We start from the raw sequence: 140,573 nt of genomic DNA, 5'->3' as shown, positions 1-140,573 counted from the left end.
AGGCACAAAAGGACAAACACTGTGTGATTCCCCTTCTGTGAGGTGCCTGGAGTAGCCACATTCATAGACACAGAAAGTAGAATGGTGGTTGCCAGGAGCTGGAGGGAGGGAGGAATGGGGAGTTGTTTCATGGGTGTAGAGTTTCAGTTTTATAAGATGAGAAGAATTCTGGAGTTTGGCTGCACGATAATGTGAATGTACTTAACACTACTAAACACACTTAGAAATGGTTAAGATGGTAAACTTTATGTATATTTGACCACAATTTTAAAAGGTAACTATACACATGCACACACACACACACCACACACACACACACAGCCTTCCCCAGGGACTGAGTTGGGGAGGGGAGGCCAGAAAGGGGAGAGGCCAAGGGCCCTCAAACCATGCTGAGACCAACATGGCCAACTGGACTAGGAGTATGCATGGGCCCTGCTTGCATGGGCGTGCACAGAGGTTGCCCCCAGGGCAGAAGGGAGTGACTCCCATCTTGTAATGTCTCTTGGGGTCACTTCAGACGTGTAAGGGAAGAGAGCTGCTTCAATTGAATCACTGAATCTCCAAGACCTTAGACTGAGCAGGGGCAAGTCATGGCCTCTGGACCCAGGCTGGTGGGTCAGGCCCAGCTATGCAGGCAAAGGTTCCCGGGTGGCCGAGGCCACCCACCCTCTTCCCTAAATGGCCTTTCCCGATACAACTTACAGAGTCTCAGGCCACCACAGCTGTGGGAAGACTTACCACCCAACTCACACTTATGGTACGGACGGGGCCACCGACACCCAGAGAGGGAAAGGGAACTGCTCAAGTTCATGTGCAAATCAGGTGACTGGAACTCTGGTCTTCTAGACCCTCTTTGACTCAGTTTCTCCTTGGGGGACCTGAAGAAATGGATTTTTAATCATTGCAGAGGAAGCATACCACATACATTGGGATCTTTAGTGGGGCTGGCCAATACCATCTTTAGACGGGTTATCTCCTACTTTATGAAAATAATGCATTCCAATCAAGGTGAATTCAAATGAACTCTTAAATGAAATCTATGCTACCCGTAAATGTGCTTTTTGGACTCAGAACTGTAGAACTGTACTTCTCCGGTGTTGGGATACAGCAGCCCCTGATAGTATGAATTTCAATCTTTGAGCCAGTCCCCGGACATGTTAGTAGGGGAGAGTGTAGGTATAGACACAGATCTCAGCTCAGCTTCTTACTAGCTGTGTAATCTGAGATTCTCTCAGGCTCAGACTCTTCATTTGTAAAATGGGAATGATTATATCTACGTCATGGAGCCACGTAGAGTGCCTGCTGCTCAATGAAGAGTAGCATGGATGATGATGATGATGATGATGATACTGGAGGCGAAGATGGAGGGATGGTGGGGATGGTGATGACAGCAGAGATGGTCATGGTGGTGGTGGGGACGGTAGAGAGACGGCTCTTCCCGAGGAGTGTTCAGAATTTCCCTTTTCTTCTCGGGTATCGGCATCGGGAAGGATGGGTTCCAGCTTGACAACTCTTTGGTGTGAGAAGCTTTGGGGTGTCTGTAAAGTGAAGCTGTGCCCCATATCGTGAGTTTTGATTGTGAAGGTAAATTGCTTCCGGAAGCAGGTGCTAAGGCCATGCTCCCAGAGAACAAATGCTGTCCCTTTTCCTTTGAGACCCTCTCACCCACCCAACTCAACAACTCCTGGGAATGAATAGGCATGTGGAGACAGGTTCTCTGGACAATGGGAAGTCCTGATTACCCCCTACCCACGCCAGGACTCCTCATCCCTGACCCTGCGCTAATTTTTCCATAGAACTTATCTTCTAGCTTATGTTATAATTTACTGATTTTCCATATTTAGTGTCTATTTTTATACCAGCCTCCCAGTGGGGTCCCAGCCTCCCTCCCCCACTAGAAGAGAAGCTTCAGGAGGGTAGGAACCTTCATTTGGTTCACTGCTGTATTCCAAACGTCTAAAATAATGCCTGGCACACATTAGATGCTCAACAAATATTTGTTGAATGACCAAATGCTAAAAGGGTGGGATCAATGGCAGCCTTTGTTCCCCAGGACAGGCCCAGCTTCCTGGCTTGTTACCTGGTTTCTCCTCAAACAAACAGAGAGGGGTGAGGTATAGCCCAGCGAGCCCGGCGTACAGGCTTTCATACGGGGCCCAGGCTGGGGCTGTGGGAGTGAGGGGGCAGTGCTCAGCTTGGGGGTTAGTCCCTGGCAAGACCATGGCCTTCAGGGGGCCTGAACCCTGGGTTCCTGCATCCCTGCAATACCAGAGGCTGAAGGCCGAGGAGAAGGAGCTGGATCTGGAGTTCGAAGTCTTGAGTGTGGGGTTTAATGAGGAGGGCAGATATGCCCTGCGGCTTACAGCTGAGAACCCCCTGCAGGCCGGCTCTGGGGCTGGGGTACTGTTGCAGGTAAATGATGGGGACCCCCTCCCTACCTGCTCTGCTGTCACCGATGTCATTGAGCAGCAGGATCCTGGCCAGAACCTCGCCCTTACCGGGAACAAGTTTGTCTTTACTTTGCCCAAAGGTATGAAGTAAGGGTAGTGGCTGGGGGGGAGAGAAGGACCCTGTAACTCCTGCCTCAGCCCCTATCAGGGACCCCAGGGAGCCTCAGGAAAACTGGGAGGGGCAGGGTCAGAACTCTAGACTGGATCCCAAAGCTCAGCCTGTGTGATCTTGGGCAAATGCTGGCCCTCAGTGAGCCCTTGACTCCTTCCGTGTGACATGGGGACACGGATGTTGAACACAGGGTTTTGGGTGAGGAAGAAATGAAAGGACACATGAGGAGTGGCTTTGTAAATTTACAAGAGCTGAGTGCACAGCAGGTTTGGGCACAATCCTGCCGGATGTCATACTGAGTAACGTTAAATCCCAATGCCCTGAGTCCCCAGGCTGAGCACCACTGGACTGTGGGCATGGGGGTGGACAGGGAGGTGGAGACCCGGTCTGGCCTTCAGGAAGCTTCCAGACTAGGTAGAGAGGCAGGAATCTCAAGCAGAGAATAGTTAAGTGATCTGGAAGGAGAAGATCCACACCTAGACTGTGAGGCCATCTAGGCAGGCTACCTAGAGGAGGAGAGATGTAAGGGAATGGGGAAACCAAGTCCGAGGCCTTCAGGTGGCCAAAGATCAAGGACAGGTTGCACTGTTCCCTCCACGTGGCCTTATACAGGACCATGTACCCGAGTAAGAGCCGTCCCATCCCCACATCGGTAAAGTGAGGGGCCCTAGAGGTGTCAACCGCAGGGAAATCTTAGCCAAGCCTCTTAGCTTCCAGCCAAAGGGCAGTCCCCCCAGGTTTCCTGAGGGCCCTGCCAGTCATCTCCACCCCCCGGGGGAGGCAGGGAGACCCCAGACACCGTCCCTGAGCCCATGTGTCCCCCACCCCACACCCCCCACTTTACCCCGCCCGCCAGGGTTCTGCAAGAATGACTGGCAGCACGACGCGCAGCTGCGCGTCGAGGCGCTGCGACTGGGCGGGGCCTCGGGACACCCCGCCCAGCGAGTGGGCGAGGCCATCTTCCCGGTCTTCCCGCGCCCGGACCAGCCCCGCATGAACCTGTGGGCGCGGGAGCACGAGGACCTGTACCGCTACTGCGGCAGCCTGGCCCTGCTGCGCGCCAGCGCGGACCCCACGGCCCGCCACTGCGGGGGCCTGACCTACAGCGTGGCCTTCCGCGAGCACCGGGCCCCTCAGCCTCCAGCCCCAAACTGCCCTCCGGGGGCCGACCAGCCAGGACCCGTGTCATCACGCCCAGAGCCCCAGCTGCCCAGGCTGCAGGTGGGTGTTCCTGGGACCCCGCTCAGCTTCTGGCATCACTGCTTCCCCAGTGAGAAGACCCAGAGCCTCTGATAAGCGTGGATGTCCCCAAATCCTGAACTGAGCAACAGAACTTCCCAGGGTGGCCTCATTCAGTTCTGGGGAACGTGCAGTCTGAGAATGGAGGCAGGTCACCCCCAGTCTGAAGGGGATGACAGAAAAATAGAGCAAAGCCCACACAGAGCAGGGACACCACAGGGTGGGATGTCTTTTGCCCAGTGGGTTAGTGTCCCCGAGACCCTTCATTCCGCAAACTCAATCTCACGCGTTGTCACCAGGTTTTGAGAGATGCCCGAAGTGACCAGGAGACAGAAGTCTGTGTGTGTCCCCCTTCAAGCCCCTCCAGCTCCCACCACGGCCAGGAGGGACTCAGCCCTGAACCAGGATTCTGGCAGCCTCAGACCCAAGTTAGAGAGTCTGCTGGTCCTTGTACAAGCTGAAGGAGGGTTTCCCAGTATGGTCGTGTTTGGCAGCCGGGCAGAGTGTCTGGTGGGCCTCAAAGCCAGTGTAGGTGGAAGCTGGCAGCCCATATCATGGGTGGAGAAACTGAGGATCATCCCCGAGGATGCTTGAGTCCATTTAATACCAACAACATTTCCGGGGGAACTTAGTGCACAGTCGTGCACGGAATCCAAAGCTAGGTCAGTCCCAGAGCTCATGGTGCCACCCAGCTTAAAGACGGTGGGCACAGTGTGGGCATCACACAGTCCTGGAAGTCATGTGCTGGAAGGGGCACTCTGGTGAGGGAGTGTGCAGGTCAGATTTTGGAGCCTCACAAAGGCTCCTCAGAAGAGATGTTATTGGAGATGAGTCTCTCGTTTATTTGTTCATCACTCATTTACCCATCCATTCAGCCATCAAACGTTGGTTAGGCGCTGACCCTGTCAGACCCTGCGCTAGGTGGGTGAGATTTCAGGATGTCAATTCTGGGCTTTGGGGAAGGTATTCCAGGCGGAGAGACTAGAATAAGCTGCCTGAGGAGAAGGACAGGGTTTCAGTGGCAACAGGAGACTGAGCTAAGCCTGGAGCTGAAGGTGGCTGGCTTTTCCTCCAGCCCCTCTCCCGGGCAGTGCATCGGCCTGGGGCTTTAGCAGAGCCCAGGTGGTGGGCTGATCCCAGGTGGTGGGCTGATCAGGCTCGGGGAGGGCTGATGGGCCAGAGAAAGTGGAGGGAATCAGGGTACGATGGCAGAAGAGCTAGGTGGCTATTCAATTCGGGAGGCAAAGGGGGAGACCGTTGGTGCAGGAGAAAGATACAATGTGACCTGCTGGCATGTGCCAGGAAGATTGAAAGGAACCCAGGGGCCAGTTTCTCTTGCCAGGTCTCAGCCCGTTATGTGGACCACTTTGGCCCCTGTTCAGCCATTCATTCACCAGTCTATTAACAAATACTTTTGACCGCCTATTGTATGCCCAGGGCTGTGTGCCGGGGAGGCTGAGGATGCCCTGGGTGCTTGTGAGGGAGTTGGAGCTCCCCCGGTTTCTCGGTAACATTCCACTCTCTCAGGCTGCAAGCAAGCTCCCTGACTTTGGGGCCCTGGCCCCTCTGTCCTAGTTTGTCACAGGACTGCATACACACACAAGAGCCTCAGAACTCAGGGAGAAGCAGTCCCCTGCTCTCTGTGACCGCTGAGAGGCCGGGCCTTGCAGACAGCTCGCAGGCTGCAGCCCTGAATGCATGTGATGGGGCGGCTGCTGCAGGGAAGGGGGGCCTGGGGGTGGCTGAGCCATCCTCGGCAGCTCTAATTTCTGTTATTTAATGCCATCATCTCCCTGCCATTCTCCCTCTTAAAGTGTCAGATGTCTGCTTCTACCAAGACAAGAAAATGGCTTTCAAGGGAGAGGAAAATAGCTTCCCTCCTGGGGGGTCAGCAATCACAACCCTGACGACAGGGTCAGGAAACTGGTAGGGAACAGATAATGCAGTGAGCACCTTTCTGGAACCGGGACTTAGAGGCTCCACACTGGGGCTGGGGCTGCATGCCTGTGGCCAGCTCCCTGGGGAAGTGCATGTGGCCTAGAGCCACAGGGACCCTCGAAACCATCCTCCCTCCCCTCTGTGCAGATGGAGAAAATGGAGCCCTAGAGGGAAGGACTTCACCCAGCTCTCCTTGGCTGTCAACTGAGGAGGAGGAGAAAGACATCTGAAAGTGGGGGTAGGGTGAGATGGTGAGAAGAGACCATGATCCAGAAGGTTGGAGAAAGGAGACTGCATTCATTGCATGCAGTTCAGGGCCAGGAATGGATTTCTGGGCTTCGGACGCAAAGGGGTAGACTCAAGGTCACCTCCTCCAGGAGGCCTGTTCTGCATGGGTTTTGTTCCTTCCAGACTATCTTCAGTCCTGTATGCCTCAGGCATGTGAACCAATGAATCTATTCCATTTACAACTGTATTGTGAGCTCGTAAGTTGTTCAATTTGTGTGTCAGGGTTTTTCTCTTTTTAATGTTTATTTATTGTTTTGAGAGACGGAGAGTGCAAGCAGGGGAGGGACAGAGAGAGAGAGAGAGAGAGAGAGAGAGAGAGAGAATATCCCAAGCAGGCTCTGCACTGCCAGTGTAGAGCCTGATACCAGACTCGAACTCATGCATGACTTGAGCCGAAATCAAGAGTCGATGCTTAACCAACTGAGCCACCCAGGCGCCCTGTGTGTCAGTTTTTAGACCAGAACTGATCATGTTCGTGGGACTCAAGTGTGGCGTCGTGGGCAGAGGGCAAGGGGGTTAGGAATGCAATGATAATGACTAGGCAGCAGGAGACAGGCGTCTGAGTGAGCTTCAGTGACTGACTTTGACTCTGACCCATTGTGTTCCACAGCCATGGCCCACAGGATACATAGCCCTAAAATGACACACCAGTGCTGGTCACAGCATGTCCCGAATCCCAGAGACTCCACGGGAACAATCAATCCCCCGCAGTAACATTACGCTGACAACTAACACCTTCCCCTCTCCAAGTTTCAGGTTTCCTCCTGTGTGTGTGTGCTGGGGGGTGGAGGTTGATGGTGATGAAGGGCAGATCCCCCATGGATGTTTCCAGCAGGTACAGTCAGACTCCAGGATGGAGATCACTCCGTCGGCCCCTGACCCACGGATGGGGGACTGGGGTGCACAGGCAGAGGCTACAGAGGGAAGTTTCCCGTGCGTGGGAGGGAGCCAGCTCCAGGTTTCCTGCCACCAGCTGCATGGGTGTTTAGTGGCTTCCTTTCTGGGCAGGGCTCCACCAGACCCATCCTGTCCCCTGACGTTACCTCCTTATCTTCTTGGCAGGTTTAAGGCCACATGGCTGTGCTACCCCAACACCCCCCAGCTCTCCTTCCCCCAGAGTAAGAGGGAGTTTATCTGACTAGAATGAGGGTGGCCCGTCCAGTGCTGGGCAGAAAACATCCCTGGGGTGAGGGGAGCAGCAAGGTGCAGGCCACAGTCTGGCTGCTGCGCTGGCTGGGGTGACTCTGGCTCCATTCTTCCCTGGGGGGGTTGGAGGGCAAGGGGAGGACAACACAGCCTGGAGTCTGGAGCCACAAAGTTCTCAGGGGCCACATTCCTTCTGGCACCTCACTGGACCTCTCTGAGAGATCCTGAAGGTTTCAGGACGAATTCCCACAGGCAGAGCTGTTTAAGAGCAAAACCTTGGGCTGGGAATTCCCAGTGATAAAATTTCTGGAAACATGAACTTGAAAATTCCTTGCTTGTAGCTGTGGGAGCCATCGTGGGGGCTCCCTCACTCTCTGAGCGAGCGATTAAGCGAGCATCCTCCCACTGGAGCGGGAGCTGGGGGAGGGGAGGGTGTCGGGGCTCCCTCCCCCACTCCAGCCCGGCATTTACCTCTTCCAAACAATCGCAGTTTTGTTTCATGGAAACGATTCCGTTCCCCAGGAGCCTTTTAAATGACGCTTTCAAGGGTCTTTTTTTCTTATTCTTTCCATTTAAAACACCTTTTTTTTTTTTTCTTTTTGCCCCGGAGGGAGAAAAAAAAGAAGAAAAAGCTAATAAAGCAATCACCAAATGCTGAGCACCTGGCTCTAAGCCTGTGGCTTCTGATTGTGGCTTTGGCACCGACAGGCTGGGGGCTTTCATTAACAAGAAGTGGAGAGGAACGGAGCTGGCGGTGGCTGGTCCGGGGCATCCCCTCTGCCCTCTGTCCCTAAACTTCTGGCTCCTTCTCTCTCCCTTTGTTCCCTGCCTCCCGGTCCCTCTCCCCCATACCTTTCCCTTGTTCCCCACCCCCATCCCCTCCGGTCCCATTCCGGCCAGCCGGAGCTCTGGCCCGGGGCACCGGGCCTTCCGCTTACTGCCTCTGGCCCGGTGCACTCCACGTCTTCCCTCTCCTCCCCTTTCACTCTTTTAAATTCATTGTGCCTTTTATTGCTCGCTATTGCATATGCTGTTTCTATTGCCCTGGAGACTGGAATGGTTCAAGCGGAGAAAGGCACACAATGTGGATTTCATTAACTTTACTGCCTGTTTCATCTTAGGGTGGGGGTGGGGAGCTGGCCCGGCTGGGGGAGCTGGGCACCTCTATGCTCACACGCCTTCACCGCGGTGCCACACTTTTGGTGTCCCTGCCAGCTTGCCTCATCTAGAGAAGCCTCCCCTTCTGCCACTCCCTCCCACTCTCCTGTTGGAGGAGGATGCCCATGGCCCATTTCACAGGTGGGGAAACAGAGGCTCCAGAAGGCGGTGCTTGGGATGCTACTAAGAGGTGGGAGGTGGGAAAGGTGAGAACAGGTTAGACCCTGCCTGCTGGCCCCCTCCCAGGCTACTGTCCCCTAGTCCTTCAGAATAGGGACTATACTGTCGCCCCTCCTCCTCCCTTCCTGAGCTCCAGCAAATACAGATGATTGGAGCAGGTCAGCGCCTCCTTGCAAATGAGGCAGTTTTATGGGCTTTAGAAAAACACTCCGATTGTTCCCTCAATTACCCTGAGCAGATTGAATATATTAATCTCTCTCTTAACTCGAGTGAGACTTGGCGGCTGCCCCTCCCCCAGCCACCAGCACCCCTCTGGCAGCACGGCTGGAGTGACTCCCAGCCCCTGGCCTTCTTGGCCCTAAGCAGGTCAGCCTGGGTCCAGGCAGCACACTTTTGCTGCCTGTGCGCGCGCGTGCACACACACACACACACACACACACACACGCGTGCGCGCGCGCACAGCGGACAGCTGCTTTACATTTCTCTATCAATTTTCATTGATTTCCTCCTTGGCCGCTATTTGGAAGAGCCTTTTCCTCAAGTAAACTTGATCATGGGGATAGTGGGGGTGGGGGGTGGGAGGGAGACTGCAGGCAGCTCCCCCTTCTGCTCCTGTGACAACAGCCTCCAGCTTAAACACACTCTGCCTCAGGCAGCTGAGCCCCCGTTAAAAGCTACCTGAGGTTTCCCTTTGTAGCTCGATTTTCTTTTATTTCAGAGGAACAAAGGCACTGTCAAGGCGTTCCAGGAGAGCGCTGTCACCCACGCAGGGAGGGATGCAGACCCATCACGGTGATGGAGGGCTGAGGTTGGCAGGAGAGTCAGGGCTGGCCCATGCTGGCCCAGAGACAAGGACATGACCAGCCCCCTCAGGAAGAGAAAGGCCGTCAACTAAATGTACCAAATTGCCCTGCAGGCCACCTGATGTCCCCTCTTCCTCTTCAGTAGCACTGAAAGATTTTCTCTCTCAGGGACCTCTGAAAGAGACCTCAGAGGTCCCTGGACATAGCAGATAAGAACCTGAACATGCATAAGTTGGGGGGGGGGGTCTCATATTTATGTCCTTGCCAAGCCTGTCCCTCAGTCCTGCCCTGCCTGATTTCCAGGTCACCTCTATATGCCTTTGAGGTGCTATCAGGATCAGTGTCTGGAGCTCGGCAGGATGGGGTATACCATAGGTTTGGGATTCAGGCAGCTTACAGTGAGAGGCAGGTATCCTGGGGTCAGATGGACCTGGGTTCAGATCAGTATCTAGCATTTATTTAGTAGCTATGTGGCCTTGTGCAGATTACATAACTTCCCGCAGCCTCCATTTCCACATCTGTGAAATGGAGGAGAGCAATCCTTGTGTCCTCGACTGCTGGAAAGACACATGAACTAGCTTACGGTTGCCTCTGCCCTGCAGGAGGCGTTGAATAAATGCTTGCTGTTCTAGTAATGAGTTAAGATGTCTGTATTGGGCAAAACTGATAGGTCTGGGCCTCAGTTTCTGCATCTAGAAAATAGGGTTGCTTCCTTTTGCCTAGCCGGCCTCCCAGGGGAGGGGTGATGGGAACTTGTGAGCCCCACCCTCTGGGACCCCCAGGTTTTGGAGTGGAGAAGGCTGGCCCAGCCTGGGTGCTAGTCGAGGAAGAAGCTCCATTAGCAGATTGTTGTCACTGAGCGTGCCAGATGGCCCTGCTGCCCTTCCCCCCATCTCCACCTTCCCCCACTCCAGCCAGGGGCTACTGCTGACTCACACCTTCTGGAGTCTGTGTGAGTGAGTGTGAGTGTGTGTGTGTGTGTGTGTGTGTGTGAGAGAGAGAGAGAGAGAGAGAGAGAGAGGGAGGGAGAGATGTGTCTGGTGAAGGGGATATGGAGCGGAAGGGGGGTGCCTGCTTCTGATGTCCTTCCAGCCAGCCTAGGGGAGGGAACCATGGTGGCCTTCTCGTCTCCAGAAGTTACCTTCACAGTGAAAGAAGGAGGGGGGAGGAGCAGGAGGATCCAGTCATGTGGCGTTTTACGGTTGTCTTCCTTTCTTCTCCTTCACTTATACCACTGGAAGGTGGATGTGCCCCCAGCAGACACTCCTGAGCACAGCCACCCTCCTGGGTGTGCAGAGCCACCACATCTCATCCTGGACAGGCAGGGACCCTCCCCATCACAAAGAGAGATTCACACCAACTCACTGATAGACACACGTGGGTCACACACCCTCCCACACGCAGATCTGTACCTCCTTGGGACCCTCCTGGCTTTATCTCTCTGTACAGAACACCCCCCACCCCTGCCCCAGTGCAGCCTCTACCAGAGGAGAAAGAGACTTGGGGACATGGCATGTGTGATGTATGAGGTGAAATTAAAACCCCATGTGAAGCCAATCTGTAAGAACTGATCTTTAATAAAACAGTGGATGGGGGAGGGCGGCAGGGAAGGAACACTGATGGGCATCCAGCCCTGACCTGGGCCTGTCGGGAGTCAACTGAGACATCCCAGCCTGGGCTTGGGCTGGTTCTGCAGAGGTCCTGGGCTCAGGAGCAGCGGAGGCTAACAGGGCCCCACCCCCCCTCCCCCAAGAGATGGAGAATGAGTGAGGATATCCCTCCTCCATCTGGATCTGATAGCCTGCCCTGGAGGCCAATGGCCCAACCTCCCTGAGCCCAGGGTGTTCATCGGTCCATCCATCCATCTGTCTGGCCATCCATTCCCCCAGCAGTAAACAAGGTCGCTGTATCCCCCAACCTTTGGGGAGCTGTCAGGCTGGGTGGGGAGAGGCAGTAGGAGGAGTTGGAGGACAGTGACTCTCCAAGCTGTCTGCGAGGGCTGCTGGGACCTGGGGAGGAAGTGATGGGCATGACTGTGGGTGGTCATCGAGGATTCGGTCTGCCATAGGAAAACCAGTTCTGGCGGGAGGCAGAAGACCCTATTTCTCAGTTGCACGAGAGCTGTGTGTGTGTAGCTTGGAGCAAAACACTTGACTTAACTGGGCCTCAAGTTCCTCATCTGTACAATGGGCAGAGCAGTGCCTACTGATGGCAAGGTTGTGAGGTCAGGTGAGGAGGGGGGTGGGAAATTGCTTGGTTCATTAAAACCCACCTCACAGATGTCAGGGGAACATCTGATCCCTGCCTCAAAGAAGGGGTGGGATTCCGGGAGAGATTGAGGATCGTGGTTTTCAAGTGGAGAGGACAGTGTGAGCAAAAGTGTGGAAGCAGGAGTGTGGAGGTGTGTGCATGGGAACAGCAAGAGGGGAGAAGGGATGAAGTGGGGAGAGCATGTTCATGGGATGGGGAGTTGCAGGGGTGCCAAGGGAATGGAGGGCAGGTACTGGCTCCATGCACCCCAAACCCATCACCTGTTTTCCCAGGCCTCTCTGAGCCAGGCTTGCAAAGCTGGAACCTGCGAAGCCCACTGAAGCATCAAATGGGTCTTGGGAGGTGGGAAGGTAGCGTTCATAATGTCCATTTTCTGGAGCAGGAAACTGAGCCCCTAGTGGAGGTGGATGGCTTGCCTGAGTCTTCCCATGGAGTCAGTAGCAAAGCCAGGCTGGAACCCAGGGGTCCCCCAAGTCTTTTGTCGTTTCAGGTATAGCAACCAGCACAGAGGTGGGAGTGACTTATGGCACTCTGTCGCAGGGAGACCCGTATTTTGGTGAGCTTTCTACATGGTGTGGCGGGATCAAGGGGCAGCAGTTTGGGGGAACAGTTTTCTTCCCGGCAAGCCAGATCACTGAGGCTTAAGGTGACCCCAACAACGAGTGCTCACTGTGCTGGGTGATTGGGGAGAGGGACTAGGAATGGGGCTGGGGCTGTCAATGGCTCAGAGGCTCCAGGCAACCCCCCTAGCCCACTGGAGTTGGTGGATGACACAGAAAACAGTGTTGCATAAATAATCTCAGGACAGAATCCAGCCCTTTCCCAACCTGAGGGGTGAGAGAAAGTTACAGCCAAGAAGGTACAGTGGATAAACATGGACCTTGGACTCGGATCCCTGCTCTGCCCCATACCGGGTGTTCCTGATCAGGTCACTTCTCTGACTCTTTGTTTTCTCTTCTGTGAAATGGCTGGGGGCGGGGGGGAAAGGGCGGGGGGGAGTGATGGTTACTTTGCAGCATGATTGTGAGGATTAAATCATATGCTAGCCTGACTACAATTCGGGAGCCCTTCCTGGAGGAGAGGAGATTCCAAAGACTTCCAGAACGGAGACAGACTGGAAGGCACCAGGGATCCAGGCTTGGAGGCAGGGGCGGGACACACATCCGCAGGCCTTCTGCTGCTGCTGCTGCGGGGAGGTGCCTGATTCTTCCGCACAAGTAATGTGTGTTAAATCCTGCTTCTGTTCCAGGCCTGGCCTCTCAGAGCTCTTGGGGAGATAAGAGACCACAGCGAGGCCACTGTGGTCCTTGGATGTCAGAGGGGAAGCCACTGGGTCTACTCTGGGGGAAGGGGGAAAGACTTCTACCTTAAATCCCTGCTCTGCCATCGTCCTGCGCTGGGACTTAATCCCTCTGTGCCTCCTTTCTTCCTTTGTAAAATGGGGGATGACAGTGCCCCCCAACACACACAAGATTGTTGACTTGAATATGCAATGAATTTAAAGAAGATAGTAAATACTCACAGAACATTAGCTATTATGATCCTTGTGCTGGGTGAATGGCAGCTTGCCGGATAGACAGGTTGGAGGGCTACACTCCAGGGGGAGGGAACGTTTAGGCAAAGGCCCAGAAGCTTGAGAGAGCACAGTTTCTTTTGGGAACTTGGGGGAATAAAAGGTGGGGAGAGTGGGGTCAGGTGAGGGGCGGCCATGGGGGCACACCCAGGAGAGAGAGGGCGGAGTCTGCCCCCACCTCTCACCCAGCAGGAAGCCTGCCCTTGAGTCACTGCTGGGCTGGGAGGCGGTGGGGGCCACGTGGAGCCGAGGCCCTCGGGTGGGCATGGGGGAGGGGGGGGGTGGGGAAATATTATTTTAATCTTCCTCTTAAAGCATAATTGCTTTTTGTCGGCGGGTGTTCCGGGAGCCGCCTCCCCGAGAGATTGCTTTGCAGGCTCCTGTCCGCCAGGAGCCAGGCAGGGCTGGGCCAGCTCCGTGCTGCATTAATACTCCGCAAATGCGATTTCATGGCCTCAAATGAGATTAGGGCCAGAGGCTGTGCTCTCTGGTGGAGATGGTGGGCGGTGTGGGCGAGGGACCCGAGCTGGAGCTGAGTAGGGAATCTGAGAGGGAGGGATCCCAAGCCCGCTGGCCCTGAATAAGCAGTTTCCTGTAACTGGAGCTCCCCCGACCTGCTGGCTCATCCCAGCTGCAGAGCAGGCCCTGAGGCCCTGTCTGGTGGCGTGGCGGGTGGTGGGTGGCGGCTGGGGTACTCTGGGCTGTCTCCCCCACCCCAGACTCCCCACAAGCCCCTCAGTAAAGGCAAGGGCTGTGATTCCAAGTACAGTCTCTGCAGCCATGTGGCCTGGGTCTGAAGCTTGGCCCTTCTGCTCCAGGCTCTGCCTCTGTTTTCTCATCTGTGAAATGGGGACTAGAATAGTACCTATCTCACGCCTATTTGTGACAACTGAGTTCGTGTCTGTAAAACGTATAGATAGGGCCTGCCACATAGCAAGTGCTTGTTGAGTGTTTGATTTTACTATGAGGTTCACCCACCAGCTATTTGTGCCCTAGAAGGGGAGAGAAGGCCACTGAGGGCTTGGACCCCAGAGGAAGGAGGATTATCTGGGGGGCAGTCACCATTATCCTAGGCTGAAGTGGGGGCTTCTGGGGAACTACAGGGAGGAGGAAGACATCTGATGTTAATGTCATCCCTCACTCATTCAGTGAGCACCCACCTGGCACCAACTTTGTGCCAGGCAATAGCCTGGCCCCTGAGGATGGGACCGCCAGGCACAGTCCCTGTCCTCAGAGGAGACAGTCCCTCTCCCAGAAAGTAATAGTGGGTCATGTAACTGGGCGCAGAGAGGCCTGGGGGCTGTGGATCTGATACCCCTGGGTGGGGATGGGGGCAGTGGGAGAAGGTTTCAGGGCAGAGATTTGCTAGAGGTTGTTCCATTTGTGTCTTGAGGACGCATCATGAATTATTCAGGCTGGCAGAGGGACGACAACAGTCCAGGCAGATGGAGCAGTGAATGTGAAGGTCGGGAAGCTGGAGAGATCAGAGCCCGTTTCAGGGGGCCACAGGCGTGTAGTGTGGCTGGAGCGTGGGTGTGAGGCAGGGATTGGTTTCCACGAGGCTGGAGAGACTGGGGCGAGTAGACTGGGAGGCCTTCCGGGGTCTCCTGAGAAAACTCCAACCTCTCCTGAGAGCAGTGGGGCCCTCCTGAAGTGTTTACTGAAACAGAGGAGGGACCTAGTCACATTTGTGGGGTTGGAAGAGTCAGGGCGAGGGTTCAGCCTATGGCACCCCCAGCCCGAGTGGACCCCGAGTGGACCCCCTCCTCCACTTCGGTGGGTCTGGCTTCTGCGCCCCCACCTGAGGAAAGGGAATGGCAGGTGGCTTCCATTGCTTACCCCTTTATTTAGTTCTTTGTTAATGAGTTATTGATTTTTCAAAAGAAAAATGCCCCAAAGCCATGTTGCATCTTTAGCAAAGTGATTCACGACGTGAACATAGGCCCTGGGCCGCCCCCAGTGAGAACTCTGGTTACCGAATGCTGAGAAGGCTCCTTCAACAAGGCGGTCAATAAATGTGCCTGCTGAGCCAACGAGAACAGCGCGCCTGTTACAATCACCCCAAGTCCCCTGTTGCAAAGCGGGGGCCACAGGGGTTCAGGTGGGCACACGCTGGTGTGCACGTGGAGGAAGTGCGGTTCAGTGCCGCCCGCCATGTGCCGGGCCTCTGTTCTCTCACCTGCTCCTCACCAGGCCCCTGCCAGGTAGGCTATCCTCGCTGCTTTACAGAGGAGAAATTGCCGCCCTGACAGGCCAGAGGACTTGCCCAGATGCTTGCTGCGGGGCCTGGCCGAGCCAAGGTTAAGGCCAGGCAGGCTGAGGATTCACCACCATAATTATAGGAGGTGACCCTATAATTCACCACCATAATTATAGGAGGTGGCCACTCAACAGCCAACAGATGAACACCTGCTGTGTATTCCACTCCGGCTGCGGGGATGTGACGTGGTGTTTGGAGAACAGAGACTCTGTAAGAGAACTGCCTCAGTTGACACCTGTCAAATTCTGGGGGAGGGGCAGGGACTTGGCCAGGTGCCACACCCCTGCCTCTGGTTTATCACCTGTTGGGGGTGAATTCAGCAGCACAGACACAGGCAGGTGTCACCATGGACAAAGAGGACTGTTCAGAGCAGGGGATGAAGGGAGTCAGGAATGCTACCTCGATGAACTGTCTTGAGCCAGACCGTAAGGACAAACTGAACTTAGGTAGGAAAGCAGGAGACTTTTCTGGCAAGGGGTCTGCCAGAAAGGTGTGGCTGTGCGGAGGGGTCCGGAAGCTGGGCACAGAGTGGATCTGGGGAAAAGGGAGACCGGGGCTAGAATATCTGGTGGCGGGGGAGGGCATGTGAAGGTTTGAGCACTGGGTGGAGGTGTCTGCATTTCACCCTACAGACATTTTTTGCTTCTCTGGCCCATTTCTTCTGGGGAGAACCTGCCAGGTCCCAGTTTGTTCAGCAAGGAAAAGAACAAGCATTTTTGGAGCACTCAACTGAGTATCAGTGCTAAGAGCAGTACCTCCATTGCCTCATTCAATCCTCAGAGCAGCCCTGATTTCCCCTCTGTATAAAAAGGGACACCAGGGGCACCTGGGTGGCTCAGTCAGTTAAGCGTCCGACTTTGGCTCAGGTCATGATCTTGCGGTTTTGTGAGTTCGAGCCCCGCGTCGGGCTCTGTGCTGAAAGCTCGGAGCCGGGAGCCTACTTCAGATTCTGTGTCTCCCTCTCTCTCTGCCCCTCCCCTGCTTGTGCTCTGTCTCTCTCTGTCTCTCAAAAATGGATAAATGTAAAAAAAAAAAAATTAAAAAAGGAGGGACACCAAAGCTCAGAGAGGGTCACTATCCTGAACCAAGATCACACAGCTATAAGCTTCGCTAAGTTTCCCACACCCTCCATCCTTTGCCTTTCCCAGAAGCCCAGTGCAGTGGACCAGACGAAATACAGAGAAAGTGATGGGGGTGGAGAGTGGAGGGTGGGAGGAATATGGAGGATGTCAAGGGGTGTGGGACAGGACTAAGGGGAAAGGAAGGCCAAGTTTGCGGGCCCTAGGAGACATCCTTCCCTGGACTGGCTGCAGGGATATCCAGGCCTAAAGGGACAATTGGAGCTGGGCCCTGGTACACAGCATGAGGGAGTATGGACAGCTGTGAATCACGTGTCTGCACAGACTCTTCCTGCTGCACAGTAAGCCCAGTGCAAAGCCATAGGAGGAAACAGGACCTTTCCTTCCCCAAGAGCCAGCCTCAGATCCAGTCCAGTGGCTTGCCCTCCATAGCTGGAGGCTCCCTAAATGGCTGTGTTTAACCCCTGGCCCAGCTTCAGGGCAGGTCCAAGTACTCTCTCCTGGAGGGAGGTGAGGAGGGTTACCTATTAGCTGTGAGATCACTCATTACCTGCTTCTGCTCACACTGGAATCTGAGTCATCAAAGCTTGGGGCTGGCCTCTAGGCATTTGGGGAGCAGGCTCATTTCCCTTGGCTGGGGGAGGCAGAGTACCCCTTACCAGGGATGGGCAATGAGGCAAGAGGAGGAGCTGGGGAGGCAGAGGGAAAGGTGAGGTTCATGGTGTTGTTAAGTAGGAAAGCCACATGCAGTCCCAGGCTGATGGCATTCTCATTGGCCAGGAGGAAGCAGTTCTGGGGGTAGGGCTAGCGTGGCACAAGAGTGTCACAGGGGTCCTTGGCCCAGGGAGATGGCCAGCCCACAAATGAGGTGGTAGGAAGGCCCTTCTGGTGGCTGCTGAGTGTGCAGGGCTCGCTAGCACTCCGGAGCCAGACCGCCTGGAACCAGTGCATTTATCTTCTTCCCAGGCAGGAAGGCCAAAGGCTAGGGCTCCAGGGGTACAAAGCTCAGATGGCTGGTAGGGCAGCTGAGTGAGAGTCCAGAGCCCACATGCAGGGGGGTGAGGGGCCACAGTGAAGCAGGGAAGGGACTGGGGTAAAAATTTGAGGAGATGTGATGGCAGGAGCACTCTCAAGCCCTGAGAACCAGTGCTCACTGGTTTCCTTAAACTTTGCTCCCAAAGTGTCCTGCTGGCCTCTCTCAAGCCCCGCTGCAGAAGGCTGAACTGGGCCATGAATGGCTCACGTAGGCACTGAGGCAGCACTGGTCCCCCCTCCCCTGTCTGCTGCTGCAGCCTCGGAGACTAACAGGAAGGAGGAGGCACAGTAAGGTGGCTGGGGAACCATCCCTGAGACCCTTTCCACCCGTGCGCCTGCCTGGTGGGGATGAGATGGGCCCAGGAGGCAGGGGCCCCACCTTCAGCAGACCTGGGAGGGAGAAAACTGGGTGTGGGACTCCCAGCTTCCATCTCCGGCCATCTGGGTGACCTTGGCTGGTCTTTCCAATTCTGACTGTAGGTGAGGCCTCAGTTTTTGAGGCCTCAGTTTTTGTCTCTAAACTGGGGACAGCTGCATCCTTCCTGCCTCTCTCTAGACTAGGGGTGGAGGGGTAAGGAAGAGGCCTCCAGAAAGCCATCAGCTCCTGCCTCTTGTTGCCAGGATGGGCCTGCTTTGGTCCCCAGACCCAGGAAAATGGGAAGAACCCTCAATATGGGCTCTGAAACAGCTGGCAGAAGAAAGAGGCAGGCCGCAGGAGTTTTCCAGACACCTCTCAACCCCACCCAGTACCCCAGATCTCACCTTTGCCAGACCAGGGTTCTGACCATGTTTCGGGGCCCAGTTCCCATCTAGCCTCCCCGGGGAGCAGACCTCACCCCAGGCCAAGGGCCAGTCAGTCCTCATTCTGCCATCTCACTGCCCGGAGAAGGACTTCGAACCGCGTCTGGCACAGGGTAAGTGCTCAATAAAAAGAATTGTTACCTTTGTAATAATTTCTTGTGGAGCTCAGAATTGGATTTGTCGGCCGTTGTTAGCTATTTATAGTTTATTTTCAACAGTATAATGAACACCCATTAGCCGACCGCCCAATCGAAGAGACGTTACAATAACATACCTACTTATTCCCCATTCTCTCTGTCACCTTCCGGCCCAGCCGCCAAGAAGGAACCATTTTCTTGAACTTTGTGTTTATTATTATTTTTTATTTTTTTATTAAAAAAAAAAATTTTTTTTAACATTTATTCATTTTTTGAGAGACAGAGACAGAGCACAAGCAGGGGAGGGGCAGAGAGAGAGGGAGACACAGAATCTGAAACAGGCTTCAGGCTCTGAGCTGTCAGCACAGAGCCCGATGCGGGGCTCGAACTCATGAAACGTGAGATCATGACCTGAGCCGAAGTCAGACGCTCAACCGACTGAGCCACCCAGGCGCCCCATGTTTATTATTATTAAACAAACGAAAGACTACAGGCACCCAAAGAGGCAGGATGGCTGTAGATTCATTAACAGAAATAACTGTTTTTACCAATCAAGTTGCAACTTCCTGCGGGTAGCATCTGGGTCTCCACAGTGGGGCTGGGCATATAGAGCCATTGGTGAATCGGGTTGATAGACTGTTTGGGGTCTCAAAAGCAGGGAGGGTGAGGACTGGATGCCAGAGAGCAGGCAGGACCCACCTCCAAAAACAGGGAGAAGGGCTTCTGCTCCCCCGCCCCACTATACCTGGATTATACCCATGTGGCTTCTGCTCTGCCCTATGACGTCACACAGTGTTGCCCAGGTGACCCAGCTGGGTGGACAAGCTCACAGCTTTTCCAGGTCTTGGCAGAGAAAGGGCCACCCACCCCTGTCTTTACCTTCCTGGGGGTACAAAGAGCCGATTGTTTCCGTTGCTGACCCCTACCCAGCTGGTCACAGCCCAGAGCCCTGAGGACACCTCCACTCCAAGAATGTCTCACTTCTGAGAAAGTTCCAGGCTGCCCCCCACCTTGCCATCTCCAACCCCCCACTGTTTCCCCCCCATCTAGCTCCCAGAGCCAGCATATGCCCCCCCAACCCGAGACAACACTGACGCTCTATACTGTTTGCCAAGCCCCAAGACTCCACGGTGCCCAGGCCAGCTGGGCAGGGCCAGTGCCTGGTCAGCCACCAATATCAGGTACTGGTCCCCAAGATTGTTAAACAAGGCCAAACACTCCTGCCCCCAAGAGGATGGGACGGAAAAAGAAAAAGGTGAGGGCTAGGGGCAGGGGTCATTCATCTGTATGAGCTCATCTCTCCTTCAAAGTCCCTTGTTTTATTTGCTCCTAAATCATGACAAAAGCTTCCCTTATCCGGATCCCAGTTTTCACAGCCGTGAAATGGAGAGTGAGGTGGTCTCTCGGTGTTCTTCCAAGGTAGGCATGCTGTACTCTGGGGCCACGTGGGATCTGAATTCGGTGTGTTTGCAGGTGTTATCAGCTCCTGGTACCCTTACCTGGTTGTTTCTGTCTTGTATCCCCATGACCCAGAGAAAAATGTGGCTTGAATGGGTGTAGTACCCCTCCCCCTGCATAGCCTGGAAAGGAGTTTTTGCTGTGTTGTCACAAAGGCACAGAAAACCTACTACGATGGCTCAACCATCCCCCTCCAGGATCTTCTGGGAGATTCCCACACTGCTGCCCCGGGACTGCCAATGCTCCACCCTTCCAGCCCTGGCCCAGACCCTTGCCCCAGGCCGCAGATGCTCCAACTCCTAGAAAGAAGGGCTTCTTGTTGGTTTTGATCACTACTGTATCCCCAGAATTCAGAACAGTGCCTGACACATAGTAGGTGCTTAATAAATATCTGTGACAGAACAGCAAGACCTTGCCAGGAGGGGACTAAAATCTCTGAGTGGTGAAATGCAGACTGTTCAATATGAGGCCTCCCTTGTCTCCTGCTAACTGGCAAGGCTGAGCCTATGGCCTCGACTGTGCCAAGTACCGACTGGGGTGGCAGAATGAGCTAAGACCAAAGGCACCAGGTACTTGCTAAGTTGGGAACACCCTCTCTTGCTGTTAGACTCAAACCAAATGGCTACAGGTGCCCCACTGTGGTTTCTACTTTATTACCCTCGACTTGGGTGTCTGGGGTTCCTGGTGTTCTCTACCCACAGCTGGCTCCTCCCCTTGACTCTACCCTTTAAGCTACTTTCTTGAATGTCACACACTCAGGACCAGGCACCAGGCTGGCCTGACCTAGAGGCCTTAAGCTGCCAGCTGGTCCTGAAGCTCATTCCCACCCACCCACCCAAGCTGGGTTTGGGGATCCAAGGAGCATTCGTAGGAGCTCTGAGAAGGAAATGGATTTGTTTGATTTATTTTTTTTAATGCTTATTTAAAAAGAGAGTGTGTGAGAGAGAGTGTGTGTGCAAGCGGGGGAGGGGCAGTGAGAGAGGGAGAGAGAATCCTGAGCAGTCTCTGCACTGTCAGCGCAGAGCCCGACTTGGGATTTGAACTCACGAACCATGAGATCATGACCTGAACTGAAACCAAAGCGAGACGCTTAACCAACTGAGCCACCAGGTGCCCCGGATTTGTTTTGTTTAATTCGTAATTTTGTGGAACATTTTTAATGACTGGGTAGAATCTCCTATAAGAATGTTCATATTGTGTACATATAGTATTACATATTCCTATTTCCTCTTTTGTGAAGCTTCTATTCATGTCTTTTTTATTGTGGTGATGCTTCCAGATCTCTGTGTATTGGGGATATTCATCCCTTTACATATATTGCAGATATTTTCTCCTATTTGTTTTTTCTCTGGACTGTGGTGAATTGGAGGCTATCATAGAAGTTGGTGTGGATTGTTAATGTAATCCGAGCGATCAGTCTTTTCTTTATGATTTCTGATTTTTGCGGCATCTTCGAAAGAGTCTTTCCTTGTCCAAACGCCACAACTCCCATGGGTAGTACTTACTCACAAGTACTGGCTACTTGGGTCATGAGCCCGAGGGCGTATACATTGTGGCCCAGAGAAAGCTCGGCATGTCCAGAAAACACTAACGGGGCAGAGCAGAGACCTCACAAGGTGGAGACACAGACCCCATCCCACTTCCCACTCTGCCCGCTAGCAAAGCCGAGGGCCCAGACCCAAGGGCTTTGGTCTCCCTGAGCCTGATTCCCCACCTAGGAGAGGGCCCTCCAGTGGCCTTTGTAACTCCCAAGCAAGTTTAGATGCTGAAACTAGAAGGAACATGAAAGGCCATTTTTTAACTCAAAGCCCTTAAGATACAGCGGGGAAACCTGAATCCTGGTGAGGGGGGACTTTGGTCCTGATGCAGACACAGCTCCGAGGGAAGCCTGCAGATTGTCCTTCCAGAGGTAGGAAGGAAGGAAGGGGAAGGCTGAGAGGTTGGCCCACAGTCCCTGCTCCAGGCCTCCCTGGCCCTGGGCCCAGCCTGCCCAGCGGCACATGCCTGCGGCCCTCACCAGGAGGCGCCAGCCTGGCATCTGGCCTCATGCCCAGAAGTGAAGCACGAGCAGTTTTTGTCCAGCCTCCTGGAAGCTGTATTTCCCAGAAGGCTGTCCCACAAGGGGAGGCATAGAGGCAGTAGGGGACAGAGAGAGGACACAACTCATGGGCCTGGTCTGCAGAATCACTGGTTGGGCTGTGGGGCTACCGTGATGCTGGGTCCTCACTTCTGGGGGCCATAGGAGGCTGGGGACAGGCCCTGTACCCCCACAGAAACAAGGGGGAGGGGGCCACCATCTTGGGCTTCTCCTGGGCATCAGGGTGATGGAGAGACACGTTAGTCACCCCTCCTGACCTCACTGCAGAACCTTAGGCCTTCCACAGGGAAGATTACAAAACCATTCCAGATATCCCCACTGACCAGGTGGGAAAAGTAAGACCCCACTGGGAGCTGGGGCAGACCTGGACTGAAACCTACATTTCTGGACACTCCAGGTTGCTGGTCTTGCTCCCCTGGCACTAAACCAGAAGACTAAGCCTGATGGAGAGTGGAGTGGGTTACGGGGGGCACACAGTGAGGGTGGGACATTGGGAAGGCAGTATCTCTGACCTATGAGGCGAGAGGTGACACTGAGCCTGTTTCCCCCCTCCCCGTCCCCTTCCTTCTGGTAGGGGTTCTTTCTGCACATTGACCTCCCTCCCCTCCTCCCATCATGGCCTGGCAGGGGAGAGGGGGAGAGGGGGAAGGATAACTCTCAACACCTCTGCAGATGGTGATAGGTGCCCCCTGAGTCCTGCGGAGGGGGCCTTCCTCAGGCAGAAGGAGGGGTCTCTCTGTAGAGCTGGCACTTCTGGGGCTGGGGGTTTCTCACCTCCTAATTAGTCATCTTGTTAGTCAAGGACCACAGATTGTACCAAGAAGGCCTTTGTGTTAACATCAGATCTGTAGGAAGTGAGGGAACAAGCCACAGGGATGGACATACAGGGGAAGAGGGACCCACCCAGACAAAGGCTTGAAGGTGGGAGCCAGCTTGGGATGTGCAAGAAACCACCCAGAGGCCAGCGGGGCTGGAGCCAGTGGGCAAGACGCCCAGGGGCATGAGGCGAGGTCGGTTTCCTGGGCCAGAGTGTGTAGGTCCTGACGGGCCAGCGAAGCTCTGAAGGAAACAGGGAGCCACTGTTTTGAGCAGTGACAGATCTGGTCTGATTGAAATCTGTAAAGGATCACTCTGGCTGCTCTGTGAGATGGGCAGGGTGGAGGGAGTGCCAGAAAGGAAACAGTCAGGCATGCAGAAGGGGTCAGATTCTGGACATGGTTTCATGAGTTTTTTTTTTTTTAATGTTTATTTTTGAGAGAGAGAGTGCACGCGAGTGGAGGAGGGGCAGAGAGAGAGGGAGGCGAGGATCCTAAGCAGGCTCCGAGCTGTCAGCGCAGAGCCAGATGTGGGGCTCGAACTCATGAACCCTGAGATCATGACCTGAGCCGAAGTTGGACACTTAGCGGACTGAGCCACCCAGGGGCCCCCTAGACATGGTTTGAAGGCAGGGCTGGTAGGCCATGCTGTCAGGGCTCATGTAATGTTCACCCCGCCACTATCATCAGAACGGAATGACGTTAAGAGGCGTCAAAGTCCTCAGGCCCTTCCCTTTCCCTCTGCCCAGAGGCTTCTGAGAGCCAGGAGTCACTGCGCCCAGAACCCCCAGGCTCAAGGTGGGAGCAGACAATGTGTGGGGAACTGGGGCCCTCACACAGGAAGCAGGGCAGCTTCCAAACAGGCTGGTCCAAGCCCACATTGTCCCATTGGGGAAACTGACTCTCAGCATGACGGGGCTTCGGGTCCATGGTGTTGAGGAGCAGAGCTGGTTTAAACCCAGCTCTGCTGACGCTCGGTGCTCATCAGGACTGAGCCAGGGGATCCCCCTACCAGGGCCTGCCCCCTGTCAGGGTCTGACAGACTGAACTTGCTATTTTTTTTTTTAATGTTTATTTTTGAGAGAGAGAGAGAACACAAGCAGAGGAGGGGCAGAGAGGGAGCGACACAGAATCTGAAGCAGGCTCCAGGCTCTGAGCTGTCAGCACAGAGCCTGACACGGGGCTCGAACTCACCACTGTGAGATCATCACCTGAGCCAAAGTCGGACACCCAACCGACTGAGCCACCCAGGTGCCTCATGCAAACTTTCTAGATAAAAGGTCCCAACCCTTCAGGTCCTCCTCTTCCAAGCAGCCTTTCCTGATTGCCCGGCCGCTGCTTCTGTCTCCTCTCAGCAGCTCTCACTGAATACCATGGTCCTTCAGGCCCTGAGTCACAAGCTGGTGAGCTGGTGAGCTCCCACATGTGTGTCCGCTTGGGGCAGCCAGCCTAGGGGGCGCCATGTGCAGGCAGGTGCCACTCCTTCCTGGTCTGCAGGGTTCTCTGGGGAGAAGAGAGAGGGGCATCTGGGACAGACACGTTCGTCCCTTTTCATTAATGCCTTGGGTGACTCCATGGATGTGGATGAACTTTGTAAACTGTAAGGGGCTGTGCACAGGAAGGACCTAAGGTGACAGATGGACTGGGCTGAGGTTACAGGAGAGACCGAGGGAGAAGGCCAGCTGCAGGTGGGATTTAGGAATTAGAGGCAAGGGCACCCACAAAAGCAAAGGTTTTAGCAGTGAGACTGGACTTGAGAGATGAAGCCCTGTCTCCCTCCGCAGGAAGTGATCACGGACTGGGGCAGACGTGGGGTGTGGGACAGAGGTAGGGAGAAGATGGGGTCAAAGGCAAGTGCCCTATAGTTCCAAACTGGGTGGGGGTGGGTGGATGACAAAGGGAAAGGCACTTGGTGGGGAGGGGATCGGTGAGGGACTGGAGTTCTAAGGAGGCAGTAAGGGCAGGGGACCACCGGGAAGAGGCCACTCAGCCCTGGCTCTCTCCACAGGTCACTGAGAGCCCAGAGGAGCCCCTGAACACTTCACAGAGTGTGGAATCTGTCACCAGCCACCTGTCTCCCCCTAAGAAGGAGACCATCATGGTCACTCTCCACGGGGCCACCAACCTACCCACCTGCAAGGATGGCTCTGAGCCGTGGCCATACGTGGTAGTGTAAGTGGTGCCGGGAGTAGGGGCAGGGGCTGGTGCGCGGCTGTGAGCAGAAACCAGTGGATGGATATTTGGAATGCGAGCAACCAAAGGTTGGGGGAGGGGACTGTGATACCCAGAGGGGAAAGCCAAGTGTGAATCACACAGGGGCTGGAGGCTCTGTACTCGTGAGGCCTGACATCTTCCCTGCTGCGTGGGAAGCTGTTCACCAGGACTGGGGAAGGAAGGAAGAGCCACTCCTTGATCCCACAGCCAGCTGGGCAGGGCTTGGCCACAGTTTGACCTCAGGGAGGCAGGGCCCCTGGATACAGAAGCCTGGGCTGGGCTGAGCTCGGAGTGGGGTGGTGATCAAAGGAAGAAGGCCTGAGCCTGCCTCTCCGGGACTCTGGGTGCCCCATCCCCCCACGCCCTATTCTGGGGTAGGTCCTCACAGCCATCTTCCTCCTTACCCCCCCCCACTTCTCAGGTCATTTCTATCTTAGGGACTTCCCTAGTTCTGGTCCTTTAATGCACCCCACATCCCCCGTCAGCCAGCTGCAATCAGGCTGCACGCTTCTCCCAGCCTGGTGGCCGAGTGAGGCCCGCCACGCCATCTGCTGCCCACGCTGTGGGCCTCACTTCTCCCAGGAGGGCATCAGGGGGTGACAGGGTGTCCATCCGGCCAACCTTCCGTACGGAGGTCGGACATCCGTTCAATCTTGGTTGTGAAGCACTGCACAGTAACCCCTCCGCCAAGCTTGTCATCCCTGAGCCCCTCTGTAAACAGTGGGAGCCACCAGGGCCTCCCCACAAGCTACTCTACACCTCCCCTCCTCTACTAATTCCAGTTCAGTGCCTGCCTCAGGCTTTTGCCCACATGTCCTTTGGGGGAGTGCCTGCCCCAGCCCTCACCCAACACCTGCTGAAATCCCACCTTCAAAGCCTTATTCTTGACTGCCTCCTCCTCCAGGCAGCCACCAGAGTTGAGCTCTCCTTTCTGGAGCTGCACAGCAATGGCAACTCTGATCTGACACACTTCACATAAATACAGTTATGGGCTGTTCTTCTGTTCCCCAAACTGGGGCTCCAGAGGACACATCCCAGGTCTTCCATTTCCCCCACAATGCGCCCAGCCTGGGCCTGAGCGCGGACTTAGGGATCAAGGAGCCACGGAGACAGCCAGCCAGTAGCTATGACAACAACCCCCGCACCTCCACACAGTTGAAAGGAGGGTAGATGGTGTGCTGGAGACCAACAGGTGGGACACTTGCTTGTCTCAAAAGGCCCATTTCCACCCACCCACCCAGCTCCTCGGCCCTCCCCTCCCCCAACTCCATTTCTGCCGTGAGGAGGGACAGGTGGCAGAGAGTGGGCTTGGCAGGGAGCTCGCCTTCTCCCCTCAGCTATTTCCATAAACCAATTATCGCCGATCATCTCGGGAGATTGAGGCCCTGCCTATCACCAAGCCAGCCTGGGCGGTGGGGCGGGGAACGGGTCGCCGCGTTGCTCTGCGGCGGGCACCGCGACCCTCGCCTTCACCCGGTTGCCATGGGAACGCGCGGCGGGAGCCCAGCCGGCCAGAGCCTGGGTGAGGGGTGTGGGGGCGGCGGGGAGAGCGCATGGCTGCACCCATCTCCACCCAGGGAGGGGGCAGGGAGCAGAGCCCGGCCGAGCCTGCGGCCCCGCGTTCCGGGGCGTTCCAGGGCTCCTGGCGGCTGAGCCGCCACCAGCCCCGGGGGTGCTAATGAGATGCAAATGACAGCAGAAGGGAGGGCTTCTGAGAAGGAAGGCCCAGCTGTCAGGAACCTGAAAGAGGCTTTCGCAGCGAGCCCCCAGCCCCAGGCAGGAACCCCAAAGGGACGACCCAGACCCTCAGAAGCCAGAAGCCCTGGGAAGAATCTGATGTGCCCTGGATGTCTGATTCCACGTACGCCATTAACAAAGCAGACCACAGGCATGAGAAGCCAGTCCCCCGAAGCGTTCCTTCCTCTCACGATGAATATTGCAATGCTTAAAGTATATAGGGTATATATTTAATATATATTAATAATATTGATCTTCCATAGTCTTTCAAAACACTTCTCATCATTCTCATGCCTGTGTTTCTGGTGCCCTCAGCTTGGTCTCCTGGCTGAGCCTCCTGCTCTCTGCCATCCCTAGGGGTCTCACCTCTGGGGCTTCCTGTCCCTGCCTAGTTCCGCCCTCTCTCTGGGTCTGTTGCATCCCCAGCAGGCCGACCTGCGGGGACAATGGTGGAGTAGGAGTTAAAGCACAGGCCTAAGAGTACCCCGGAGTCATTTACTCATTCAGCCCATTAGTGGGGAGCTGAAGAGAACTCAGGTCTAATGATGGGGACTCCCTAGCTGGGGGCTTGGTCACTTCACTCCTGTGCAGGCTCCAGCCTTAAGCCGATCTAGTATAATAGAGCACACCTCTCGCCGTGATTGACCCAGACCAAGAAGTCCACATGGCTCATCTTGTGGTTCCAACTCTTTCCATCTGAGCCATTGACCTGCTTCCAGTCTGACCCCTCTACTCCTCTGAAATAGCTTTCTCTAAAATGACGGCTGTGCTTGACCCCATTACGTCCGCTGGGCATCTCATCTTTCCAGATGCTGGCCTGTCCCAGGTTTCAACCCTTGGTCGCTCCTCTTCCTCTGTACTGTCTGCATAACATCCTCATCCTGCTGCCAGTAGTCATATTCCTCCCCCCACCCCAACATCCCCCCCCCACTCCATCCCCAAGTCCTGTAAATGTGTCTCCTGTATCTGAAATCTGGCTGCTTCTCTCTGCCGGCTCGCCCCACCTTAAGCTTCTGCACTTTTCTCTTCTTAGCACATCTGATCTTACCCATCTTCAAACCCCAAGGGTTCTCACTGCTCCCACGGTAAAGAGGATTCTAGACCCAGCAAGGTTGGGTCCTTGCGGCCCCCTCCAGATCCCCAGCAGCATGACTCCCATCTCCCTTTCTTCGCTCCAGCTGTACCACGTGTCTATCTCTCAGTTCTCTGGGCAGACCCTGTTTCCTCTCTCCCTAGGCCTTTCAGGATCCCTCCCCCAGAACATTCTCCCTTCCCCTTCCCTCTTTGGATCCCAGCTAAATCACCTCCTCCAGGAGGTCCCCCCTGACCTCCCAGACCAGGCCAAAGTTTCCTACATTCCACGCCTCCCTGGGACTTTGTACTTCTGCAGTGTCACAGCTGGCCTCACAAGTTTGATGTGCTTTCATGGGATTCCTGGCTTACTCTTCCTCGAACCTACCCCCATAGTGGCCCTCTAGTTCAACAAGTGACCACCAGGTCTGTATTGCTCCCCATTCTATCCCTACTATTTAACACAGCACCCGGAGCATAGGAGGCTGTCAATAACTATTGAATGAATCCGGCCCCATTTCTAGCTTGCTCTGTGACTTTGGGAAGGTTCCTTGTCCTCTCATTGCTCAAATGCCTCTCCTAGGAAGCTGCCTCAGAGGGCTGTAGGGATGGGGAGCCAGTAGGAGATGCTGACAGGTGTGAAGTATGACACAGAGGAAAGGTTACCCCCAGTGCCCACGATGGGCATGGAAGATCTGTCAGAAGAAAGCGGTGGGGCAGTGGAGAAAAGCGAGAATGGGATCAGGAAACCCCAGAATCTGGCTCACTGCCCCTGACAGGGTAGTCCCTGTCCCTCTCTGAGTCTTAGTCTTCCCGTGGCCAGGATGTCTATTCTGGTCTCTGTGCTGTTTCAAGGCTTGCCAAGCTGATTCGTGCTCTGGCCTGGGAAATAGTGTCCGTTCTTAAGAGACAACAAGAGCCCCAGCTGTACATGCAAGACAGATTCCAAGTCCAGGTCTGCTGGGCCAGTGCCCGGGGCCCCAGGTCTCCCCTGACCGATCTGAGCCTGAGCAGTGCCCAACACCTGCCTCCTGGCCTGGCACAGAGAGACCTGCCAGTCAGAGCCCAGCAGGGACCAGGAAGGCAGTGGCCCTGACAGGTGGGGGGGTGCCCTCACAGGCAGGGTCTGGGGAAGGGGCCAGCCAGGAGACATCCTGTGGGGTTCTAACCCTCGGCCAAAGGATTGGTGGCTGGGTTGCCAGTTGGCAGTGGCTGCTCTGACCGCCTGCTGCCCAGAGCTAAGGAACAGGGCTGGAGCCAGGACCGGGAGGGGAAGGGCTGCTTCCTCTGTGCACGTGGGGGAAGGCTTGGCCGGATCCACAGTGGGCGGGGCAGAGCACAGGTCAGAGCCAGTGAGTCATATTTGGAGGATCTTTGGTTTTCTTGGGTGAGCCTGAGAGCCCTGACCCTGGTCCCAGACTGAGACTGACCTTGGTCATACGCTGAGCCCTGACTCCGGTCATAGACTGAGCCCTAATCACACACTGGGCCCCTACCCTGGCCACAGACGAAGCTCTGACCCTAGTGACTAATTGGAGAAAGTACTGAAAGTAGGACAATTGTGTAAGGTCCTCGTAGGACAAGGTTAAAGGTCATATTTACCAAGTGCCTACCATGTACTTGGCAAATATGCTAGGAATGCGTGTGTTTGTCCATGTGTGTGTACGTGTGTGTGTGGTATGTATGTGCTTCCCATAATTTTTTTTTTAATTTTTTAAACATTTATTTATTTTTGAGACACAGCATGAACGGGGGAGGGGCAGAGAGAGAGGGAGACACAGAATCGGAAACAGGCTCCAGGCTCTGAGCCATCAGCCCAGAGCCCGACGCGGGGCTTGAACCCACGGACCGCGAGATCGTGACCTGGCTGAAGTCGGACGCTTAACCGACTGCACCACCCAGGCGCCCCGTGCTTCCCATAATTTAATCATCACTTAGTCCTTTGAGCTAGGTAAAATACTATCCCCATTTTGCAGATGAGGTCACTAAGGGCTCAGCATATTTCTGTGAGGTGGCCAGAGTCACAGAACTATAGTGCATACCCAAGCCAGGATCCAGGATTCCAAAATCTAAAAGCTTTATCAACCTCACTCCCTGACTTGATCCTCAAGCAGTGGTTGCCCCTCTTAAAAGGGGTGTTGGCCTCAGGGTCCTAACCCAGACTTCCAGAGAAGATCCAGTGAGCAGTCGAAGACCCTTCCTGGGATCTGGATTGCCCACACCTTCCCCCCGCCTGGCTGTGAGCCTTCGCCAAAGGCTCCAGAGGGCAGGGATTTGGGCAGAGTGGGTGGAGGCCTGGCATGACTCATAGGTGACCCGTGAGCTTGTCTCAGCAGCCAGAGGGCTGGGCTCAGCAAAAATAACAAAAATACACACAGTGACAGTGAGCATGGGACAGTGCCAGGAAAAAAGCAGCCCCCATTTGCTGATGGTGGCCCACGCTGAGCTCACGCAGAGCTCGGTTCTTCTGCACCCTGGCTCTAATACAGCAGCCCTGGCAGGCAGGTTGCATTAGCCCCATGTGATGGCCAAAGAGGTCAAGACCCAGGGAAGTGAAGGGACTTGTCTGGTTGGCCAGTAAGAATGGAGCAGATAAAGATAAGTGTCCCTGTTTGGCCACTAGTGACTCCCTCTGGTAGAGGCCAAGGTTCCTTCCCTTCCAGCAGGATGCTTGTGGGAAAAGGCACAGCATGGGGGAGAAGGCCCTGGAGAGGCCTGAGAATCTCGGGTCTTATCTCCCCTGCAGAGTCCCCAGCCTATGGTGTGGCCAGACCTCTCCACACCTTCTCCAAATGATGTCAGTCCCTTGAGGCTCAGAGCCTCAGAATTTTTGTTCAGTGAGAACGGCCTTGTATCCCAGAGCTGTAAACACAGCTGGTGTCAGTGGTTAAAAGGGGAGGGTTGCCTGAGACCGTCCCCCGCCCCGCCCCCCCCAAGCCAGACTGAAGCCATAAGGATCTTTCCAGATGTTCCCCTATCACCGCCATGCAGGGCCCCTGAGGTCCTTCTCATGCCCGAAACACTTATTCAGACCCGAAAAGCATGAGCTCTTCTGCAGAGGCACTGGAATCCTGGAGGGCAGCCCAAGAGGCCAATGCTTACCAAGAGAAGCAAGTTTTAATGGGGAGATTTCAGGCAACGAGGCAGGCCAGTGGGGAGCTTTCCTGGTGTCCTCATTGTATAACACACAGGCTGTCTCGGCTGCTTATTTCTAAGCACGGGCAAAGCTGCTGACAGGGCCCCTCCTTCCCCCACCCCTGCCTCCGGGGCATCACAGATGGCCAGGAAGTGAGGTCCCCCCTCGGGGCTTTGACTGGCTTCTGTGCCCCTTGCTTCCCACCTCAGGCTTCCAGGTCAGATGCTGCATGGTCTGGCATCCATCAAAGAGGGAGGCAGGCTACTGGGCAGGGAACTGGGGCTTGGGGTCCAGTTCAGCTCCTCCTGCCCTTGTGCTGTCTCCCTACACGCAGTGAGCTTCCATCAGAGGGAGGGGCACCGGGGGCAGCAAAGTCAGTGCCTTCAGGCCTGAGGAGCCGGCTCCACAGATGCTGAAAGCGGCCGGGTGTGTGAGACCAAGTCAAGAGCGCAGGGCTCCTTCGGGGAAGCAGCCCCCAGTCAGCCCCTCGGGTTCCTGCCGTGGAGGACTGTAGGCTTGGGTTGTGGGCTGTCTCTGTTTTTCATGAGAAGTCAGAAATCCACACTGTTGTGTGAAATTAGCCAGTTTCTACACACAGACCAAACACCTCTGCGCAGCTGAATCTCTGGGCCTCGCGTCATGTCTTCTCCTCCTGATCCCTCCACCCATTCAGACTCAGCCTCCAACTTGGCCAGCTGTCCTCTTCTCCCAGGGGCCTCCCCGTGGGGACCCACTCTCTATATGTGTCTCAGAGGCACACCCCCCCTTCCTGAAGCCCCCTCTTTCTTCGCTTCCAGGACGAGCCCCCTTTGATTCCCTCTTCTTTCTGGCCACTCCTCTGTGGGATCCTTTCACCCCATACCCGGTCAATGTTGGTGCTCCCTGTTTAGTCCTTGGCATCTCCCTGGATCTCTCATTCCCCCCCCACTCCCTGAAGATCTCCCTCATCCCAGGCTACCCCCAAGCCCCATCCTGAAGGTCCAGGAATGTCTAGCTCCGGCCCAGTCCTCTCTCCTGCCCTGCAGCCCCATGGACCCACCAGCCGATGTATACTCCACCTCAGACTTAGCCTTCCCAAACTGGCCTTCTCGTCCCCTTCCCCCCTGCCCCCCTGGGGCTCACCATCCATCCAGAAGCCTGTGAGATATGGAACACTGTCTTGAGCTCAGAGATGTTTAAAGGATGAGCCCACGCAGTCGGTAGGGCTGAGACTCAAACCCACAGCCTGTGAGCCTGAACACTAATCCACTCTTTCCGGCCTTCAGCATGACTGGCCCAGAAATGCTCAGGAGGCTGTGGGGTTTTATCCCTGGGGAGGGCAGGCGGTGGCTGCCCCCAAACAAAGGTAGGGGCAGATTTGCTGGCCCTGAGTGGGGAGAGAGGTTGATTGTCCTGTATCTCCCTCCCTGTCACCCGTTGCCTGACTTTCGGGCAGCTCTGGGGTCTGTGGAAAGTGCCGTGTACATGCTAGGGTGCCCTAGGGGGTGTTGGAGAAGCAGGGCCTGGGGCCAGCCTGTGACTATGACTGGGGGCCCTTAGGATGTCAGTGTGGCAGGAAAACCAGACCCAGGATCCGGCCCTGGGGCCCCAGGGCCTTCAGGGAGCCCAGTTCCCGCAGCTGGGCTCCGCTTCCCTCCCTTTGAGAATGTACTTGTGCTTAGAACTTGAGATCTGAACCCTCCTCCCAGCCCAACAGCTGCTTCTGAGGCAGTACTGAGAAGCTGCCCCAGATCAGAGCAGGTTCCCAGCAGTCTGGGCCAGGGGCCTGGCCTAGCAGAGCTGGAGAGGAAAGGAAGGTTCTGCCACACCTTCCCCCATTCAGTAAACACTTGCTGGGTCCCACTGTGCCTAGGTGGGAACTGGAAACAGCTTCAGCAATGACAAGACAAGCCCTTGAGGGGCTCACCTAGCATGTGTATGTGTGTGTGTGTGTGTGTGTGTGTGTGTGTGTGTGTGGTGGGGGTACTAAACAGATAATACCCACTTGTCCTTTGCCCACAGTCTCCCAAGGCAGAGGGCGACTGAGCAGGCTCCAGACCCCAGCCAGCACTTGGGTATTTGGGCCCCTCGGGAAGGCTGGTCTCTTGGGAAGGGGGCAGGAGGCAGGGCTCTATGTCTGAGATGCCAGACTCAGAATGTGGACCATACACCATGCAAGTTAGGCCAGAGACAAGAATGAGAGTGATTCAGGTCATTCTCCTGAGGTTGGGAAGTTCACCTATATGTCTGTCCACATTCCTCTTGCGCTAAGGCTACATCCATGAGAAGTTGATACTCAGAGAGGGGGTGTCCAGAGTGATCAAGAAGGATCTCAAGTCATGGAGAGACCTCCCAGGGCTGTTTCACCCAGGCCTATACCTTGCCAAGGGACTATCATTCCATCCTGTAGGGCCATGGTATTTCCTAGCCAGCTGTACCCTCTCCCTTCCTAAGAAGATGTTTCTCTGGGCCCCTCGCCAAGCTAGGCCACAGGGTTGACCGCAGCTGGACACTCCAGAGGCTGGCAGATAACACTTGCCCATGCACCACCTCCTGCTTCCATGGAGAGAAAAGTTTTCCCTAGAAAACCAGGAAATCCTCCCTGGGAGAGGATGCAGGGTATGACCATGCCCAACAGACTGGAGCTTGAGTCTGGCTTTGCACCCATCACAAAATTCTGTGGGGTGAGGTTTTGCCCTGGGTCGTATGGACCGAATCCCCCTGCCCTGCTGCCTCCCTGAGCATGGAGAGGGGTGCATGGTTGACCCTGAGGGGCTCCCCTGAGAACAATGGGATTATTTTAGATGAAGTATGGGTAGGAAAGTGAGGAGCAGAATTCTTGTTTTGTAGAAAGAATTTTCCCTCTACCGGAGTGCTCGTTTCTGATTTCCAGGGCAGCACCCGCCCCTTGTGGGAAGGTACGGGGTGGGGGGGAGCAGCCATGCCCATGTGGACGGGGAGTTGGCTGGCCTCCAGTGCTCCAGAGTCAGTTGTTCCTTAAATCGAGGCCCACCTGTAGTGGTGTAACACCATCAGCAATTAGTGATGGTTCATTAGAGTCCAATTAATAAATGAAACCCAGGATGAGAGCCATTGCTTTGCTGAGAATAACAGCCCTTCTTATGCCTCAAGTGGCAGCCTCCCAAGAGCTCACAATCCACAAGAACCAGCTGTATTGGGGGCTGGATGGGGGGCACACATGGAAGGGGGATGTTGATGGTGATGGGCTATTGTCTGGTACGGTGGGAGGGGGAGAGAAAGGAGCTTCAGACCAGACATTCCTGCCTGGGGTCTTAGCTCCTCTTTTGAGGAAGCCTTCTTGCCCAGCAATCCCAGGGGAGCCTGGCCAAGGCCAGAGGTAAGAAGGCAGGGCTTTCTCCTCCTTCCTGTCTGGCCTCAGAGGACAATGCACATGGGTGTGGAGAGAAGAGGGCTGGAAAAGGCACGAGGTCAGGGAGGACCACAAGCCTCCCTGTTGTCTCTGACTACCCCAACCCATGTCCCAACACACTGGGCCAGCCAGCCATGCCCTCCCCAGACCTGTTCACGGCTCCTCAAAACCTCAGGCTCTATCCTCCGATTGGAAAAGTTCTCCTCTCTGTCTGTTCAAGCCCTGCATCCTCCAGGAAACCTTGCCTCCCCAGTCCAGCCCAGGCAGGGTCACAAACCCAAGAATCCAGCCTTTGACCACCCCATTCAGGTGACTACCTCTGCAGGGGCCAACTCTCCCATTCTACCCCTGTTGCTTAAGGCTGGAGACCTGGGCAGGGGACAGGTCATTGTTTTTTTTGTGTGCCCTCCAGGGATGGAAGGAGGTCCATGCCTGGGAGTCTGGCTGCCTCAGACTTCTGGGGGATGGGGAGGCTGGCCTTCCTGGCCCAGAGGCTGACATGGAGAGTGCAAGTAGAGGGGAACTGCGCTGCCTTCTCAGGACAGAATGGGGTCCAGTCATGACACACTGGGCATCTGGCCTTAGGGAATCTTAGTCTGAACCTGTTTCCTCACCTGCCTCTAAGTTTCCCAGGTGAGCAAGTGATAGGGTTGTGGAGGACCCGGTCAAAAGATTACAAGGCCTCTTGTTCTGCCATCCATCTATGTAAAGGTTCTGCCCTTCGTCCATCTTCATTCTGCCCAAGCATCTCCTTCCTTGGGGCTTCTGGGAACATCCTTCTGGTCTTCCAGGATTCCGGGTCCTGCCTAGCCAGGACCCCTGCAGCCAGAACAGGTCCAAATTAGGGTCCTCTCTTTCCCCCTGATACCCTAGGGGCTGCCCTGGGATCGACACTCAGGACAGGCAGGTGGTCTGCATCCTGAGCTTCCAAAGCCCTGGACCCTGTCAAGGCCAGACTTTGACATTTGTTCATGCTCTGACACCTCGAGGAGTGTGGGAGACCAAGCAGACAGGCAGGGCAAGTGCAGGGGGTGGGCTTAGAGAACTGGGAGGCAGCTTGAGGGCTGATACGTGGAGGAGGGTATGGAGATGGGGTAAAGTGTGGCACACAGACCTCCCTGGGGAAGCCTGTGTGTCCGTGCACACACGCACGTGCATGGGCTGGTGGAGGGGCTGGCCAGGGGAGCCTTCCTGGAGGCAGGGACAATGGCACACACCCCCACCCCTAGAGGTATACATGCTCTAGAGGGCATTTCAGAGGATGGGTGGAGGGTGGGGGAATGGCTCAGGAGCCTGTACTCACCACCCCATCAGTGCCCTGTACTTTCCCACTGCTCACCTCACTGACGGCCTCTGGGGCCAGACAACGGTCTCCCTTGGTGACAGTGTAGAAGGAAAGCAAAAAATCCGGCTTCTTCCCTCCCACTCACAGATGTGCTTGGGCCTGGCCCCCACCCCCTGCTTGGGTGGGAGCCCCAGGGCCTCCTGGCAGCTTTGTCAAACACACACATACCCCTCCAGTGCGCTGGGGGGTGGGCCTGGTAGGGAGGGGTTTCTGTTTCTTGGCAGCTTGGGACCCAGGATTGCTAAGCTGTACCCCTGAACCCAACCCCAGTTCCATCCTGGTATGACTGCTCCTCCCATGACTGGATTAAGTCTAAGCCCCTGACAGCAGGCTCCCAGCCTGAAGCACCCAGCAGCTCCCCCAGGGCCTGCCTGCGAGAGCCAGGCCAGGGCTCTAAGGATCGGAGGGAGGATCCTGCTCTTATAGTAAGCTATATGGAGGCAGGTCCTGGAGAGGTCCCCTGGGCTCGGAAGCTTCCCTGGGAGACCTGAGCCCCATCACGGGCCAGGGGTCCTACAACCTAGCCTTCCATGTGCCCAGCTGAGAGGTGCAGAATGGGAACTAGGAGCAAGGAGTGAACTGGCCCCCTTCGCCCCTCTAGATCTCTAGTTTCTAGAATAGCATCAAGGCCTGAAGGAGTCAGCTGTGCCAGGAAAAGCCATTACCCTGACAGCCTCCCTCTACCTGCTAAAAGCCTCCCTCCTTCCCCTGGGGCCTCACCCCTCCTGAGTTATTTCATCTCCACTCACCTAGCTCTGACAAACCTCTCCTGGTGAGAGAAGGGAGGAAAGGGATGCTTGCTTAACCCCTTCTATGCCTGAGCAGCGTCAGCGCCAGCAGGCTCCCTTGGCCTTGTCCATTGTCCTTCCCCATCTCTTTCCACCTGGAATCCCTCCTGCCGGCAAGAGGGAGACAGGCTGGCAAGTACAGGTCATGGGTTCCCACCTGCATTCTGTCACTGCACTGCTTGTGGTTCAGGTCCCTTGCTCACCCTCAGTCTGTCTGCTCTGAGCACTGGGTAGCCCCCAGGGACACAAAATACTGGGTGTCCGTGCAGGAGCAGGTCAGGTGTTTGGGGTGTAGAGGACTGACCTCATCCTTACATAGAGTGTAAGGCACAGAGGGGCAGGAGGAGGGGCTCAGACGGCACCCCTGAGTTAGCGGAGGTTAGCAAGTCAGGAGGCAGGGAGCTCCAACCCCTGCCAGCCTTGATGCCTTCTCCTCTCCAGCCTGGCAGCCTCCTTCACAGCCCCAGGCCAGAGGGGCCTTCTTCGCAGGTGTGCAGAGACGAAGTGTCTGGACCAGGGCTGAGTCTGGGAGGCACGCCCCTCATCATCCCAGCCCTCTCTCGGTGCTCCCCTGCCCCTGCCAGGCTGCCCTGGGTCAGCGACTTTTGAGAAACACCCAGCTTGTGTCATAAATGAGGGAATAACATGAACTGGGGCCTTCTGTGTGCCAAGAGCTTAACATGCTTTCTTCCCAGTCCTTATAACCACCCTGGGAGGGAGATCCCACCTACAGAGGAGGAAACTGAGGCTGAGAGAGGGCGGGTGGCCTGGTCAAGAGGTAACTGCGGCCTCAGACCCAGTTGTCATCACTGTCCTCTCCCCAGGACTCCATACCTTGGCCACGGCAGCCCGAGATCCTCAGAGGTAGACCCAGAGTTGGGGTCAAGATGGGGGGACACCAAGCCAATTAAAACAATTATGATGATTAAAAGGGCAATTAAAACGATTATGATGATTAGCACCATCATGATACTTAACAACACGTCAACTACTTTACACACATGAATTCATCTCATGCCCACGACCGCCCTGCATTATCAACCCCATTTCACAGGTGAAGGAAGTAACGTACCACAAGAGCACGTACCTTGACAAAGTCACACAGCTAATAAGGGGCAGAGCTGCGATTAGGAACTCCAGGGACCCTGTTGTCATCACCAGGCCACACTGTCTCTCAGCTGAAGCAGAGAGGAATCTCCAGCTGAGCCCTGGAGCTTGGAGACAGGACTCTTACAAGAATGGTTGTCCGCAGGAGTCCTGTAGACAATTGGGGAGCAAAGATCCAGGCTGCTGTGTCACTCAAGTCCAGAGGCCAGAGGGAGCAGTGAGGACCAGGGGGCTCTGAAGGCTTCCTGGAGGGGAAGAACAGGGTGGGCTGGGAAGGCCACAGGCTGATTTAGCTACCATATGGGGCACTTTGGCTCTGAGTTTCTGGGCCAGCTCGCCTGCGCCACACTCCCTTTGGGGGCCTCCGGGGTAGGGCCAAGGCTGGTGAGGACACCATCTGTGCTTCCGCCTGGGGAACCATTGGTGCACAGCACCTCCCCCTCCTGAGTACATGGCGTGGCTCCCCCTGCTCCAGGCTCTCTGGGATGGTTCCTCACCCATGATTGCTGCAGTTAATGTAACAGCGCTATTTACAGCCCCAACATAATAACCTCCTCAACAGAAGAAGTATTAACTCTCTTGCTGAACTGTTTGATGGCTCGGGAGCTCAGGGACATAAGTGTCAGATACCTGTGGGATGCACTGGGAAGCAGAGGACCCAAGATCCCACCTCTCCTTGGACAGGCTGGCCCTGCACAACCCCTCACCGCCCCCCTGCCTTGCCCCGTGCCCAGCTCTAAGTGTCCAGCCCAGGGCCCTGCACGAAGTGGGTGCTGCAAAAGGCAGTAGTGTGCATGTGCTCCGTTGAAAAGGTTCAGAGCCCAGGAAGCTGGGCCGAGCCTTGGGAGTTGGGCCAGCAGCTTAGGGAAACGAAGGTCAAAGGAGAAGCCAGCCAGGCGGGCACCACACAGCCGCCCTGCCCAGAGACTTCCTCCCACTGAACAGAACCTAGAGAAGAGAGGATGGGGAGTCTATGCACACAGGTGCCTGCTGGGGAACCCTGCCAAGGCAGAGGGCAGGAAGTCAGACAGGCAAGGAGTCTACCCCCATTCCCATCCCCACCCTTGGCCTCGGGTGCCTGAGTCCACGTGAAGACCTCAGCGGTGGCCGGAGAGACAGGGTGGTCTCCCAGGCGGTCAGGGCAGCCAAGGAGAGAGACCTGGCGTCCCCTGGGCCTGGGATGACAAGAGTGTGTCTGCCTGGGGGGGAGCTCTCCATTCTCTGTCCACCCTTTGCTCAGATTTATGGACAATATGTCTAGAAGGGGTGAGCAGCAGGCAGGACACCCTTCCTCTGACTCAGCCTGCTCCTCCCCTCCCCAGGGAAACCACATCTGAGGATGTGAAGGAACAGAACGCCAAGGCAGTCACGTCTGTGACCACAGAGCCCACCATAGCCCCCATCTGGGGGGACACGGTCAAAGTGGAGCTCCAAACTGAGGATGCGGGACAAGAAGGTGAGGCGGGGGCGAAACGTGGCTTGGCGTGCACGGGAGGGGTGTGAGGCAGAGGCAGGCTCCCTCTTGAGTCAGCTGGAAGCCACCTGAACACCTCTTTGGGCTCAGTTAAAAGCACTTTAAAGAAAAAAAATCATAATACTGTCACGCCTCATCTCCTCAGTCTGCTCGAAAAATGAGTTGTTCCACATAAATGAATTTCCCAGACAATGAAAGCTTATCTTTTTACGGCCGCTGTTATTATTTTCATGGTTGTTATTACTACCATCTCCCACTGAAACGGCACATTACAGCTTCCTGGCACATCCCCACACATCGCTCACTGGGAGCTCCTCCTGGGAGGAGCAGTGCTGTTCCCATTGCTTAGATGGGAACACTGAGTTTCAGGGAACTGGCCCAAGCTCAGGTAATCAATAAGTGGAGGACCTAGGATCAGCCATACACACTCTCGCTGAGGCTCCAGTGTTCTAGCTTTTTCCCTAGAATGGTTCCTTATCCTGCTTTGTCTCCTGGGCACTGCCCATTGTGAGACAGCGGTGTCCCTGTGCTTCCTGAGGGCCACGGGCCACTGTCATAGAAACCGCCTACTAGTTCCTCTGCCTCCACCCCCGGAAGCCTTTCCAGCTCCTGTCTTTCAGCAAATTCTAACACTGGAGGTGATTTAAGTCTTTCAAGGCAGGGCTTACACCGAAATCTCCAGGTACAGGTGTACATGAGTATGTGTGTGCACTTCGTGGTTTCCACTCTTGGGTGAGACCTGGGGCTGGGCACCCAGGAGTATTGACTGGCAGATGCCAGGACAGCTAGGGGCACTGGCAGCAGGCATAGTCAGCACAGACCCACAGGTGTGCACAGCGTCTGTGCTCTTATCCGGTCAGAAGAACCTCAAGTTCCTATCTTGCAGGTGGCCCTTCCCTCAGAGGACCGGCTTTACTTCCCCCCCCTTGAAATCTCACCAGGGACTTAGAACTCCCGTCTGCCTCATAAAGAGCAGAAAGCCAGCTGCTAAAGATGCAGGAAGATGAGAGACAGAGGGTGAGGAGGCCCATCAATAAAGGGGGACAGAGCCAATTCTGGGTCACACCAGATATTTTTCTGCCTCTAAAGGGATAGGTGGGCTGTTGGGGTGAATTGAGAAAATGTGGAAGAGGACAAAAAATTGACCTAGGATTTCACGCATGTGCCTGTGTGCGCCTGAATGTGCATGTCTCTGTGAATGCCTGCCCGCTGGCTCGTATGTATGTGTGAACGTGGTGTGTGTGAGCACATGCTTGTGTCTGTACCCAGAGGCATGCATGTTTGTGTGTCATGTATGTGTGTATGCGTGTGTGTGTGTGTGCATGTATCTATGTGGCTGACAGGAAGTTAGGGTTTGTGGTGAGTAGACGTGGTCCGGGACCCCACCTTGAGCTCTGCACATGTCATGTAACTATAGGAAAGGACATGATGAGTCAGTGGCCTTGGGGCCCATCTGTGCAGCAGAGAGGGGACAGGACTCACTGCAGGAACAAGAGGGTAGCGAGGCCTCATGGGCAGGCAGGGAATATTGGCAGGTGCCTCTTTGCAGATTGAAGTAGCTGGATGCTCATTGGAACCTGGTTGGAACTGGTTGCTGTGGTGATGTCTGTGGTGGGGGTGGGGAGGTGGGGGCCAAGCCAAGAGGTGGAGGGAAGGGGGAGGGAGCTCAAGGAGGTGTTAATGAAAGCAAAGGGGAGTTGCAGACCCGTGTCAGGGCCAAAGCAGGCAGGTGGCAGAAATGGCTTGTTGGCCACACAAAGGGAGCGGTGGGAGGCTGGAGAGGCACAATGCCCAGAGAAGAAGCTGATGAGGCGTGTTTGTAGCATGGAGACAGGAACAGGGAGGGATGGCTGTCCATTCCCCCCAGTCACAGCTCATCTGCTGGCTTCCCACACAGGGCTCCAAAGACTGGGGTAGGAGGAGGAAATGCAGGACACTCACCCCTTCTTCAGCTTCAGCAAATTCCAACCAGATTTAGGGACTCAGGGCCCATGCGTAGTGGCCATGAGGGGCTGCAGCCGCCATAGCTACTGATGAAGTTTTGGCTGGGAGCACTGGAATCCCCTAGCTGAATTTGTTTCAGTTCTGCCCAGGGCTCGGTGAGTATACAGAGCACTACAGATGGTTAATGAAGAGGAAAATAGTGACAGCTACAAGGAGCATTTGCTTAGACTTTCATAGCTTGAAAAACACATTTCCCTCCCCGCAACAATATTAGGAGAGAGACAACGATTTTCCTTTCTAAAATATTAACATTTTGCAGAGCAGGAAAATGAAGCTCAGAGAGGTTAAGTGACTGACAAAGGTCACAGAGCAAGTTGGCGTGTTTGTATTAGAAGCCAGGTCTTCTCACTCCCAACCTCTTGTCTTATTCTACTTCCTTCAAGGCAACTTCAGGTCTTTTGGATGCCCATTTCCGCATTTCCCCTTCTTTCTTTCGAGCACAGATCCCACTTGGCCAACTCTTGAGGGACTCTGGCAAATGTATTTCCCTCTCTGTTTCCAGGGTAGCAGTGAGAAAAAAGAAGAAAGGAAGAGTAATTAGCAAAACTCTTCTCCTCCTCTGCCTCCTCCTCTTCCTCCTCCTCCTCCTCCTCCATATGCTCCTCCAACAGTCATTTTTAAAATTCTTTTAATGTTTGTTTATTTTTGAGAGACAGAGAGACAGAGAGACAGAGAGACAGAGTGCAAGCAGGGGAGGTGCAGAGAGAGAGGGAGACACAGAATTCGAAGCAGGCTCCAGGATCTGAGCTGTCAACACAGAGCCTGACGCGGGGCTTGAACTCACAAACTATGAGGTCATGACCTGAGCCAAAGCTGGACACTTAACCGACTGACCCACCCAGGTGACCCTCCATATGCTCATCCAAATGACCCACCCAGCTCCAAGTGACCCAGCCACACAGGGCTCCCAGACTGCTGAACCCGCCCCTCCAGCAGCTGTCCATGGTGCTGATGTGTCCTTGTCTCAAGAAAGAGGCAAAGAGCAAGGGGCTACCCCAGTCTCCATCAGGTACTCTCGTCCTTCCCATCCTCCCTTTTCCATTCTTCTCTAGATCTTTTAGATCCTTCCCTCCTCCATCTCTCTTATTCTCCTCCCTCTCCTCCCTACTCTTTTTTTCCTCCCTCCTCATCTCCTCTTCTCTCTCACACCATAGACTTCCAGAATGAAAAGATGCCTCCAGGGTTACAAGCCTAGCCTCTCCCATCAGCCATTTACTAGCTGTGTGATGGCGATGAAGTAATATAAACCTCTCTTAGCTCCACTGTCCACAGTTTAAAAACAGATGGTGATGCCTACTTGAGGGGTTGTGGTGGCGATTTGTTGGAATAATGACTCAGGAGCACCCATCCCCATGTCTTGCACACAGCAGGTGCTCACTAAGGAGCATTTCCATGATTATTTCTAAGTCATTGATGTTCTCAGAGTTCACCCTGAAGTTCATGCATTTTTTGACAAAATGTAGTCTCTTTAGAGGGAGTTTTCTAAGTGGTGCATTATTCTTAGTGTTAGACTAATTTTCATTTCCTTGAAGATATTTTATTGATATTGGAAGATTTCCTGAGCAAATCACTTTTCCTTACTGAGACTCAGTTTCCCCATTCACAACATGTGGGAGATAAGCCCTCCCCTTCCTGCCTGAGCTGCTGGTGAGAACGTCTTTGACTAAGGGAAGCGGCCTTATTCCTAGGAAGAGGTCCTGCTTGCGTGCATATCTCTGTGCCAGCTCATGTGTGTCTGTTGTGATGGGAGCTCCATACTGTGTGTGTCCATCTCTGGGCTGGGAGTTTCTGGACCACTGGACAGAATTGCATCTTTGGATCCCAACAGCACCTAGCACGGACACTTGCCCAGCACCGGAGCTCAAACAGTGCTTTTAAAGTTGTGTACGTGTGTGTCCCACACATGTGTTGGTTCCTCAGCATGGCCCCTGCTCCCTGCTCTCAGCAATGTCTCACCTCCCACTGGCTCACCTCAGCAGGGGTGACACTGGTCCACTAAACCCTGTTTTGACCTTGAGCTCATTTTTTTCTCTCTTCAGATATGGTCCTCAAGGTGATGGACAATAAAAATAAAGAGGAGCTATTGTCCTACCAAATCCCCATCAAATACCTGAGTCTCTTCCACCCCTACCACTTTGAGCTGGTGAAGGTAAGTCAGGGCCCTGGGTGCTGGGCCCATGTGGGCCTGGAACAGGTAGAGGAAGAACAGATGGTAACCACCCTCATGTGCCCAGCTATTCTCTCAGAGCCTCCCATGCTCACCGTACAGTAAGATAAGTCTTGGGTCGTATGAGACTCAGGAAGCACAGCTCCTGACAGGTAGACATGAATGATTTCCATGAGAAATTTGGAATTCTCCAAACTCATCTCTGTAAAACAGCCCAATAGCATGGAACATCTACTACATGAAATGAATACACCAATTAAAGATATATTCTGATTTCATGTATGTTAAAAGTGGGAATATATCGAAAAATCAAAGAAATATGGTATTTTCATAGTACCTACTGTGTTTCAGGTCCTGGGCTAGACACCATCTTTAATCATCAAGGTGAATTCTGTTTTGCACACATAGGACTGGGACCCAGAGAGAGGAATCCTCTCAACCTGGGTGAGAGAGCAAGTGAGTAGCAGAGTGGAGGGTGAGCCCAGGTCACGCTGTCTCCCAAGTCCATTCTTTCTGTGCGGCCTCCACACACTGCTTTAGCAGGAAGAAGGCCCAGGAGAGTTGGGGTGTGTGGGAAAGAAAGTGCTCCCTGGAGTGCACCCCTCTTGTAGGGAACTTGACATGAGCCTGGAGAGGGGAGCCTCAGGGACCTCAGTCCATGGTCTGAACTTCCCAGACTAGCTCCCCTGCCCGCTCCCTCTCCCCCATGCCGATTGGTGGAAGGAAGAACTCACTCTTTGATTGCATGCTAGGCACTGGGCCAGAGATGAACAGAAGCATACTTTCCCCTCAGTGTGCACTCCAGACCCTATTATGGTTTGGCGGAAAGAACAATGTGACGCAAGATTGTCTGGGTTTCTATCCCAGGTCTGCCTCTTGCTAACAATAAATCCATAGCAGCCGCTTAACCCCCTAGGCCTCTACTTCTCATTGGCAAAATAGAGACACTGAGCATGGCCATTTGGACAATTGAATGCAACAATGAGCATAAAGCCTCTAGTGAGGTACCTGGCACATTGTGGGTGCTCAGTTCAGGTCAGTTCCCCTCCTTTCCTCCCTCCCTGCTTCCCACCAGGTCCTGCGTCGATCCTCTTTCCAAGCACCACCTCAACCATGGCCTAGGGTCTTTACCTTCCTTGTGCCCCTTCCCTAAGCCTGGATGAGATACCTGGGGCAGGCAGGGCCAGGAAGGCCCAGAGAGATTCATGACTCACCTGGAAGACAGTGCTTTAGCTGTGATTCTGTGATCATCACCCAGGCCTCCTGGCTCTCTGTCCACTTACAACCCAGGCCTTGTTATCACATCTTTACAGAGAGAGCAGGCAGGCAGTGGTCCTTGTGAGGGCGATGAAATATTCAAATAGAAAAGGGAAGATTTATTATATTGATCTTGGAAGGGCTCGCAGGGACCATGAGCTTTAATTATCAGCTCGGAGCCCCGGTGGAGCAATGCCAAGTGATTGTGTGCAGAGGGCTGGATTTATGGCCAGGGTCTGCCCCTTAGTCACTCTCCTTCTTGTGTGTCTTCTTCCCTTGCCCTGTACCCAGCCCACCCAGTCTGGGAAAGCTGAGGAAGCCACTGCCAAGACCCAACTGTATGTGACCATCGTTAGGAAAGGCAGTTTCTTCCACCGTGACATCGGCAGCAACCACACAGCTCTGGAGGTGCCAGGACTGGAGCAGGGGGTGGGGGGTGAAGGGGCAAGCTTGGAGCAGACCCCAGGCCCTCCCCTTGGCCACCTCTGGTTAGCCTGACTTTGTGGGGCATGGAGGGGTGTCTGGGGAAGAAATTAAGAAGGAAGAATGCAACAAGGCCTTCCAAGAATAGCCAAAGTACTTTGTGAAGAACCCACCCTGGGATGACGGGGATGATGGGTTAGGGATGGAGATGAAAATGATGCCTAACCTCTTCCAGCACTTCCCAGGCATACAGTCCTGCTCTGCTCCACACATACCAAGCAGGGAGGATGGAGAAAGGGAGGCTCCCAAAGCCTTATGTCTGTTTGAATCTCATGGGGGGTGGGGAGGAAAAGGCCCCCCACCTTGGCCCACATTCCCTTCCTGTTTCTCTCCTTTTCTGTCCCACTTGGAGTAGGGACCCCTGACCTACAACCCCCAAAATTTTAGGGCCTCCCCCTCTTCTTTGAGTCCTATTTCTAAAGAGGTTTGGCTGACCTTCCAATTAGGCATTCATTCATTCATTCATTCATTCAATAACTGCTTACGGAGCCTCCTCCAGGCTTGGCTCAGCTTAGACCTAGCTGGCACATATGATGCCCCAACCTTCTATTTCTCAGCTTTTCAGCAGCTTCAGAAAGATGGGCAATGCTCTGGAAAGATGTCCAGGGACCTATCCCCCCTCCCTTTCCCCTACAGCCTTCAAACTTCCCAGAGATGACAGACTTAAGTAGTGTTGGCCTGAGTATGAGAGGGGGATCCGAGAAGGCCCAAGCTCTGGGCTTCCCCTGCCCCAACGTGGCTGATCTGACCCACCCCACGACACTATAAGCCTGGCAGGACAAAAGTGTTCTTTAGTCCCATTTCACAGCTGGGGACACCGAGACTCGGAGAGTCTGGTATGGAAGTCCAGAGCTCCTGACCCACATCTCTGCTTCCCCACAGCCACCTTGCATGCCAGTGTATATCAGACCTGTAGGTCTGTTATAATCTCCCCCTGTTCTAATCTCCCTCCCTTTTCCATCATGTTCTTTCCTGAGATCTGCCAGCAGTCCACACACACACACACACACACACACACACACACACAGAATAAGGAAGAGTGGTAACAGCTTGGCCTTGCTGTTCCCAGGCCCCACCCCACAGGGAGAAGACCGTACCTTTAAAGACCTGGCAGAACCCTTGCCTGTGGGAGTGGGGGGTCCCCACTGAGGATCTGCCCCACTCCCACCCCAGCCTCCAGACTTACCTGGGAGAGTCTCAAGCACCCCACCTGCTCCGCGGCCCCAGCACAGATAGATGCCCCCCTTCCAGTCCTGATAGCAGACTGGAGAGCACAGTGGGAAGAGAAATTGCTTCTTTTACTCACCGGCTGTCATGAGCATGTGCACCTGGGAAGCTCTCTCATTCACACCTGAGCATATAGCACTGAACAGGTGTAAATTAGCCAGCACCCCCTACCTCTCAGAGGCCTGCTCTCAGCCGCTACACCTGTTAGAGTCCCTGTGTGCACCAGGGCCTGACACCTCTGCAGTGGACTCGCTCAGCCCAGACTCCCACCCCCACCTGAAGTTTGAAATGCCCGCATCAGATTCAGTCCTTTGAATGTGGGGAAGGGATTCAGTCTCCAGGGGCCCCAGTGAGCATTGAAAGGCCCTGAGCACTATCTTAAGGCCTTATCAGCTCACAGCTGTGTGGAGTTGCTAGCCACCTGCTAAGATGGGTCCTGGCACAGGGTCCTAGGAGAGAGTGCCCAGGGAGGAGGAAAGAGGATCCAGAACAAGCCCTTAATCCCAGGCACTCTCCTCCCATTGAAGGTCAGAACTGGGAGGACCAGAGACAGTTTGGTCCAACCCCTCAGGGTATGAGCTGGGATACTAAGGTCCGGCATGGAGCAGGGACTCGCCATGGTGACATAGTGACCCAGCTGTTGTGAGTGGGCCCTCAGCTGTGTTCACAGCCCCTTCTTTTTCCTGCTCTTCTTCCCATGTAATTAGGGCCCCCATCCACCTTCCAAGACCAGCTCAAGCCCAGCCCTCCCACCCTGCTGAGCTCACTTCCTGGCTCCTGCCCTGCCCTCCCAGGTCTCAGTGATTCTGTTTCTCTCGTGCTCAGAAACACAATCAGCCTCTCCCTCCCCATCCTCTACTTTTCTCCTTCCTAAATGGTGCTCATTTATTCCCCAAACACATACTGGGCTCCTACTCTGTATCACATGCATTTGCTAACAGCTGGCTATACAGCAGTGAATAAGGTAGACATGATCCCTGCCTCTGTGGAGACTAGGTTCTAGTCAAATGGACACAATGTGAGCAAGAAAGAATTAGAACAAACACAGGCTATGATGAGTGCTAGAGAAGAGACAATCCAGGGGCTAAGAGAATGGGGTGGGCTACTTTAGTAAGATCACAGAAGGCCTCCAGAAGGTGGTGACATTTAAGCTCTAAAGGAAGAGAAGGAGTCAGCCACTGAGTCACTGGGGGTGGGGGTGGGGAATCTAGGCAGAGGGATCAGCGTATGCAAAGACTCCCAGACAGAAACAAGTGAGTATGCTGGAGGTGTGAGACAAAAGAGGCTAGAGACAAGGACTGAGGGATTGGTGGAAATATGGGCTGAGGGCAGACAGGCCACACATGCAGGCCTTGACCATGATGTTTAGAATTATAGAATTCATTCTAAGGGCAGTGGGAGGAGGGTCATCTCTGGGTCTCAAGCAGGAGAAATAACATGATCCCATTTATTTTTACAAAAGTGGTTTTTGCCATCATGTATCAAATTGCCTGAGAAAGGGGATGGATTTGGGGGCCAGAATAGAAGCAGAGGCCACTGATGGGGGTCAGAGAAGTAGAAGAAGCCACAGGAATCACAGCTGGGGGGAGTTGGGGTGAGGACTGAGGGGCTAGTGGGAACCCATTTGGTGGGTAAGGGGTGAGGGCCAGTAGCCAGATCAGGAATTGCTTGGGTTGGCAATAGAGGTATGGGGGGACAGAATCTGTGTCTTCTCCCCCTGCCTTCCCAATGCCTAGCCCAGAGTCTGAAGGAGAGTAGCCTTGAGCAGAGAATCAAATGAGGCAGATGGAGGCAAAGATGATCTCATTACTGGGGAGAAAGATGGTAGATGGGTTGGCCTTGTTTCTGAGAGGGCCCAAGGCCACCCAAGGCTCACTTGCCTCCTCTCTTCCCCAGGTCTTTCTCCGGGGAATCAACGAGCCCCTGGTCAACAACTCTGACCCCATGGTGGTCATTGCCAGGGTGGTTCCCAACTACAGTGATTTTAAGTGAGTGGGGCCCACACTCACTTAAGGAGGGTGGGGAGGGCAGAGGACAGAGGAGGGGAAAGGCTGTCATTGCCACATGATTCCAGGAGGCCTAGAAACCTACCCTCCCCAAGCCCCTTTAAACCTTCCCACTGGGTCTGAGGTCCCAGGAAGGTGCTCTCAGCCCCTGGAGAGGGGTGGCTCAGAACTCTCTGGAGAGCAGGCTGCAGGGCAGGCCAACATGTGGAGGAGGAGAGGAGGTCCTCAGCCCCTCCCAACCTGATGTGGTGGGTATGGGATGGGGAGGCAGAGCTGTCTGCCTCTGTCACTGGCTCTGGTGGCCCAACAAGACTCAGCCAAACCATCTGTTGAGTTCTGATGACCTGTGAACACCCCTTGCTTGTTGGAGAAATGAAGATGACTGATTCACTCATTCCCAGCCCTCCTAAAGAGCTCAGCACATGCACACACCCTGAATCCTGCCCTTACAGCCTCCGTGCTCCCCACCTTAAGTCTAAACCATGGGGGTGGGTCACTCTGGCAAGGACTTCCAAAGGTGAGGCATTTTAAAGATGGGCCAGCTGAGGCATTGAGATGTGGCCAAGGCCACAGTGAGCCATGGGGAAAGGAACCTGGGAGTTGCAGCCTATCTCCTGACCAAGATGAGTTTTCCCAAGACTTGGGCCAGCAATCAGGAGGACCATCCATCCCCTGTCCTGGTGTCCAAGCCACTGCAGCCTCCTCCTCTCTCACATCAGTCCAGAGTCCGTCCAAGCGGGACCCCATGGCTTCCAGGCTTGGGCAGATAGTCAAGAGTACTGGGCATCTGTAGCACTCATGGGCTGACCCCTGTCTCCTTGCCTCCCCAGGGTCAATCAAATGAAGCAGGACCCAGCCTTCATGGGGCTGCCCATCACCCCACTCCCCTTCCCAATCCCGTCTCTTCTGCACTTGGATGTTCCTCGGGTCAGCCAGAACGGGTGTCCTCAGGTATGGCTCCTTCCCCCACCCACCCTGTCACTGGCTCAGACCTCTAGTGTCTCACCCACGTGTCCATTCATTCATTCCTTCAGTCAGCGATTCCCTTGACTATTAAGGAGTTTACTGAACCCAGCCATGTACCCAGAGCCATGCCTGTCTGTGCTGGGGAGGAGCTGCCCTCGGGGCACTCTTGGTCTGCAGAACATAGGCATCACATGTAGGAAAAGGTCAAACATCAACACAAGATAATATGTAATCTAATAGCAAACCAGGAGGGACTGTCAGAGCTGTAAAAATCAGAGAAGACACAAACGGACAAATATTATCTGATGCCACTTATATGAGGTTCCTAGAGTAGGCAAATTCATAGAAACAGAAAGTAGAATGGTGATTGCCAGGGGGAACAATAGAGTATTATTGTTCAATAGGTACAGAGTTTCTATTTGGGATGATGAGAAAGTTCTGGAAATAGATAGTAGTGATGGTTATGCAACACTGTGAATTTACTTAATGCCACTGAACTGTACACCTAAAAATGGTTCAAATGGGACGGTTTATTTGTGTATATTTCACCACAATAAAATTTTTTTTTTTAAATTGGAGGCCATAGGGATATGAAGCCTGGGTGATTCGAGTGGGTATCCAGACCCAAGGCTCTTGAGTTTTCAATAGGGGAGGGTTGGTGCAGGGCAATAGAGAATAAGAGTGAGAGAATAGGGATGGGACACACAGGGCATGAAGCACATCATGTCTGGAGAGGAGGGTAGTGTATTTGAATATGTTGGGGAGGGATGTGCAGACTGTGGCTGGGCTCCAGGCAATGGCCAGTTCAGTCTCTTCCCATAGTCTCTACTTCAGGGGGAGCTTGCCCCACATGGTGATCCCCACATTCCTGGGCCTTGAAGAAGACCGGGGTGCCTGGGAAGTCCTTCCTCCCACCCAAGTACTAACCAGGCCCGACCCTGCTTAGCTTCCGAGATCAGACGAGATCAGGCACGTTCAGGGTGGTATGGCCGTAGACCTGGGAAGTCCTTCCTGTTGTCTGTCCACCACAGTTCATGTCTGGCAGGGCAAATACAGAATGAGGCACCCCTTTGGAGCCCCAGCCTTCATTTAAAGGCAAGGACATTTGAAGGCTCAGACACAGGCAAGAGTGATGGTGTCAGGGAGGGGTGGGATGAAGGGGGACCCTGGGGACAGAGGCTTCAAACCCAAACCAATCCTCGGCCTGATTTCCCCAGAGTCATCTCACACATGGCCCTGCATTTGCCCAGAAAATTATGAACCAATCAGCAGGCGGTCCCAAGGGGCAGGAAGCACTGGCTGCTTTAATGAGGGAGCCCCCTCCCATCCCTGGACCCTCTCTGGCTGCCTTTGCTAATGAATCTTTGTGTGGGGGGGAGGTGCCCCTAGCTCCAAAGACTTGCCTCCTGTGCCCCATGCATGTGTGGGACTCAAGGCCAGGGTTCCAGTAATGGCAGGACACTTGTTCACTAGGCAACATGGTAGTTGGGTCAGGTTGAGAACTCACAGAGGTGCCCACGTACCAGCAGTGAGAGGACAGGGACAGGCCTCTGTGGTACAAGGTGGGGGTGGGCAGAGCCCTACCTCAAAGGGGCACCAGTCAGCAGCTTATACACACCCCTGCCGCAGCCCCTTTCTGAGTTGAGAGGTGGTGGTTGGACCACGTAATTTCTAGGACCTGCCTCTCTGACATCTTCAGTTGCTGTGACTTCCCACCAGCTGCCCACCAAGCCAAAGCACCGTGGGCAGAGATTTGAGAGCCTGGCACACTTGAGTTCGACCCTCACCCCCACCCCACTCTGTGACTTACCAGCTGCATGAGCTCAATTTCTCCAATTCCAGATTCCTGCCTTTACTGGGCTGTTAGGAGAGATTAAAGGAGTAACCTGTGCACGGCGCCCAAGCCCAGGGTGGAAGGAAGCTCAGTGGACCCCAACCCTTTCAGAGCTGCCCCTCCTAGTGTCCAGTGCCTCCCGAGGCCAGCCTGTCCATTGCCCTTGTTACATTTGACTACAAGTAACAGAAACCTCATGGACTTAAGCTCTAAGGATATTTATTGTTACAATTGTCAAGGGGTCCCCATGTAGGATGCTGCCAGAATTGGTTGATGCACCATCTTAGCAATGTCCTCAGGACTCAGGAGCTTTCCACCATCCCTGGATTGCCATCTTCAGGTGGCTAACAGCTCATGGAGGCAAAATATTCGGGGTACCCCAGACATGACCAAGACCGGAGAAAGAAGGAGCCTCCTCTCCTCCTCACCTGTGGCTTTTAAGTAGCGTTGGAAACCTCCCACCCGCAGCCCCTCCGCAGACCTCCTTTCTCGTCTCATTGGCCAGAATTGGGTCACATGCACTTCTCTCACAGCCAATCACTGAGGAGGGGTGTGGCATCATCGCCTTGCTGTAGCAGAAGTGCACAGGTGAGGTGCAGGGTGGCCGCCTGGACCAAAGCAGTTTCTGTTGGCTAGGAGGGAGGAAGGGGAATGGTTGAGGGGTAGGCGGCTCTTAGAGTCTGCTTCACCCCTCTCGGAGCCTGGTGATGACGGCAAAACTGGTGAGTGAAGAGATAGGTGGGCCCGTAGGGCTGATCTGACTCTACCGGAGGGACACGAAATAGGGTGGGACTTAGGAATTACTCCTCCCCTGCACCCCGCACCTTTGGGGTAGGGCCATTGGCCAGCAGGCTGCTCCTGTCATCTCCTCCTGTCTCAGCTCCCATGGCCAGTCAGTACCCAAGCTCTCATGGGGCCCCTTTCCAACCCGCAGACCTTGCCCTAGTGCTGGCTGCGTCTTCTCTTGGCGTGACTCACCGCAGCAGCCTCCACTTGGGCCCATCTCATTCAGCGTGTGAGAAGCAGCCAGGGCAATGCCTCCCCCAGATCGAGGCTCTTCCCCTGGATCCCTGACTCCTTCACTGACAGGACAAAGCCCTCGCTGGCCACCAGGTACACAAGGCCTCGTCCCCTACAGCCTCCTGTTTCACTGTTCCAACCCGCACAGGCTTTCTGTAGTCACTCTGGATGCCCAGCTCTTCTCCACGTTCGTGCTGTCCTTTCTGGCCTCCCAACTCTGCTGCGCTCAGCCTAGAATGGTCTTCCTCCCTCAGATCCTCCTTTACCCCGTTCAGAAGTCATCACTTTCTCCTCTGACATCCCAGCTTCCAGAACTCACAACTTGCTTAGGCCTCTGCATAGATCATAGGAGTGTGTGTGTGTGTGTGTGTGTGTGTGTGTGCTATCACCTAGGAAGACAGTGAACTCCAGAGCGGACAGGGTCTGACTCTAGGTCGCCTGTAGGCCCTGAGCACCCCTGAGGTACAGAGCATGCAGAAGACCCCAGTCAGCATTTGCTGAGTTCAACTGAACTTTCACCCCGATATCAAAGTATCCATTATCTCCTTCAGCCTTCACAACAGTCTTCCAAGGCATCGAGCATAAGACAGTTCCCAGTGGACAGTGACAGCTCGGTTCCAGTGAGGGGAAGGGACTTCCGGAGGTCTTGCAGCAAGGTTGAGGCAGACCTGCGCCCAGAGCTAAGGCGTCCTGGCTCCCTTGAGGCCCTCCAGCATCAGCCACTGTCAGCTACTCTTTCTGGAATGGGCAGAGCAGACAGTGGCAGGTGTGGGTGTGGATGTGGTGGGCCCAGGGGGAACGGAAGGAGGGCCCATGGGCCCATGTAATGAAGGCTCTGTCCCTAGGGAAGGCAGGTCTGCCTCAGTGGCAAGGGGTTAATGGCTTTGCTGAAGATTACAGCCGAGGGTTAATCACATCCCTTAATTCCACAGCCTGCCATGGCCTTTCCCATTAGCATCTGTGGTCAATGGCTTCCCCACCCCATGCCCTGCCCACTCCATACGTGCATGTGCATGCACACACACACGCATGCCACTGACACCTTCACCAGGGCCTTGGCATCAGACGGTGAATGTGATTAATCCTTGATTCCTTGCCCCTCCCCCTCACTCCGTTCATACACAGGAGAAGCTGGACCCTGTCTCCCCAGTTGTGGGTCTGAAGGGATCTTTCCTGGAGGACTCATCCTGGGAAACCATTCAGGGAAAGAACTGTCCTTACTGAGCAGTCAGACACTATTTCTTGCTTAGTAGGTTCCATTTAGACACATTAGTAGGCCCCAGAGAGGACAGCTAGCATCCATTAAATACCCCTCTTCCCCACCCCCCACCGCCGGGTGGGAAGCAAGGGATGGAGGCAGCAGGGGACTGAGTCACAGGTCCTTCTTGAGTGTCCCAGGGCCTGGCAGATGATCCAGGCTATGGGGAAGGCCCTTGGCACTCAAGAGAACAGGGTGGCTCTGGGATGGGCATGGTTTGGGGATCAATCCTGAAAGACCACTCCCAAGCCCCACAGAGCCTGAAAGCAGCTTCTCTAGCCTGGCCCCAGGGCCAAGTGGCTGTCCCCAAGCTCCCTCCAGAGCCTGTTCTCAGGAACACTCCCATCGCCCCAGTCACTGCCCCTGTGTTCAGGACCCCTAGCCCCAAAGTGACTGCGGCTCATGTCTCCAGGGGCAGGGGCCAAGGCAGACACAGCTGAGCCTCAGGCCGGGCCTCAAAGAACCAGAGCAGGCACATTAGTGTGACAGGCATCAGGACCCTGCCACCACGGGGGGAGTGGACCCACACTGATATTTCGAGATCCTGCATCAATAACTCCCGGAGCCAGCAGTGCATTTGTGCTGACCTTTCTGAGCACTGACTGATTCCCGCAGGGGAGCAGGAGGTGGGAGCGGCCGCCACTGTTGCTGACAGCCCCTGGCTGGGGACAGAGGCAAGGCAGCCTGCCGGGGGTCCGCACCAATGACCCCAGCCCCTCCCTGTGTTGGGACCATGCAGGGCTGTCTGCTGGGTGTTCCAGGCTGATGCCCCTGTGTTCCATTCCCCACTCCCCATTTTCCAGCCTTTGCAGATGCCAGGACTCCTCTACCTGGAGTCCCTCCTCATTCCAGGTGTCCTCCACCCTTGCCACACTTGCTGCCACAAGGACCTTTTTCTTGGGCTGTTTTCCCAGCCAGAAGCCCCTCCTCCTTCCCTTCACCCTGCCATATTTTACTTCAGAGCCTTCCTCTGGTCCTTCATCCTGCAAGACAACTCTGCTGACCACCTTCAGGAATGTCTCATCTAGCCCCTTATTCTGCAGCCATAGTCAATGCTGTCTTGTCTCATTGTTTAAATAGTACTCGTGTGTGCTTCAGCTGTGGACTTAGTATGCTAGCAAGTCCCCCAGATGCCCGTTGGCATGCCCTGCAGACACACCAAGGCTCAGGCATCTGCAGAGCTGCCGTAGCATCTGCAAAGGCCTGGGGAACCTGTGTGGGGCAGAGAGGGACTGGTGACAAGGGTAGAGGCCATGTCTAATTTGGCATCTCTGATACCACCACAGCCCTGGCTGTGAATACTAGTGCGACTTTTCAGGAAACTAGTTTACCAGCGATCAGTCAAATGCCTTAAACGGCACATCCTTTAACTCAGGGTCTCCATTTTGGGTACTCAGGAGATAATTTGAGATACAGAGATACATGTCAAAGAATATTCAATGCAGTGAGAGTCTAGGAAAACATGGGAAGGGAGAAGCCAGGGTGCTTGGACATGAGAAAATGTCCTGCAGCTATGAAAATCGTGGATAACAAGGTTACCTGTAACTCTGGATATGCTCAGGTTTTCATGGTGAATGAAAAACATAAGATGTTAGGATGACAATTATATACAAAATAGGCTTCAGAAAAAAAACTAGAAAGAAATGCACAGGCTTAGGATAGTTGTCTTTAGTGTGTAGGAATTTAGCGTTTTTCTTTTTAATCTTTTTATTCTTCTGTATTTTCCAAAATTCATGCCTTACACGTATGCTGCTTTGGTAATTGGGACAAACGTTTGTGACATATATAGACACACATAGATGGATATATCTGGACATCCTTCATTTGGGAGAAGCTGTGGGCTCACCACCCACTCCCACTGCCTCCTTTCAGCTGTCCAAGCCTGGGGGACCCCCGGAGCTGCCCTCATGGAATCAGTCCTTCCTCTTCCAAGGCCGAGACGGAGCCACCAACTTCTCGGAAGACACAGCCCTGGTGCTGGAGTTCTACCCCTCGACTTCCAGTGAGTGCGCTTGCCAGGCCAGGGCAGCCGTGCATCAGGACATGTGATGAAGGGGTGCTCAGACCACCTGCCTCTGCCCCCTGCAGGGATGGATTAAGGGGACCCAGTTCCTAGTGCATGCAGACAGGTAGAGGAGCACCTGGCAGCCTTCCTTGTCCTTGTTCCATGGCACGGGCCAGGATACATGAGTCCTATTCCTGTATTAGATCCATGCATTTTTATTGAACCCCTGTCCCCTCCCCATGTACCTGTCACGAGGAGGGAGGGATCCCCCAGGGCTCACAAACTACAGGAGAAACAATTCAGAGACCAGATGATCCAAGCCTGAGTTCTACCTTCAGAGAGTAAAGCCCCCAAGGGCAGAGACAAGGGAGATCCATGTACACACCCCAAAACCCAGAATACATTTGGAGTTTGGCCTGGAACTCAGGAAGCCCTAAAGAGCAGAGGAGGAGGATCCTTGTGCAGGGCAAGGCCAGGAGACAGGAAAGAGGCTGGCAGTGAGGGATGGGAGAACTAGATGTCAGGTACCAACGGATCGGGCGCCTGGTGGGGCCTCAGATGCTGGGATCCGAGGAGTCTGGGGTGGGGGCTCTGGTGGGAGTCCCAGCTGGTCCTCCCTCTACAGTGAAAGGCAGTGAGCCGTGGACCCTCAGCAAGCCCCTGGGCATCTCCGTGTTGCCGCTAAAGAAACGTTTGTACCGCAAGATGCTGACAGGGAAAGATCTGAATGGGCTGCACGTGGAGAGGCTCCCCATCACTGTGAGTCCCCAACCCTGGATGGAGCTCGTGATGGGTGGCCTGCTCCCACCCCTCTGCACCCTGCTTCACCTTGCCACACTAGCACAAGTGAATCTGGCTTCTCCAGCAGCTTCCACCAGGGCCCCTACCAGGGAAGCCAACCACTGTCATGTGTAAGGAGCTCCCCTGAGCTCCTGCCCCAGCGACACGAGCAGAAGTACAGGGAGCCCCCATGGGATGGTGGCAAGAGCTCAATCCTTTAACCAGCCAGACCTGGGTTTAAACACTGACTGGCCCTAGTTCTCACTGTGCAACCTGGGGCAAGTTTCTTCGCCTTTCTGAACCTCAAAGTGCCCATCTCTAAAATGGGAACAACATGCCCATATAGGATCTCTCTGTATGACAAAAGAGCCAAGGGCCCAGGCTCTAGAGCCTGACTGTCTGGATCCAAATTCCAATTCCACCCCTTAACAGATTACATCACCATGGGAAAATTAAAGTTCCGGTGCCTCAGTTTCCTTATCTGTAAAATGGGTTCATAGTAATAGAATTTTTCTCCTAGGGGGGCTGTGAGATTTTTTTGAAACAAAAGTATTTAGAAAGTAGAGTATTTAGAACAGAATAAATTCTCATTAAGAATTAATACACGATTACATCATTGTTTATTTCTATGCCACCTTTTCCCCTGAAATACTTCTGGCCATTCTGACATAATAGACCCCAATAAATGGGAGTTTCCCTACTCTGCCAGGAAACAGGTCTGGAAGTGCCAGTCGGGTCTACAGTGGAGTTGGGAAGCGAGGTTTGAGGCAGTGAGGGTGAGTGGAGGCAGGGACCGGCTCCCACCTCCCTCTCAGGCCCCGGGCAGAGCCCCTAGCAGGCACCTTCTTGGGCAGTCCAGAGCACTGGGCAGAGCAGAGGCAGAAGCTGTCTTGGCCAGCATGAGCTGACTGCTCCCCTCTCCTCCCCTAGGACACCAAGCTGAAAACCATAAATGGTGAGGCCCCCACAGTGGATATCTCCTTCCAGCTGCTTTCCTCTGAGGTAAGGCTGCAGCGCATGGGAAGGTCAGGGGCTGGCAGCCGTATGCCAGCTCCTGGAGCCCCACAGTGGGTTCCAACCTCCTTCACAATTGCTGGCCTTGTTCAGGGGCTGGAGCCAGGGGCTTCTGGGAGGAGGAGACAGCTGCTTTGGATAGAAATATCTGAGGGGGATTTGAGGCTCTGGAAAACAAGATAGAAAGCTGAGATTAGGAAGAAAAGAATTGAAGGCAGAGGGCCACCCAGACCTGGGAGTCAGTCTCTAACCCAGCCCAAGCCAAGCTGCGCTCATTGGGATCAAGGTTCTACCAGGGTGAAGTAGGATTTCGGCTGCTCTTGCTGCGGAACAAACTAGCACCTTAAAACAGCACCCATTTATGAGCTCACATTTCTGTGGGTAGGCAATCTGATACAGCATGGCTGAAATCAAGACGTTGGCGAGGTCACATTCCGTTCTGGAAGCTCTGGGGAAGAATGTGCTTCCGAGCTCATTTAGGTGGTCATCGGAATCCAGTTCCCTGCCGTTGTAGGACCAAAGTCCCTGTTTCCTTGCTGGCTATATCCCAAGGGGCCTCTCGGCTGCTGAAGGCCACCTGCATTCCTTCTCACAATGGGCCCCTCCATCTTTAAGCCAGCAGGCATGTCAAATCCCCCTTACACTTCTAAACTCTCTGGCTTTCTCCTTTGTCAGCAGCCAGAGAAAACCCTCTGCTTTTAAAGGGGCTCATGTGATTAGGGCAGGCCCACTCTGATAATGTCCCCATCTTAAGGTCAACTGTGCCATGTAACATAATCACAGGGGTCATAGCTCATCATAGACATGGGTCCTGGGGATTAAGGTGTGGAATCTTGAGGGCCCGTTTTTGGAATCCTGCCTGCCACAGCTGGGTTGATCCAAGTGGAAAGATACCACTGGCTGAGCCCTGCCTGATGGATGGGATCTCTTCCTCTAGTCAGCTCTCCCTGGACTCAGAGTCCAGGTTGGACCCTGGTCATCTGGTCCAGTGCACCGGCCAGGCACCTCCTGGAAATCTTCCACTCTTTAGTCGGTAGTGCTGGGACAGGCACGAAGCCAGGATATGGGCAGTTCAGGATCATGAACCCAGGAAATACTGGCAGGAGCTGATGTCTGGGTCAGCCCACTCCTTCCAGCGTCCCATACCAGGAAAAATAGCCAGAAGCACTGGGGTAATACTTGGCCCTGTGCCTTATGCATGGAGAACACAGGAATTCCATGGTGAGGGGTAAGAGGTATAGTCTGGGAATGCAGCCACCTGCAATTGTGTCCCTGCAAGACCTCTGGTGAGTACCTGGGACCTCCCATTAGCACTTCCCCTTCTGGAGTGTTCTGCATTGTCTTCTAATTCCTCTAATTCCTGGTGAAAGAGAGTTTGTTAGATACAGCCAGACAGCCCTCACCAACACCAAACACCAAACCACATGTAGGACCAGGAAGGTACTGAGAGGGGAAGACACAGAAGCAGTGAAAGACCCCAGGAAAGAAGAAGGGTCCTTAAAGAAAATGTCACGGATTTCCCAGATTGGAGCTCAACACTCCACGGCCTCTTCTCGGGGTCTAGAGTCTGTCAGTGACCACTGCCTGTCCCCTCCTCACCTCGCCCTGCCTCCTGTCCCTTTACTGGGCACCTGTGTCCAGAGGACCGAAAGGAGCATCAAGTGCCCCTGGTCAGGCCACTGGGGGACCCAGGCAGGCAACAGGCAGGTGGACGGGACACTTCCCCAGTTGCCCAGGGGCTAGGCACAAAGGTCTCAGTAATGAATTATTCACTGGAGCTGTGCTAAGTGCAGAATTAATCCCTTTCCTTCCAGCTGGCGGCCTCACTAAATTATCCCTCCAAGTCATGCGGGAAAACGCTGCCGAATTCATTTAGCTGCTGAGTGTTTTGATCTGGGCCTTGTGATTTTAGCTTCCCCTTCCCCCAGCCCCCCCTCCCCCTGGAGGCGGGTAGAAAACCTTTCAGTAATGGATTTCCGAGAAGAAAGGAAAAGAAAGGGATCGAGATTGGGTGTGTACCAGGAAAATAGTACGAGAGGAAATTCAGATTCTGCGGCCAAGTGTTCACACACACAGTTGCACACGTGCACACTCTCTCCCACCATCACATTCAAATACCCGCATGCAGAGAACACATATGCACAAACATGCACACACACACTGCTTTGCAAAGGTGCACACATTTAATGCATATATACATGCTCACACACACATGCAACTTGACACACAGACGTTTTTCACACCCACATTGGCATACAAAGAAGCTAAATCTCTTTGTGGCTAAACTGTTTCTTGGTGAAACTATCTGTGAATTGGCCAATAACTGACTCACTTTGATTCTAGAATCTTGAACTCCAAATTTGGGGGTTGACTGCTCATGTAGTGGACCCGGCATAAGGTTCTTGCAACCATCTATTCATACTTTTATTCCGCATGTATTTGACGAAGCCTAGAATTTGGGCTGCCCTTGTGGATTGCAATGCGGACAGGGAGAGGCCGGCAGCCATGGAGCCCATCTGCCTTGAATTCTCCCTCATCAGGCTTGAACTTGGCTCTCTGCTAGAGAGCCATGAGCCCTTTTGGCATCCTTCTCCCTAAGGGGTAATGGGAGGATGTTGAGAATTGATGAACAGGTGGATGGCATTGCAGCAGAGTCCAGAGGGCCCATCCCCAACTCCATCACTCACCATCACCTTCACGCTTCTTGCCCCATTGTCCTCCATGCAACTGCAAATGTTTATTGGACACCTGCTATGTAGTAGATACTGTCCTGGTTTTAGCGATCTTACACAGAGGACAATGAGAAAAAGGCCCTGTCCTCATAAAGCTTGCATTTTTAGAGGACAGGGAGTGTGGACCAGACAATGAGCCAATCAGTTCATGAGCAGACATCACCTCCTCGTAAGGGGCCTGATGAAACCCAGCGAGGTGATGTAATAGCAAACACTCGACAGGTTCTGAATTCCTTCCGTCTTACTGTTCCACCTGAGATGGTGTCTGCAAATCCACGGTGGGAGGTACCTGGCCTTCACATTTGCATTCTAGCCTGTGGGACCAGAAACATTGCTTCTTCCCCCATTGAAATCAAACACAGCTCAAAGCTCCACAAGCCACTGCCTGAAGCCTGGGATCTTAGAGTCCTGTGGACACTCAGATGCAGGGGGGCTTGGGATAATGGGCCTCTTGGGGCCCCTCATCCTTGTGGCTAACAATTCCATCTGAGGGGCACATGATCAGATGTGCTACTGAAAAGCGATGCTTCAGGAGAAGTGAATATGCATGCCTTATCTGGGTACCTCCCTCCTGAGGATACATCCTCTCTCTCACAAGCCTCTTTCTCATGAGACCGGTCATCCGGGTTAATTGAGGTTTTGGTGAACAACATCTCCCCACACCCACTGCTTCCACATCACCGCTTCTCAGCGTTCTGGGGAACAAGAACATTGTGGAATTTCCAAACAGGCAGAGACCACAGAGGTGTCTCTCAGTCGCACCCCCTGGACAGGATTCTCCTTGACAACATCCACCACAGGTGGTCTTACTCTTGCTCTGCCATGACAGGAAGCTCACTACCACCAGAAGCACCCTGCCCCATGGCTCAGTGGCCACAACAGATAGAACTGATCGCCCCACATTGAGCCTGCCCTCTCTCTTTGCCCAGGCTCCTGGCTCCACCACTTGGAGCTGCAGTGAAGCCCTGGCCAGCCTCCTGTACCGATTCTGGGGACACTGGCGCATGGTCAGCCATTCAGCATGCCGGCTGGCAGACCAGCTGACAAAAACCCTGCAGTTTCTGTAAATGGCAAGATGGAGTGGTCTCCTGGTTTGGGATATTATTGTGTTTGAAGTGGTTCTGTTGGTGATGGGTTAAGCTTTTTCCCTCTGATGGGACTTCTCTACAGGCACCTGCTGCTTACAGTGATCTGCTTTAAGCTGGAGTTGTGTGTATAGTACATGAATAACTACACATAGGTTCACAAAAACTAAAAAAGAATGTACACCTGCATATACACAGCAGACTTCCCTTTATTGCGCATTCGGTGGGGGTTAGCTTTGGAGGTCCATTCGGCTCTGAGAATCCAGGAGCCCGTGGCTACTCCACATACACATATATGAATAACCCTTTGCTCTCCTCCATTCCCCCTCTGATGTTGGCCTCTTCTCTTTGAAGAGTGTGATCTGGTCCCTCAGGAATCTGTGCTTCTCCAGGCTAAACAGTCTGCCTCTTTTAATGAACTGGTTTCAAGATCCCACAGCAGTTTTGGTGCCCTCCAGCTTGCAGGCAACCTCTTTGAAGTGAGGCCCACACCTGACCAGGTCTCCTAGGTTGACCCGTGCGGATTGGAGTCCAGCATGCACACGATAGGTGCTCATTGTGTCAGTCCCTGCCTCCTTGCATGGAAATGTGCCTCCTGCAAGGTTTGAGTGTTTGGCAACCGTGTGCCCTCTTGAGCTGGAATATGGAATCCAGAGTCTTACCCAGGCAGAGCACCAGGGCACCAGGCAAAAATGGGGCCCCTCACATGGGTGGCTGCCTCCTTCTTAGCCCACAGCCCTGAGAGATGCTGGGAGGACTTGAAACCCACAGGTTTCCTTGGATGTTAGCACAGGGTGAGTGCCTTTGTGGAGAGAAGGAGGTGGCGCCTGCTGCCACCCACTGAGGGAAGAGGCGGCTCCCACAGTCCTGTCTGACCCTCCCCCTTTGCTGTTCTCACAGGGAGAGGTGGGCAGGTCTTCAATGCCATGCATGGACTGCCCTGGTGTTTTCATTCGAATCAGTTACAAAGCTCTCTGGAGGCCAGACCAACGTGGGGACAAAGGGCTGTTTGACAAATGTGGAGGGGAGCCCAGAGGACAGGCAAAATCACACTGGCTTTTGATGAATTTTTATAAATTTCTTTGAAGGCCACATATGAAAGCCCTGATCTGGTCCTCTGAGAAGCCCCAATACAAACCTACCTCCATTTCCTCACCAAACGCAGCTGCCTGGAAGGCCCAGTGTTTAGGATGACACAGGAGCCTCCTCAGCTGGTTCCATCCTCTGGAGGGTTGGTTCTGTCCCCACCCCTAAGTCCTCAGCTCTGAAAATGCTACCACATGGATGATGATGGATCCAGAGAAAAAGACCCTTTCCCCTCCCACAACTTCCCAACACCCCTGCCTGTCTTTCCTTCTATCCCAGTTCCCCTACCCAAAGAGTGTACATCCTTAGATCTGGGTTTGAATCCTGGATCTTTCACTTGACCTTTCACCCTGAGTTCCACCTTCCTCATCCATAGAAGGGAGTCATGATCCCTACCAGCCAGGAATATAGTGACAATTGAATGAAGGAGCCTGTGTAAGTGCCCAGCCCAGTGTAGTTGCTGACAAACATGCTGAACTCATCAGAGATGAGGACAGGGCTCCTGGGGGAGGGGAACAATGGAGCCTTGCTAATTCATCACTCGGCGCCCGCCCTTCATGACAGCTGCTCCACCAGATTCACATACATAAGGACATCAGGAGGCCTTGTCAAGTGCTGAAGATAAACATCACCAGCCCCACATTTGGTTTCACAGCAATTTTTCAGGGAATGAAGAAATGGAGAAGAGACAGACAATCATCTCTCTAGAGGCCAGATTTGCTGAAGTCCCCACTACATCCTGCCTTGAGCTGGGGCTGTGGAGGAGGTGGAGAAAGTGAGGACCTGCTTCCTGGCCTGTGAGTGGGCAGGGCTGGACCAAGAGCCATACTGCAGGCTCATACCAAATGCCTCACCAACCACAGGACTCTGTAGCTTTGAGAATGTGAGCCTTTGACCCTCAGCCAGAGATGGAATGTGTTGAGTCTGGATATAGGGATGGCTAAGGAAGATGGACATTTGGGCCCTCCTCTGGCCTGCTCTGCTCTCCCATGAGCCCAGTGCACAATTGGTGTATTGAAAAGGGGGGGAGGGGAGAATAGAGAGAGAGAGAGAGCAAAACTTCCGGACCAAACCACTCAGAGAGTGGGGGCTGCTCTTGGGTCTCTCCCCATCTCAAAGCCAGACTACCATAGCCTAGACCTCTCTTCGGCCAAACCAGATGCACCCCAGTCCACCCAAGGCCATTCAGGCATGAATTCATTAACCATTTTTTATTTGTATTTTTATTTTTGCCTCTTAGTGTTTATTTTTGAGAGAGGGGATAGTGGCAGAGAGAGAAGGAGACAGAGGACCTAAAACACTGGGTCCAGAGAGCACTGACTTCAGAGAGCCTAACACAGGGCTTGATCTCATGAACCGTGAGATCATGACCTGAGTCAAAGTGAGACACTTAACTGACTGAGCCACCCAGGCTCCCCCCTTAGCCATTTTTTAGATCCCTAATCTGTGCCAAGGAGTAAAGGACCCTGACAGATCATTATCACCCATGTTGCTAAGGGTTCTGGTTGAAGTGCATTGCATACAAAGGTCAGAGGAAGAGTCACAGAGAAGAATGGTTTGAACTCTGCCTCAAAGAGTGGCTTGGAAATTGGCAAAGCAAGGGTGTTTCAGGCAGAGAATCACAAGTGCAAAGCCATGGAGGCATGACAGTATCTGAAGCACATGGGACATATGGAGGCTGTTGTGGGAAGCGAGACTGGAGAGTTAGATGGAGCTTACATTGTGGAGGGCCTCGATGCCAGGATATAGAGTTTAGACTTTGCCATAAAGTGGTTCAAAGCTAAGGAAGGTCTTTGGCCAGCAGTAGGATGTGATCTGACCTATATGTTGCACAAAGTCTCTCTAGATGTAAATGAGAGACCAAGGGAAAAGATTAAATGCAAAAAGACCAGGTTTCAAGCTAACAAGAGCGAGCCCACAGACTCTTCAGTCAGCTATAGCTAGGGCTCTATTTAATACTAAAATCCTTGCCAGAATTTTTAAATATCCTTATCATTGGCTCCCCTCCCCTGACCCCCAACTTGCTTTTAGATTAACCTTCTGATACCATTTTCTGGAGAATAAATTATGGCCCCAATGAGGATTAACACTCAGGCCCTTCTTTGCTGGCAGACAGACTCAGAGCTTCAAACCCCACCGCAGCTGCAAGACCATGCGGGATGCCGGGATGCCGTAATGAGGCTTGTGATATGCATGGGAGGCAGCAAGCCCTCTTGGAGGGGCCCGTTTTCTGAGCCTCGCCTTCAGCTGAAGAGATAAGAACCTACAACTGGGGCCACAGGAAATGACAAAGCAGTGACTGATCGGGGAGCTGCTGCACAGGGCTCATTATGGTGCTTGCCAGCGGGCGAGACACCCTTATCAGGGAGTAAATTGCATCAGGCCTCCTGAATTACTAGCGATTGGAAGCAGATTTCTTGGGACGCACTTTGTTAGATACCTAATGAGCGGGATACAGGCAGGCAGAGCCCAAGGCCGGCGGGGCGGGGGACAAATGTCTTTGTTAAACAGAATTTGTCAGTTTCCGCTCCAGGCTCCCTGGGGAGGGTTCAGGGCCAGCTAATTGAATTAAGAGCAAGTGCGCTCCAGCGAGAAGGCTCAGGGCGGGGCAAGAGGCGGGCAGGCCGGAAGGCGGGCGCTTTCAGCACCAAGGACAGCAGCTGCATCCTGGCTAGTCTGTAATTGCCAGGGCCGGCTGGAACTGTTGCATTTTGCATGATCAGGGATTTAGGGGATGGAGTCGGTAGGAGGGAGGCAGAAGATGTTAGGAGAGGAGGACGAAACAGGTGACCCAAGAAGGCTGGAGCCTGTGATGCTATTGGCCTGGTCTGTCTCAAAAGACCCTCCTCTGCAGGCAGGCAACAGTGAGGGCTGAGAGGCATAAGGAAGGGGTGTCTTCTCTCCACCACGACACTCACTCACGTGGTGTGGGGCAGCTGCGGAGCACAAGCAGTCGTGGGATGCGCATCGAGTCTGAGCCAGTGCATGGCTGTGCATTGCTTTGAGCTTTCAAAGTAGGTCTCCAATTACATTTCTAATGAAGCAGGACATGCTGCAGCCACGGAACCACAGAGGGAGAGGCCACTTGTCAGCCCAACGCTGCCTCAGCCAGCAGGGCAAGGTCTGCCAAATAGAAAAGCAAACAAGCAGGCTTATAGGGCTAGCAGACTCCATCCCCACCTGTAAGAAAGGAGGAGAGCTAGGAAAGGCTGGGCTTACATAGGGAGGATTTAGTCCCCAAGGCTCTACCCCCTCCTCATCCCCATTTAAGCATTATCCTCTTCCCCCATCCTCCACCTTGACCACCCACCATTTCCAGCAGCCTGGCCCCTTCCTTTAGCCCCAGACAAGCTCCCCTCTCATGAGAAGCAAAGAAAGGAGGGCAAAATCACCTCCCCAAAACGTGGGCAGATTGAGACTGAGGAGTCTAAATAGGCAATATTGGGAAAAAGGAATGATTAGGGAGAATTCAGGCACTGTGTGGGACATTGTGGTCCTCCTGGCACCCCTTATATGACCAGACTACCTCCTTTAGGGCTTGTACTGTATGGAAATATAAAGATTTTTCTGTAAAGGTCACCCACTGACTTGCCCCCAGGCCAGAATGGATCCTGGTGAAGTTGATTAGAGCAGGGGACTAGAATTGTGGGCAGGTGTCCCCTTCCTCCCTCACCACTACATGTACATCTCTTCAGAAGCTGACTCAGCTTAGTAGATAGAGGAAGAACATTCTTGGTCAAGGGCATATGAGCATATGAGTAGCTGCACTCCCCTGCTAGAACTTCCAAACAAGTTCTCAAGGTCTATTTGTAGGAGAATGTAGGGCAGTCAAGCTTCCAAGACCCCAGACACATCTAAATGGGGCACTGTAAGTGGCAATCTGCCTTTCTTTTGAAAAAAAAAAAATTAAGTACCTAATAAGTACCCAGCTCTGATCAGGGACCCAGTAAATGTCAGGTCTGGGCCACTGAGTTTACCCAACTGGTGCTGAACCCACACAGGGTGGATGTCAGGGAGACAGGTTTGGGGGAGGGGACACCCTCTGCAATGTGTCCCTGCTTTAGAACTGATGGGGCTCCTCTGGAGACCTCTCCCTTGATTTCATTACTTCCACTTCCTCCCCTAACTGGATTAGATGGCAGTCTATGAAATCCAGGGCATTGAGATTGGCTTTCTGCCTGGAAATGAGGAGAAATGTCATTATAGGTCCTGAATCAGCATCTCGCCTCAGCCCCAGCGGCCACCTGGTCAATGGGGACTTAGTCTTTGCCCTGGCTAATTGTTCTTCCCTTCATTCTCTCCTGCATCCATCTACCTATGCATGCATCTGTTGTGTATTCCATAGTTCTCCTGCTATAGCCAATTTGGTGCTTAGCTCTTCAGAACAGGAGACACATGTGGTGCCTTTTCCTATCTAAAACACAGAGATAAGGCAACCCCAAATCACCTGACTCAGATGCTACACAGAGGCACTGGGTGTGCTCAGTGGGGAGCCTCTAAAGGAATCTTGCCCTCCGGTGGGGCGCCTGGGTGGCTCAGTCGGTTGAGCAGTTGAGCTTCAGCTTAGGTCATGATCTCGCAGTTCCTGAGTTCAAGCCCTGCGTCGGGCTCTGTGCTGACAGCTCAGAGCCTGGACCCTGCTTCAGATTCTGTGTCTCACTCTCTCTGCCCTTCCTTTGCTCTCTCGCTCTCTCTCTCAAGACTAAATAAATGTTAAAAAAATTTTTTTAAAGGAATCTTGCCCTCCCTAAACTATAGCCACTGGGAGAGGCAGGGGAGAGAGATAGCAGGCCTAAAGCTCAGAGACAAAACAGGCCCAGCAGTTTGGGTTATGAAACACAATAGGTGGGGTGCCTGGGTGGCTCAGTTGGTTAGGCGACTGACTTCGGCTGAGGTCGTGATCTCACAGTCTGTGAGTTCGAGCCCCGTGTCAGGCTCTGTGCTGACAGCTCAGAGCCTGGAGCCTACTTCAGATTCTGTGTCTCCCCCTCTCTCTACCCCTCCCCTGCTCATGCTCTGTGTGTCTCTCTCAATAATAAATAAACATTAAAAAAAATTTTTTAACCACAATAGGTACCAAAATCAGCCTCAAGGTCACCCAATGCTCCACACTTCTCATTCCAAGAGTCCTCATATAGCTGCTTTCTCTTTGGAATTATCTGTCCTTGTACCCATCTGACAGGAGTGGGAGATGAGACCCATACTGGACTGGATGCCTCTGTCCTTGTACCACTATCCATCCCTTACTCTACTGACATAAGCCTGAAAAGACTTCATGTTAATGAATTCCTGTATACCATATTTTACTTTTTTTAAGTTTATTTATTTTGAGAAGGGAGGAGGGGAAGAGATAGAGGGAGAGGGAGAATCCCAAGTAGGCTCCACGCTCAGGGCAGAGCCCGACTCGGGGCTCGATCCCATGACCCTGGGATCATGACCTGAGCCGAAATCAGGAGTTGGATACCCAACCAACTGGGTCACCCAGGTGCCCCCCTAAATTGTATTTTATAAGGGCATAAAGGAATCATTATTTAAAGGATCTGAGTGGTAACGTTAAGCATCCTTGTCCTGATTCATCTGTCTCATATGTGTGGGTTTTCATATAGAGTTTACACTTAAAGAGAGGCCCACCTGTACTCATTCTCTCTGTTTGTTCAGGGTCAGGCATTCAGGCACCTGTAATGCTGAGAACATCTGTCCTGGTTGGCACTGTGCCCATTGTTCTCTCAGCTTCTGGTGCACACGATGGCATATTTATCTGCTATGTGGCCATGACAGAATTCCAACAATTGATATAGGAAAGACCTTTGAGTTCCCTACAGCCTTTGAACAATGGGAATGTGTTAGGGCTAACCATGGATTTCCAAAAGAGCTTTAAAGTAACCTCTCCCCAAAGGGAGCCTAACACATGTCCCTAAGCCCAGGGAACTTAAAATTTGAACAAAAAAATAAAAATGGCAAATAAGCCTGGAATTAGAGAACAGTGTAAGAGCAGAGAGAGCCAGCTGCTGGGCTGGAAGATCCCAGGAAAGCTTTGTGCAAGTATGGGTGGAGGCCATCAAGATTTCATGGAGAGGCTGAGTTGTAGACAGGCAGAGATGAGAGAAATAGTCATGCCAAGGGAAGAAGAGAAGAGGAAAAAGAACAGGGAAGGCCAAAGAGGAGGCCCAGTGGAGTAGAGAGAGAGGAGACTAATGGGTTATAATATGGGGAAGGTAACAGCAGAGATGGAATGGAAAAGAAATCTACCCAGCAAAGGGTGTCAAAGGAGCTTGGAGATTTTAGAGGCTATTGTTACTGCACCAAGTATGAGAGTCCTAGATGGCATGGTTTATTTATTCTTGTGACAAATATTTACTGAGCACTTACAATGAGGTAGACACTAGGGATAAACAAAGTATCTGCTCACATGTCACTTCCGTTCCTAGTGTGGGTACTAGAGGAGGGAGACAGACAGCATTTTTTGAAAGTTAATTTTCTGGTAGAGTTAAGTACTCTGGACAGTAAAATGGGATAATGTGAACAGAGAGTATATTGGAGCAGGGCTGACTTTAGAGAGGATAAGCCTCTATCTTGAAGGCCAGGGCCTCTCTAGAAAGATCACATCTGGGCTGAGACCTGAATGATGAGAAGGGGACAGCCATGTAAAGACTCATGAGACTTCTGGGCGGAGAGAAAAACAGATGGAAAGGCCCTGAGGCAGGAAAGAGCTTGGCATGTTGGAGGAATGCCAAGGACAGTGTGGTAAGACCCCACGGAGCAAGGGGGCAGGTGCTAAGAGGTAGACAGGGGCCAAGCATGCAGGGCCTCCTGAACCAGGAGGAGGAGAGGCTTGGGGGTCTCGTAAGCACACTTGTGGTAGAAAGACAGAAATTTCTTTGCACCTTCTCTCCCCAGAAGCCAGAAAACTTCTTGACACCAAACAACAGCAAGGTTCTGCCCATCCTAGACCCCAAGATCTTAGATGAGAAGCTGGGTACCATCCATGCGTCCAACACCCTGGTGAGCTCTACAATGGACTGTAGCACATCCACCTCTCAGGAAGCAGAGGAAGAACCTCTGGTGCCCAAGATGTCCCACGAAATGGTGAGTGTCTCCACCTAGCGCTAGGAGGACCAGAGCGGTGATAAGGGCCACAGAGAAGAGGTTTGACTGCCACCTGATTCATTCCATAGGTGGCAAGTTAAGACTTCCCTTCAGATATACTCTGTGAGTGACTCACCCCAAAGCTAAACTGGTAGAAGGTATGGATTCTTTATCTTACAGTTTCTTCACCTTTTGAATGGAACTCTCACACAATTTCCTTCAAAGCACACCCTTGCAACACTTGTAAGGCAGGGATCCATTGACTCACATAGTGATCAACCCAGAACTTTCTCAGGAGCGGGTCCACTGGGTAATGGGAAGCCCCTTTGAGTCATTGGCTTCCTTTTTAAGTTTATTTATTTTGAGAGAAAGAGAGAGAGAGAGAAAGAATGAGCAAGGGAGAGCAGAGAGGGGGGAGAAGGAGAGAATCCCAAGCAGGCTACATACATGCTGTTACTGCAGAGCCCGACACAGGGCTCAAACCTGTGAACCACAAGATCATGACCTGAGCCAAAATCAAGAGTCAGACGGATGCTCAACTGATTGAGCCACCCAGGTACCCCATTAGTTTTAATTTCTAAAAGAAGAAATTGGGACTTAAAGAAAAGAGGACACCATCTTTGATTACAAAGTCTGTGTCCTTGGTCATGGGAGCTGCAGTGGCTTCCTATTGCCAGTTGACCAGATGCTGGGAAAGGGTTGGTGAAGATGGCCAAGGCACTATCCTAATTTGGTGAGGGGTTGGTGCTGAATCTTGGCCCCTTGATGCAGAGAGCTTAAGAACAGGCTACCAAAAGACAGTCCAGTTGAAGTCCCTACTTGGGGTTCCACCCCAATGACCGTGGGTGAATTCACATGTGGCTTCCTTCCCTCTTCCACAGCGGATCCCATGGGGAACGCTGCTCAGAAAGATCCTGAGAAAAGGCCCAAAAGCAAGGCCACCAGTCCATAGGGAAGCCCTTGGCCTCCTCTTCTCAGGACCTGCCCCTCTCCACCGACAGCCTCCGCATCTTCCCCTGGCACTTCTGCACCTTTCTGGAACATGTCCCATCAGATGAATAGGAAGGGTTGCTATCTGCTGGTTGTGCCCAGGATGCTCCCACATGAGTGTCGCTGCCCACCCCAGAGCAGGCCCCCACTGGCAGGTGCCAGAGCACTCGTGGGCCACCTTCTGTACCCCTTTCTCTCACCTCTGCCCCTTGGGAAAGCAGCTCTCAGGCCTGACCTGCCAGCTCAGCCCTCAACTTGGTTGAATAAACATTCAGACCTTGCATTTGGAGACTCTGGCAGTGTGACTGGCCTGCAGTCCGTCTTCATCTTCCCTTAAGGATGAAACCCTAAGAGATGGCACTAGACTGCAGCCTGAGAAATCAAGCTGAGTAACTTTTGAGCAAGAGACCGAGTAACTGAGCAAGAAACTGAGCAACAAAGGGAGGGGGAGAAATAAGTGGCCCAAGAGCACTAAGACAAGATTCTAGAAGTCTCTGAGTGCATGCAGGGGGGGCTTAGGGCTCCCCTATACCCACGGACTATCAGAGATGTTGTGATTCTGGAAATCTCCCCAGCACTCCTGTTGGTGGGCTGGTTCCTCCACCCTCCCCCTTGCCGGGCACCTGGCAAGATGTTGGTAAATACTTACTGGGCCTTGTGATAGAACCCCTGGCTAGACAGCAAGGGCATCCAAAAGAACCTTAGAGAGCATCTAGTCCAATCTCCTAATTTTATGAAGGATGGCCATAAGGAGGCTCTGAGGTGGGATGACCCTGCCCAAGGCTTCCTGACCCCACTATCCCATGCTGTCTTGCTTATAACCAGGTGAATACCAGAGAGTGGCAGAAGCCTACACACCCAGCCCTATACCGTTTGGCCAACCTCACACCACTGGGTCCTTCAGACCCAGTGAGTCTGTACTGAATACATATAGTACTATATGTATTCAGTACAGTGGGCCTGCTCTTTCCCCTTGCCCATCACAGCCTTCCTCAGGCCCAGCCTGTTCCCTCCTTGATCCTGACTCTTGGTTCCATTCCATTTTCCCTCCCTCCCTTGCCTTTGTCCTCCAACCCATTATTCGTCCCTTCCTTCCTTCCTCTCTCTGTCTCTCTCTCTCTCCCTCTCTCGGCTCGGATTTACCATCTGGCTATTCCCACCTCTGACTCTCTGCCCTAGATGGGTCCTGGAGACCCAGCCCCCAGCTCCAGCTCCTACCCACTCACTAGAGCCTGCCAGGACCAGGGCAGGACCCAGACATTCACATGCCCAGCAGAGCCCCGTCACAAGCAATTGAACGTGGGTGGGTGACAACAATCTGTAGCTCCGTGAAATCACAGGTAGCCATGTAGCAATGGGTCACTGTTTCATAGCAACCAAGCAAAATTACATAGCAATAGACAAGCTCATTCACGCAACCAAGAGACAAAGCGACAAGCAATAGAACACAGTGAGGGAGCAATGGAGTATAGTTGCATAGTGGTAGACCCAAGCCATACAGTGATATTAAACAGCACTGTATTATAGGAGATGCAGTCGTAGAACATAGTAACAAGCATAGAACACAGCATGTAAGCTGCGGACAGAGTCACAGAGCAGGAGGAGACACTCGACTAACACTGGAACACATCTGGGTGGCGATGGTGCCATCACAGTGTATGACGCCTGGACGTGAGGTCAGCAGCAGAGCCTGGGGGGTGGCAGTGGGACCCAGTGACATGGCAGGTGACAACCTACCTCCCTCAGCTCTCTGACTCTGTGTTCAGGCTGTGAGCCTCTCGGTGGCACCAGATTCCTGGAGCGTGGTTTGTCTGAGTTTAGTCTTGTAGCACATTTCCAGAGCCCAAGAAACAATTTTGCTTCTGAGTCTCTCCAGAGGCTACTCTGGCTTAATAAGAAATGGAACATTTTCTGGAGAAAGGAGCACCTTGGGAAGGGAGAAGGAAGTGGAGGGGACACATGGTCTGTTGCCCTCTCTGCCGGGAGCCACAGATGCTTCCCGCTGCCCCAGGGCCTGCCAGTCTCACCTCTATGGCCCCAACAAGCCCACTTGGCACCCATTCCCAAGTGCACCCATGGGTCCGCCTTCATTCTTCATTCTCAGCTGCCAACTCTTCCATCTGGGGCTGGTTTTATTTTATTTATTTTTTTTATTTTTTTTCCAATGTATGAAGTTTATTGTCAAATTGGTTTCCATACAACACCCAGTGCTCATCCCAAAAAGTGCCCTCCTCAATACCCATCACCCACCCTCCCCTCCCTCCCACCCCCCATCAGCCCTCAGTTTGTTCTCAGTTTTTAAGAGTCTCTTATGCTTTGGCTCTCTTCCGCTCTAACCTCTTTTTTTTTTCCTTCCCCTCCCCCATGGGTTTCTGTTAAGTTTCTCAGGATCCACATAAGAGTGAAACCATATGGTATCTGTGTTTCTCTGTATGGCTTATTTCACTTAGCATAACACTCTCCAGTTCCATCCACGTTGCTACAAAGGGCCATATTTCATTCTTTCTCATTGCCACGTAGTACTCCATTGTGTATATAAACCACAATTTCTTTATCCATTCATCAGTTGATGGACATTTAGGCTCTTTCCATAATTCGGCTATTGTTGAAAGTGCTGCTATAAACATTGGGGTACAAGTGCCCCTATGCATCAGCACTCCTGTATCCCTTGGGTAAATTCCTAGCAGTGCTATTGCTGGGTCATAGGGTAGGTCTATTTTTAATTTTTTGAGGAACCTCCACTCTGTTTTCCAGAGTGGCTGCACCAATTTGCATTCCCACCAACAGTGCAAGAGGGTTCCCGTTTCTCCACATCCTCTCCAGCATCTATAGTCTCCTGATTTGTTCATTTTGGCCACTCTGACTGGCGTGAGGTGATATCTGAGTGTGGTTTTGATTTGTATTTCCCTGATAAGGAGCGACGTTGAGCATCTTTTCATGTGCCTGTTGGCCATCCGTATGTCTTCTTTAGAGAAGTGTCTATTTATGTTTTCTAATCTGGGGCTGGTTTTAACACAGGCCTTTCAGGCACCACTTTGTCCATGTGGGGCAAAGCTCCTGTCCTGAGTGGACCCACCAGAGCCAGGGTTCTGCAGGTGTGATCTCAGGTCAAGTGTAAGGGCCCAGGCAGAGCTAAAGGAAGTCTTCACCTCCCTTTTGAGCAACCCAGGAAGTCTTTTTTGGAAGAGCTAGGCTTCTGAGTGTGAAGAGTGTGATGTTAAGACTTGTCTTGAACATGGCAATTCCCAAATATTAAACAACTTGCAAGCGGTCCCCTTCACCCCCATCCCTCCTGAGCCCACCTCATGCTGAGCCAGGCAATGTCAAGAGCAGATAATATGAGGGGCTCCGTGCAGTCTCCAGACAGGCCTGGTTCCATTCACAAAGGGCTTATAAAGCACCTGTCGTGTGCCAGGATTCCCCATTCCCCCGGCGTCTCTATCATCAAGCACTTCCTCCAACCTTCCAGAAAACCAGAACTCCCTACCCCTTCCAGGTTCCTAGTTGCCATGTCCAGCTGTGTGGGGGGCAGGGTGGTGGAGGAAGAGGCCAAGGCCCTGAGTCTGGAAGTTCCCAGCAGGTAGGAGCAAGCCACACTTCGGGAAACAACAGAGTAACCCAGGGTAAGCACACAGGAAATATTTGGCCAGGGTTAAATGGCAAAGGGGCATGGCTGAGACAGTTTATCTTCTTAAGTGCCACACTTACCCAGCATTGCTGGGCACACCTAGTAAGCCCTCAGTACAGAGAGAGGAACGGAGGCAGAAGTACTCAGTTGCTATTCAAGAAATGTGTGATCAGTGCTGTTTCTAGTGTTTCCAGCACAGGGACATTACCCTCCTCTCTCTGGCCCTCTCCCTCCATTCCCCCCCCACACCCCTTCTTTTCTCCCTCTCCCCCGCCCTTATTTCTGCCTCTCCCTGCTTCTGCCTTTTTTCAGTTATTTCTATTTCTTTTTGATTCTCTGGATTTCTCTCTCTCTCTGACTCCCCCTATCCCCCCCCCCTTTTCCTCCTGTGCTCAGAGGAGATTTGTGGCAGACCAGAGGGCCCTCATACCAGCAGATGAATAATTGACAAGGGTTGTTTAAAGATTCAGTGGAGTTTTCTCAACCTCACCACACTGGAATAACTCATCTCTTTCATTCTGTCTTTGAAAGCCTTTCCTCCTCCCTCCATCTCTCCCCTTCCTGGCCCCCATGTGCCCCACCCCGCTTTCGCACAGCTTCTGTCTCTTCTCCTTTCTTAAATCTGCTGGACCCCAGAATGATCCCTTGGTCCTCATTGCTTTAACTTCACTTACTGGCTGCGCCACCCCATTTAACCTCTGCTAAGGGTGGTAAGTTGACTTCTGCTCTTCTGGACACCATTGCCCCAAGGGAGGGGGCCCCATTTCATGGGCAAGGACGGGGAGGAAGACCTGAGGATTGGTGACCTCTCCCAGGCCACACAGCAGCAGGGGTGGGGTCTGGACCGCAGGTAGGCAGGCCTCCCAAGTCCAGGAGACCTCCCCCCCCCCCAGCCAGGTGGAGAGGTGCCGGCCCTGCCACACCTTCCTATAGTGGCTGTGAGCACTTTGTGTCCCTGAGCTTTGACAACACAGGAGAGCTGCTTACCATGCTATAAGTGCCCCTTAGGGCCAGATGGGGCAGGTGAGGGGCCTTCATAAAGGGGGGCTGGCCGTGCAGCAGAGATACCTGGGAGCATGGTTCTGCATGCTTGCCTGGCATGGCCCCAGGGTGCCCAACCACCGCTGCCCAGATCTGAGGCATCCCTGAGCCGTAGGACTTGTGGTGCTAAACCAGAGACAGTCTCACCCTGCATGGCGTGGGCGCTCCCCTGACCTGGGCCTGCTCCACTCATGGTTGCCACGCCCTTGCCTTCTGAGCCCCATAGCGACAGGGCACACACCCTCTGCCCACCCAGCTCTGCTCCACATGGTCCCCTGCTCTCACAGAGCTCTCTGCACCTCTTTGAAGTGACCTTGAGCTCTCTTCCCCTCCCTGAGCCCCAGTTCCTTTCCTCCATTGACAGAGGAGGTTGGAGCAGATGTTCCGGGGCCCCTTGGGGCCCCTGCACTGTGACTGGGGCCATGGTCTTGCCTTTGGCCCCCCTCCAGGATGAGGTCTGCAGGCTGGTGAGGCTGAGAGGCTCAGACCAGGCCCTGCTCCTCAGGCACCACCTGATGGCAGGTGATGGTTCCTGAGCAGGAGCCTCCTGCAGCCACAGGCAGTGGTTAACCTGATGACACTGCCCATGTTGGTCACTTGCAGGAATGTCTGCCTGGGATGGTGGTATCACAAAGCCCAGGAGCCTGGCGTTGGCCCCCATGAGCTGGAGTGACACTGGGAGGCAGATCACCCAGGTCCTGTGTCTAAGCCCACCAGGGGACCCCAATACTTTGGAATCAGAGACAGACAAAGAAAGTACAGCCAGCAGCCTCCAATCAGATGCCCCCAACTCCCAGGCTACGCCACAGAAACCACCAGACACATCCCCCAAACACCACCTTATCCCTCTAGCTCCCCAACTCCACTGCCCAGTGCTCATGGCCCCAGTTTGCCAGGTCAGTCTTCTGTCCCGTCACCTCCACAAGTACCCCTGTCCCATCTGTCCCCATGGCCAGAGGCCCAGGTAAGGGCATGTGTTCATCACGCACAAGCACCACATCACGCCCACCCCACCCACCCCTCCAGGCCCAGCTCCCGCAGGCAGGAAGTCCTCTCAGGGATCCAGCCCTCCACGGTTCTGCCCCTGCACTCCTGCGACCCCTAAGTTGTGAGCCCTGAGTGCTGACATTGGGAGTGGATTCCTGAAAACAGATCTTGTGAGTGTGCCATAGTCACAGCTCCCGGGCTCAGCTGAAGCCCTCATCAGCTCCTGACTCTACCTCTCCTGACTCTTCTTCTCCGCCTCTACCAGTTCCTACACATACAGAAAAGCAGAGAGACACAGAAAGAGAGACAGAGAGAGGGCAGGTTCACAAGCATTTGAGGAAGGGAGGGAGGTGAGAAAAGTGGAAAGGAAGAAATAAGGAGCCTGTCCTATATGTACCCTGTTGTCTCCCCCTGCGGCCCCTCCTCCCCTCCTCTCCATGCAGCTCTGGAAGGCTTTGGTCTGTCCCCACCACTCAAGATCTGTGTGACCTTGGATAAATCAGTCCATCTCTCTGGGCTTGTCTCCTCATGGTTAAGTGGAGGGAATGCTCTCCCCTGTCCCGCTCTTGAGGCTGTGAGGAGGACTGATAATAGCGGATGGCAGTGTGTTGGAAAGTGAAGGGCTGTCCACTGTGCAGGAGGCTTATGATGAGTCACTGTGTTCATGAGTCCTTGCAGGGGGGGTGTGGGGGCGGGGTGGGGGGGAGGCCTGCAAATCCTGCAAATCCTGCAGGCCTCCGCCCCCTGACCCTTTCTCCAGAAGGGACGTTCCCAGACCCCCGGCCCACTCCTCTCCCCTCCTTGCCCCCGCCCTCTGAGTCTCTGGTGGGCCATTCTCCTCCCCCATCCATCACCTGGGACTAAAGAGATTAATAAACAAGAGTCATAACTCAGCTGCCGGGATGCAGCAGATATTTACGGCTCCGTTTCAATTTGCAGAGAGATTAAGTGTTTGTCGATTTATTGTCTCTCGGTGTGTGTGAGCGCTGAGCAAGGCCCCCCCGCAGGCCAGCTGCCCTCCCCCACTCCACATACTCACAGCACTTACGGGTGCACCACCCCCTGCCTGGTCCCTAGAGCAGGTGGGGAGCCTGGTGCAGCCCAGCACGGGAAAGCCACTGGCCTCTGGAGTGGGCTTGTCTTCCTGATCAACTTGATTGACCAAAGGAGCAAGTGACCTTGGCCCCAGGAAAGGGCGTCCAGGCCCATGGAACAGGGTTATTGGACAAGATGGAGGTACCCTCCTTAGATGATTCAGAGGGTCCTTCCTGGGCTTTCTCCATACCCATCTCTCCCCAGGGGGCAGGGGTCCAAGGGGCTGGTTAAATGCACCCCAGAGCCCAAGGCCCACAATTCTAGATCACTTTCTAGGTAGCCAAGACCTGAGAATTCCCTGCTCAGATGGACCTGAGCCTGCCCTTGAGAGCCATGCCGGCCTCTTCCCAAAGCCCACCCTCCCCAGAGCCCGGCACTTTCAGGGAGAAGCACCACTAGGCCCAGGGGATGGCCCCTTGGGGAAGGAGGGTGGCACATGCTGAGAGCCTGTCTCAGGACCCACAGACATTAGGGACTGGATCTGGACAGTGGGAGGTACACGTCCAATGAGAAAGCCTCCCAGCCCAGCTGGGGAGGAGTCTGCAGGGACCACGGAGAGTGAGACAGCATGGGGAGGCTGCTAAGAAAGGGGCACCAGCCCCACGGGGGCCCCAAGGATAAGAGTGCTTGAGGAGCCAAGAAGGGGACACAGCGAACCAATGTCAAGTATGCCTGCACCCCCATGGACCCTGAGCTTCCTCTCTCCTCCCCTGTTGACTTTGTAGTCTGACACATGTATTCATTCATTCATTCGGCCAGCTTTTTTCACATGTGCCCTGTTACCCTGCCCTGCAGAGCCCTCTAATCTGTGCAGCTGTCGGACATTTGAGTCCGGTCTCTACCACTCAAGAGCTGTGTGACCTTGGATAAATCGTTCCACCCCTCTGGGCCTGTGGCATCTGTTAAGTGGAGGGAATACTCTCCCTGTACCTGACTGTTGAGGCTTTGGAGAGAATGGAGAGATTGACAAGAGAGCGGATGGCAGTGCACAGGAAACTGAAGGGCTGTCCACTTTGCAGGAGGCTTATTAAAGGCCACTGTGTTCGTGGACCCTTCGAGCTGGGGGCAGGGGGGAGGGGGTAGCAATATGACTCACCCAGGCCTCCCCTCTGACCCTTCTCTGGAAGCACATCCCTAAGCTCAGTGATAGTAACATAAAGATAACTCCCTACAGGGGCGTCTGGGTGGCTCAGTTGGTTGAACTTCCGACTTGGGCTCAGGTCATGATCTCACAGTTTGTGAGTTTGAGCCCCGCATCAGGCCGTATGATGAAAGCTCAGAGCCTGGAGCCTGCTTCAGATTCTGTGTCTCCCTCTCTCTCTGCCCCACTCCCACTTGCACTGTGTCTCTCAAAAATGAATAAATGTTAAAAAAAATTTTTTTTAAACCCACTTAAAAAAAAAAAGATAACTCCCTACAAAAGTCCTTGTCCTACAAAAGACACATGGGGAATCAGTGTGGGAGGGTGGCCAGGACTGGGGTGCAGTCGGCTCAGGAGACTGTGAGAGCACCATCCCGCCCCAGATGTCAGTCATCAGTAGTTGTTAGTATGAAAGCATGATAGATCTTTGATTTGCTAGTAGGAATATAGGTTGGTGAACTTGTTCCTGCCAGAGGAACGTGTTGAGTCAAGATTACCTATGTCTGTCTGTCTGTCTGTCTGTCTCTGTGTCTCTCTCCCAGGTGGGGTCCTAGCCTGGGGTCTCACCAAGAGGCACTGTGGGGCCTTCATGCTAGTCCCTTCCCTCTCTGGACCTCTGTTTCTTCATCTGCAAAATGGGGAGAACCCATCCATGCAGTGAGAGATGAGGAAGTCTTAGGGCATGGAGGTTAGAATGGAGGGAACAGATGGGACAGTGAGTTGGCCAAACCAGGACCTGCCCCCAGCACCCAAACATCGGGCTGAGAGGAGATGTGGATGAGAGGCCCACTGGGGCAGAGCCTCCCCCACCACCCTGCCCCCCTGCCCAGTGCAGAGAGAAAATTAACAGCTGATGGAGCGTGGGGTAGGAGGGGCACCGAGAGACCTGGGTCCGCCGACCAGAGCGGTCACCCTGGCTGCACGCCTCCCCTCTCTGGGCCCCAGCTTCCCCTCTGTGGAGTCAGAGACCTGGTCTTGGTGATTTGCCCTTTTTGTCCTAGCAAACAAGGCAGATGGAGATGGGATGGCCTCTGGCTCTGCTCCTTAGCAAGACCGCTGATGCATCCCTGTGTCATTGCCCATTTCCGCTCCTGATGGAACAGTGGGTGGGTGGGGCAGAAGTGCAGCTCTCCCGGTAAATAAGGCCAAGATGACGAGGCCATAAATTGCTGAAGGCTTGAATCATTGATTGGTGAGGGTGGGAGGGACTACAGAACCAGGGGTGACACCTGGGAACCGGGACCCATTCCTTCCACAAACTGCCAGCTTAGCCCTCCTTTTAACAATGCTAATTACATCCATCAATCCTTATTGAGCTCGTACTCTGCTCCCCGAACTTTAGCCATAATCTCATTGCATCCTTGCACCAAGCTGATGAAGGACGCACAGTTATCATCCCCACTTTAGAGGTGAGCAAACTACCGGAAGCTCAGTTAGCCCTCCCGGGACCATGGGGCAAGACAGAGGGAGAACAGTCACTGGTCCAGCACAGGCATGGGGTCTCCAGCCCAGAGTCTGCTCCTGCAGCTGCCTTGGCCAAGCCTCGTGACTCAGAAGTCAAGAGCCTGGTGAGCTTGACTCATCGTGTTCCCAGCCCATCTGTCTGGGTGGGAGGGCTGCCTCAGTTTCCTAGTCAAGAGCAAAACAGAGCTCTGTGGCTGCAGGTCCCCTCCCCAGGCCCACCCCAAACCTTTGAGAGCACAGGTGGAGACCTACACACCCTCTGTCTGAACCCCAAATAACTGAAAACTATGAATTAAGCTGTATCTGCCTCAACAAATACACCTTATTAACCACCTCAGAGAATTCCCAGATTCTATCTACGTTGGACCCTGGCTACATGGGGAGAGCAGCGCCCAGCCCCCAGCCCCCAGTCCCCCAGATCCTAGAAGATGGCCCCTTTCCTGTTAACCTGGCTCAGTTTCAGTCCCACACCTTAATGGCCCAATGACACATTGCCTTCAGGAGGATGGACCCTGGAAGTCAGAGGGAATTACGGGGTCCCAGGTACCGGGCTGTGGTCTGGAAGGTGCTTAGGCTCTGGGTGGACATGTCTCCTTGGCCCTACCAACTCCTCAGCCCATGGGGAAGGTTGTGGCCCTAGGAGGCCCAGAACAGGACCCTCAAACACACAGGGCCCAAGGCAGGGGCCCTGCTTGTCCAAGGCTAAGGGCCAAACAGCCCCTCCCCCATCTCTGTGACTCTATTAGGCTGTACTCCTGAGCTCCGATTAAATGCTTTTCAGTACAATCCAATTTCCCCCTGACATGGACTAGAAAAGCCCGGTCCCTGTGCGCGCGCGCGCGCGCGCACACACACACACACACACACACACACAATACATTTGGTGTTAAATATCCAATCAGGTCCAAAGATAATAGAGAAGAGCCAGTTCACTCCCAGTTTAATCAGATAAAATGCCCATTCATCGGCTCCTGCCAGCGGCAGCCATCCCCTCCTCAGCCTCCAGGACTGAGAAGAGGGGGCGGGAGAGGCTGCCGGAAAAGGGCTGGAGCCCACGGGGAACTGTGGGGAGGAGAAACGGGTTGAGTAGGTGGGCTGTGCCTTTAAATCTTCAAGGAGGGGGGACAGCATTGCCCACGGGGGACTAATTATCCTTCAGCCTTTAGCCAGCTCTTACTCAAACAGACAAAAGGGGGGCTTCAGCAGCCCTGATGGCGCTAAGCTTCTGCCGACAGAATTTTTTTTTACTCTCAGATATGCAAATCCACCTCCTCGCAGTGGACCCTGGGGACAGCTGAACAGTGGTCTGGGGATTTAGAAGGGCCAGCAAGGGCAAGGGCCTGGCGGCCAGACCCCCTCAGAGGACTGGTTGGGGAGACTGGAGGCATCTCATCCTTCCTCCTCTGGCTGCGTGGGGAACCCTGCTTCACAGTGGGGGAGAGCCTCATGGGGGCCAAGAGGAAGACCCCTTCTTCTCCTCTATGTGGGTGGGGGGCTCCCTCAGCAGGCTAACTCAGAGACCAGGAGCTGACAGTCCACTAATGGGGCCCTCCTGCTCACTTGGCCCCCTCCGTTCTAGGACATAGCTACCAGGTGACCTATCCTAAGTGCAAATCCAGGCGTGTTGCCCTTACTGTAAACCTGCCATGGCTCCCTCACCTGCAGCATGAGTCCCTCAGCCTTGGTGGCCCCCGTGACCTCTGAAACCTGTGCTCCAACCCAGAATATTCTACCCACACCTAACCATAACGGTATTCACTCACAGCTCCGAGCCTTGGCTCTTCTACATTCTGTCTTATGTCCCCTTCCCCAACCCCACCCCAGGTGCCTGGTACACAGTAGGTACTCAGTAAATGTGGCCATTAATACATAAAAAGGCCGCTTCCTAGGCAGCCACGTAGCCCGGGGAGATGATAGGTCTGGATCAGACACTGGAAGTTTGCTTTCCGCTCAGCTCCCAGCCAGCGCCTACAAGAAGCTGAGTCTTTCCAGCTGTGAAATGGGATAATGATAACCCTTACCCTGTAGGCTGGCTGCAAAAATCCCATGGTGCCCGCACAGGGCTCTGTGAGCCGTGAGGGGCCTCTGGCACCTTCATTCACAGAAAGATATAGGGGACAGTGTAGGGAAGTGGGGGGAAGGGGTAGAGAGCCTATCTCTCTCAGCCCCTCCAAAACCTTCCTATCAGACAACAGACAACCATCAGCCCCTCCCTAAGGGAATCCGTTGCCAACTATCAGCCCTGCCTATCCCAGACCTCTCCAAGTCCTCTGCCCTACTGAGGATTTTACTTCCATCTCAGCAGGCAGGGCCTGAGATCTGGACCTCAAAATTGGGCAGGGAGCTTAAAAACTCTGGGAGGGTGGTCCTGAGGCACGACTGGAGATGCACTTGAAGCAGAAGTCTCGCTGAGATTCTAGAAGCAGAAGTCTAGCTCAGGATTCTGAGACGGAACCCTGGGCCCGAGGTGGGCAGGGGCACAGGCATCCCAGGAGACTGAGTAGGGGAGGGTGCCCCCAGGTGGGAGTGCCCCTCAGGAAGCCCCTCCCCTCACTGCTGCCTGCATCGTGAAGGTCTGGGCCCAGGAGGATTCATGGGGGGAGGTGAGTCATGAGGGGGGACGTAGCCAAAAGTGGCCGGGTGACAAGCCAGATGAGAAGGGTTTCTGAAGGTGCCAACTGCCGTGAGGCTCGAGTTCCCAGAGGCGAAGTGTGTGACACATGGATTACCAGAAGCATTGCACAGGAGTCTGAAAGCAGAGCCACGTTGTGAAGCTGTGGGGTGAGCCCGGAGCCTGGCAGAGAGGGAGTACCATTTCTAGCAACTCAAGGCTGCGAAGGATGTGCTGGCATGAGCTGGAGGCAGGAGAGGCAAACCAGCCAGAAAGGGTCCAGCCAATGAGGATGGGGGTGAATAGAGGACATAAGGGCCCCTAAGAAAGAATCTAGATGAGGTTGGAGGGGCAGAGGCAAAGTAGGTGAGCTCCCAGGGATGGGGCCCTACAGATGTCCCAACCTCAAGTACCCTAAGAGATTGCCCAGTCATGCCAACCTCCCCTCCAGAAAGCCCTTGGGAATCTGCTCCTTCTAGCTCACTAGAAGCTCATCGACTGTCCTCGTGCTGGCTTTCCAGGGGCTAAGGTGAGCGCTAGGAAACAGGGAGCTCCAGTCTCTCCATCCACTGTCCCCTTGGCTCAAGATTATCTCAGCCTCCTTGGATCCCTCCAGATGCCCAGATGTCCTGCCTGCGGCTCCTCCTCCCCACACCAGAGACCTGGCAGGTGGCCCTCAGGACCTCTCCCCCTTCCTTGCAACCCGGCTCTGAGGCTTTCCTCTTGTGGCTTGAGGAGGAGACAATGAATTGAAAGCAGGGGGCATGCACACCTTCACAGAAATGATGAAAGGGGCGTGGGTGGGTGAAAATAGCCTAGAATTCCACCTTGGAGAACACAAGAATCTAAAGAGACAGTGCTCTGTACTCTGTACTCCCAATCCCCTCCAGCCAAAGACAGCCAAGTGCACACCTGTAATAGAACTGAGTTTAGTGATTCACTGCAGCCAAGGGGTGGGGGCATCTGGAAGGATGTGTTGGAAAGGACAGAAAGGATTCAGCTCTAATTAGGTGATTTGAGACAGTGTTTGAGGACACGGGCCTTTGCTCTGGTTGCATGCTCTACAGGAGGCGGAATAATTCTGAATTCTCATCCAGAAGGCAGGAGGAACAAAGCTGTCCTTGATAAAGGAGCAGGCACTCAATTTGGCCAGAGAAGTCGACTGGTCATTTTTGTGTGTGTGTTTTTTAAATTTTTTTAATGTTTATTTATTTTTGAGAGAGAGAGAGAGAGAGAGAGAGAGAGCGTGAACAGGGGAGGAGCAGAGAGATAGGGAGATACAGAATCAGAAGCAGGCTCCAGACTCCGAGCTATCAGCACAGGCCAGACGCAGGGCTCGAACTCACAAACCGCGAGATCGTGACCTGAGCCGAAGCCGGACGCTTAACTGACTGAGTCACCCAGGCGCCCCTCATTTTTGTGGTTTGAACAATATTCGTGTTTTAGCTGTGTTCAGACATGATTTCCGAGGGGCTTTGTTTTTGTCTTGCTCCATCACGGTCAGAAAGTGGCTTCATGTGATGCTGTGAAGTAGGCCCACAGAACACCCAGGTGTAGCAGTGCGGCTGGGCCAGCTCCTGGCCCCTGGGGCTGCTTTGCTCTCTCTCAGTAGCTTTAGGCAGGGTGACGGGGTGGGGGGGGGCACGTGTTATACACGCACCGGTGCCAGGCTCCGTGCTCGACCCTGGACAGACTTTGTCCACTTAATCTTCATCACGGCCCTCTCCCCACTATACAGATGATGAAACTGAGGCTAGGGTGAGCGGGGCGGGGCGGGGCAAATTGCTCAGGAGAGTCAACACTAAATAGGAAAACCGGCCTGGAAACCCTGAGCTCTCTGGCTCCAAAGTCTTCACCCCTGTGCCCTTGGCCTGGAGCTGAGCTCCATCAGCTCCACAGGGCACAGGACTCTAAATTGTGACCCCCCCCAAGCACCCCAGCTGGGCATCTCTTGCTGCAGGGGTTCAGCCGGGCCGTCACGGGCCAGCCGCAGTGTCAGCAGCCGCCATGCCGGTCCCCCGTGCCTAGAGGTGTGAGGGGTAATGAGGCCCCATAATTAAGGTTCCTGGAGACATGGCCGGGAGATTTATAGACAGACTTTGTCAATAACCGTGCTCTGGCTGCAGATCCAGAGAGACATCGATAAGTGCTCGTTACAGCTTCTGCCCACTCCCTGCCCTGCCCCCCCCCCACCCCCCGCCACCTCTCCCGGGCCTGTCACGCCGCCTGTTCACAGCGCCTATGTACACAGGCTTCGCTCAATTAATTTGCACTTGTTGGCACCATCTGTTCTTTTCATGTGTCCTTATCAGGCGTGTATGGGTCCTGCCTCCACCTCAGATGTGCTCCAGAGCGGGCACATGACACCCCCATCAGACTGGGGCTCCTCAGGGTGGGGCACTGTCTCCTCCCTCCGTCTAGGACCCCTGAAGTACGGCCAAGACTTCCCCTTCCTCCATCTGGATCCCCGCACCTAGCCCCCCGCCCTGGGGAGCTATGCTTGGTCTGAGGCCCTTGCAGAATCCCTCTGAGCCTGACTTGGCCAGGCCTTGCCCTCTAGAGGAAGCCCCCAGATGCCAGTCAAGCCATCCCCTGAAAGGCTGGCTGCCCCTGGGGGCTGAAAGGCAGGGTTCTGGTTCTGGTCCCAGCTTTGGCTCCCACAGCCTGAGGTTTGGAAGGTGCCTGCTCCAAGAACAGTGACATCAGTGAGTCACGGGGCTGGAGGGGGCTGAGAAGCCCCTGCCAAGTCTCTCTTTCTCTTGAGTAGCATGGGTCAAGGGTGGTGCAGGGGCCTAGACTTGGGCAGCCCCCAGAGCAGAGTGGGCATGGCCTGGTGGCCCCAAGATGCCAGGCAGATGGCCCACCCAGACGACTGAGAAATGGCAGCATCCTCACAATGCCTGCCCTTGGCCATCTCCTCATCCCAAGGCTCTGGGCAGCCGGCATCCCAACCCGACTCCTCTCAGGGCTGCTCTTTCTTCCAGAAGGGTCTCAGCCCCTAGCAGCTCTGCTAGACTGTGCTTCCAGCCCTCGGCACAGATCTCGAGACGGCTTTCCTGACCCTGGGGGATTACAGTGCTGAGCCGACCCTGCCAGGCCAGTGCTGGGAATTCTCTTGCCCTCTCTGTGGTGACCTGTGAGGCGTGCTGGGCATGTTTACAAGGAAACCAGGCCCGGGCGCCTGGGCTGCTCAGTCAGTTAAGTGTCCGACTCTTGATCTTGACTCAGGCCATGATCTCACAGTTTGTGAGTTCGAGCCCCACAAGGGGCACTGTGCTGACAGCACAGAACCTGTTTAGGATTCTGTCTGTCCCTCTCTCTGACCCTCTCCCACTCGATCTCTCTCCGTCTCTCAAAATAAATAAAAACTTAAAAAACAAAAAAAACAAAACAAGGAAACCAAGCCTTATCCTGGAAGTTATCTTTGGAAATTCATCTTCAGTATGTAGCTCCAGCCCAGCCCACCTCACCTGACTATAACAGCCTCCACAGTTGGGCCTTGGCCTGGCATTCAATGCCCCATGACTAGGCCCTGCAGCCACACCAGCCTCCTTTCTCACCACCCCTCCTCACCACATGTCCCATCTGTCTATACTTCCCCCACAAACACCTTTGTCCCTGCTGGTCCCTTTGCCAGGAGTGCACCCCTTCCTCACTCCTTTATCACCTGGCAAACTCCTACTCATCCTTCAAAACCCATTCCAAAACTCATTGTGTGATGGCCTTCTTTATACCTTTGCCTGCATCCCAGGGTGAGAAGGGGCCTGGTTGAGGGGCTCCCCAAATACTGTCCTTACCATACTGATGTATCATATCACACTGTGCCTGCTGCCATATCCACTTCCATACAGGCTCCTCGAAGACTAGCCCCAAACCTTGGTCACATCTGGATACCAGGTGCCTGGTACAGGGCCAAGCCAAATGGGGCTACTGGAGAGGGTATGTTGAACCGGAGGACCCCCAGCTTCCTTAGCCTGGGTTGGGGGAAGGGCAGTACTTATGGTCCCCCATAGATGGAAGGTCACACATCCCTCTTGCTCTGACTGCCCACTAATAGAGTCATGGAAGTCTCAGGTGGGCAGCAGACTCATTAGGGCCAAATGCAGCACACTAGTGGGGAGGCACACAAAGAGAGAGGGCTTTACCCTGCTCCCTGCCCACCCCCCCCCCCCCAGTTGTCTCCCAGGAACCCATGAGTCCTCTGCCACAGACAGCTCTACGTATCCTGCCCAAGCACCTGGGTCTGGGATTTAGCTGGATGTTGGTGGTAGTGGTGGTGGAGGGGGTGGGGTTGGGGGGTGGTGTTCAGACCTCCGAAAGTGTTTCAGGCCCACTGATGGCATTTCTGCCAGGAGAGGGTCTTAGGAATAGGGATTCGTGTTTGCTTGGCACACACAGGTACTGGTGTCTCGGGCCCCACACAGCTCGCATGCAGGGACACAGAACCCTGGGTGCCCCCAAGCCCCGTCCTAGGCTAGAGTGGAGGCCCACGGCTAGGCGGGGCCCGGAGAAATCTGACAGCATGCCGGAAGCCACGCTGTGCACCATCTCAGTTCTAGTCTCTTCTCCCCTCCCCTGTGTCAATTCAGTGGCTCTATTGCAGGAAGAAACTGTGGTCAGGACAGCCTCAAAATGTAGGAGCCAGGCCTGGAACCTGTGGGGTTGGGGAGCACAGCAGCCAGTGGGGACTGATGGCCTATGCTCCCTGCCCTGAGTTCCACTGAGCTATAGGTCCAGTGAGGAAGCAGGGAGCATGAACCCTGCCCTCACAGACTGGAAGGCCTGTTGGGGACAGGAGGGCCAGCCCCAGGGTCTGAGCAGGTGGCTAAGAGTGTGGACTTAAGGGGCTCCTGGGTGGCTCAGTCAGTAAGCATCTGACTTTGGCTCAGGTCACGATCTCACAGTTTGTGGGTTCGAGTCCCGAGTCTGGCTCTGTGCTGCCAGCTCGGAGCCTAGAGTCTGCTTCCTGCTTCGGATTCTGTGACTCTCTGTCTCTCTCTGCCCCTCCCCCACTCACACTCTGTTTTTCTCTCTCTCTCTCAAAAATAAACATTAAAAAAAAATTTTTTTGGGGGCGCCTGGGTGGCGCAGTCGGTTAAGCGTCCGACTTCAGCCAGGTCACGATCTCGCGGTCCGTGAGTTCGAGCCCTGCGTCAGGCTCTGGGCTGATGGCTCAGAGCCTGGAGCCTGTTTCCGATTCTGTGTCTCCCTCTCTCTCTGCCCCTCCCCCGTTCATGCTCTGTCTCTCTCTGTCCCAAAAATAAAAAACGTTGAAAAAAAAAAATTTTTTTTTAAAAAATTTTTTTTTAAATAAAGAAAAGAGTGTGCACTCAGGAAAAGCTCTCCCACCGAGACCACTTCCCTGACCCCTTCCTGCCTCACTCCCCTCCTCTGTAGAATGGGTATAGCGGCAGCTGCCTTGTTGGGTTAATTGGAGGCATAATTAGAGTGAGCTGTATAAAGTATTTAGAACGGCGCCTGCCCACGATGAGCCCTTGTTATTACCTGACTGGTTCAGGCTCTAGAAAGTCAGAAAAGGAAGCCGCCATCCCTTCTAGCCAAGGAGAATGAATGAGGAAAGCTTTTGTCTGGAGGCCACTCTGAAGAATGGATCTGCAGAGACAGGGTGAAGTCGCCTCCGTTCTGTCGGTAGAGGAACTACAAAGGCACAGAGAGGGCAGAACAGACCCTCCGCTCTTCCCCGTGAGCTGTGAGGCTGGAGGAGAGGGGGCAGGATCACGGTGGACCTTGACCACCAAGCCGGGTGAATAAAGTGCCCCCAGTACCACCCAGCGTCTCTGTGCTCCCTTCTCCCTCCTCCCCACCCAGCCTGATGCCTTCCTGCTTCCCGAACCCCACAGAAGACTGTCCCCCTCCCCGCAAAGAACCCTAACCTTGACATAGCAACTGTCTGCTGTGTCTCACCATGCTTTCAGGGGTGGGGGTGGGGGGCTCCTTAGCACCTATTTTATAGATGAAGTGTCTGAGATCACGCAGGTCCCGGTGGGATTTCAAGGGGACAGGCTCAACTCTTCGGGAATGACTTCCCCTCCCTCTCAGCATCCCACGCTTGCTCTGTGTCCAGGGATTGACCCCCTGAGGGGTCTTGGTGCCCCTCTGCCTCCCTCCAGAGCAGGGCTGGAAGACAGCCACGTCTGGGGTCTGGCTGAGCGTGGCCGATGCCTCCACGTGGTACATTATTGATGGGGCTTCTAATTGTGCGTTTCCCAAAGTCTACAGACCTTTGATGAAAAATTCATGGCACGCCCGAGGATGGGAGCAGATTCAATCGATTGGTAGCACAGCGGGTACAGGAGCACCGGGCCCCACTCAGTGAGGGGGTGGCTGAAGGCTGGGCTGGGAGTGGGCACCAGTCTGGCTTCGCCTTTATTCCAGGCTTCTGGCCCCAGGTCATGGGATGGGAGGGGCACACAGCAGAATACAGCAGCCCATTTCCCTGGGGGGCGGGATCAGGAAGGTCTAGGCCGACATCTGGGATGCCATCTGGGTGGCTGGTGCTGTCCAGAGAGGATGGCCATCTCCATCAGGAGCCTCATTTTTTCATTGTGGAGGAGTATTTGACCCTCCGGAGCCCCCATGAGTCACACAGAGGTGCGAGTAACATTCCCAGAGCCGTCCATTTGCCAGGTCCCCTGCTCTGGGCTTTACATCCACAAGCTCATTAAATCTCCCACAGCTCAAGGAGATGGGGGAGGTCATACTCTCCATCTTACAGAGGAGGAAACTGGCTCACAGAGATTCAGGACCGCGCTGAACAACATCACACGGATAATTAGAAGCAGAACGGGCACTGGAACCCAGCACTGAGCAAACTTGCAGCCCCCTGTCTCTCTACTGCTCTGGGCCAACTCAGATCTGAGCCACAAAGCAGCTTGGGGGGTTGTCCTGTCCAGCTCTCCTGCCCTGTCCCTCGTGTATAGAAGAAAAAACCCCAGTTAGGAAAAGGATCTCTCCAGGATCTCAGAGTGAATTAAGTGAAAAATGAGGCTTGCACGTGAGCAGAGTAAGGGCCCGCCTGCAACACTAACTGAGGCCAGAGGCCCCCACGCATGCAGAATCCTGGGCCATTGGGGCGCCTGGGTGGCGCAGTCGGTTGAGCGTCCGACTTCAGCCAGGTCACGATCTCGCACTCCGTGAGTTCGAGCCCCGCATTGGGCTCTGGGCTGATGGCTCAGAGTCTGGAGCCTGTTTCCGATTCTGTGTCTCCCTCTCTCTCTGCCCCTCCCCCGTTCATGCTCTGTCTCTCTCTGTCCCCCACAAAAAAAATAAATAAACGTTGAAAAAAAAATTAAAAAAAAAAAAAAAGAATCCTGGGCCAGCACCCAGCAGCCAGGGGTAGGGGCCTCCTTAGACGGGGGGGGGGAGACTTTGAGACAGGTGGGTTGTCTGTCTTAGACCATCCGGTCAGATATTATTATTGTGCCACCATTGAGGCCCCAGAGACCTCTGACATTCACTCATCTGTTCATTAAATAGCTGAACAAGTATTTATGGAGTCCCAGCTCTGTGCAGGCACTTAGCTGGGTGTAGAGGGGGTGCCTATCAGGAGAGGCTTTTAGGCCAAGCTGGCCTGAGACAGACAGTCTGGACCCAACACAGTTGGGAAAAAGACAGACAGACCCCTCCATGCCCTGGGAGGGGGTCTCTACAGCCCAGGCCGAGGGTGGTTAAAACAGATGGCTGCCTTAGTGACCAAGGCCGTTTCTAGATGGCGGGCTGCTTTGTTTGGGTTTGTTTTCCCTTTGCTTCCCAGTGAGTTCCTTTTGAAAACATCCACCCATGTCTCCACTGAACTAAAGGGAAAGGAATTTGTCCAGACCATCAGGAAAGCAGAGATGGGAAGGCCCGGGGGGCAGGCGTGGGGCCCTAAGCCGTGCCGTCCAGCTGCATAAAGAGCCCAGCCCACCCAGCTGCGGTAGGGAGATTGCTGGGAGGGTGGGGGTGGGGCATGGGGGTAGAGGAGAGAGAGAGGGGAGACTGAGGGGGGAGAAAAAGAAGGAGACTGAGGTATAGCTAGAGGGCAGGCAGGGGCAGAGGGTTGCTGGGGGAGGAAGAAGCCAGAGCCCTCGGGCCCTTGCCCTTTCCTGGGCTCCTGGCCCCACAGCCCTCCCAGGCCCTGCCACCTCCTTGCTGTTCCCTGGCCAAGGAATGAGCCTAGCTTGACGAAGGCTCCCCACCCAGATGCTCCCCACCCTGGAACAAAGGGGAAGTGGCCCCTCGAGTCTGCCTGCTCCAGTTCAGGGCTGGGCTCAGTCACCAGGCAGGCACTTGTTGTAGCAACGGTCCCTGGGGACCCATCCTGGGGAACAAGACGGCCAGCCAGAAAGATGGGGGAGCCAGAGTCCCCATCCGCTCCAGCCCCCAAAGCTGCCCCAGGCCTCCCGGATAGCTGGGTAAGTCTACCTCCATACCCGCTGCTTCTGGGAGGAGGGGTTGGCTCAACCAGCAGGCAGGTGTGTTGGGGTGTGTTGCCTGGCAACGAGTAGCAGTGTTCCCAGAGCAAGGTGCAGGGAGGACTGGAAGATCAGGCCTGCAGGCATTGGCCCCCATAGGCCTGTGTTCACAGGAACCTTCTGCAGGGTCCCCATCTGGAGCCCACACACAGGAACCCAGAAAGAGAAGAGAGAAGGGCTTCTGGGAAAATGCCTTAAAGTGACCGTTGTCTCCTGCTAATCCAGGCCCTGGTTCTGGACTCTTGGAGGGCCAGCCTTACATCCTAGAAAGTGGCTGGGCCTGGGCTAGCCTGGGGCAGGAAGGCAGAGAAGGCTTGCAGGTAGGGCACAGCTCACAAGGGCTGTGAGAGGAAGGGGGTGACACAGATTGGGGGCATTTCAGAGGAAGTGGTCAGCCCCCGGCCAGGGGCTCTGAGCTGCCTGGGTTAGTCACAACACCTCATTTGGACCCCAGTTCCGAAAGCATTTCCTCTTCTACTGGGGCAAGAACCGTGTAGCATATCCCCAGCCGGGATCATCGCCCCAGCTTGCAGATGATGAGGCACAGAGTGGGCAAGGACCTTGCTTAAGGATGCACAACAGATGTGAGCAGAGGCTGGATTAGAACCCAGGGTTCTAGACTCCAGCCAGGGCTCTCCCCGCACCCCACACGGGGCATTCAGAGGCAGCAAAGCTCTGACCAGACAGGATTGTGACGGGAGGTGACCAGCGGAGTAGGGGTTCTTTATGGAAGAATAAGCAGGGCCTGGCAGGCCAGAGCTGGGGTCTCTCCCTTCACCAGCCCCCTGAGTGCCTGGCCCTGTACTTCCACGGACTGCGGGCAAGGGCCAGCCCCAATCAGAGTCCAGAGAGGAAGGACTCTGAGCCACAGACCTGAGGAGGAGTGGCTGATAGCTGGGCTTGGGGTGGTCCAGTGGGTATTCCTGGAGGAGAAGAGGTAAAGGCCCAGGGTACCGCCTTGAAGGTGGGGCAGGATTCTGGGAGGCCTGGGAGGGGAAAGGGGAATGGAAAGAAAGAGCGTCCTCCAGGAAGCCCCTCCCCCAAGCCAGCCCCACCCCCAGCCCCTTTGTCTCTACCCAGCCCAGTTAGCCCCCCTGGATCCTGCAGGGCCAGTTAGGCTGGGGCTCAGGTCAGCACTGGCCAAGGCCTCACCACCCCTCTGAGCTTCACTGTGCTAAGCACAAAAGGCGCCATCTCCGATGCAGCAGAAAGGAAAATAAAGAACAGAAGGAAGGGAAAATTCACTTCTTTTGTTTCTTTGCTGTAACCTTGGGCTGAACAAAGAAGCAACTGCCTCCCCCTCGGGGAACCTGTCTTAAAACAACAATTTGCACAGATTTCCTTGTAGCTCAGCTGACATTCAAGGGGTAACGGGAGCAGGGAACTGGTGTGTGAGCAGGGCCCTGGCTCCAGGACCTTCTATAGCTCTTGACTGTGCCCAATTCAGAAGCAGAGCCCCTGGCTGCCTCAAGAATGGTGGCCCGTGAAGTGATCCTCCAGAGTCACACCCCCTCCAGGGCACCCTTTGACACCACCCCCTCGCCAAGAGCAGCCCCTCCCACTTGACCACACCCTTGCTGCCTGGCGTCTGGTGGGTCTTCCCAGGCCTCCTGTCCTCTCCAGCCAGTGGGACTCTCAGGCCTCCCTGGCCCTCCCTCTGGTGGTGAAGAAGTTCAAGAGAGAATGAAGGAAAGGGGACAGAAGGGAGCTTCCCTGGCTGGGCAATGGCCAAGGGCAGAGGGGTCATGGATTTAGAAGCATGACCCTGGGGGTACCTGTGAGTGAGGGGCTACTTGGCCAGCATGAGCCCTGGAGTTCCATCCCCTTTCAGGAGATATTTAGCATAATCTGCCCCCCACCCCCACCTCACTCCTGCTTCCTTGAGACAGCCCCCTAGAACTGGGCCCTTGCTCAGAGCTCTGATCTTGGAACTAGGGGAGGCTGGCACCGATTTGCACAGGCTGAATGTATCCATTTGATTTTAAAGAAATGAGGCTAATTCCCATTAAAGGTATTGGATGATTTAGAGTGGCCAAGGGTGGCCTGTCAGACATCCTGAGGGGACCTGCAGGAGCTCCATCGCATGATGGCAAATCTGGCAGAAGCAGTGTCCCTGGCCACCAGTCCTGGAGGGCCTGCCTGGCCCTCCTTCCCCATCTCAGAATGGCCACCGGAGTCTATGGAGAGAAGACGCTTCTATGCTGCCAGGGTGTCCCAGGAGCTAGAGGGAGAGTGTATAGGTGGTCCCCGGTGGGGAGTGCCAGTCTGGAGGGTAGGGGATCATGATGGCTTCTTGACGGAGGCAACAAGGCATCAGAGATAGAGAGGGGCCCAGGAAGGCTGGCCCATGATCAGAGTGACAGTGACCAATTTCTGAAGGGAGTCTAGCTTTGCTCGTTCAGATGGCCTTGAAATTCAAAGCTGGAAGTTTATCATGAGGGCATGTGGGAGCCATTGAAGGGTTCCAGAGGCCAGGGAGGATGTTCCATTTATCTATTGCTGCATAACGAACCATCCCCAAATATTGTGACTTGAAGTGATCACTTTTCTCATACTTTTCTATCTCTGTTCTTGGCATCAGGAGCTAGGCCAAGGCATAGCATGGAGGGCTGGTCTCCATTCCCTGGCGTGTGGGTCCTCAGCTGCGGTGGCCTCTAGGGCAGGGGACTGGAGCCTCGGGGGGTGGATGGACACGGTCCCTCCCACACCATTATCTGGAGCTTCCTCACAGCATGGCAGTCTCAGGGTGACAGGGCTTCTCAGGCACAGCAAACGTTCCAGGAGGGAGGCAGCAGCTGCGAGGAAGTTCCAGAAGCTCATGGTGTGCCTCTGCAATTCTCTAAGACTGGTCCAGTTTCCAGGGGAGGGTGGTTAGCCGCCACCTCTCACCGAGAGCAGTAGTTCAGCCGTCTTTCCTCTACCAGAGAGGAAGGTTGCGTTTTGAGGCCCAAAGAAGCGGAGAAGTGGGAGGCCTGCCTGTAGGAGGAGGCTACGGAGATCAGACCAGTGTGCCAGGACAGTAGGAGGGGGGTGCCACCAGGAGATGCCCTCTGAGCAGAGGAAATCCCAGGATTGGGGGATAGAAAAACTACATTATTGGCTGATTTCATTATTGGCAGAGGGCTGTCCTGAGTGAATACAACTGGCCCGCCTCAGCCTTGTGTAGCGGGGTACAGGGACAGCAGGAAATAGGCCTGGTGGCCTGGGGCAGGGAGGAGGGGGTCGAGGAGGCAGGGGGCGAGAGGGTGGGAATCTTTCTATCTCTGACTCAGAAAAGCAGCCCGGGTGGGCCCTCAGAGCACCTCACAAGCTTGAAGGGAATCAGACAGGCCTGGGTGATGTGCACACCTCCCTTCCCCCAGAAGACACCTGGCCTAGGACAAATAGCCCCAGTCCCTGGGGAGGGGAGAAAGTCAAGGGCAGAGTGGAGACCGTAGCCCCGATTTGCCATCCCAGGCTCCCTGGGCCTGCGGAACAGTCCTTCAGCAACGCGCAGGGGACCCAGGTCGACTGCGGCTCTACTCCTATCAGTGGGGCAACTTTGAACAAGACCCACAGCCCTCCCACCCCCCCACCCTGGGCCCCAGCTTCCTCCTCAGGGACCTGGGAATGCAAATACCTCCCCTGGAGGCTCCTTGTTCAAATTAGACGACTGGCCAGTGGTAGGCATTCAAGGGGGGAACTTCAGTTATTGAGCCCCGTGACCCCTGTAGGTCCTGTCCGGGCCTGGTGTCCATAGTGTGGCTTCCTAGGTGGGGAGAAGAATCCTGTCTCGTCTGTGAAGGTTTAGTTGGTGTGTGCATGTGTGCACGTGTTTGGTACACTTTCTAAACCGCATCTGGGTCCCTCACAACCGGGTTCCTTCTGCACAAGGCTCAGCTTCAAGTGTCCAACGCGGTGCAGGTGTTACTTTGGATGGGGGTTATTCAGATGGGGTCACTTCAATGTGGTCCCTTCTGCTTGGAGGTGGCTCTTGTCCCAAGCTGCTCCACTCCCCACTTAGCCCCATTGTTTGCCCGGGGGCTGGCTCAAGACAGAGGCCCCAGGTGAGGTTTGGGATTTGCTGTGTTACCTTGGGCAAGTCACTGCCCCTCTCTGGCCTCTATGGGTGATTTTTGGCAGAGGACATTCATCAGAACTTCCGAGATGGGAGTTCCTGGGCAGGACCTCTTGGAGGAGGGACATGTGTGGGGCTGGACAAGACAGCCCAGTATGCATCTCCCTCCTTCCCCCTTGAGCTGTGGGGCCTGCTCAGGCCAGCCTCATTCCCGCCGCAGCCCGAAAGCAGAGCATCTGTGGGAGGCGGCTGCCCTCTACCGGCGGTAAAGGCAAACCACATGGCAGGTAGCCTGGGCCTGCCAGCGGTGGGTTCTCGGGGCCTGGCAACCCAGAGGTTAGATGGCCCCCCAGGGAAGAGCAAAGGAGGGAAGGGTGTGAGCTGGGCCCAGCAAACCCATCGCACTGGTTCAGGCTCACCACCCACCCTCTGCACCCACGCCACCCGCTGCAGAGCCCTCCCACCCACACTGCCTCTGATCCAGACACCTGTCCACACCTGCCTGCGGTGGCCTCAGGCTTCTTCCTTCCCCTTGGAGAGTGAAGCCCCTCCCTGCTCCAACCCCCTGCTCCAGCCCCTGCTCCCCATCCACCCCTCCCTGTCTATCTCATCTCTCTCTCCACCCCCCGTGCCCCTCCACCCAGTGTCCCCCACCCCCCTCCCTTCTCAACCTCACTATCCCCCTCCCCCCACCCCCTGCACTCTGGCATTCAGAGCACTGGCCAAGGTCACCAGGGGCCACACACCCAGGGGCTCCCTCTGCAGATTTGGAAACTATTGGGCCTTCTCACGCTTTTTTCCAAAACCTTTTAAATTATGAAATGTAACCCACATGGGTCGCATGGAACATAAAAATAAAATACAACCAGGGGCGCCTGGGTGGCTCAGTCAGTTGAGCATCTGAGTTAGGTTCAGGACATGATCTCACAGTCTGGGTTCGAGCCCCACATCCGGCTTTGCGCTGACAGTGGCAGAGCCTGCTTGGGATCCTCTCTCTCCCTCCTCTCTGCCCCTCTCCCCCCACCCCCCGACCAAGATAGATAAATAAGCATTTTTTTTAATAAAAATAAAACACAACCAAATTCTTTTAAAGCAAATGCCCCTGAAACCACCACCCAGGTCAAGAAATAGAACACTACCAGTGCCCAGAAACCCCTGGTGCCCCTCCTTCCCTAGACATGACCACTGTGCCAACTTATTGTCTGGCTTTGCTGCTTTATCCTGTCACCACCCAAGTGTGCCTCCCCAGTCCCTATGTCCTAATAGTCCAAGTTTTTAACTTTCTCTAAAGGGCATCACACTGTGCACGTCAGTTTTTGTCCGGTTTTTGCCCAGCTTTGTGTGCAAGATTCATGAGTGAGGTTGCTTGTCACTATGGCTCCTCTTTTTCACTGTGCAGTCTTCCTGGGTCCCTTATCTCTGTCCCATGAGTCCTCAGTGTCTTGCCCACCCTTTCATGCTTTGAAGAAGGTAGTTTTTTCTTAGTATCCAGGTGTTTAGGTTCTCTGCAGGGGGGCAGGGGGAGAGTCTGTCTTGCCCAGTGCATCATTACCCAACGAAGACCCACTTTTCTGAAGCTCCGTGGCTTTGGCTCGGCCAGTTTTTCTCCCACCTTTCTGGCACTCGCCCTGGCACTCGCCGCTGCCTCCTCCCAGAGGCAATTGTCCCAGAGCCCCCCTCCTCATTCTATACTTTCCTTACCCCTGGAAAATCCCCTTCCTTCCAAGGCTTCACTTAGACCTCCGTGGGCCGCCCTCCCCACCCTGTCTGCAGCCAAGATGCTCCCCAAGCTTGACCACCATCAACTGCCTGCGACCACCTCACACCCAACATGCCTCACCCCTCTCCAGGCCAGCACCTCCTTCTCCCCGCTGGGTGCATATACCTCTGCCCTGTCCCCCAAGACCCCAGACTCCACCTCCTCCTCCTCCTTCCTCTCTTCCTCCTCCTCCTCCTCTCTCCTGCAGCTCCAGCCCTCATCCACGCCTACTGCCTCCGCTGGCATGGGTCCCATCCCTTGTTGCCTGGCTCACTGCACCTGGCCTGCATTCCCTCTGGGCTGGGCAGCACACACATACGCGCACACACACACCTGTCCTGCAGCGTAGGCCCTTCAGTGGCCCTATAAGACAAGTCCAAGCCCCTGAGCCGATCCTTCAAGATCCTCTCTGTCTGCCCTGCCTCTCCAGCCATACCCCTACACTCTCCTCCCTGCACTCTGCCTTCCAGAAATTCCCCGGCTTTGTTCCTCATCGCACACTCACCTCCCTGCCTTTGCCACAGTGTCTCCTCTGCCCAGAGAGCCCTCCCCACCCCCAGGTAACACCTCCTCATCCTCAAGAGTCAACTCAGGTTATCAGCTCCTCCAGGAAGCCTTCCCATCTCCCCAGCCAGGGTTCAGAGCCTCCTCTGAGCTCCCCTCTGTCACAGGCACTTCCTGCTCTCTCCTCTCTGTGTAGACAGGAGACCACTGCAGGCAGGGAGGGACACTCGGGGGTCCTCTGTGCTCCCCGGCCCCAGCATGGGACAGACCTGGCACACAGTGGTGCTCAGCAAGTGCTGGCCGACCGCTAGTTTATTGAGCTGCTTCCAGCCTAGACTTTATAACTGAGTCTCTGTGACCTTGGGCATTTCCCCATCTGTACAGTGAAGGTCGAAGGGCATTTCTGATCAACATAGTTGGTATATTTGAACACTCCCGCGTGGATGAGATACCTCAGATTCCACCATAAGAACTTCTTAAGGGGGGCTGAGTGGTAAACATTGCCCTCTTCAGGCTTTTGTGAGATATAACCACCACCTTTTCTTTTTAATTAACAATAAGGAGCGTGCAGAAGGGGCTGGGCCTCAGTTTCTATAAAATGGGAGTAGTCAGATAATCATACCTTCCCTGCCAGATACCCAGGGCTATTAGAAGAATTATTTTTTTATTTTTTAAATTAAATTTCTTTATTTATTTTGAGAGAGAGAGAGCAAGCAGGGTAGGGGCAGAGAGGGAGAGGGGAGAGAGAGAATCCCAAGCCAGCTCTGCACCACCAGCACAGAGCCTGATGCGGGGCTCGAACTCACAAAACCGTGAGATCATGACCTGAGCCGAAATCAAGAGTCAGACGCTTAACCGACTGAGCCACTCTTGCGGCCCAAGAATAGTTTTTTAAAAGCACCCGGAAGGTGAGGGGCGCCTGGGTGGCTCAGCTGGTTAAGCACCGGCTGCGGCTCAGGTCATGATCTCTCAGTTCAGGCTCTGTGCTGACAGCTCAGAGCCTGGAGCCTGCTTCGGATTCTGTGTCTCCTTCTCTCTCTCTCTCTTTCTCTGCCCCTTCCCTGCTCACTCTCACTCTCTCGCTCTCTTGCTCCCAAAAATAAATAAGCATTAAAAAAATTAGAAGGTGGTACTGAGACAGGAGTTAGCATCATCCTGTGTGCCAGGGTCCGAGCCGGCCCTCCTCGCACCCACTCACCGCACAGCCATCCCTTGAGTTAGGACTATTTTCCCATTCCACAGATGAGGACACTGAGGCTCAGAGCACGGCTGGCCTCCTTACTGAGCAGCAGAGGGATTGTTTGAATCTGGGGCTACCTAGTGCCTTGCACCTCAACAGACTCTGAGAGCCAGGGTCCTGTGGGGGACCGGCGGGTGGACAGGGTGCACTCAGGGTCAGGCACAGATAGGCTCAGTGTCCCCAGAAGATGTGCTAGCCCAGACAGGAGACAGGGAAGAGGCTGCCATCCTGTCCACCACCCCCAGAGCAGGCTGGGAACTGGGGAGGAAGGAGGGAGCAGACAGAGAGGCAGAACCACAACGGGAATCTGGGGCACGGTGTCCCAAGTGTTCTCAAGGCCGGGCTGTGACGCAGAGCATGACCCTGAGCGGACAGCCTAGCCCAGGCTGTGGGGAGAGGTCAGAGCTGCCCGCCTGCAGGCTGCGGCTTCCCAGCCCAGCTTTACTGCCCAAGGTCACTGCTCAGCTGTGGAGGTGGCTGAAGCTGAGGAGGGAGGGCAGGCCGCCAGGGAGCTACCCCTCCGGGTCCCATGGATGGAGGGCACTGGCCAGGGCAGAGGCTGAGGGGGGTAAGCCAGGGTTCCTCTCCATTCCCCTGGGGAGGCCTCGTTCTCAGAGAGCAGCCAGGCTGGGAGGCGAGGCATGGGGCCTGTGGAAGGTCTATAGGACTATTCTCCAAGGGAACAAGTCCCAAAGGACTTGTTGCCCTCCCTCCGGAAGGGGCCATCTGACTGAGGCAAGGACACCTTTCATCAGGAGCCATGCTGTCCCTCTGCCTCTTTTCCCCTTGTTCTGAGCCTCAGCTTTCTTCCTCTGTCAAGGGGAGGGAGTGTTAGAAAGAGAGCTTCGCTCACCCCCAGGACTGTTGAATTGGAGGACAGTGGGGTCTTAGAATGAGTGAGGCCCTGAATGAGAACAGGGGCGACTGTACCCACGGGCGACCCTCCCCCTCCCCCTGGGACTCCCCCCACCACATGTGCGTACATGGACACACCCACACACTCACGTGCATGCAATTCAAAACCGCCCAGTGGCCTGTAAAAAGGTCAAGTGTGGGAATGGAGGTTCAGCATGAATGCAGGTGTGAGAGAGACATAGAGCATGTGCTGGAGGGAAGGGTGGCTCAGCGCGCCTGTAAAGGGCCTCAGACTTGCCATCTGAGTTGACACGGAGCTGGGAGGAAGCTGGTCCAAACCTCAGGAGCTTACTCGGGACCACCGCCGGCCATGACGATCTCGGCCCTCCATCCACACACACACAGACTGGCCCGCCCAGGGTTCCAGCATCCTGCAGAGCTCTTCCCTGCCCCGAGCCCCTGTCCCCCAACCCCTACCTTGGGCAGGGCCCATAAGGAGAAGCTGGGAAGCCAGCGATGGAATCAGGCAGGCTCATTCAAATCTGCTGTTTTCTCACAGACCTGGCCAGCTGTAGGTGGGGACTGTGACATGAGGCACAAGCCCACCTCTCCTGACACAGGGAGGCCTGGGCGTGTGTCTGGCTCCCTGAGGAGCAGATGGGGGAACCCCTTCTTCCCCCCGCCCCCGCCACCCGAGGCAGCCTTAGCCTCAGGAACAAAGGGCAGAATGGGGCCTTGGGACTTCATATGGACACTGGCTCCTCCCCAACCAGTGCCACTCAGTTTCTATAGACAGACCAGGACTCTTCTTTCTTCTTCCCTCCGGGTGAAGCTCCCAGCCTTCCTCAGTCAAGGGGGTGCAAAGAGCACAGTTCTTTGAGTGACGCCTGGGTTCCAGTGCTATAGATCCATATCCGCAAGCCGGATGATGTTGGATACGGCCCTGAAGCAACCCGAGCCTCACAGGAGCTTCCGCGGCATCATGTAAGCCCTCAGCGAGGACCAGCGCTTGTGCCTGCCCGTCCTCAGGGGGCCCTGCAGAGGCAGAGCAGAATCCGTCGGCCCTCCAGGGTAGGGCTGGAGAGGGCCTCGCAGCAGGAAGAGGCCGCCATGCACTCCTGGGCGCAGGGCCCACCCGGGAGCATCCAAAACTCGGGGCCCAGAAGAACCCATTACTGCTGACGGCTGGGAGGGTCCCCAGAGGAGAACGGTGACGCGGAGGCTTTGTGTGCTTAAACTTGAGCCGAGATTCATTTATTTTTTTAATTCATTAAATGTTTTTAACTTCTGTGTGTGAGACACACACATTCAGACAAAGGCACAAGACAGAAATGTGTTCGACTGCAGTGGTTTGTCACAAAGTGGACTTGCGTGTGTAAGCCCCACGTGTCCCACAGGTCAAGAGGTATAGTACTGCCAGCACCCCCCAAAACTCCCCCATCTCCCTGTACAGATCTCAGACCCTGACTTTTAATCCCAGGGCTTAAGTTTGCCTGGTTTTGAACCAAATCTCTATGGAATCACAGGGTAGGTACTTTGTGTCCGGCTCCTTTTGCTTGAGATTATGTGTGAGAGATTCCTCCCTGTGGCTTCATGTAGTGGCACCCACTGATTTTTATCGCCGTCTATATTCCACTGTATGACTATGTCCCCATTCTACTGCAATGGGCATTTGTGCGACTTCCATTCGGGGTTCATACAAATAATGCTGCTACAAATGTTCTCACGACCGCTGGGTGATGCATACACACACGCGTTTGTGTTGGGTACGTACCCAGGAGGATAGCTGCATGGGCTATGCCTACGTTCAATCTGAATAGTGTCCAGGGTGCAGGCAGCTCTCCAAAGTGACGGTGACACTTCAGATCCCCACCCCCCAGCACTGAATAAACGTTCCGCTTCCTCCACACCCTTATCGACGTTTGACGTAGTCGGGATTGTTTTGTTTTGGTTTTGGTTATTCTAGTGGGTGTATAGTAATATCTCGTGGTTTTTTTTTTTTAATTTTTAAGTTCATCCATTTATTTTGAGAGAGAGAGAGAGAGAGAGAGAGAGAGAGAATCCTAAGCAGGGTCCACACTGTCAGCACAGAGCCTGACTCTGGGCTTGATCCCACAAACCATGAGATCATAACCTGAGCCAAGATTAAGAATTGGACGCTCAAGACTGAGCCACCCAGGCGCCCTCGTTGTGGGGTTTTAAATGACTAATGAGGGTAGGTATCAATTCACGTGCTTATTGACTTATCCTCTCAAGTGCCAGGTCAAATCTCTTGTCCATTCTCTTGGGTGGTCTTTTTTCTTATTAATTTGTAGGAGTTATTTTCATATCTGAATATGAGCCCATCGTCTGTCGTGCATGTTGTATATATCTTCTACTTGTCTTGCCCACTCCCTCCCGTTGTGATGTCTTTTCTTGAATAGACGCTCTTAATTTAAATATACCAATTTCATCAATCCTTTCCATTCTGGTTTGTGCTTGTGTCCTGTTTTTCAAAACCTTACCCTCCCCCAAGTTCATAAAGATTCTTAGCTTTGTCTTTTAGAATCTTACTGTTTTATCTTTATACTTAGATGTCAGTCTATCTGGAATTTATTTTTAATTATGATTTGTGATGGAAGCCAGGTTTCTACTTTTCCGTATAGATATCAGATTGACCCAGGACCATTTATTACAATGACAGTCCTTTCCCTGCAGCCCTCTGATGCCATCTTAGTTATGAATTAAGACTCCATATACATGTGGTTCTGTTTCAGGGCTCTCTATTCTGCCTCTATGGCCTACTTATCAATCTTTGCACCAATGTTACCTTGTCTTAATTACTATAGCTTTATCGTAAGTCTTGATAGCTGATAAAGCAAATCTTCCCTACTGTTCCTCTTCAAAAATATTAAAGTATTTTAGCTATACTTGTCCTTTTTATTTCTCGCACATTATAGAATCAGCTTGTCTATTTCTGCACACACACACACACACACACACACAGAGTTATGATTTTGATTGGGAGTGCGCCGAATCTATAAACCAATTTAGGGAAGAACTAATTCTTTAAATACTGCATCTTTCAATCCATGAACATGGTATGACCCTCGATGTGTTTATGTTTAAATTATTTTTAATTAGATGGATAATATATGGATACATTTTTATTAGAAATATAAAATTAGGGCGCCTAGGGGGCTCAGCTGGTTAAGCATCTAACTTCAGCTCAAATCATGATCTCACGGTTTGTGAGTTCAAACCCCACATCGGACTCTCTGCTGATAGGACAGAGCCCACTTCAGAAACTCTATTTCCCTCTCTCTGTGCCCTCTTCCATGCTCTCTTTCTCCCTCAAAACTAAACAAACATTTTTTAAAAAGAAACAAAATTAGAGGGGCACCTGGGTGGCTCAGTTGGTTTAACGTCCGACTCCTGATTTCAGCTCAGGTCATGATTCCAGGGTCATGAGACAGAGCCTTGCGTCTGGCTCTGCACTGAGGGTGGAGCCTGCTTAAGATTCTCTCTCTCTCTCTCTCTCTCTCTCTCTCTTTCTCTTTCTCTCTCTCTCTCCCTCTGCCCCTCTCCTCCACTCACACACGGTGTCTCTCAAATGAAACAGAAAAAGAAATATAAAATTAGAGATGAAACAAGTATTTCTTTCCTTTCCCAAACGCAGCAGTTTCTTATATAAGCACTGTGCTTCTGTACCTCTATGCACGCGCGCATACGTACCAATTTTGGATGGGATCGTATTAATTTGCCACATGCTTTTTTAACTTAACAATATTATGTAGACATCTCTCTGTGTCAAAACAATTGAACCTAGGTCATTCTTTATAAGTACCGCCTGCAGCCAGAGACTATGTCCTAGTACAAGACTACAGACTGAACTCAGTGAGCATCTTAGAACGTGTTTTCTTGGATGTGTGTGTGTTCCTCTAGGAGATTTAACCCGATAAGCAAAGACACCCATTTGGATACTGCTGTAATTACTCAGAGCAGACGTAACGAGAGCCTGAACCAGGCAGGGGAAGGAGAAGAGAGACGAATTTCCTTTTCTAAAATAACATGTGCTTCCTCTTGAGAGTCTCCTGGGCCTCCCAAACCCCTGTCAGTCATGGGTCTGCCATAAATGGAAGATGTAGGGCACAGCAGAAGGGCGGGCAAGGGAGCCCAGGGGGAGAGCAGCAAAGAGTTAGAGGAAGGGGTCTGACCTGTCCATCAAAGCAACCACTGAACAGAAATGGGGTGAGATGAGACACCTGTCCTGGGCAGGGCCATATGCCGCCTGCTGCACACGCTGCCCTGAGCTTTGCAGCAACCCCGTGCTTAGACCGTGCGAGGAATCTTTGGCTGAGAGAGGTGCAGGGGTCTGTCTGGGCTCGCCTAGTGAGTCAGGGGCCACGCTGGGCTTCTGACGGAGGCCTGGCCGCAAAGCCCTGCGTGTGTGCGGTCTCCAGGCCGAGTCTCTTAGTTCACAACGTTGCCCAAGGACACCAGATGGGCAGACCTAGAGGAGCCAAGGCCTGGAACTCAACTGGGGCGGGTGCTGGGGAGACGGACTCAGGGCTGGCACCAGTCAGAGGGAGCCCAGCCAGAAGGCTGGACGGTGGCAGGTGACAAATGGTGTCCGGTGAGTCCCTGCTGTCTGGGAACCCTTCTCCAAGGAGCCAGTGGCCCACATGCAGCAGGTTGGAGGCAGCGGCTTGGAGCGAGGCCACATCCCCCATCGGCACGGGGCCCAGGTGCGAGTTCAGGGCAGGGCTCTGCTTCCTGGAAACTTGGGAGCCTGGATGGGCCTAGGAGACCCAACTCTCACATCGAGGCCTCCACAGCCTCGGGAAGGCCACGGGCCACCAGGGCTTAGAAACCCCCACCAGCCTCACCTCCCTCCGCCCACCTCCTCCCCCTCCATGCGCTTTCCTGGCCTCACCTTTCGGGTCCCCCTTTTATATTTATATTTAAGAAACCCCCTTTTACAAACTTTTTATAAACAACAAGAGGGAATTTTTTAGTATAAAACAAACGCCATGAATAAAGCCCATCAACCTCCTATGCGTACATAAGGGCAGACATTACTTCTTTTCCCAAATTGAGATTATACTCATCATCCTTATTAAGAAGATGCTTTGATTGCTTCTCAATGTCCTGTGTGGTGTCCATGCCTCGGGGCATCTGGCAGGATTGCAACAGCTCTTGGGAACATGGACTCAAGTGCCAGCTGGCCTGGGTTTCAGAGCCTTTCTCTGCCGCTCATCACTTTTGTGACAGAGCGAGTTCTGCACCTCTCTGGGCCTTGGTGTCCTCGTCAGTAAAATGAGAATGCTAACAGGCTCGACGTGAGGCTCCGTGTGAGAACTAAATGGGGGGGAGGGGGCCTAACCTGGAACACTGTCGATTCTCGGCGAGCACCTGATATTAGGATTATCATTACTCCTCACCTAAAAACGGAGCCCAGCATCCTGGCCCCACCTCATTACCTAAGACTTTGTAGCTGGATCCCAACCCTGACCCTGAGTCTTTATCCGGGTCTCCTGGGCCTACCGTAGGTCTCTTCCTGCCCCCGCCCCCCGGGCTGGTGGGGGTGCTGGGGCCTGGGCTCAGCTGCCGAGTAGCATTCAATGGGATTTCTGAAGGTTCTTCCCTGGGTCCCTCCTCAGTGACATGAGTAAGGACAGGGGTTAGAAAAGGGGAAAGGGGGAAGGGAGAAGGCAGAGAAGTGGCTTGGATTTAGCCAGGCCCTAGAAACCCAGCCCCGGGTGCTTTCGAGTCTCTGCCTCACTGGGCTTCCTCACCTGGTGTGCAAGCCCCGGGTCCCTCCTCGGTGGCGTCACTGGGAGAGACGGTTGGCGTGACTGCTCTCCCATGGCCAGGAAGGGCGGAGACCAAATCATAACCACCCCTAGAAGGAGTTGCTCAGGCTCAAAGGCACCACTTGGGGTTCACTCTGTTTGTTGGCCTTGACGGGGACCCGCTGACTTCCAAGTGTGGGCGCACGTGTGAGCTGGGACCCAGTTCTGAGCCCTGGAATCCACAGGAGGTGAACAACTACCGGCGGGCCATGCAGAAGATGGCAGAGGACATCCTGTCGCTGCGGAAGCAGATCAGCATCCTGGAGGCAGAGAACCACACGCTGAGGAGCCAGCTAACCCAGGGGGAGGTGGAAGAGGAGCAGAACGACACCAACAAGAGCCAGAATCTGGGTGAGGGTGTCCGGGCCACCGAGAGCATCCAGCTGCCCGCCTGAGCCCAGGCTCTAAATTGTGGGTCAGGGTGGCGGGGAGCCTTTCCCAGGTGCACCTGCTCCTGGACACTGGCTGGGTCCTCTCTCCGGGATGGGAGACTCCAGCCCTGTCTCGAGCCCCAGGACTGAGAGACGCCCCCCTGCCCCATCCCCAGCTGTGCTGAGCCAGGAGATGCGCCCTCCCTGAGCCAGCTCCCCCAACACCCCCCCCCCCACCACCAGTGTCCATGAAGCAGAAACTGCTGCTGAGTGAGCTGGACATGAAGAAGCTGTGGGACAAAGTGCAGCATTTGCAGAATGAGCTGATTCGAGTGAGCTGAGGCTGGGGGACAGAGGGGAAGGGAGCTGGGGGGTGTCCAGAGAAGTACCCGCGAGCAGAAGGGAGAGGGGTGTGGAAGGAAGGGGTTGGTGCAGTTGGAGACTCAGCAGAGGGGCCAGCAGTAACCCCAGGCACTCCCTGCCCTCCCCCACCACCAGAAGAATGATCGAGAGAAGGAGCTACTCCTCCTGCACCAGGCTCAGCAGCCACAGGCCGCGCTGCTGAAGCGGTACCAGGACAAGCTGCGGAAGACGAAACTGCTGGAGGAGACTGTGCGGCACCAGGAGAAGGCAGGTGTCAGAGGGGCCGGCCCATCGGGCGCCAGCCACAGACCAGAAGGTGCAGAGCCCCCTGGCGAGCCCAGCCTTTGTGCCCTGCCCTCCAGGTGATCGAGAAGATGGAGCGGGTGCTGGAGGACAAGCTGCGGGACAGGAAGGAGCCCCTGCTCACCAGGCTGCAGGGAAAGCCCGGCGTGGGTGAGTCTTTTGTCCCGTCCCCCCGGAAGCCCTGCCTTCCTGGAGCATCCGCTTCCGGAGCAGAACTGGGACAAAGGATGCTAACCCCCTACTGACGCAGGCAGTGAGAGGAGGGCTCCCAAAGGTCCACTGGGCTCCCTTCTCCTGCCAGGGAGCCCCTCAGGACACATCAGGGCAGTGTGTGAGCCAAGTGAGACATGGACGTGCTCGGACCCACAGAGGGGAGGCACTGCAGACTGGGGTGAGCAGACAGGGGCTGCCCAAGAAGAGGGGTTTCCAGAACCCTCCAGATTACTTCCTCCTCTCCCCATGTCTTCAAAGAGTCTGCTCCTACAAAACAAACAATACTTGTTTGTGCTCTCCATTGATGTTAACCAATGCCACCCAGGACTGCCAATCTGACAGGGCTCTGGCGGGCAGGGGACAGCCAGCTCACCCCATATCAGCCCGGCCCAGGCAGAGGAGTTCCCTGAGCCATCTGTACAGCCTCACCGGGAACCCCTGCGTGCCCAGCCCTGTGCTCAGCCTTCACTGCATGGGGAGGTCGGGCGGTGCATTCCAGAAGGCCTTTGGAAAAGAATGAAAGATGAGACTGCCTTTCAGGAACCCTGAGGTCATCCCAGAGTGGGAGAAGAGGGAAGGCAACCCAGGGAGGGCGGAGGACCAGGGAGTGACAATGCCAAGAGCAGAGAAGGGAGGAAAGAGAGAGGTGAAAAGCTAAAATAGACCCAGGACAAATGGCGGGGGGAGTGGTTATGGAGAACACTGTGGTCAGGTTATAGAGAGCCCACAAGGAGGGCCTGAGGCGTGTGGATCTGATTCTACCGGGCAGGGAGCCGGTGAGCACTTGGGAACAGAGGAAGGACAGAATGGAGCAAAATGCCGGGGCGGATCAGGCAGGGGACACGAGGGCAGGAGAGCCCAGCTCACGAACATCTGTGGCCACGTCTGCAGCCTTCCCTGTGCTCTCAGCCTCTGGCCTTCCCCCGGGGCCCGCAAGAGAGAACCTGCCCGTCGACCTGTACTCCGCGCTGCTGGCAGAAAACTCCAGGCTGCGGGCAGAGCTGGATAAGAACCGCCACCAGTCGGCCCCCATCATCCTGCAGCAGCAGGCCCTGCCGGTAAGAGCTGCCGGCACAGGCTTGGCCTGGGCCTGCCCCAACAGGTGCTCGGCGATCACTCACAGCACAATCCAAGTTGAAGACCGAGACCAGGAACTGGGCTTCCCAAGGTCTCCAACGTTCCTGGCGTCTCCTGGAGCGCCAGCTCTCAGGCCTGCCCCTTTGCTCCCAGGGACACACATGGGTCTGAAGGCGCCACTTTTGCCCTCATTTAGCAGCCCCAAATGGCCCTTGACCTTTGATTCCTGACCCCTTTTGCTGGCCTGCCCTCGGACTCCACACAAGCCTCTCTGAGCTCCGTCCCGGAGCATTTCCTGGGATTGGTACAGCCTTGGAGAGCCCTTTTCCCCCATCCCAGGTGGACCCCGGGGAGTTGGGAGCAGGAGGAGACCTGGCAGAGAGACTGCAGGAGACAGATGGCCCAGGCCACTCCAAGGGCACAGAGACCCTGCCCGTACAGGTGGGTGCCCCCGGCCCCAGAAATGCCCCAGCCCCATTCCGTCTCCAAGGCTGCTGCAGGTGCCCCTGCCTCATGCAAACCCAAAGACGAGACATTTGGAACTCCAGCAAGGGGTGGCCAGGGGACACAGGAGAGTTTTTCTCTTCATCCCAGGACTTGCGGGAGGTGAGTTCTGTTTGAAAGCGCATCCGATGCACGGACATCCAGGTGAAGTGCAGGGGGTTAAGGGAACCCTTGCTTCACAGATGCTTCACTTTACAAGATTCCCCGTTCGAGATTCCTTTCTGGGCACCGACAGGCGCCACCTAGTGCATTTTACGTTTAGAGATGGATGTCTGGAAACTCCATGTAACCAAAATCTTTGGGGAGAACAGCTGTGAAGAAAAGCACACACCGTATCAGGTCAACTTTGAGACGAGGGTTTGGCCCTGGGTCTCGGGCTCTGAAGAGTTGAGTCTGGAACTCAGACCTGGCTGGTTTCTCCCTCAGTATCTCATGGCCTCCTGAGCCCACACGGCCGCCATCCCCAGCTGGAGCCATGTGTGCGTTTCTGCTTTGCCCACAGGATCTCCTTGGCAATGCTTCAGACAAGTTCAACCTTCTGGCCAAGCTGGAACGAGCTCAGAGCCGGATCCTATCCCTGGAAAGCCAGGTGGGTGAGGTGCAGGCGTCAGTCAGGCTGGGCGGGTTCACCTCTCAGCCTATGACCGGGGTCAGGGTCAAAGTGTGACCAACGTTGTGGCTCAGTCTATGACCAGAGTCAAGGATCAGTGTGGACTGAGGGTCAGGGCTCAGTATGTTGTTGGAACGCAGAGAAGGTCCTTCTGTGTCTTAGACCCCTCCCCCGCCACCCTGCCACGCCTGCTGTTTCCGGAAGGTAGCAGGTCCACATTGCCCAGGGTTTTGCTCACTGCCCGGAGAGGAGGCTCAGGCTCTGGATGTCCTGGATCGCAGGGATGGGCCCTGCTGCCCAGCAGTTCCCCATCTGTCCCTCTCCGTGTCCACAGTTAGAGGACTCGGCTCGACGCTGGGGACGAGAGAAGCAGGACTTGGCCACAAGGCTGCAGGAGCAAGAGCACGGCTTGGCGCAACCCTCAAACTCCATCATCACTGACCTGCCTGTGAGTGAGCCCTCTGGACGAGCTCCTTGGGGCTCAGGCAGTGGGGCTGGCAGCCACTCCCCGCCCCAATCCCGAGTCACCCGGCCCTGAGAAGAACTACGCAGGGGGACCAGCCACCCACTGGAAGTCTCAGTTTCTGCTCTGTTACCACCAGAAGCCCTCGCCTGGTCTCGATGTCCCACCTGCCTAAGGCATCGCTGAGATGCCCCACGGGTGGTGGTGAGAATCCAGGGGTGATGGCCGTGGGTGGGGGTTGTCCAGGCGTTTCTGGACTGCTCTGGCACTGGCTGTCCTTTAGCATGGGCAGAGTAGCTGCGGCCCCCACCCAGCCCCTTAGCACCTGAGGTCCTCCCAGGAGCTCACCTTCTCGGGCAACTGCAGTACCGCACCTCTGCCAGGGAGGGGAGCAACGTTGCCAGAGAGAAACACTGGCGGCGTCCTGAGCGCACATGGGTCTGTTCACAACTGCCCTTCAAGCTCAGCCCCAGGCCCCCAGGTCCCCCAGAGCAACACCCCTGAAGGCTCCTGCCCTTGAGCCATCAGTGTTCTGCACATCTCCAGGCTCCCGGAAAGGCCGGAAGAGGATGGGAGGTTGGGGCGTGGGGGCGGGACACAGAGAACACAGGGCTACCTTGGCAAAGTCACCTGCTGAGACCTGGGGGCTCTTGGAGAAATCGGGTTTGACTTGCTGTGGTTAAACAGCTGTGGGAAACTTTGCGAAGTCGTGGCCCACTAGGTTTTGGATCCTCTGAGGCATGGCTTGCCAAGATGCACTTTAATGGGTCATCCCCCGCCCCCAGCGGCAGGGGCGTGCTCACCTCACTTTGCTCTGCACACCACAGCACTACTCGGCCCTCTCCAAGGACAGCAGGCGACCCTCAAAGCTGGACCCCTTGACGCCCAGCTCAGAGACCAAGCTCAACAAGCCCTCAAACTCCCAAAGACCTGAGTCTCAGCAGACCTGAGTGCCGGAGCAGACCTCCCTCTCTGTGTGCTGGGGAGTCTCATTCCACCCCCCAAATGACTCCATTAAATGCTGTAAGTCCATGAGCATTCGTCTCTTTTCTGGGGTAGGGCAGCCTAGGGGGCCCAGCTTCCTCCTTCCAGACCCCACTCTGGGCCTGGTCCCTCTGCTGCAGCCTTATAGCCTCCTGCCTGTCCCAGAAGCTACCATTTTGGGAGAGCCAAAGGCCATAGTGGACCCAGGAGGGTGGGGGAGAAGAGCCCTTCCAAAGCAGGAGCCAGGGAGACAAGCCCCTTCCAGAACTCCAGAAGAAATGAGGCCACCTGAGGCCAGCTCTTTTGGAAGATGTGAGGGAGGCTGGGACTTTCCACTTGCCCCTAAACATCTCATATCTGAAATCCCTTCTTTCCAGTTCGATTGATCAGTTTCTTGGGAAGGGAAAGACTTAAAGCCTGACTGTGGCAATCAGTTACATGTTAGCGTGAAATAGTCCATTAACCAGGGCCAGGCTGAGTGGGCAATGTTGTGTCCATATATAGCCAGGGACAGGAAAGCAGATGGGGCTAGGGGAAGGAACCCTCTGCTGAGAGTCGGAAGGCCCGGATTCTAGTTATAAACATGCTGTGCGACCTTGAGTGACCCAAGCAACCTCTCTGGGCTTCCATTTCCCCATCTGTCCCATGCAGAGCTTGACTTCTTCGACGGTAGTGCCCTTTCCAGCCCTACCGTTTCTGAGTCAAAGACAACTGGGGCCCAGAGAAGTGAAAGGAAGCAAGAAAGAGAGAGAAAGCCAACAAGAAAGATGATTCTATGGTAGGGAAAAGTAGAAAGGCTCCAAAAGTGGACTCAGCACCTTCAGATGCTGGTAGAAGAGACCAGGGCAGCAGGGCCGCTGTCCTGGGCGGGACTAGCTCCCCTGTCTGCCTGCAGAACTTAGACTTGGCTAGCAGAGGGCCAGGAGGGACCAGGCACCTGGTCGGGAGTTATAGAACTCAGAGAGGGTAAGGGGGCCAAAACTGGGACCAGTGTCAGGCAGTCCAAATAATGCACCAAAGGCCCAGCCACAGTCTTCCTGCCTACTGCCCAGAGAAAGACCGGGTGGGGCAAAGCAAACATACTGGCCTCTTATTCCCTAGATTGGCCACCTCACACCAGACCCTCACTCAGGCTTAGCCCCGGACATGCCCCAGAACTCTAGCTGACCTTGGCAGGAAGTCCTCATGACCCCATAGGGAACTCCCACCCTGAGTTCAGCCAGTCAGAGGTCTACAGGAACCTCCTTCCTGATAGGTGGGCCTGCCCAGAAGTCTGTTCTCAGACCACCCTGTTCCCTCAACAGAAGCCGGGTCCTTTGTCCCTCTGCCCGCCGCTCCAGGAGCTCCCCACACGGTGGCAATAGCCCGCCACCTGCTCTGCCTTGCCCCCAGCCCCAGGCAGCAAGGGGGTTAATCCTACTGGCTCCTGAGCAGGTGGGTCCCAATAGAATTGGCTTCAAGGGCAGCTGCCCTGGGTGCCCCATTCGTGCCCAGATCCCGTTGCTGACCCAGGTCAGGGAGCATCGTCACAGGAGCGATAGATCACTCGGGGGTCGGACGGAAATGAGAACACTTCACACGGTTCGGTCATTTATTGCCTTCATGGGTCAGGAAAAGAAGGGGAAGAGGTGGGAGAAAGAGGGGTGCCCTGGCCAACTTTCTCCTCCCAGAGCTGGCCCAAAAGGAGCAGGAGAGGGGGGCTGGGGACTGAAGAGCAGAACCGCCATGAGCCCCACCCCGACCTTCCTCCAGCACCCCTGCTGGCCTGAGAGGTGGGAGAGGCAGCGTCCACCCTCTCTAATCACACCTGGGGTGGGTCCTGGCTGTAGGGCCTGAAGGTGAGGAGGATGGGCTTGTCGGGCATCAGGATGAGGTTGAATATGGTGCCCACATCACTGAGATGTTGCATTTCAACTCTGAAGTTCTCCAGAATCTGAGAAAGAGGGGTGTGGGCTTAGGGGAGAGGTGGGGAGGGGCTGTCTCCCTCAGGGCCAGGCTCATTCACCTGTAGGTGTCACCTGTCGTGAGTGACTGGAGGAACTCACGGCCAGCTCCTGTTTGGCCCTGCACAGCGCCTGAAAATGCACGACTAGTGCCTCGTCCCCTCGATCAGCCTTATAGCTTCAACGAAACCTTGTCCCCCCCACCCCCTTACCCATCCCATCCCGCTTGGGGGGGAACAGATGGCCAGGGGACACCGATGGGCCATAAGAAGATTAGCCCGAAACTGTCAGGGAGGAGGAAGGCAAATAATGGGAGACAGATGTCCCCAGCCCTGTACTCTCTGGGCTCCGGGCAGGGATGAGAGTAGGAGGGTCACTGCCTTCATTAGGGCCACGGCCAGCCCAGGGTGGCCAGATGCCCCCGGCCGGACTCACATGGATGAGGAAGAGGGTCATCTCGAGCTCAGCGATCCGCCGGCCCACACACTGCCGCACACCCCAGCCAAAGCCCAGGTTCCGGAAGTGGATGAGTTCCTTGTCTTTACTCAGCCATCGGGTTGGGTCAAACTTGCCCGGATTGAGGAAGAAGGTGGGGTCTTGGCCCAAGGCATAGGTGGACACCTGCACCAATGTCTGGGGACAAGGTGGGCAGAGGCCTGAGAGGCTTCATCTACTCCCAGCCGGGAGCATTAACTCAGCTTCCCCACCCCCGCTCCCCAGCCAGGCTGCCCAGTGTTCCAGCACGGGACCCCGCCCACCGTGTGACGTTGAAAAAGTTCCCACCCCTCCCTGAGCCTCACCCATCAGATGGGCAGGACTGAAGACTCAAGGCCAGGGATGGCTCAAGGGATTGTCCAGCCCTTTCCTCAACCCCAGAGGACTCCCGAGACCCAGTGGGGCCTCCCTCCTAACCCTGGGCTCCAGCAATATTCCAGGGACCATCACCCACTATGCCCAGTACTCCTGCCCTTCATTCCTACTTGGACTGCTGCACCAGCCAGCTCCAGGGAGAAAGAGGGGACAGAAACCCTCGTCGCCACCCAGCTGTGTGCAACTGCAGTCTGTCCCCAGCCTCCTCTGTCTGACTGGCAGAGCCGGCAGCCCCCCCCCGCTGCACCCACCTTGGCAGGAATCATGTAATTTCGAAGAACCAAGTCATTTTCAAGGTATCTCTGCAGGGTCACGGAGATGGGGTGGAGTCTGCCGGAGGAAGGCATTCAGAAGCTGATGCCCCAGGGCACCCGGGTGGCTCAGTCAGTTAAGCGTCCAACTCTTGATTTCGGTTCAGGTCACGATCTCACGGTTCATGACTTCGAACCCCACGTCGGGCTCCATGCTGTCAGCTGTCAGCGCGGAGCCTGCTTGGGATCTCCCTCTCGCTCTCTGCCCCTCCCCCGCTTGTGCTCATTCTCTCTCTCTCTCTCTCTCTCTCTCTCTCAAAATAAATAAATAAACTTTAAAACAACAGAAAAGGAAGCCGATGCCCTGAGGCCTGGACAGAGCCTGTACACCCAGCAAGGCATCTCAGCCCCAGTGCCCCGGGGGGATCTGGGGACGGACCGTATTCTTCTCTCCTCCCTCGCCATTCCCAGCTGTCTCCCCGGACTTCTCACTTCGTATCAACATCCCTTCGGCCCTGCCCAGGGATGTGGGGGATGAAGTGGGTGGGCCTGGGAGGGTTGGGCTTGCCTCAGTGTCTCCTTGATGCTGGCTTTGAGGAGCGGGACGTGCTGCAACATCATGCTGATGTCTCCCTGGGCCTGGCGCCGGGCAGCCCGGACCTCCTCCCGCAGCATCTCCTGCACCTTCAGGCTGCGTGCCATCTCGTACAAGTGCCACTGCAGTGTCATGGATGTCTGGCAGGGAGTGTGCGGTGTGGAAGACAAGGAGGACCCATCACTCCTGAGGCATCTAAACCCATGCTAAATTCTCACTTCCAAGGATCTTTGCCCACTCTCATCCCTGCATCCAGAGGCCACCGTCCACGAAAGCAAAACACAGTTTGACAGGCAAACGTCCAAAGAGCCTGCCTCACCCCCCAGGCAGGAATGTTTGGGGCAGCATTTGTCCCTGCCCTCGTCCCCGATGTCACCAGCGCCCACCTGTTTCCCCAGCCAGCAGAGTCACCCATATAGCTGGCGCCTTCTTCCAGAGGACTCCAGAGGCCTTTGGAAGCCAAATCCTACTACTGTAAGGGCTGTACTCCCCAATGACTGCCATCCCACCCCTCTCCCGTTAGACCTTCCCCAAACATTAGCCCTTGCCTGTGGGAACAGAAAAGAAAGTGAGGCCCAAAGATACTGAAACCAGAGCCACCAGACCTGTTTTCCATCCGTGTTTCAATGAGCAATGCGGTCTATTCTGGGATGGACCAGCCCATCTCAGTATTAGCCGGAGGTAGTGACCAGTAGCCCCTCACTGAAGCGTGAGTGACACTCGTCAAGCCCCACAGTCCAAGATTCTTCACGGGGGTGGGGGGACCCCAGGCTGAAGCAGCCCTCCCTCCTGGGGCCGGGACATGCTGCTATCTGACCAAGGGTCATATTTTGGTCTCCTCCTTCCTCCCGGCAGGAGCACTCCGGAAAAAATGTCATGAGGCCACTTCCCAGCTCCAAATCCTTACCTGGCCCCAGAAGCTTTTGCCTGACCCGTGAGGCTCCCCCCAACACTTGCCTACCGCTCCCAGGCCCCCTGCCCCCTAATGTTCTAGCTACACACAGCTCCCGAAGCCCAGAAATCTTCCGCATGCTGTTTGCTCATTCTAGAATTACCGCCCCCACCCCCGCCGCCCTCTGCCAAACCTAGGAGGCAATGATGTACTCCTTTAAGGCTCAGATCAAATGTGTGTAATGGTCTTATCACCTCCAAGGCCTGACACAAACTAGGTACTTGGGAGATATTGAATACGATAGTCAACTAAGTTACCAACTGTGTGACCTTAAGTTACTTAACCTCTCTGTGCGCCAGTTTCCTCATCTAAAACAGAGGGATAATAGTAACATACCTCATAGTGTTGTTTGTGAATACTAAATGAGTTAATACATGTGAAAAGCTTAGGACCCTGCCTGCCATCTAGGACAGGCTTAATTTTTAAATTTTTTTAAATACTTATTTTATTTTATTTTTTTATTTTTTATTTTAAATTTTTTCAACGTTTATTTATTTTTGGGACAGAGAGAGACAGAGCATGAACAGGGGAGGGGCAGAGAGAGAGGGAGACACAGAATCGGAAACAGGCTCCAGGCTCTGAGCCATCGGCCCAGAGCCCGACACAGGGCTCGAACTCACGGACCGCGAGATCGTGACCTGGCTGAAGTCAGACGCTTAACTGACTGCGCCACCCAGGCGCCCCAATACTTATTTTATTTTTGAGAGAGAGAAAGAGACAGAGCATGAGCTGGGGAGGGGAGGGGCAGAGAGAGGGGGAGACGGAATCCGAAGCAGGCTCCGGGCTCTGAGCTGCCAGCACGGAGTCCTACGTGGGGCTCGAACTCACTGACTGAGATCATGACCTGAGCTGAAGTGGGACGCTCAACCGACTGCGCCACCCAGGTGCCCCTAGGACAGGCTTAAAAAATGTTACCCAAAAATAGGTGAGCGGTTTTGTCTTCTACATAACTGACGATGAACTAGGTTTAAAATATGCTCGAAGGCTCGGCTGCATCCTGTCCCAGAGACCAACAATCCGCTGTTAGAGCCCAATAGAAATCCGATACGAGGAAAGAAAGTTACTAACCCGAGGGCTTTGGCACGTGTCTCCCTAGTCCTGAAATTTGTTTCTCCCTCCTCCCAGCAGCAGCCTTCAAGACACAAGCTGAATGTCGGCTCCTCTATGGGGCGCTGTCCCTGTCCTACAAGGCCACCGTTTTCTCTCCCTCCTCTGGGCACCGTCAGTACTCTGGCACATGCCTGGTCGGCCGACCCTACAACACGCGTGGTGGTCATCGGCACCCATGCAGCCTCCTCGTCGTGGGCTGCCCCGCGTCCCTGCCAAGTTCACAGGCTGAAGTCCTGACCCCCCAGTACCTCACCATGGGACACTGAGGGCCGTGGGGCCTTTGAAGAGCGAATTACGGTGAAATGAGGTCACGTGGGTGGGGCCTAATCTAACAGGACTGCTGTGCTTCTAAGAAGAGGAGGTTAGGACACAGACACACGTGCGCATGCGTGCACAGACCCTGTGAAGACACAGGGAGAGGACAGCTATCTACAAGCCAAGTAGAGGCCGCAGAAGAAACCAACCCAGCCACCTGGCTCTTGGACTTCTAGCTCCAACTGTGAGAAGATAAATTTCTGTGTTTTAGGCCATCCGGTCTGTGGTACTTTGTTCTAACAGCCCCGGCACGCTGATATGCCCTTCCTTCCCGGGCCCTTTGGGACATTTGGGGTCTATAGCATCCATCTTTACGGTCTCGATGCCTGAATCACAACTAACACTCCATAAACACTAAATAATGAGCCCTCACTATCACAGTGGCCTGGGAAGGTTCAAGATAGTGGTAAAAGGGACCGCACACAGGCCAGAGACATGTTGACAGTCAAGAAGTTTCTGGGGTATTGAACCGCCTGTGGAGAGGGCCTGAGGGAGACACCACAGAGCATGCCTCCAGACACAGGGGGGCACCATGGGGGACTGACGTCTGGAAGGGGGAGGATGTTCTACTGGCTCCCAGATCTTCTGCGGTCCTGCCTGCCTTCCTGAATCGAGCAAGCTGTGTCCTCCACCTTTGATTGGAGCACCCCTCTCTCCCTCAAGGGCTCCAGGCACAACCTGGGCCCGCCACCTATGCCTGGGTGCTCCGTTCTCACAGGCCAAGAAAACCTGGCAGATCAGCCTCAAGTTATGTACCATGGGTGACCATGTGACCTGGCCCTTCCTCATCCTAGAAGATTAGGATTTAAGAAATGCAACCGGAGAAAGGGAGGCCCACCCCACATGGGTGGGGTTTCAGGCAACGAGGCAGACTGGTGGGGAAGGGGCACGGGGCACAGGAAGGGACAGGATGTGCCTTCGGCCACCTCACCGTGTCCACACCCCCTGCCAACATCTCTGTTATGTTGGCCTTGACATCCTCAAAGAGCAGCTTGTGACTTCTTAGGAGGCGTTGGAGGATGCAGGGGTAATTGTTGAAATCTCTCTTGTGCCTCAGGTCCCAGTAGAAGTTCTGGGTGTATGCCTCCGCTGTGCAGGAGGAGAAAGGAAGAGTGAGCTCTCTGCAGGTGGGAGGGCAGGCACCAAGGGCCTGCGGGTTCAAGAGCCCAGCTAGCTCGGCTGCCACTTAACTGAGCACACACTCTCTGCTAAGCCCTTCATATCCATTTAATTCTTGACCACAGCTCCAGGGAGGGAGGTGAGATCATCCCCCATTTTACAGATTAGGAAACAGAAGCCCTAAAGGGGAGTGGCTTGCCCAAGGTCACGAGAGTGTCGGGGGTTGGGGGGCAGAGCTGGGATATGGTTCTAGGTCTGAGGTCAACACCACACCCCCATCTGCCTTCTCCACCCTACCTTACCAATCTCGCTCACCAAAGTCCTAATCTGTCACCAAGCACAGCTGTGTCTGGAGCACCAGTCCTTAACCCTCGGGAGATCCTGGGCTCTTGGGAAGAATATGATGAATGTCTTTGATCCTCTTTCTAACCATCTCCAACAGCCAGCCTTTAGGCCACCATGGACAGGAGTTCCGGGGCCTTCCTGCCTCCTCTCCCTGCCCACCAGAGAGCAGAGATTTCTTACCTTTCCCCGCCCCCCCCACCCGCCCATCCCAGGCCTGGGTTTCCCACCCTCTGGGGTAGACAGGGCTCTCCTGGCCCCCAGACGTGGCTAACCAGCCTTCACCTTTATTGAAAATCACATCCCACGCAGCCACGTGGTCCCTCCAGGTCTTGGTCTTGAATAGACGGAACAGGTCTGGGGGGAAGTTGAGCATGGGGACACTGGTGTGGAACATCTGGTAGACAGCGTCGATGAACCGCTGGGCGTCAGGGTCCACCACCTCCTCCAGCATCCCCAGGCGCTCCCCAAACATGACGTTGGTGATGGCTGCAGGGGGAGGCAGAAAAGCCCCTTTCAACCTGGCCATCTGAGGGCGTCAGCCCCCACGAACCCCACCCCCGCCAACCCAGAGGATCTCCTGCACCCAACCTCAGGCTCCTTCAGTAAAGAAACTGAGGCCTGAGTCCCAAACAGTGGAAATGGCAGGACTGAGGGAAAGCTACCCTCTGGGAGCCACTCGGGTCCTTCAGAGGGGCGAGTAGAAGACCCTGCAAAGGGTGGCAGGAAGCAGTCTCCAGCAGGGAAAGTGCCCAGGCGGGGCTGAAACTGCGCCTCCCACCCTCCAACAGCACCCCAAGCAGCCTCTGGGCTTTCCTCCTGGGAAGGGAGATCAATTTCTCATCTGGAAGTGACCAAATTGGCTATCTCCCGAAACAGGCCATATGGGAAAGTGGATTGGCCATCCAAGACCCACTCTGGCTGGACCTAAAAACTGCCAACCGCCCCAAGTGTTTCCTGCCTACTTGGTCAGGAATTTGAATGTTGACTTCATACCAAACTCTGGACACCCCGAATCTCCTGCAGTGATCACATGATAGCCATCAAGCCACAGGCCTTTGCATGCACCATTCCCTCTTTCCATACTGCCTGACTCCTTACTCCATCTATAAAACTCCTACATATCCTCAACTACCCCATTTAGATTAACCACCCAACTATCCCTTCCTCTCCCAGACCTCGAAGGTCAGTGTCCCAGGAGAGAGAGAGGTAGAGGATGAGTCCAGCAGTTCATCCCAGAGGCCAATCCCAATGCTTCTTCAGGATCTGTGCTGGGTCTCAAGGTAGGAGGCTGGGTTCTCCCACCCACAGGACCACTGCCAGGCAGAAACAGTCTCCTTACACTCAAAGGCAAAGCGAAACAGGTTGTCGCTGATGTCCCCTGAGAACTTTCCGGAGCCCTGCAGCTTGATGCGCCTGTGCAGGACTTTCACAAAGTCCTGAGACACTGGGTCCAGCAGGGGGATGAAGTTCTTTATGGCCTCTGGAGACATCACCTCCTGGTTCAGGGCCAGTCGGTCTTTCTTCCAAGCTCCTGACTTCCTGAGAAAACACAGGCCCTCAGGCCCTGATGGTCACAAACCCCAGGCCTGGCAGACACAGAGGGGGCTGACTCAACTTTCCCAGGAGGCCGAGCCACAGCTCAGAGCCCGGCACTCACTTCCACCCCCATCACTCTGGGCTTCCCATCTCCCAGCTTCTGCCTGGCATGGAGGCAGGAAGAAAGAGGGTAGAGAGAACAAAACCCCAACCTCCCCCCACTGCCTCTACCCCGCTGCTGCTGTGGCCAAGAACTCCTATTCTTAGAACCTCAAAGTAACTTTCAAATCCTCTAGTGTTTGCCTCAGCGGCACACATGCCCTTCCTCTTGGCTGATGTTCACCTCCTGCCATTCAAGTGCCCCTCGACTTCACCTTTTCTGGCCCCTGCACAGATACAACTGGCCAATCTCTCCTCCTCTGCACCCCTGGTTATGTCCCACCAGCACCATTGGTGGGGGAGCTCAGGTGCCCTGAATTGGGTTAATGATAGACCTCAGCTTACGGCCCATACTTGGAAAGAGATCCACACAAAGCCCTCTTTGTAGTTTGACGGCTTCGCTTGTTTATAAGGATATTATTACAAACTCACCAGGCAATACGAAAACTAGGAACTTGACAGTAACTTACATAGGCCGACCTGGTCCTCCCACTTCCTGCCTCCCTGGCCAAGGGGACCACCCTGACTCCTCTGCTTGTTTTTGTATATAGTTTGATCTATAATTATTCTAAAAATGTATACCTGATGAATGGATAAAGATGTGGTATATATTTACAATGGAGTATTACTCAGCAATCAAAAAGAATGAAATCTTGCCATTTGCAACTATGTGGATGGAACTAGCAGGTATTAGGTTAAGCGAAATTAGAGAAAAGACAGATATCATATGACCTCACTCATATGAGGAATCTAAGGTACAAAATAGATGAACATAAGGGAAGGGAAGCAAAAATAATATAAAAACAAGGAGGGAGACAAAACATAAGAGGCTCTTAAATATAGAGAACAAACTAAGGGCTGCTAAGGGTTGTGGGGAGGGGGATGGGCTAAAATGGGTAAGGGGCATTACGGAAGACACTTGCTGGGATGAGCACTGGGTGTCATACATAGGGGATGAATCACTAGAATCTACTCCTGAAACCATTATTGCATTATATGCTAACTAACTTGGATGTAAATTAAAAAATAAATAAATAAATTCAAAAAAGGGCGGTGCCTGGGTGGCTCAGTCAGTGGAGCATTGGACTTCAGCTCAGGTCACGATCTCACAGTTCATGGGTTCGAGCCCCACATCGGACTCTGCTGACAGCTCAGAGCCTGGAGCCTGCTTTGGATTCTGTGTCTCCCTTTCTCTGCCCCTCCCCTGCTCACACTCTGTCTCTGTCTCTCAAAAATAAATAAATGTTAATAACTATAATAATAATAATAAATGTATACTTGTTTTCAGCTTTAAAAAAAATTTTTTTTAATATTTATTTTTAAGAGAGAGAGAGACAGAGTACAAGCCGGGGAGGAGCAGAGAGAGAGGGAGACACAGCATCTGAAGCGGGTTCCAGGCTCTGAGCTGTCAGCACAAAGCCCGAGGTGGGGCTCGAACTCACGGGCCGCGAGATCTTGACCTGAGCCAAAGTCGGTGCTTAACCGACTAAGCCACCCGAGTGCCCCTGTTTTTAACTTTTTTAAAGAACTGTCATGACTTGCTTTTTTCCCTCAGTTTTACACTTCTAAGTATCATCTGGATGGTTGCGGGTCACTGAGTCCATTCACTTTGACTGGCGTGTGCCACCACTCACTCATTCTCGCTCCTGTCGGGCATTTAGGTGGTTTCCTGGGTTTTGCCTTATGAACAGCCCTGCTCAACCACTCTAGCTCACGTCCCCTGGGGACCCGTTCTTTGGCGTCTATCCCTGAGCGCAGACCTGCTGTCTTGTAGGTGTGTGAACACTCAGCCACAAGAGGCGATGCCCAACCATTTTCCAAAGTGGCAGCACCAGCTTTCACTCCCGCGAGCAAGCCACGAGAACTCTCATCTCTCTGTATCCTCAGCAACACTTGACATGGTCACATGTCAACGTTTGATGAGCGATTTGGTGGACAACTGTGTCCGTTATACTTACATACACCGACTTGTCCGCGATTCTCACTGCCCCTTTAGACTCACGGTGGCGGGGCCCTGCCCTCCTTGTCACTGTACCCCAGAGCCTGGCACACAGCAGGTGCTCAAAAAGATGGGTCTTGGGGCACCTGGGTGGCTTGGTCAGTTAAGTGTCTGACTTCGGCTCAGGTCGTGATCTCACGGTCCGTGGGTTCAAGCCCCGCGTCGGGCTCTGTGCTGACCTCTCAGAGCCTGGAGCCTGTTTCCGATTCTGTGTCTCCCTCTCTCTCTGACCCTCCCCTGTTCATGCTCTGTCTCTCTCTGTCTCAAAAATAAATAAACGTTAAAAAAAAATTTTTTTTTTAAAAAGATGGGTCTTAAAGCGTGAACCAATAAATGAGAACTGTTCTAGATCTTTATTTACTCATTACAATCTTCAGCCTGAGCACTTCCCTGAAGGCTGGCAGAGCGTTTCACCATCAGCGGCTTTATGGTGACAGGAAGATGCCAGGGATTTGCCCAGAGGCCCCATGCCACAGCTGCCCATCATCTCCCACCAGCTCCCCGGAGATGGCCCAGGACTCACTTCAACAGGACGCCGAGGGGTCTCTGGTAATGCTGGTGATAGGCCACCCACGGTGGGATGGAAAATCGTTCTGGAGTGGGACCCTCGAACTTAAAGAGAAGGGCCACATCTTCAGGGTCGATGATATAAACCGACTCCATGCTGCCCAGCTTCTCCCTGGGGGAACAGAGGAGACGAGCTAGGGTGGGTTCCCGGAGAGCCATGCAGACTCGGGGCAATCAGGACGGGGCCCAGCTCACATATAACCGCCTCGTGGCCAAGACTGCAGAGCAAACAGTCCTGGGAGTGGACCCCGATCCCACAGCACTCCTTGCTGTGTGACCCGAGGCAAGGCGCTCACCCCTTCTGAGTCCATTTCCTTCTTTATAAAATGGAGATACAGTACCTGTCTCACAGGGTTGCTGACGGACAAGATGATACAGTCTATGGAAGTGACTCCAGTCAGGCATTGGATAAGTGACAGCTTTATGCTCCTCTTGCCATCACGGTAGCTGCTGCCTGGCCCCAGGACGAGCCTGCCCCCACCCAGGGTCTACCGTGGACCATCAGATCCTCGCTCCCACGCCCTTCTTCTTGGGCATCCAAAGCCTCAGCACCCTCCCCGCCTCGCACCCACCGCAGAGCTCAGAAACAGCGTGGTCCTGTCACTACTGGAGGGACTCGGTGTAGATTTCTAGGTAGTCCATAGGCCTGGCCAGCCAGTCCCTTCTAGGCTCTAGGATTGCAATTCTGGGAGTAGCCACCCTGCCTCTCCTCAGACTCCAACAAAGCACTTTGTCTCTATTCAAACAAAACCCTGGTAAAATATCAGGCCTCGGGCATAGATACCTGTCACAAAGCACTTTACAGTCTCTGTTAAAACACCACCACAGGGGCGCCTGGGTGGCTCAGTCGGTTAAGCGTCCGACTTCGGCTCAGGTCATGATCTCGCGGTCCGTGAGTTCGAGCCCCGTGTAGGGCTCTGTGCTGACCGCTCAGAGCCTGGAGCCTGTTTCAGATTCTGTGTCTCCCTCTCTCTCCGACCCTCCCCCATTCATGCTCTGTCTCTGTCTCAAAAATAAATACATGTTAAAAAAAAAAATTGAAAAAATAAATAAATAAAACACCACCACAAAAGACTCTTAAAGATAGAGAACTGAGGGTTGATGGGGGGAGGGGCATGGGCTAGACGGGTGATGGGCATTAAGGGGGGCACTTGGGATGAGCACTGGGTGTTCTACGTACGTGATGAACCCCTCAAGTCTACTCCTGAAACCAATATTGCACTGCGTGCTAACTAACATTTAAGTAAAAAATTGAAAAACATAAACCACAACTGTGGGGAAACAGCAGAAAAGTCCACTTCTTACTTGCATCTGCCTTTTGCCTAAGAAACTTAATTCAAGGTACCCTATAAGACAACATATAAAAACACACAGGTCCAAGCCAAGTTCTCTCCCCTCCCCCTTCCTCAAAGAGATGGGGGGAGGGGGGAGGAGGGGAAGAAAGAGGAAGAGGGGAGAGGGAGCCGTCCCTCATTAACCACTGACCCATTGCACCCCAGCCTACCTTCCCAGGTCCCTTTGGGCTTTGTCTGTGGCCTCCCAGAAAATCCCCTCCGTGTTTTTCCAGCTACCAAGCGACCTCACACCACTAGCCCCATCCCCCCCCCCCCCCCCCCCCAGCTCAGCAAAATCCTTGAACTGCCATTGTTATCAATTCCAACTCTGGGAATCTAGCCCGAGGCAGTGATCTGAAGCGTGACAATGATGCCTGATGGATAAGCCTCGTGTCTAATAGCAAAAAACCCCAGAGAGGGCTGGATGTCCACTTTAAAGAACTGGCTACCATCATAAGGCTTATCCACACTACGGACTACCGTGCTGCCTTTTAAAATTATATTAAAGAGAGAGAAGAGGAAAGAAGTCCTCCATATGTCGTTGTGGGACCCCAACAAACAGCATACATAATATATTCACATTCTTAATGTTACATAAATATTATCAAAATTGAGAGGCGCCTGGGTGGCTCAGTAGGTTGAGCGTCCGACTCTTGACTTCCACTTGGGTCATGATCCGAGTTGTGGGATCGAGCCCTGCATCTTTGAGCCCTCTGAATGCAGAACCTGCTTGAGATTCTCTCTACTCTCTCTGCCTCTCTCCCCCTACATCGTGCACTGTCTCTCTCTCAAATAAAAAATATACATATTATCAAAATTGAGATTGTGTCTGATTGCAATTTTCCATTGTGCTTGTCTATATTTTCTGAATTGTTTATTCTCATTTATTCACAAATGTATCATTTCTGGGCTATAAGTTAGAACATAACAGTGACACTGAACTAGAAGTCAGACAATTGGGGTTCCAAAGATAGCCCTGGCTTTGCCCTGACAAGCTGTGTGACCTTGGCAAGACGCAGGAATGACCTTCTCCTTCCTGGCTCACTTTCTCCATCTGTAAAATGTGAATAGTAACATCAAATACAAGGATGCGTCGAGAGCTAGTGACTCAGAAAACAGAAGGGGCTTGATAAAATACGAGTTCCTAGGTTCCTACCCGAGGGAGAAGAAGCAGGGAAGGAGGAGGAGCGAAGGGAGCAGGAAGGGAGGATCCATCTTCTCTGTGCTGGGCAATGCGTGGGGGGGGGGGGGGGGGCGGGGGGGCGGGATGGGACTCCCTGCTTCCAACCAGCTCTGGGAGAGAAGGAGGTAGGAACCCTGACGGGAGAGGAGGAGGAAGGAACCCTGACCAATGAGCAGCTGCACCCCTCCACAAACACGCCTGCCCTGCCTGCCCTCCCGTCCCGACCCCCCCTTCAAGACAGGCAACATATCCTATCAATGCCCTTTCCCCATCCTGACCCTTTCACTTAAAGGAAAATGCACCGCCCCTCCCTGGGTCCCCTCCTTGCCCCCAACCCGCACCTCCACCACCTCCAGTCTCTTAAGTATCTGCTCAGAACAAAGCCCAGGTGTGCCTGGAAGGTGCATAGCTAAATCAGAACGAGTGAGACCTCCCACCAAGGGCAGCCCGCAGACCCCGTCCCTCCCTCGGAATAGGGGAAGGGGCGGGGGGAGTACATTCAGAGGCTAAAAGACCAAAGGCCCCTTCCTTGAGGCAGAAATCAAGGCAGATGCCTGGAGAAGAGGAGCTGTGGCCCAGCCGAGGGGAAGGGACAAAATCAGCTGCTCCAGAGCTGCTCCAGAGGGCTGAGGGGTGAGGCCGGCACCCCAGCAGGAGACCAGGGCAAGAATCCTTACCTCTCCAGCTTCAGTTTCCTCCCACAGTGGGATGACAAACTTACCTTCCAAGCTGTCTTAAGGATGGCTGAGGCAGGGAGGCAGTTAACAGGGCTTCGGCCCTGATCACCTCCCCCCAGTCAATTTCATAGCGTGTAGGACCTGAGGCCTCAGGGCTGGGAACTGAACCCATTGTCTGGGAAGCCTTCTCTCTTCTCCTGCCACCAGCCCCAGGCAAGGAACAAACAAGTCAGAAGTAGACCAGAGCCTGGAATGGAGGGCAGGACTTTTGGGGAAGGGGACCCCCGGCCTAAACCAGCAGTGCGATGTCTGGTATTTCCTGTTTCACATAACCTTGAGTTGCTGGCTGTTTTTTTGAGCCTATAAGCAGATTTATCATCCTAAATTTCTTGACTTTAAGTTCATGTTAATGGCTTTATGTTTGAGACCTCTCTCTTGAACAGTTTTTCCTAATGGAGCCCTGTTATGTCTAGGATGGGCAGCCCTCTACCCTAACCCATGAGCCCCACAATCTGCCAGGCTTACCTGTAAATGGGGCCATACTTCTGGAAGTTCTGGAGCTGGTGATAGTGGATTTTCTGTGAGCCCATCTCCCTCCAGAAATTGTACAAGTTTAGCCAGCCGTTGTTTCCCGGGGAGGGGATCTCGCTGAAGGGGCGGGGAATCTGAGTGGAGATCCCAGCCCCGTCCCCAGTGGGCGCCCTGGGATGCCCTGGACGCTCCCGTGCGGTGTTCAGGAGGGGCTGGCAGCCTTTGACCAGGACTGAGCGAAGAGGGAACCCCTTGGCCAGCATGCTGTCCCAGGGTGACTCTGGCCCTGGGCCCCTGAGGCCCAGCTTATAAGCAGCAAGTCAAGGCTAAACGAGCTGACAAAGCGGTCAGCCTCCCTCCTTGGCCTGTTGGCTCCAGCCCACACACAGCCCCTCCCAGACTTGGGGTGCCGAGACTCAGTCTGGGATTTCTGCAGCCAGAAAGGCTTCCCGAAGCACAGGAAGACCCGTCTGCCTCTGTCCTCACTACAGCTCCAGCAGATCCCTGAAATGGTACAGGTTTGTGCCTTTCCTCTGCTGGGGTGTTGGGGCCTCCGGCTGAGCCCTGCTGTAGGGACCCAGCCGCTGGCAGACATCCCTCAGCATACACGGACAACCTGGGACCCAGGAGGAGGAGGTCAGAGCCACCCTGCAGCTTTGGGCCAGCCTGCATCTTAGTTGCGGCCCCATTGCTGATTGAGAGAGAGAGAGAGAGAGAGAGAGAGAGAGAGAGGTAATTATAAACTGTTTTTTGTATAGTTCCCTGATTTTTAAAATTCTACTTTTTCTGCTTGGAAAAAAAAAATCTATATTTTCTGAAAATGGCAGGTGTTGTTATCGTTATTTTTTTAATGTTTATTTATTTGGGAGAGAGAGAGAGCATAAGCAGGGGAGGGGCAGAGAGAGAGAGGGAGAGAGAACCCAAGCAGGCTCTGCGTTGTCAGCACAGAGCGGGCCTTGAACCCACGAACCGTGAGATCATGACCTGAGCTGAAATCAAGAGTGGGTCGCTCAACCAACTGAGCCACCCAGGGGCCCCAGGACTTATCATTTATTTTTAAAGATACTATCTATAAAAAACAAACTAGGAGCGGGGCTCCCGGGACTCAGTTGTTTGAGCATCCGACTTCGGCTCAGGTCACGATCTCACAGATCGTGAGTTCAAGCCCAGCGTCAGGCTCTGTGCTGACAGTTCAGAGCCTGGAGCCTGCTTCGGATTCTGTGTCTCCCTCTCTCTCTGCTCCTCCCCTGCTCACACTCTGTCTCTCTCTCAAAAATACATATATATAAAAAAAAATTTTTTTAATAAATAAACTAGGGGCGCCTGGGTGGCTCAGTCAGTTAAGCATCCAACTTCGGTACAGGTCATGATCTCACAATTCACGAGTTCAAGGCCTGAGTCAGGCTCTGTGCTGACAGCTCAGGGCCTGGAGCCTGCTTCTGATTCTGTCTCCCTGTCTCTGCCCCTCCCCCACTTGTGCTCTGTCTGTCTCTCACGCTCTCTCTCTCAAAAATAAATAAAAACATTTAAAATTTTTTCTAAAATAAAAAAATAAACTAAATTACAGTTGTGTTTGTTCCTTGTAGAACACTGAGGAAAAGGACAAACAAGAAAAATTAAAATCTCCTGAGTCTTTAATGTTGAGTGAAAAAAGCTGGACCCAGAAGAGTCCATGCTGTTGGACTCCACTCGAGTCAAGTGCAAGAATCGGCTAAATGAACGTGTGGTGTTAGAAGTGGTTCTCGGGGCACCTGGGTGGCACAGCCGGTTAAGCGTCCGACTTCAGCCAGGTCACGATCTCGCGGTCCGTGAGTTCGAGCCCCGCGTCAGGCTCTGGGCTGATGGCTCAGAGCCTGGAGCCTGTTTCCGATTCTGTGTCTCCCTCTCTCTGCCCCTCCCCCGTTCATGCTCTGTCTCTCTCTGTCCCAAAAATAAATAAACGTTGAAAAAAAAAAAAAAAAGAAGTGGTTCTCTTGTGGAATAACGACTGGGAGAAGGCATGAGAGAACTTTCTGGGGTGCTAGAAATGTTCTCTGTCCTGATCTGTGTGTTCACATGTGTGAAAATTCACCTGAGCCATGAATTTGTGATATTTGCGTTTTAGGGAATATAAGTTACCGTGATAAAAATGTAAAGGAAAAAAAAAGTCGTCTTTTTCTAACAGATTCTTTTTCCTATAAAAAACAACGGGCCTTTACAAAGAGGACACAGCCTCACTAAGTAGGAGTTAAACCTGACTCAAGCTAGGTGCTGCTCCCTGCTCCTAAGGTGGAGGGAGAAGGAAGTCCCTGGGTCAAGGGACAGCACATAGTCACTGGGGCACAGCATGGGCCACCCTGACCCCACACCGAGAATGGGGAGGAGTACTGGAAGCCTGGGCCCCCAGAAACTGTGCGGGGCACTGCCACCTGGCAGGGAAGAGGCCGCAGTTCCCTCAGCGGGTCCCAGCAGTGGTGACAGCATCGCCACACCCGAACATCTGTCCGGCTGGCTCTGGTGGCAGCCGGCAGACTCTCACTGTAGTCGGGGCTGCTGAATGTGGTCCTGGCTTTTATCAAAACCTGCTGGGTATCCAGGGTGGGGCTGCCAGGCACAAATGCTCACAGATTGGGTTTTTTTTGGAGATTCTCCAACTAAGGACTCCACACGCAAGGCAGAAACCGGAAACTCACTTTTCCAGTGTCCCTGGAATGCAGGGAACCCTGCCTGGGATGCAGGCAGATAGCTGGGGCTCCCCAGTCAGGCGTCCTCTCATGAAATTTTGGTTGAGCAGGTAGTGACACGAACAGGGGAGCACCACGTGAAACCCGCTATGGCACATGTGATGGCAGAGACCCTCAGCCAGGGCCAGCTGCAACACGGGAGACCCGTGCAGGTCAGGGGGTGGCCACCGAGGCAGCTCTGGGATGGGATTCGGGTGACGTTCCTGACACCCGATTCTCCACCCTCCCCGAGAGTCTGTGAACTACGTAGTATCTCTTGATAAACTCTCCCCTAGGAAATATTAGCCGGAGTGAATTCTGTTCTTGATAACTAGCAACTCTGAATGACACAATAATATACAATGATACCGCTAAAAGTCTGTCACACGTTCAACCAGAGAATCAGAACTAGCAGAAGGCGCGTAAGGGATTGGCTTATGCAATGTGGGGCTGGCTGGGCAAGTCTGAAATCCACAGGTGGCACCGCTAGAAGCGCAGGCGGGACTCTGCACCAGCGGAAGCTGCAGCCCACGGGTGGAATTTCTTCCCCTTCAGGGGCATCTCAGCTCTGCTCTTAAGGCCCTTCAACTGGTTGAACCAGGCCCACCCAGATTGTCTAGGGTGATCTTCTTTACTTAAAGTCAACCGATTGTGGATTTGAATCACATCTACAAACTGCCTTCACAGCAGCGCCTACATTCGTGCTTGAATAACCGAGGATGGCAGCCTCACTAGGCTAACATCTGCAGCCGACCATCATGTTACTACAAAGCTTATAGGGGAAAATAGCAGTCCTCTGCTCCGGCCCTCGCAACTCTTGATGCCATGTCCCAGAGGGGAATGGAACTCTCTTCTCAACACAAACTCATCGGGTCCTAATCTGGAGACTCACGTCCTCAAATTTCTGGACACGTTCTTGTACGGTTTATTTCAGAATTTCCCCCTCCATTTCCTCTCTTCTCTATTTCTGGAACTCTCGTTCATCATATACGAACTTCCTGGATTTACCTGCTGCTGATTCTTTCTTTTCTCTTCCATGTCTTCTCATCCCACCTAATGAGAGATTCCCTGCTCTCGCTTCCAACCCCTCCACTGGATTATGGACACGATACGGACATAACGGCTCCTCAAAACTCTCTAAAGATATTAATCATACAGTTGTTGTTTAGTTGTTTGGGGTTTTTGTTTGTTTGGGTGTTTTTGTTTTCTTTTGCTCTCTGTATTGTCCCTGTTTCCTCTGGGTTCCTTTTTCTGTTTGTTTTGGACCCTGTCTTTCACGTTAGAAGTTTCCTGAAATGCCTACCAATTTGGGGCAGTCTGCTAGAAGTCCTGCAGAACCCAGAAGGCTGGTGAGTTTGGAGCACGTCAGTGGCACTCGTCCCGCTGTGGCAGGCTCATTAGGGAGGACTCTGACAGATCTCCAAAGTCAGCGGCTACATGACTCTTCACTTAGGCTGGTCATTTGCCCTGAGGAACAATCTTCCATGTTTTCGGTATGGAACGTCTCACGTGCCTCGCCATGGCTGATGTCTCCAGAGAGCAAACCTCACCACATTGACCCAGAAGCCCTTCAGGGGGGTCTGTGCACATAGCTGGGGTCATCGGGTTTGCACAGTTTCATGTCCTACTGCATTTGCACCAAAACTGGCATTCGTACTTTCCATGTATTATTCAATGCTCCTGAACTATCTCTTAGAAAAGCCACATCACACGCTGTGATTGGGCTTATCTGTGCTTTACTCTTTTAAGTTCAAAACTCTAAGGTTCGAGGTCAACTTGGGTGGTCGGGTGGGACCAGACCGTAGTGGGGACAGGTGTATTGATTTGTTCCCACACCTGTAGCGCTCCACTCCTCTATTCCAGGCACTGGGCTAGGTGATGACACAGAGGGGAGGGACACACGGGCGCTGTCCTCATGGAGGGTACAGTCCAAGGGAGCAGCATGAAATCGAGGCCGCAGGGAGGCTTCCAGCCTCCGAGGAGAAGGATGAAGTTCAGGGGCCCCCAAGGGTGGGAGTGGGAGAAGATGAGAACCCCAGGAAGAGGACAAAGAAGGAGCATGTACAGAAGGCTGGCAAGAGGCAGGAGAGGGCCACATCTCCAGGGGAGAGCGGATAGGCTCAGCCAGAGCTGGCACTTCTCATTCCTGTCAGTTTTTGTGCCGTCTGTGTCCTGTACCCCGAACTGCCTTACTGAGGCCAGCTGAGGGCACCATCCACAGCCTGCTGGGCTCTTGTCCGTCGTGCACTCTCCAAGGCAGCCGTCGAAGGATCATTCTAGAGAACAAATGACGCATGGAACAGAGGGAGGTAGATCGCAGCTCGGAATGAAACCGGCCCGGACTAGGGCGCCACCTCTTACCGACTGGCTACCCTGAGACATGGATGCATCTCTGAGGGTCCACCTCTGTCCAATGAGTTGGACCCCCGATAGGGTCCAACTGGAAGTCGGGGGACACTGTCTTCGGAACCCTGCCCACAGGCCTTGCGCTCCATGACTCCTGGGCGTGGACCTCCCCCTGGAGGAGTGCGTCCATGGGGGAAGAGCACCTGGACAGGGCCTGGATGGGGCAGCACCCTCCTCAGCTGACCTCAGGGTGCCTGGGCCAAATAAGGGGAACCTGCTCAGGTGGCGAGCAGCAGAGGGAAGAGAGCCCAGGTAGGAGAGCGGGGAGCAGGCCCAGAGCCTGGGTGGAGGGGACTGAGGGAGTGGGGCAAGGCCATTGGGGACAGGAGGGAAATGAGCTCCACAGAAAGTTCTTTCTGGGTCACACTATGCCTGGCAATGATGAGCAGGGCTCGGGACGACGGTGGGGAGAGACAGTTGCGAGAAGGAAAGTGACGCCCTAGGCACCGTGTCTCGCCACACTGCACCCCTATAAGAGTGAAGAACTTGGCCCCCCGTGAGCAGGACATGGCCTTGTCCAACTACCTACAGCTCACTCCCCAGGCTACCCACATCCCTCGCATCCCAGTACCCTGGCCCACAGCTCCAGAATCCCCCACGGCCCCTGTCAACACACTGCCAAGGGGAAATAAACGAGACCAGTGCCCAACAGAGGTAGAGAGGTGTGCTCCCAGGCCCCCTACCTCACAAGCATCTGGATTTGGGAACATTGAGAAGATCCTGGTTTTCCATTTCTACCCCTGGGCAAGCCCCATAACTTTCCACGTGCGTGTCCTAGAACATACTGGACATTTCCTGTGTGCAGAGTACCTACGTGCATTATTCCGCTTATTCGTTATCTCACCACGAGGTAGGTCCTAATAGTTTCCCTGTGTTAGAGATGAGGAAACCAAGGCATAGACAGGATGGGTATCTGCCTGAAGTTACAACACTAACCAGAGGCACAGCTGAGATCAAAACCCAGGTGGTCCCTTGGGGAGCTCAGTCCTTGGGGAGGGACTCCCTTAGGGAGACTGGTCCCTTGGCTCCGTGACCTCAAGGTTGTGAGTTCAAGCCCCACATTGGGTGTGGAGCCTACTTTAAAAAAATCCCACGGGGTCCTTCTCCCAGACCTGGACTCTCAGTCCCCTTGCCATGCTGCTGAGAAGGCCTAAGGGAACCAAATGAAGGCAAATGATAAGCACTCTGTGACTCTGTGTCACTCTGTGACTGTAGACCAGTGACCAGTGCCCCTAAACTGAACTAGGTCTCACAGGCTGAGACCTGTGAGAAAGGCCCTTAGGTATCATTTCTTTGGTCTCCCCTTATAGAGAGAAGAATACTGAGATCCAGAGAGGGGCAGAGACCTGCCCTGAGTCACTAGAACAAAGCAGAAACAGAGGCAGGCCTGAAGCCAGGCCTTGAGCCCACCCACCCAACCGCAAAGAGCTACAGGGACCCAAATCAAGAGTGGCCATTTGGAGAGGCATGGCTGGTTCCTACCCCCAGCCTGTGTGAGGCTAACTCAGCGATCACTACAGACTTTCACAGAGTAGGCACCTGGCTGATGACAGATGGGAAGTCCGGAGAGGAAGAGGAGGTTTGAAAAGGCCTTCATGCACTAGGCCTTGAAGAAACTCAAAACAAAAGAATTTCACCTTGAACCCCAATCCTCATCATTCCTCCTCAGCTGGCCCTGATCTGGAGCCAAGATTCAACATGGCTGACTCAGAAGGAGCCCTGGGTCTCTTGAGTGAGGTCTGTGGTCAGGCCACTCTGGACTCACTCCAAGATCTTGGCAAATCAGGTCACCACCCAACCCGGAATGTCAACTTCTCCCTGTCCCCACACAAGCTCTCTGGACTGCCCTGACAACCCCTACCACTATACCACACCACAAGGTCCATCCCAGCCAAGGCCAGCACCCCCCCCCCCACATATCCCCTCCCTGCACCTTCCCAGATGACAAAGATCAATCATAATAGACTTTCAACAAAACTACAGCCCATTGGATAAAAATGTATATGTCAGAAAGCACACACATGCCATGGAGAACATTTCCTGACAACAATCTACACTATATCTTATATTTTACATTGGACAATATAACTTCTCTCCATTTTTTTCAGAGTCTTATCTGCTGTCAAACAAAAGATATATTTAAAACACACCAACAAGAGACAGAAAGTAGAGGGGATGATATCTACAAGGTATGAAGTTTCTTTATGGGGTGATGAACATGAAAATGTTCTAGAATTGATTATGGTGGTTGTTGTATAACTCTGCAAATATACTAAAAAATGCTGGGTTGTGCCTTTTAAGTGGATAAATTGTGTGGTATGTGAATTATATCTCAATAAAGCTGTTACCACACACACGCAAACTGTTGTCCTCCTGACCCCTTCTGTTACGTTTGGCAGCCCATAGATCACCCATGACAGTGAATGTTGTCCCTATACAGTCACTTGACCCAGGATTCACATAGTGTTGGACCATTTTCAACAAACTTAGAGCAGTAGGGGCGCCTGGGTGGCTCAGTCGACTGGGCGTCCAACTTCCACTCAGGTCATGACCTCACGGTTTGGTTTGTGAGTTCGAGCCCCGTGTTGGGCTCTGTGCTGACAGCTCAGAGCCTGGAGCCTGTTTCAGATTCTGTGTCTCCCTCTCTCTCTGCCCCTCCCCTGCTCATGCTCTGTCTCTGTCTCAAAAATAAATAAAAACATTAAAAAAAAAAAAAACAACTTAGAGCAGTTTTTTAGCTAAATAAATAAATAAATAAATAAATAAAATACATATATCTACACGCACACACACACACGTGTGTATATACATATATATTTGCACTTATCAAGAGTGGTTACTGCTCTCCCAGGAGGAGGGACCACTGCCCCATCCAGGCATAAACTTTCTGATAAAGAGAGTTTAGAGGGAGCTGTTTTGCCTCACTAATGACCTTGAGCCTGGAATGACATCAGTCGGGGAAGGTCATGTCTCACAGGCAGCACTGGGGCAATGAGCTTCCACAAAAAAAAAAAAGAACAGAAAAGAAAAGCAATCAACTTGTTTTCCTTCACAGAATTGCAGAACCAAGGTAAAATTCACGAATTCCTGACTTAGAGCCAAGTACTTTGAGTGGCCCCCACATTCTTCTAGGAGGAAGGTTTTGCTGGAGGCTTCTGAGACAGAAGCTTCTTCTCTTTCCTGAACAAACTTCTAGAAGCACATCGTCTTCCCTGGACAAGCTGAATATGTTGTCTATTGCTGCTTAACCAATTGTTCCAAAACTGTGGCTTAAAACAACAAATGTTTGTTACCTCAGTTTCCATGGGCCGGGGATCCAGGAGTAGCTTCTGCTGGGTGGCTGCAGCTCAGGGTCTCTCACGAGGGGCTGCTGTCACCTGAGGTCCGGCCGGGGCTGAGGACCAACTGCCAAGCTCATTGGATTAAAGTGGCCCTGCTTCAAGACCTTTCAGTGGCCACTGGCCAGGGGCACGGTTCTCCCTGGCTGTTGGTCAGAGGCCTCCGTTGTCCACCTCGTGGGCCTCTTCTTGGGCTTTTAGGGCCTACTCACGTCTGCTTTTTTCTAGGTGTTGGAAGAGCACTCAAGGAGAAGGGAACTTGGCTCCACCTTTTAAAGGAAGTGTCAGGGCACTCGTGGGCATATTTTAATCTGCGCGGAGGAAGCCTGCAGCCCCGGAGATGTTTGGCAACCATCCTGGAATTACAACAGGGGGTTTCATAGAAAGGTGTCGAGAAGCCAGGCCTACTTTGAGCCTTTCCAGGACATAAGCTGATGAGTCCTCTTATACTTCCAGCCGGTTTGAGTTGGGGTTTCTGCTGTTTGGAATTGAATAGCTCCTGATGGCCTTGTAGAAACGGAGAAGACAGTACAGAGTCATAGGGTCCACAAGGGCAAGCACGTCCATGGCCTAGAAGGGACCCAGGATATTGCCCACCCACTCACGAGGCTGCCCTGAGCAGAGGGGCCGGCGGGCTCTTACCTAAGTGACAACTAGCCCAGGAGGAGGCTGATGAGGAGACTCGGTTCAGGAGGAACTCTGGGACAGTCACACAGACGGCATTTTCTCATTTTGCTTCCCTATGAGAACACTTAAATGTCAGATTTTTGAGCTCAAACCAAAGCCCGGAAGACACACTAATCGGGCCCCAGAAATGAGACAGGTTCGTGCATTCAGGTTTGCATGGGCCTCACACCCTCCGCACTACACCAGGTCGCTCTGGACACGCCTCCCTACGCCTTCGACCTCCGTCTCAGACAAACACCCACAAGTAGCAGGAAAAGCGTCAACAATTTTAAGAGTCTGCCAAATATGTGGTCAATTTCATATCTACCCCCTACCAGCTCTGGGGCCCTTGGCAAATGCTCAGGCCCCTCATCTGCTCATGGAAAAATCAGCACCCACCTCACCCCCGACTTCTCTGATGGGTGAGGTTGGACCAGTGAGCGGGAGCCGGAATCCTTCCTGGCTCTCTCGGGAGGGCTGGCCGGGGCTTACAAAGCCCACATCCCCTCCTCCCCCTCCTGCTTCCCGCATTCCGTAGCCTCCCTGCAGTCCTCAGAGTGGAGCTAGTACACGTTTAGATCCATCTAGAATGTTGTCTGTGACCAAGATGGCGATTATATTGACTGGGATCAGATTCAGATGGATAAGCAGCAAATCCAAAGTACAGGCTTACCCAAGATAGGAGCTTATTCTCTCCCACAGAAAGGGAGCCTCGAGGTACCACACAGGTCCAAGTACGTCTCATTGGCTGCACCTGACCGCACGAGTGCACCTAGCTACGGGGAGGCTGGGAAATGCAGTTTTCCCTTTGGTGATAACATGGCCAGCTAGCAGTCTTGGTGACAGTAAGTTAGGCCAAGTCAGGAAAGAACGGGAAGGGAGCCTGGTCCTTCTATCCACTTTCTCCAAGAGTGAAGCCAAGAACCTGACCCTGTCTGACATCTGGGTCTATCGTTCAATCTCTGCAAAATCTGCAGGGAGCAAGAATGCTCCTGGAACCCCAGATGGCCCCCAGCACGGTGTCTGAGACAGACTAGCTGACCAGTACTTGCACTCCTGTGGAAGACACTTTGTAAGGGGGCTCCCCGTCTCATGAGAAGCCTCTCTCCTCTGGAAAAGACCCTCAAAACAGAGGTGAGTCCCAAGTAACCCTCCCCTCTGGTCACAAATGACAGTTCTCCTTGAGTATCAGTTGACCCAGACCGAGCCATTCATGAACATTCTGAAGTTCAAGTGAGGAAACAGCATCGGTCTTTCGATAGTGGCCAAATGCTGAGATAGAAGGCCATGTTCTGTCCGCCCAGAGGGGGAAAAGCCAACAGGCAGGACGAAGCCAGAGCCACAGCAACTCAGAGAATAGCACCACAGAGAACACTAGTCACAGCCAGGACTTGGCTCCTGTTCCCAGGGCCCTAGAGGCCCAGCTACTCCTCTGGCCTTCTGGTAAACCCCCAGTCTGCATCGTCTAACTCCAGCTGGCTTTCTGTCACTTGCCATCAAGAACTGTGACTACCCCAGTCACCTTTTCCTTTCCAGCAGGGAAGAGCTCTGTGTTCGTACCACATTTAATTGTAGAATAGTATTAGCTAGAATTCTTGCAGTAGCAAGTGGCAAAAATCCAGCTCAAACGGGCTTCAACAAAAATAAATACATAAATAAATAAAAATTCATTGACATAAATTTGAAAAGTCAAGGTAAAAAGCTGGTGATCCAATAGTACTCCAGGGCTCATACACTCTCTCTGTAACTCTCTTCCTGTCTCTCGCCTCTCCTTTCATGCATCCTGGCCACAGGCTAAATCAAGAGTCGGATGCTGAACCAACTGAGCCACGCAGACGCCCCAGTACTACACGTGCACGTCGTGAAACGGGCAAAGGCTTTGGAGCCGGATGAATGTGGGTTCCAATCCAAGTGCGGCCTTGAGCAAGCTACCTGAGCCTTAACTTTCTTATCTTTAGAATGGGGAATCATATCTGCTTTTGGGATTGTTGCAAGGATCAAAATAATGAAACATTCAGAAGCAGGTCCACCTCGTGGGCCTCTTCCTGGGCTTTTATGGCCTACTCACTTCTGCTTCTTTCTGGATGTTGGAAGAGCACATTCAGAAACTGTGTAGGTTCTCGGAGTAGCCAAGCTAACGTCGCTGAATTTAATACCCCCTTCCCACTGTCTTGTGGCTTCGGTTAGGATATAAACACCATACATGAACACTCTGCTTCTTTCCTTGTTTCTTTACTCATGCACAGCTCCAGGCTGCATCAGGCCACCCCGAGGTCAAGCCGCACCCTCCCCACTCCCTTCTCAGAGGGAGGGAGTTTCTTCTACATTCTCATGCCACAACCCGCACTCCAACAAAGGGTCTGCGGTGAGGAGTAGGCAGGACCCAGACAGTTTGGAGAGAAACCAGCCCAGTGACAGGCCACAAGGTTGTGACCTATCTAATTTTAAGTAGCAAAATGCAACTCAAAACTTTATTATTGTTAACACTAAATTCCTTTTGCTGTTCACTGTTCTTTCTTCTCCCCACCCCCCTCTTTTTTTTTTTTTTTTTTTTTTTTTGGCCTTGGAAGGGGTCATGTGGCCATTTGTGGGTCATGAGATCTTCCCAGGCAGAAATGACAACATCTGTCCTCCCCACCCAGGCTGGCCATCACATAACCAGGGTTTATAAAGACTGAGTGTTTGTGCCCTGAAGGAAAGGGGATCCCACTTGGGGGACTTTTGGTGGATCCTGGGCTAGTCCTTCTAACCAGAGAGAATGAAATGAAGGAAAATATGGGACTGACTTGACAGAACTTTTGAGATGGCAGTAAAGTAGGGTGGGGGTGGGAGGAAGACAGGACCCAGAAGCCAAGGGCCCAGAGCCCTTAGCAAAGGAGTGTTCCCAGTTTGGGGGTCCCTGCAAAAGGCACCTCTGAGGGCTGGCCCCAGATGCCTCTCATCACAACCCTCCTAGAAGAACTTATTCCTCTTGGGCTGAGGACTGGGCACATGGACTCCCCGTGGATGAGCTCAAGCCTGAACCCTAATCTTCACTCAGCGACAGTGTGGCCCTTCCCTGCTCCTATAAGACCCCATGACCCCACAAGTCCAGAGGAGCCCCTGCACCCCAACTTAAGGGGTTGAGTAACACTTCCTGAAGAAGACATAAAAAATAAAATTTAAAAACAAAGGAAGTAAAAGAAGACATTACACCTCCCTCCCCCTGTCACCATCACTGTCCCCATCCTGTCCCCTGAGACTTTCCTGTGCCCCATCACCACCCCCACCCCCTCATCCTCACTGACGCCTGCCTCCTGCTTCACCCTAAGACAAAAAGCTGTTTGTAGGACCTCTGCAAGCCCTGGCATTTCTGTTTCTGACAGCTTTGCCCTATATCAGTGCAAACATATTAAAACATTAAAAACCTGCTGTAATATTTTTGAAAGGATATTTATAATTTTGCTCTTGAAACCGTTTGGCTAGGAGTAACTGATTTAAATTACAATTGGGAATTCTCGTAAAACCCAGCCCACACATTCCTTCAAATGTAATAAAAATTTTATGCATACTAAATTTAACAATTAATGAGGTTGATATAATGTTACAGTTGGACATTTGATTAAGAATTTATTGATTTCGATTTTGCAGTATTCTTATTTTAGAGCCAATCTTTTTTTTTTTTTCCTGTCAAATATTCAAATGGTCCCTTTGGAGGCTCGGACAATGGGTTCCTCTGATGGGCAACATTGAAGTAACCTGGGCCGGCGGGTCTTCCCTAACTTCCACCCAAAGCATATGACCCTTCACACGTACACACACACACACACACACACACACACACACCCTAAGGACAAACATCGCCTTGGCTGGACTATGGAGGCAGGGTCCAGCTCCAGATCGGGAAGACAACAGAACCAGTTAAGAGCAGGGCAGGAAGCAATGTCATGTCCCGTCGTGCCCTGTCATGTGAGAAAGGACTTCTTTACTGCCACCAGCGGCTGGAGCTGCTGAGGGCACAGAGGCTGACACAAGCCAGCCTCAGAGGGTGGCACAGGCACTTCGTCCCTCCTGAGGGTGTGGGTACTGGAGGCAAACGTATTTGGGGACTACAGAGGCAGGTGGACGCAGGGGCCAGAGGGCTGTGAGAAGCTTCTCCATGGCACTAGGGCAGCGCACCACCAGGAGGGCGGGAAATGTAGACACAGTGGCACAGACAGAGGGTGATGAGATAGGGCAGAGAGCAAATGGCTGAGAAGAAGCCGGCATGAAGGCAGGGAGAAAAGTGGAAAGAGGGCTGGTTTGAGTGCCAGTACTCAGGGGAACGGAACCAGGATCTCTTAGGATTGTGGGAGCCCTGGGACAGCAGCAGCAGCAGCAGCCAGGTGTCAGGGCCAGCCCAGAGGTGGGGGGCAGGGGCACCAATTCCTCTGAGAGTCCTTGCTTGTTAGGTCATCAAAGCCTTCTGGGGGCAGAGGGGACTGAAGGGGCATCTGTGCTTGGCAAGAACCTTCCGCAGCACCCCGGCCTCCCCTCGGAAGCGGAGGGAGGAGATGGGCTGAGGCAGAGAAAGGCCACTTTGGGCTCACTCCGCTGTCACCGGGCCGTGTCCAGGTATCCCCTGCATACCAGCCGCCGCCACCTTCGCCCCAGCCTGTCAGTGCCTCTGAAGTTACACTTTGTGCCACTAGGTGGAGCCAAAGCCCATGGCAAGGGCCTTGGGCTGGGCTGGGACACCCAAACTGCCTGGGATTAAGACGACGATGGGCTCGGGAGGCAGAGGACCGAGAGAAAGGGGCTACGTCTGGACCCCACAACGGGGCCAGCGAGGGGACGGGACAGCCAGCCCCAGCTCAGGGTGGACTTATTGGGGCTACAAAGTCTGCCTCAGCAGTCAAGGCTAAATAGTCCCAGAGCGGACAGGGAGGAGGGCGCACGTGAAGAAGGTGCCGCCCCCAGATAGGGCGATCCCGAGAGCGGGCACTGACCGGGTACACGCTTGGCTCCGCGTCAGGCACCCAGGTCGCCATCCCTTCCAGCACCCACAAGAGCGGAGGAGAGGCCCAGGATTCCGCGAACAAGCGCAGGTGACCCAGCATCGCAAAGTGTCCACTGCCGCGGCTGCAGGTGGAGGCGGGGCGGGGCTTGGGCCGAGAGGCTCCGCATTGGACGTGGGGGTTGCTGGGGCTCTCCGATTGGCTGGGGGTGAGGGGCGGGGCCAGGGCGGAGCTGAGAGACAAAAACCTGGATAAAGACTGCGTGGGGAAGGGCAACAGACCTGGCGCAGGTGTTGCGCGTTCCTTTTTTAGGCCAGGACGCGAGCTGCAGAGCTGATCCGGCATCCGGGGTAAGCAAGCATTGGCCATGTTGTCCCCAGGCACAGGTGTGCCGCGGGAGACCAAGTTCCAGGCTCCTTCGGGTAGCCTTGTCAGCTCCATAACTCAGACTCCCCCTGTTGGGGGGCATACGGGACAGCCTGAGTCCAGAACTCTTGCTGCCCCTCCCCGTGGTCTAACCTCCCACCAGCCAAACCAGGTCGGTGTCCAGACCTTCTCCAACCCACTCGCCCCCTCTCACCAACAGCCAAGCCCTCCCCTTACTTTCATCTTTCCTTTTAAATAAGTCTCTTCCCAGATTCCATCAGCGCTCAGCACAGGGCCTCCCCTCCCCCAGTAATGCCTCAGAAGATCCCCCCACCCTTGTGTGGTGGCCCCTTCAATAGGAGGAAAGCGGGGCAGGGAGCAACAAGGCCACGTGGTTGCCATGAGTGCCTTACCCATTTCACAGAGAGGAACTGAACATCTACCATGTGCCAGACCCTGTCATGGGCACCAGGGATAGAGCGGTGAGCAAAACAGACATGGTCTCTGCTGCTCCCCAGTTTCCACACCCAACTGTAGGAGGAAGAGGAAGAGACAGAATCTGAGGAAATGAACAAGTTATCCTCACGCTGGGGGTGTGGGTGATCACGTTTGGCTTCAACAGTCGAATGAGGAAGTTTGCAGAAATGTGTTGGGGTTAAAGGGAATCACACCTGCAAAAACTAAAAATGATCAATTAACGTCAATGTCAAAAAGCAAAATCCTCTCCCCCCCCCCCCCTTGTAGCTTTTCCACTACAACAGGGTGCTGCTTCAAGCAAACCAATATGCGAACACCAACCCCAAGTGACTTCTACTTGGGAGGAAGGGGAAGTAATTAGTTGTTTGACTCTATCCAAGAATCAATCATAACGTTTCCTTCAATGACAGATTTCCTTTGAAATTTGAAGGAAGAAATTACCTATGTGGACACAACCAAGCGCCCCTCAGGACAGTGCAGCCAGCGTCCACTAGA

General features: G+C 54.0%; 2 protein-coding genes across 10 annotated transcripts; one reads left to right on the top strand and one right to left on the bottom strand.

Moving 5' to 3' along the window:
* The first annotated feature begins 19,298 nt into the window (after positions 1 to 19,298).
* CCDC33 (coiled-coil domain containing 33) lies at positions 19,299 to 109,696 on the top strand. Of its 6 annotated transcripts, XM_047863153.1 has the most exons (21): positions 19,299 to 19,725; positions 19,838 to 19,889; positions 24,850 to 25,013; positions 38,932 to 39,065; positions 43,127 to 43,236; positions 44,803 to 44,919; positions 48,118 to 48,209; positions 49,058 to 49,178; positions 55,178 to 55,307; positions 55,936 to 56,069; positions 57,021 to 57,092; positions 68,905 to 69,093; positions 104,959 to 105,124; positions 105,388 to 105,476; positions 105,643 to 105,774; positions 105,870 to 105,960; positions 106,915 to 107,081; positions 107,440 to 107,541; positions 108,107 to 108,193; positions 108,549 to 108,662; positions 109,505 to 109,696. In XM_047863153.1, the coding sequence occupies exons 2-21, from the start codon at positions 19,854 to 19,856 to the stop codon at positions 109,625 to 109,627; spliced, it is 2,370 nt and encodes a 789-aa protein (XP_047719109.1). In that variant the 5' UTR covers positions 19,299 to 19,725; positions 19,838 to 19,853; the 3' UTR covers positions 109,628 to 109,696. The 6 variants fall into 6 exon arrangements, with proteins under 6 accessions (XP_047719109.1, XP_047719113.1, XP_047719110.1 ...); XM_047863157.1 differs by lacking the exon at positions 19,838 to 19,889 and having other exon boundaries at positions 19,299 to 19,651; XM_047863154.1 differs by lacking the exon at positions 19,838 to 19,889.
* A 1,542-nt stretch (positions 109,697 to 111,238) lies between these two features.
* Positions 111,239 to 139,353, bottom strand: LOC125168566 (cholesterol side-chain cleavage enzyme, mitochondrial). 4 transcript variants are annotated; one of them, XM_047863703.1, is made up of 11 exons: positions 139,227 to 139,353; positions 134,236 to 134,333; positions 133,549 to 134,100; positions 121,379 to 121,534; positions 118,501 to 118,700; positions 117,444 to 117,647; positions 116,629 to 116,786; positions 113,294 to 113,460; positions 112,726 to 112,804; positions 112,040 to 112,237; positions 111,239 to 111,594 (listed from the first exon to the last, which is right to left on the bottom strand). In XM_047863703.1, exons 4-11 carry the CDS (start codon positions 121,516 to 121,518, stop codon positions 111,463 to 111,465), a joined length of 1,278 nt encoding a protein of 425 aa, XP_047719659.1. In that variant the 5' UTR covers positions 121,519 to 121,534; positions 133,549 to 134,100; positions 134,236 to 134,333; positions 139,227 to 139,353; the 3' UTR covers positions 111,239 to 111,462. The 4 variants fall into 4 exon arrangements, with proteins under 4 accessions (XP_047719659.1, XP_047719660.1, XP_047719658.1 ...); XM_047863704.1 differs by having other exon boundaries at positions 133,549 to 133,949; XM_047863702.1 differs by having other exon boundaries at positions 133,549 to 134,333.
* Positions 139,354 to 140,573: the final 1,220 nt, after the last annotated feature.

Source organism: Prionailurus viverrinus, chromosome B3, assembly GCF_022837055.1.
Source record: "Prionailurus viverrinus isolate Anna chromosome B3, UM_Priviv_1.0, whole genome shotgun sequence".
In the NCBI taxonomy this organism is placed as follows: Eukaryota; Metazoa; Chordata; class Mammalia; order Carnivora; family Felidae; genus Prionailurus; species Prionailurus viverrinus.
Note: the sequence above shows the minus strand (reverse complement) of the source record. Positions and strands in the feature narration are given on the sequence as shown.

Bases quoted from the DNA above. Each gene is read 5' to 3' on its own strand.
- CCDC33 (XM_047863153.1), top strand. From the start codon at position 19,854: ATGGAGAGTGAGGTGGTCTCTCGGTGTTCTTCCAAG. The intron at 105,775-105,869 runs GCAGGTGTCAGA...CCTGCCCTCCAG, and splicing joins CTGTGCGGCACCAGGAGAAG to GTGATCGAGAAGATGGAGCG. The intron at 108,194-108,548 runs GTGGGTGAGGTG...CCGTGTCCACAG, and splicing joins TCCTATCCCTGGAAAGCCAG to TTAGAGGACTCGGCTCGACG.
- LOC125168566 (XM_047863701.1), bottom strand. From the start codon at position 125,410: ATGCTGGCCAAGGGGTTCCCTCTTCGCTCAGTCCTGGTCAAAGGCTGC. The intron at 121,535-125,141 runs GTAAGCCTGGCA...CTGTTCCCCCAG, and splicing joins AAGTATGGCCCCATTTACAG to GGAGAAGCTGGGCAGCATGG. The intron at 113,461-116,628 runs GTGAGGTGGCCG...ACTCCCTGCCAG, and splicing joins TGGCAGGGGGTGTGGACACG to ACATCCATGACACTGCAGTG.